This window comes from Drosophila miranda (assembly GCF_003369915.1).
Source record: "Drosophila miranda strain MSH22 chromosome Y unlocalized genomic scaffold, D.miranda_PacBio2.1 Contig_Y1_pilon, whole genome shotgun sequence".
In the NCBI taxonomy this organism is placed as follows: domain Eukaryota; kingdom Metazoa; phylum Arthropoda; class Insecta; order Diptera; family Drosophilidae; genus Drosophila; species Drosophila miranda.
The window spans coordinates 34,134,641-34,278,819 of record NW_022881603.1 but is presented as its reverse complement, the minus strand read 5'-3'; the positions used below and the strand labels follow the sequence as shown (position 1 = coordinate 34,278,819).

The following is a 144,179-nucleotide window of genomic DNA, read 5'->3' as shown; positions in this document are numbered from 1 at the left end:
CCAATACTCATTTTGAGTATCGGGTATAAATATATATATTTCCACATATATATGCTGGAAGCATATAATCACAAGTGCCGTACAGTCCAGTGGTCAGTGAATAAGAAGAATTTAATGCAGATATATTTGGGGAAAAAGGTATGTTTTCATATTAATGCCGTGCACGTGCTGACATAACCTATGTTGCAGGGAAGTGTACCTAAGCTGCCCCATCGCGGTATAGTCTCGAGAAGACTACCCTGGGAGCTGGCTTAGGCGTACAGTTGTCGAGGTCTCTCCAACTCCAACCATAATTCATCTTTTCTGGATCTTATATTACCACCGAGTTCGGAATCTCCAAAGATCCAAGTGAACCAGATCAGCCTCAATCGCGAAGAATATTTAGTGCTGCTCAGTCATAAATAACAAAATATAGGCTTGGCGGAAGATTCGTCAGTACGGCCAGGAACCATATACATCGCACCTGTTGACCTCTAACCAACTTCAGGCGGGCAAGAGTCTACAAAGCAGCCGCACGGTATCGAGTTTTGTCCAATTTACATTTAATTCATTATCAAGTTCCAACGCATAACACCAGCAGTTTAACGTAATGTAACTGAAATTTTATTAACACCCCTCTTTGATGTTACGCGCGTACATATCTCCATGCATATGTGCATATGCACACTAAATTGTCTTTCGTTTGTTACTTTTGGTTCAATTTTCGCGATAGAGCATAACAATTAAATTTCTGTCTGTATTATGAAAACCAAAACAACTCTCTGATGACTATGCGACGGTGTTTGTAGCGTAATTGTATTGTATGCATTATATATTTATGATTTTCCATATTTTAAACAGCTGCTGTCAACATCTACGACATCATTGGGCCCAACGATCAGCGTAAGACAATAACGCCGGAGTGAGTAATTATGTACAGCGAAAAGTAGTTTGGTCAAAAGAGCCATTGGCTTGAAAGTGTAGATATGCATACAACGTATAATGATTCAAACCCGTCTGCTCAGTGTGTATAATGCACCCCAGTCTGATCTAGCTTTTGTTTACGATTTCGATTCTTATTCTCTCGTTTTTATATATATAATTAAATATGCGACACTTCAGTTTACGTTTTAAAAAAGGTTTTATTCTTCACTTAAACTTTAGCGTACATTGATTAGTTATTTCCCCGACGAAGACTGAGGTCTGAAGTCTTGAACGGAATTAACTTTGGTTGAATTCTCCGACGGTGTCGCGATTGACGTTTGTCTTGAACAGAACTGAGTTGGCTTCTTAGATGCAGACTATTTATATTATGATGCTCGGTTTGGGATTCGGATTTGGATTCGGAGGCGTTGGCTTCGACTTCGGCATCGGAAATGGAGTACGTGACTCGATCGATATGTGGGAAAGGCGGCTTTTGATGAAAGGCTTCCGCTGCGTATGATCGGTGTTGCATTACTTGGGGGTGGCTGAGAATAAAGCCTCTGATTGGTCAGCTAGGATGGTGTGATTCTTGAGAATCGATTCGTAATTGATCTCTGAAGAGTGGCGTGATTCTGGTGCGGCTGGATTCTAGTGCGGCTGGATTCTAGGGCGGCATCTATTGTTTTATGTTCAACTTCCAGTTTAGGGTGTTTGTTTACATTGCCTGCAATCGGCTGCGCGTGGTCCATTTCGAGCGTGAGATTGTTTATGAGGGTTCGAAGCTGAGGGTGTCGTATTGTTTATAGTATTGTGGGTCCAGGGTAATAGACATAGACAAGGGTATGCGGAGCATGGACTATAGATATGTCACTCCCCCATTGTTAGATTTAAGCCTGTCCTCAGGCGATTATCCTTGGATATAGTTCGGGTGCGTCTAAAACTGTGCCTGCTGGGGATTCCTCGTCTTCGTCTGAAGGTGTTTCTATGTGCGGGTCGGTTTTAGGCTTATTGCTTTTACTTAGATTAAACAATTTGTAGCTTAATCCTATTATGATTATGACAAATAGTAGTATTAAGCTTACATGTAATACATTATTTAATCGCGTATTTTCTATTACGATTTCTTTGGTTTGCAAATAAGACAATGGTTTAATTTTTGTTACGTTATTGTTGATGTAGATGCTTTGTGCAAATTCTGGTATGGAGTTGGATATTAAGAATTCGTTTAACTGTACACTGCAATTATGTATTTTTATTAATGCGTTACCTTCTACTTTTATTTCTTGGTTTAGGCAATCTTGGTTTAATATGGTTTTTGGTAATTTCCAAGTTAACAATATGTTGGGTTCTATGAAACTTATTTGAAAGTTTTGGTGTGCTTTGGTGTATGGACATTTTGTTTCTACTTGTTTGACTATTCCTGAAATACATTCGTCATTTATTTTTCGTTTTGATTCTTTTTCATATACCTCGTTTTCTAGAACGTAATAATTGTTTTGCGTTAGGTCAGTGAGGATGTTATTATCTTCATCTGGATATGGGACAATTTTAAGTATAGGAATATTTCTGATCTCTCGTGGGATGTTGGAAATTATTAGTATTTCGTTAGTGTCTGTTTTCAACCAGGTAGATGTTTTGATATTTAATAATTTCTCTGAATCGATGTGTTTCAGGTAATCCTGCCTCAATAATTTTGGATTAAAGATCCCTAATCTTGTTAGCTGCATGCCTAATTCAATATCCTCTATGTACTCTGTAAAATGTTGAAGGTTAAATATTAATATCTCTAGTTGCTTATTTCTATCATTATCCTTGCTTAATTTATAGACAACTTCTATGCCAGAATTTACTGCTTGAATTACTAAGTTTAATTCGTTAGCTTGAACACTGTGGCTAGCCAGATTGTTTATTTTCCCTTCTAATTCGACTTTATCATCTTGATCTAATGTTCCAAATAGATATTTATATACTGTGCCTACTGCATTTATAAGGCCTCTTTTGTTTCTTTTGGCTATTTTGATGCCGTTGAATTCACGTTGCAATTTCTCGACTAAATATTGAATTTGGATTTCGTTATTAAATTGGGTTGCCTGTTCTAGTAAACTCTGATATGTTTCATCTGTTCTTGTTATATTAATTGTTAGATAATGGTATTAATAATTAATGGGTATGTTAATGGTATTTGTTTTGAATATGAGATATCCATTCCTTGAGTTGATGGGATCTATCTCTATATTCTGTCCGGAAGACTGTAGGACGGTGAACATTAGTAAGATTATAATCTTAATCATGTTGTAGCTCCGGATTCCCAGTACTCTCTTCGGGTACTCTGCAATTATCGTATTTAGGTTAGGTTAGGTTGAGGCGGCTGCCCGGCTCGCTCGGAACCCGTCACACTTAGGCCGGTTTCGGCCCGTTGTGATACCGCATAGGATCATTTCCTTCCTGCGTTGTGAGACTTCCTGTCAGCAATTATCCCAGCCAGATGCTCTCACAAAGTTCGCTATCCTCCTGGGACATAGTTTGGACATCTCTGAGATGTCGTGTAGAAAGGCTGAGCCCAGGTGCTGTAGCCTTCTTCTGCTGAGAGCTGGGCAGGAGCAGAACAGATGTTCCACTGTCTCCTCCTCTTCCTCGTCTCTACAGCTGCGACAAAAATCGTTATGTGGGGCCCCCAGCCTGTTAGCGTGGGTGCCTATTAGCCAGTGTCCCGTGAGGGAACGTGTGACCACGCTGCACCTTTTCCTGCTTAACTTGAGGAGCTCGGAGGTGCGCTTCATGTCCATGGTCGGCCATGTTTGCCGAGTTGTGCGACATCGTGGCACTGTTTGCCACATATCGTTGTTTAGTCGCTTTTATTGCTCCCTTATAATGAGCTTACAGGTGGCCATTGGCATACAGATATCCTCCTTGTCTTGGAGAAGGGGGATTGTAGTGCCAGATCTGGCCAGCTCGTCCGCTATACAGTTGCCCTCGATGTCCCGGTGGCCCGGGACCCAAATCAGGCTAATAGCAAATTGCTGAGCCATCTCGTGCAGAGATTTGCGGCAGTCTGCCACGGTGGCCGAGTTCGAGGAAATCGCGCTCAGCGATTTGATCGCAGCCTGGCTGTCGCTATAAATGTTTAGCTTGGTTGCCGTGACGGCAGCCGCTTGTAGGCAGTCTAGAGCCTCCCTGATTGCTATGACTTCCGCTTGAAAGACACTGCAATGATCTGGGAGTCTGAAGGAATGCCTTATGCTTAGCTGTTCAGAGTAGATTCCCCCTCCGACTCTGTCGTCCAGCTTTGATCCATCTGTGAAGATGTTTATGGCCCCATCTGGGCCTGGGAGTCCCTCGAGCCATTCGTCTCTGTGAGGGATGATTGTGTCGAAGGGAGTGTCTGTGTACTCTCTTGGAACTTGGTAGTCTGTTTTTGAGGGGACGGTACTGCTATTATTTAATATGGCTGAGTGACCTATGCACTGTGTCACCCATTGATCTGAGTCTCTTAGACGTATTGCTGCTGCTTCTGCCCGTTCCTTTCCTGCGAGGTCAAGGCTCTGTAGGCATAGGATGGCATTTAGCGCATCATTTGGGGTGGTGCGAAGAGCTCCGCTGATGCATAGGGCGGCAGTCCGCTGGACTTTGCCCAGTTGCTTGGTGATCGCCCTTTTTGATAGGGCCGGCCACCACACCGTAACTCCGTAGAGTAGTATTGGTCTAACTATAGCTTGATATATCCATTGGACTATGCTTGGGATCATTCCCCATCTTAGCCCAATAGCTTTTTTGCATGTGTAGAGTGCAGTCATTGCCTTCTTCACTCTGTCTTTGACATTCAGGTTCCAGCTAAGCTTCTTGTCAATTCCCAACCCTAAGTAACTGGCACTGTCGCTAAAGGAGAGCCTGCATCCTTGTAGTATTGGAGGGTTGAGGGGCGGGACCTTGTATTTATTTGTGAATAGTACGAGTTCCGTTTTTGAGGGATTTACTCCCAGACCGCGCGATTCTGTCCAATCCGACAGTTGCGCTAGCTTTGTGGACATTAAGTCGCACAGTGTTTGGGGGTATTTCCCCGAGAAGATAATCGCAACGTCGTCCGCATAGGCCACGACATTGCAGCCCCCCCTTCCAGGTCACATAGAATCTTGTTGACTGCTATGTTCCACAGAAGAGGAGACAGGACACCACCTTGCGGGGTGCCTCTGTTGACATACCTTGACTGGGCGGACGATCCCATCGATGATGTCACCGTCCTGCATGTGAGCAATTGATCAATGAGCATCACCAAGTGACGGTCCACCCCCAGGTCAGTCAGGGCTTCTGTAATGGCGCCCGGTACAACGTTGTTGAAAGCTCCCTCAATATCGAGAAAGGCTATGAGTGAGTACTCTTTGTGATGCAGAGATTTCTCTACCGCTGAGATCACTTCATGAAGAGCCGTTTCCGTGGATTTTCCTTTCCGGTAGGCATGCTGTGCGCCTGACAGCAACTGAGGGTGTATAGTTGTCCTCAGTTGCAGCCCGACGAGTCTCTCAAAGGTTTTGAGAAGGAAGGACGATAGGCTGATTGGTCTAAAGTCTTTTGCAGCTGAGTGCGAGGCTTTCCCAGCTTTGGGAATGAAGACTATCTTTGCCTTAAGCCATGTTCGCGGGATTGTACCCACAGCCAGTATCTTCCTGAAGATACCTTGTAGCCAGTTGATGGCCGTATCCCCGGCCTTCTGAAGTTGGGCCGGGATTACCTGGTCTGGGCCTGGCGATTTGAACGGGTTGAAGCTGTTTATTGCCCAGCTTATGTTACCTTTTGTGAGGATGTGATCCATCGAGGTTACCGGTCCCTCTCCTGGAAGATGTGCCGTCTCGATGGTTGTGCACCCTGGAAAATGTGTGTCTAGTAGAATCTGCAGGGACTCCTCACTGGAGTTAGTCCACGTGCCGTCATTCCTTTTAAGATACCCTACCGAGGGGTTAGTTTTTGAGAGAATCTTGCGAAGCCTTGCGGCCTCTGACGTTTCCTCAATTTCCGAGCAAAATTTTTGCCAAGAGGCCCTTTTTGCTTTCCTTGTTTCCTTTTTATATAGTGACAGACTGATTTTGTAGTCTGCCCAGTGGCTCTCCTCGTTCGCGCTTTTGGCCCTGTTGAAGAGGGTCCTGCAGCTTTTACGTAGGATGTCTATTTGTTTTGACCACCAGGGGGGTTTCTTTTTCCCCTAGGTTTGCTAGAGGGGCACGCTGCCGCGAAGGCTTTGTTGCATGCCTCTGTGAACCTGTTCACTAGGCGATCTAGGTCGTCTTTTGTGTCAGGGCATGATGGTGCTTTGGAGGGGAGTAAGTCCTCCAGGGCTGAGCTATATTTTTCCCAGTTGGCTTTCCTGGGATTAATATAGTCCTTAGGTTTCGGACACTCGAGGGATAGTGTGGTCTCGATGTATCTGTGGTCAGAGAAAGAGTGGTCATCAAGGACTTGCCAACTCTTGACTATGTCTAACAGGTTGGAAGACACTAGGGTGATGTCAATAACCTCCTGTCGATTTTTAATTATAAAAGTGGGGTCGTTGCCCCGATTACAAATAAATAGATTTGAGTTGAGGATGAAGCTGAAAAGTGACTCACCCCTTACATTTGTGTTCGAGCTCCCCCATTGAGTGTGGTGAGCGTTGGCATCGCAACCTATTAATAGGTCTATGTCCGACCTCTCGCTGTCGCTGGCTAGTTTGCGAACCAGGTCGTTGGGAGGATCGTTTCCCTCATGGGCCATGTAGGACGACATCAGCCTTAGATGTGTCCCTTTCAGCTCTAGGCTTGCCGCCGTGTTGTCGCTATCGCTATAGTTATGGAGCAGAAAGATATTAAGGTGCTTTCTGGCGAGAATGCAGGTGCGGGTTTTACCTTCATGTTGAGCTACAATTATCTTGTACTCCTTCGACCCTAGTCCACAAACCTTGTCTCCCACTATCCAAGGTTCCTGGATCAGGGCTACGTCTGCTCCGCTCTCTTCGAGGCGGAGTATAAGAGCAGCGGATGCTGCCTTACAGTGGTGGAGATTGATCTGAAGGAGCCTCAAGGACATCCTTAGTGTTCTCCACCACTGTAATGTCGGCATCCGGATCATCCTCGACTTCCTCGTGGCAACACATCGCCTCGAAGTCGCATCTCAGCGTGCCATCGGTGGAGTAGCCCTCTGGGTCTATCTCTGTGTGATCGTCGGGTGCTTCGATCTCCGAGGCAGCGTCCTGCTCAACTGGCTTGTCGACAGGACGTGCCTCGGCCGCCGCATCCGACTTGTAGACCTTTACGGTCACAGAGCTGAACCCAAAATTGAGCTCGCCTTTGGCAGCCTCAATCGGGGCCAGCGACTCTTTGTTGAGGACGACCACCGCCTGGTTTGTGGGGCCCTGTGTCGTCTCAACTTTGACCACCTTCCAATCTGCTGTTGGGAGGTGGGGGTTGCATCTTTGCAACATTTTTAGGATGCGCTCCGGCTCCTTCATGGAGGCGGGCACCCAGACTCTCGCCCTTGGTCTACTGGGCACTTCGCTCCAGTCTACAGCGACGAGCTTCGCCCCTGGGTAGACTTCCCCGACTTGCGCTACCGCTGCTTTGTACAGCTGTACGGAGCGCTCGTCTTCACAGGCTACGATTTTTATGCAGCCCTGGTACCAGCCCATGTCTTTGCAGACGGGGGGGGGTCCAGGCTGCTTTTCCAGCAGCTCGAAGCAGCGGTCGGCCAGTGCCGCTTCCACCCACTTCCACTGGTTTCTAGGTATCCGGGAGTCCGCGCTGCCTTTGTCCAGGACGCCAATCAGCGTCCTTTCTCTGGCAATCTGCGCGAATGATGTGTTAGGCAGCACTCTGGAGCGCTTCGGTGTCGGCCCCGGAGTCTCTTGTGAGCGCTGCCTTTTTGGCTGAGGGGCTTCCTTCTTCGGTGCTTCCTTGCCAAAGTTCGGCAGCACCTTCGAGGCCCACTCAACCTTCTTTATCCATTTGTCCGTCGGGCTGGACATCTGGCTTGCGTTCTGCCGACGGAGTATATTGCCAGCACTCCTTCTATCGGCATATGTAAAAGATTTGGCTTGGACACTAGTAGATGGTGACTCATCACCCGCCACTTTACCAGCAGGCAGAGCAGCCGCAGGATTGCATAGCCACTCTGCCAAGGTATCGATTTTGGGAGCCAATTCACCACCCACCCCGACACCGGGTTGGGACCCCTTTGGGCTCTCCCTAGCATCTTCCGCCGCGCAGGTTTTCCCTGCTGATTTGCGGGTCGGGCCAGGCCTTTGGGCCGCTGCCTTCCCCTGTTTGGGATTGCTCCCTGTTGGCATTTGGGGAGGGCCAGACTCATTTTTTTTGTTTTTAAATTCTTCCATTCTTTTTCCCACGAGCTGCAGAGAAGGGGTACGGTCCGTCCGGGCAGAGATCCACGTTGCCCGGATAAGGCATACTTAGAACAGGGGGCTGCCGAGTCCCTGAGCTCTCCGTTAACGACTGGGCTAGTTTTATATACCGGGCCCCCAGCCAGGCTGACTCTCGGCACGGGTCGAATAACACTCTTAGTCCGGCCCGGTGTGAGCAGAATGTGGGGGGTTGGGATGTGGGTAGGTAGTGTGTAGGGATAGGGGAGTGTGTGAGCTACTTATACGAGGCGGCACCACAAGCGCATCGTCAGTGTTTCTACTTCGCGAACACCCGCTGGCTGTCCGGGGCTGCTTATTTTCGGTAATCTCCCTAGGGATGTCCGATTATTCGCAGCTGACCTACCTATATGACCTGTATATAGGTAGGTCGTTCGCTATCCGCAACCTGCGACCCGTCCGGTGGCCTCAGCTAGGCCCCCTTTGAGCCACCTCACGAGCTCATCAGACCAGAAATTATCGTATTTACTTTTATTAGATTTTTTCTTTCTTTTGAATTTCGTTTTATAGTGGGTGATTTTCCTCCCCTATTTTTCTCTTCAAAGTGCTTTTCGTCTACCTGCCTAACTTCCCTGTTCTTTTGAACGGGTTGGTTGTTTTTGTTTTAACTAGGGGTGCATTCTTGAAGCGTGTGTCTACTTCAAAGTCGATTCTATCGTTATTCAAATGATTGATCTTCCTAACTTTATTAAGTTGAGTGTTATAATCTGGTAGTCCGGCGTACAGGAAGATATCAGCTGGGGATCTTTTTGTAGTATTATGAACCGTTTTATGGTTATAAGTGTATAGAATTAACTCGAATTTTGTGATCTTGTTTTCAATTTTATCCTCACTTGAAATTATTCTTAATTTTTCATTGATCGTTTTATGTAGTCGTTCTACATCAGAAACTCCGTTTTTACTGGTGGTGATTTCGATTTTCACATTTTCCGCATTCAACCATGCTTGCAATGCTGCTCACATAAAGGCTGAATCTTTGTCGGCTTTAATTCCCTGTGGCTTGCCCATTTCGTTAAAGACTTTTATGATGGCTCTCTTGGTTTCTAACCAGTCGCGACTCTTAACTTCTACAAGGGTAGCGAATTTAGAATATCCATCAATGCAAGATAGGAATTGTTGATTGCCTACCAAATAGAAATCCATGACATACTTTTCTCTGATATTTTGTATTTCAGGGGTGATTTCGAAGGTTAGATTGGTGTTACGATGCTCAGTTTTAGCAACGTTGCACGTAGGACACTCATTGATAATATTTTGGATTAACTTTTGATAATCGGGGTAGTAGAATTTTCCTTTAAACCAATTAGTGGTCTTTTCGATACCTGGGTGAAGTAGCTCTTTATGATTCTTCAATATTTGTTCTTTGAATTCGGAGTAGTTGGGAATATTTATGAGTTTGGTACTGGATTTAATCAGTTTAGTGAAGTGATTTGGACTGATTATCTCCAGGAATGCCCTTTGGAACAGTGGGAAGTCTACTTCGTTATGGAAATATAGTGCACTCTTTTTGGTACACACATATTCCTTTATTATATCTTTTGCTAATGATTCTGTCATTTCGGTATATGTGATTTTTATCAGTATCTTGTGGAAATAGTGGGATGTTTCTACCTTATCCTCATTACCTTTAATCAGTTCTATTTGCCTATTATAGTAATTGATCTTCTTGCGCGCTATGGACCGTTGCACAATCACTATTAATGGTTTCCCCGAGTAGGTTTTCGTTAATCTTTACTCTTGATAGCGCATCGGCTACATGGTTCTCCTTTCCGGGTAAATATTTTATTTTGAAGTCAAATTCATTTAATTTGATCTTCCATCGTTGTAGCTTCATATTTGGTTCCTTGAGGTTATTCAACCAAATCAAGGGTTTGTGATCACTTAATATCTCAAACGTTCTACCAAACAGGTATGATCTGAAATACTTAGTTGCCCAAACTATAGCTAGTAATTCCTTTTCTATTGCTGAATAATTGATTTCGTGTTCGTTTAAGGTTCTACTTGCATAGCAGATTGGTTTGTGGTCTTGCGACAACACTGCTCCTAATGCAATGCTACTTGCATCGGTTGTTACCGTGAACATTTTGTTGAAATCTGGGAATGCGAGGATGGGGTCTGAGGTGATAAGTACTTTCAATTTTTCGAAGGCCTCGACGTATTTTTCCTCTGTTGGGTCTATGACTGCTCGTTTCTTTAATTTGAGTGTCATAGGTTTTGCTATATTAGCGAAGTTGGGAATGAATTTCCTATAGAATCCACATAAACCTATGAATGATTTTATTTTTGTGGTTGTATTGGGTATTGGGAAGTTTATTATGGCAGATATTTTCTTTGGTTTTGGAACTATGCCGTTAGTTGTTACTACATGGCCTAGGAATTCCGTTTCTTTCTTCAGGAATTCACACTTATCCATTTGTAGCTTTAAGTTGGCGTCTCTCAACTTTCCAAATACTCTCCTTAGTGACAACAGGTGTTCTTCCAATGAAGTGGAAAATATAATGATGTCGTCTAAGTATACGAGGCAATATTTGAAGATTAACTCTTCTAGCAGATTGTTCATACATCTTTGGAAGGTAGCGGGGGCAGTGGTTAGCCCAAAGGGCATACGAGTGAGCTCGTAATGACCATGCTTCGTGGAGAAAGCTGTTTTTGGGATTGAGCTAGGTTCCATAGGAATTTGATGGAATCCCTTAGCTAAATCGATTGTTGTGAAATATTGGCACCTACCTAGTTTATCTAGTATTTCGTCCATTCTGGGTGTAGGAAATTTATCCTTGATTGTCACCTCGTTTAGACTTCTATAATCTACTACCATACGATATTTCTGCTTTCCTGAAGCATCTATTTTCTTTGGTATCATAGCGATGGGTGCACAATAGGGAGAGTTCGACTTACGAATGATTCCCTGTCTAATCATATCTTTGATTTGTTGTGTCACTTCTTGCTCGTGTATTTGAGCATATTTATATGGACGACCATATACAGGATCTTCGTGATGGGTTTTAATTTCGTGCTTTATAGTACTAGTGAAGGTCAAAATGTCACCTTCTTTATACTGCACGTCCTTAAATTCATAGAGAACTTTCTTTAGTTTCTCCTTTTCTTCGTCATTTAAATGTTCCAACCTTAGCTGGTTGCATTCCCTTAATTCATTCTCTAATGCGGAAGCGAAGTATTGCTCTCCTTCAGGAGATGGGTCAAGGCACTTAGGTGTAGATATATCTTCCTTTGAAGATGGCTTAACACCTTTGTGTGCGGTCTTGCCGACGGCAATTGCTTCTCCACTTTGGATGATTGGGTATGACCTTTCTCCTAACGTTACCGTTTCATTTCGGTAATCGATGACGGCTTTGCTGGCCATCAAATATTCTCTGCCTAAGAGTATGTCATAATTTTCGGAAAAATTATGAATATAAAATTTTTGTTTTGTCGGACAGTTTTTGGTTGCATTACGTGTAATGCTCTGAGTCAGACGGACGGGTCCATTGATGGTATGGACGGTGAGGTTGTCGCTATCGACTTTGGAATCTGTATAGTTTTCTTTTATTATATTTATTGACGATCCCGAGTCCGCGATACCTCTTAATTTTTTATTATTTACGATTATTTCTATATATGGTCTTCCTCGATTTCTTCCGAGGCACTCTGCTGAAAATTTACATCCATTTTCATTTGTCCGCTTTGGCTTTCCCTAGATCGTTTGACTGGCTGATTTGGTGCACTGCTACCTGCCTGTGTCTGATTGATTTGATAGTTTGTGGGATTCTGGACTCTGCCCTGGTTTAAGGAATTTCTAAATTCGTTAAATAACCCTTTATTATTTACGGCATTATTTCCTGAATTATTTCGATTCGATCCAAGATTATTTCTGGAAGTACTTGGGTTTGATTGTTATAATCGTTACTACTATAGCGAGGGTAATAAGTTCCAACATTCCTACGATTGTTATTTCCGTTTCTTGAATGTTCGTGATTCTTGTTATCAGTTACGAAATTTTCGTAGATTCCTAACTCTTGAGCTGATTTTTCTAGATTAGCCATAGTAGAAATGTCTTTTTTTGCTAAAATGATGAATAGTTTATTGGGTTGAGCATCTTCTATGGTATGTCTGGTGGCATTTGCCAGAGCGTTTTTAAAGATTATCTTATTTTCTGGGCTAGTCTCCAGATTTAGTTTACTTACTATAACATTTGACTTAATTTCTAGTTCTTCTACGAACTTACGAATATTCCCATTGAATTTGGTGTCGTGTAATTGTTGTAGCAGCGTCTCGTATGGAGTGTGGTTGTTGAATTTGCTGATTAGGGCTGCTTTTAGATCGGTCCAGGTGTTGGGTTGAAGGCTTTGTGATAAAAGTTGTGCTCGTCCGCACAGTTGACCCTCAGTGGCTCCGTACATGATGCTTTGTTGCCGGATGTCTTCTGTTGAGTACAATTCGGAGATGTACTCGATCCTACTTATGAACGAGCTTAGGCGTTCTTGGCATCCGTCGTATGGTGGAATTTGCCTGATTGACTTCAAGGCTTGGTTCAGGTGTATTTCTGTTAGCGGCATGTTGATTTCTTTTTATTTATTTATTTTTTCTAATATTAATTGAGTTTCGTGTGTAGATTCTTTGGCGGATCTCTTTAGTATTACCGTTACTTTTCCTCTGATCACTGTAGGTTATTACGCACTGTAACTGTCACTACGCCAATTGATCGTCTTAAAAAAAGGGATTCACTTTTAACTGAGATCCTACCGGCTGCGACAATTAAATATGCGACACTTCAGTTTACGTTTTAAAAAAGGTTTTATTCTTCACTTAAACTTTAGCGTACATTGATTAGTTATTTCCCCGACGATGACTGAGGTCTGAAGTCTTGAACGGAATTAACTTTGGTTGAATTCTCCGACGGTGTCGCGATTGACGTTTGTCTTGAACAGAACTGAGTTGGCTTCTTAGATGCAGACTATTTATATTATGATGCTCGGTTTGGGATTCGGATTTGGATTCGGAGGCGTTGGCTTCGACTTCGGCTTCGGAGATGGAGTACGTGACTCGATCGATATGTGGGAAAGGCGGCTTTTGATGAAAGGCTTCCGCTGCGTATGATCGGTGTTGCATTACTTGGGGGTGGCAGAGAATAGGGCCTCTGATTGGTCAGCTAGGATGGTGTGATTCCTGAGAATCGATTCGTAATTGATCTCTGAAGAGTGGCGTGATTCTGGTGCGGCTGGATTCTAGTGCGGCTGGATTCTAGGGCGGCATCTATTGTTTTATGTTCAACTTCCAGTTTAGGGTGTTTGTTTACATTGCCTGCAATCGGCTGCGCGTGGTCCATTTCGAGCGTGAGATTGTTTATGAGGGTTCGAAGCTGAGGGTGTCGTACTGTTTATAGTATTGTGGGTGCAGGGTAATAGACATAGACAAGGGTATGCGAAGCATGGACTATAGATATGTCACTATATATATACCTATACCCCAATAATTTTCATGCTTTAAATAATGAATTTATAACTAAACTTATATGATAATTAGGATTAAGGAAATATTACCCACAAATTAGAACCTAAGTCAATTGTTGTGTTTCTACAACTGCAACGTAATGAATATTGAAATTGAAGTCTCCCATTATATTAAAATATGAATCGTTTTGAATTGAAATGAATCTTTAAAATCATAAAAATGGTCTGTCGAGTATCCGTGCCAGGATCTTATAAAATGTGGTAAATCTTAGTAAAGGATTCATCAAGGGACAATGCAAGAACTCGAACGCATTGTCATGGTAGGGTGGGTACAGAAGAGAGGGGCAATCAACACCTAGGTTCTCTCTAAATAGAAATGGTTCAGTAGGGCTTTTATTTGGCGTGCCGGCGCTATCAGTATTTCAGTTTACTTTGTTTTTGTATAATCACTTATAGTTTCCCGTAAAGTGCACTATTTAAATGTAGTGGAGTACGATAGTACAATTAGGTGAGGAAGAACCCCGACCATCCGGCGAGCTAGACCCGAGCCTAGCAAGAGTGCACACGACCAACCCTATTTGTACGCCGTCCTTAAGTTCAGTCATAGTCATCTGCTGATATCAAGGGCCTATATATCTGTTTACATATATATATATTTAAACTCTGGTACACTACACATTTATGGCGCCCAACGTGGGGCCAGGTAAACTACACATTTATGGCGCCCAACGTGGGGCCAGGCAACTTGCCTTAGAATCTAAAACCAATTCAGAGCCGATATTAAAATTTGGATTTATAGTGTCTTACTATATAGGCCGTTTATTTTAATAAGACAAGCAAATCTTGCCTTGGTTCTACAAGCTCAACCGGTAATACATCAAAATTTCAGCGACACATTTTCTTTTGCAAAATATTGCATAAAGGTTAAAGATTTCAAAATTTATACTTAGACTCGAATTTCGGGTTTAGCAACTGCAATTCAATTGATTCGGATTGGTTGACCAAAACAGACCTATAGTATCGAATTGTGAGTATCAGAGACAGTTATGCAATACCATACAGTGATCAGAATAAACAGGAATTGTTTTAGGATTTTGCGGTTCCAGTTCATTTCATTTTGGATTGACCGACCAAAGCAAACCTGCTTTTTCACTTTAGGCATCTTGAGTTATTCGGATTTACAATTTTATATTGCCAAATCGCGATAGTTGTCCAATGACTCAGTGCACGAGGTCATTAACCTATAAATAGTCCATATTAACGAAAATAGAAAAGCCTACTGAAACCAAATAGATATTTTGTAAGTATTCTGGCATGTGGGAAAGACAGACATTATTATTACAATCAATACCTTCTTATATAATTTTTTTTTATTAGTTTTTTTTTGAATTCCTTAAATATTGTCTGATATACAATGGCTGTAAGGCGAAGTACAGATGATATAACAACTGCTTTGCAGGAAGCAGAACCATTTTGTGGAATTTGCAACGAAGTATTGGGAACTAGTGAGATTATAGCCCACACCCCGTGTAGACACAAATTCCATAAACTTTGTATTTTGGAACAGATTAGGACAAACCCAAAATGTCCCACCTGTTCATTAGATTGTTTTGCTCTGGCACAAACATTCTCTAACAACACGTTGTTAGCCGAGCTTAACGCCGAAGGAACACGTCCAACTAGTGCTAACGAATCTTTTAGCACAATAGACGGAACGTCTAATCGACCTAAAAAGGGCCAAAAGTTTATTAGAAGGGGTATGAATACGAGATCAACTCAACGATCCCGGTTAGATCGCTCACCAACAGAAACTGAAACCAGCAACACAACCCTTCCAATAACCACTCAAGTGGAAATCGCTAACTACGTCCAGTCTGCTGTAAGCATTCAACAGGCTCAGTTAATGGAACAACTAACTTCATTTTTAAGGAAAACAATTGAATCTTCGATTCAAAATCAATTAGCGTCACTCCAGTTGACACAACCAGAACATATCACACCCGATGTTTCCGTTGACAACAACATTAACCAAACAAATAACGTGGGTATCGGTCAAGCACGAGATAGTCACGCAGAAGTTCTTTTAGATTTTTCAAGAGCGAGTGCAAATCGAAGTAATTCGAGCTCACACGTAGCACCAGCAAAAGTTTCCAGTATAATGCAGAATTGGCGCATTAAATTCGATGGTTCAAAAACATGCATGAGGATGGATGAGTTCATTTATCGAGTACGTTCTCTAACGCAGCAAAATCTTTATAACAATTATCAATTGCTTTGTGATCACTTGTATCTTTTATTCGCGGGCAAATTTCGATGGAAATTCCATCGAACTTACCCAAACTTTAATTGGGATACGTTTTGTATAGAGTTTAGACGAAGATTTGAAGATGTTGAGACCGACTATGATATCTGGGAAAAGATTACGAAACGTCGTCAGGGCGAAAACGAATCCTTCGATGACTTTCAATATGCTATCGAAGATCTCGTGGATAGGCTTCAAAATTCGGTTACAGAAGAAGATGTTGTGAATCTACTTATTAGAAATTCCAAGCCCACTCTTCACCACGAGCTTCTTCACTTAAAGATTGCCAACAGATCGCTATTACGACGAGAGGTACGTAAGCACGAGCAGTTTTATAACGATATAAAATCGGTCAAGCAAAGGACTCTTCGCTCATACGTATTGGAATTGTCAGGTCCAGACGATAGCGAGCAGCTATTCGATGACTTGGTCGAGCATAATGAAGTGTGTCAAATACAACGTCGTACTTCTCACACAGTTGCTGAAACTGTGACAACAAAGGTCATAAATTTGACGATTGTGTAGATCCTCGTAAGATCTTTTGCTACGGGTGTGGAACAAAAGATACTTACAAGCCGGTATGTCCCAAATGTAACCCTCCGGGAAACCTGCAGAAGGATGTGTTAAACAACAACAAGCGGACACATCCTTAGAAAAAAGTTTGCAAGAATCACCTACTAGTTTAACGAACGACCAAAGTTTAAGGAAGCCTAAGATCAGCTGACAAACAGTAGAGGAAACCCTGCCTACAGCATATCATTATTCATTTACTCCTTTACCTGAAAGGGAAGCAAATTATATTACAACGCGTAAGAACATTTTTGATAAGATAGATAGTTTTAAATTTGTTAGAAAGCCCAAACGTTCAACTAAACGTTTAAGACAATTTTGGAAGATGGTCCGCACGAATAAGAACAAGTTTGTTTCAGCTATATTTCTTAGTTCGGATAACAGGCTGTATACTAATGTCACCATTGAAGGCAGTGATTACGTAGCTTTGTTAGATTCGGGGCCACAATCAGTTGTATTGGAGGCTCAGCCGCGAACGAAATGTTGGCACATTGCAAGGTTAAAAAGTGTTCAGGAGCAATACGAACGGCTAACGATACTGAAAGCAAGGTTACAGGAAAGCTGGTAACACAAATTAATTACCGTGGATGCACGGCAGACCTAGAAATGTTTCTTATTCCTGAACTCAAGCAAGACGTCTAGTTGGGGATAGACTTCTGGCAAAAATTTGGACTTTTAGATAAAATCACACACACTGCAGAGGTATCTGAATTAGAAGTTGGAGGTACGGATGACGTCGAAGAACCACCGAACCTACATAAATTGACAGCAGACGAGAGAATTCGCTTAGATAAAGTGATAGGTTGTTTTCCATCTTTCGCTACTGAAGGATTAGGCCGTACCAGTTTAGTCACACACTCTATAGATGTTGGAGCAGCTATTCCCGTAAAGCAACGACATTGGCCGGTATCACCAGCCATTGAGAAATTGATGTTTGCCGAGGTGGACAATATGCTTGCGCTCGATGTTATAGAGGAGTCGACTAGTCCCTGGAGCAGTAATTGCGTTTTGGTAAAGAAAGGCGAAAAATATAGACTGTGTCTCGGTCTCGATTCAAGAGAGGTGAACAAGGTTACAAGACGGGATGCATATCCGTTACCACATATTGATGGTATTCTAAGTCGGTTACCACCATGAAACACGCATTTTGGCAAATCCCGTTGGATGAACAATCGCGACAGTACACTGCATTTACAGTGCCTAACCGACCGTTATATCAATATAAAATGATGCCTTTTGGTCTTTGCAATGCCGCTCAAACTCTCTGTAGACTAATGGATCGAGTTATTCCAGCTCATCTTCGTACACGTGTGTTTGTATATTTAGATGATCTACTTGTTTTATCAGAGGACTTCGAGTCGCATTTACTGTTGTTACAGGAGATAGCGTTGTGTCTACGCAAAGCAAATCTAACCATTAGTGTGGACGTTGACATGCAATGACTGCATCTTTCAAGAGGCGATGCAGTTACTGCACCGTCAAGTGGCCCGTGTGACACCAGCAGAAGGCTGTTACGCGCGGATCCCAGGCAAAACGCAGCCCTCCTCCCGCCCAACCGACCGAGGGGCGCTGCCGCATGACGCGCGGTGCGTAGCCGAACCAAACGCGAACATGCAAGAAAGATAGCTATTAGACTAACATTCGAGGAAAATTAGTACTAAACTTACTAAGAAACTAAGCATGCAATCAAAATACAAATACCACTACAGTTACTAATTAATAGAAAGGTGTGTAAGGATTAATAATTTAATAAGAGGAAGCGAATTAGTGGTGGATATAATATGGTAGAGGGAATTATAATCCGAGCATAAGACCCTAAACGGTTCATGCAAGGAATAATTCGATCTACAAAGTGGAAGGAACAACGGTATAAAATTTCTAGTCAGTCTAATAGGAATCGTGAAGTTTATGTGGCTCAACAGATCAGGGCTGTCTATGTCACCTCTGATCAAGTTGTGCATAAATATCACACCAAGCATTTTTCTACGGTTAACTAAGGATGGGAGGTTTACTAATAGTAGTCTACTAGAGTAAGATGGGAGTCTTACACCCGCATCCCAGTTAAGGCCCCGCCGAGCAAAGAGTAAAAAGTTTTTCTGTACTGATTCTATACGGTCCTGGTGTACTTTGTACTGAGGGCACCATACACAGGAGCCGTATTCTAAGATCGGACGAACAAGCGAGGTATAGAGAGTCTTTGTTATATAGGGGTCGTCAAATTCCTTTGACCACCTCTTTATAAACCCAAGCACGCTCATGGCCTTATTTACCATGGTAGAAATGTGTTCGGAAAACTTTAACTTGGGGTCTAACATAACACCCAGATCATCCACCAGGGTAATTCTCTCAAGAGAACCACCAAATAGGGTGTAAGGAGCCAACAAAGGGTTAGAACGATGAAATGTCATAACTTTGCATTTCGAGGCATTAAGGTGTAACAAGTTTGCACAACACCATGACTGAAAGTTATTGAGATCGGATTGCAAGCGAGAATGAAATGAAATGTCCTTGTACTGGACACAGAGTTTAACATCATCCGCATACATAAGTACTCGAGAGTATGTTAATACTGAAGGTAAGTCATTAATAAAGAGTGTGAAGAGTAAGGGGCCTAGATGGCTGCCTTGTGGTACTCCCGAAGAAACCTTTACTGGGAAAGAGAGGGAGTTTTTGAAGAGGACTCTTTGAGACCTAGAACAAAGATAGCTAGAAATCCATCTCAGGAGGTTGGGCGGAAACCCTAAAAGGTCAAGTTTATGCGCTAAAAGGGAATGGTTTACAGAGTCGAATGCTTTACTAAAGTCGGTGTAAATAACATCCGTCTGTAAGTTACCTTGAAAGCCTTTAATAATGAAAGAGGTAAACTCTAACAAGTTCGTGGTGGTTGATCGCCGCCTTATAAATCCATGCTGAGTTGGAGATATAAGTGACTTGCAGAGATGTTGCAAGTGCGGAGTTAAAACCCTCTCAAACATTTTAGGAATAGCGGATAACTTTGCTATACCTCTATAATTTTTTGCATCAGACTTGCTTCCTTTTTTATGGAGAGGAATTATAAATGATTCCTTCCAGATCGGGGGGAAGCAAGAAGAATCAATGGATAGGGTGAATAGTTTAAGCAAAGGTCCACACAGAGCCTCGGCGCAGTACCTGAGTACACAACCTGGAACCCCGTCTGGACCCGGTGAAAACACCGGCTTAACTAGTCGAAGATCATGAAGTAGGGAACATTCATTTAACAAGGGACTGAAAATGCCGTTCGACCTCGGTAAACCGTATGGGGACGGATGACCAGAGTAGCTTTCCTCAGAATAGGTGGTTTGGAAGAATTGGGCAAAAAGATCGGCAATTGCCTGATCATTATTTGCCGACGTATTACAAAATGATAGCGAGGATGGGTGTGCGGACGTTCTACGCTTACTGTTTACGAAGCTGTAAAACTGTTTAGGGTCCTGAGAAAAACGTATCCTGCATCGAAATAGGTAGTTCTTATAGCATTGAGCATAAAGAACTGAAAAGTTTGACCGAGCTAATACATAGCGAGAGTGAGAAGTAGGAGAACCCACTTCTTGAAATTTTTTATAAAGTCTTGATTTTAAGTTTTTTAGACTGGATAACTCTTTGGTAAACCAAGGGGGTTTTCCAGATCTAGTCGGACAAGAAAGCGGGACACAAGAATCGAAAAATGTGCCAAGAGCATTGTAAAAAATGTTTGGGCCTTTTATGATATCAGTGCACAAGTACAAAGCGGACCAATCAAAATCCCTAATGAGGTTATTAAGCTTCGCAAACTCGGCTTTACAAAAGCAGCGGACACGTTCGGGCAGCCTACTCGACCGATCCAATACAGTTGGTCCTATATAACATAAACATAGGGAAATCGAACTTTTGCATAAAAGAAATCACGTATTTGGGTTTTATTATTGGTAATGGTCAGATAAAGACAAATCCAGACAAAATCAAGGCCATCTCGAAGTTCCCTGTGCCAGTTACCGTTAAGCAACTGCGTCGATTTTTGGGGTTATCCGGTTGGTACCGACGTTTCGTTGAAAATTATGCTACCGTTAGTTTTCCCCTAACCGAGTTGCTTAAGAAGAAAAAAGATTTACAGTGGAATGAGGATGCTCAACAGTCGTTTGAGACCTTAAAGTCCTGTTTAACCGCATCACCCAATTTGATAACTCCTGACTTCTCAAAACCTTTTATTTTGCTCTGTGATGCTAGCACTTACGGAATCGGCTGTGTTTTAGCGCAAGAACGCGACGGCGTTGAATTGCCAATTGCTTACATGTCAGAAAAATTATCCAAGGCACAACGTAATTATTCGGTTACCGAACTAGAGTGCTTAGCAGTCATAAAGGGGATACAAAAATTCCGCTCTTATATTGAGGGACAGGACTTCGTAGTCATAACCGATCACGCAGCACTTAAATGGTTAATGCAACAAAAAGATTTATCGGGTAGATTAGCCAGATGGTCTATGAAATTGCGTAGTTTCACATTTAATATCCTACATAGAAAGGGGACACTGAATGTTGTCGCTGACACTCTATCGCGTCAGGATGAACCGGCTATAGAGGAGCTCACGCAAATAAACCCCATGGTTGATCTAGACTCAGATCAATTCAAATCAGCTGAGTATCTGAGTTTAATAGAAAGCATTCAACAGAATCAGAGTAAGTTCCCAGACTTGAAAGTGATAGACGGTCAAGTTTTCAAAAGGTCAAAGTTTTCAAGTCATGGAAACTTTGGGTTCCGTCAGGGTTAATTACGAACGTATTATATCAAGCTCATGACGCCCCTAGCTCCGCACATTGTGGGATGAGTAAAACCATAGAGAAGCTTAAAAGATATTTATTCTGGCCTCGCATGGTTAGCCAGACGCGCAAGTACATATCGGAATACACCGTTTGTCGCACGACCAAGAGTCCGAATATGATTCTTAGACCTCCTATGGGTAAACCATTCACTTCGGATAGGCCGTTTCAGAAATTATACATAGATCTCTTAGGACCATACCCACGCACGAAAAAAGGGAAACATAGGATTGCTCATAGTTGTCGATCACAATACCAAGTTCCATTTTCTGTGTCCCCTGAAGAAATTTACAGCCCAAAGATCAGTGAATATCTGGAAGGGTCTCTCTTTTATACATTTGGTGTGCCAGAATACATTTGGGAAGGATTACGCGCTCTTGCGTAAACTAGACCTTTTGAACGACGATACTAGAATAGAGAACCCAGATTCCTTGCAGCTAATCCGGCAACAGGCTAAAGCGAATGTCAACGAGGTGGAACGTTGTGAGTTGCTGCGGACACCGCAACTCTACAGTTATACCCGATACTAAGTCAGTATGGCTCTCCTGCGGCAGACGCCGCTAATATTGAACCACACGACAAAGAGTGCGTGCGAGAGAGACAGAAAATCAGTCTGAGCGTGACGTCGGGCGCTGCGTAGCCAGTGCAAATTGATTTGTTCCTTTTGGCTATAAAAATGATCCGATCTGATCCAGATTCAGCAGTCTGATAGATATGGTCATTATCTATGATTCTGCATTTTTGGTTTTCTCGAATCTGCAATATTGTGGATGCAACAGATTTTCGTCCTTTGTGGGGCGGAAGGGGGTGAGGCGAAATTCTGAGATATACGTTTTATAGTGAGATCTAACAGAAGTGCGGATACCAAATTTGGTTACTCTAGCCTTAATAGTCTCTGAGATTTGTGGATGCCCCAGATTTTCGTCCTTTGCGGGGGCGGAAGGGGGTGTGGCGAAATTTGGACACGAAACGGTCAAGGTCCGATATCACAGGAGTGTGGATACCAAATTTGGTTGCTCTGGCTCTTATAGGTTCTGAGATCCTTGAACTCAATTTTTGCAATTGGCAAAGCCGACCATGAAACCTGTGTGTTAGAGAGAGACAGAGCGAGAAAGAATGAAATTGTTTTCTTGATTCTGGCTATAATCATTATACGATCTAGTTCAGATTTTGCACTGTAGAAGATATGGTCATCCTCACTGATTCTGCGTTTTTGGTTTTATCGTATCTTTAAAAATGTAGATGCCACAGATTTTCGTCCTTTGTGGGGGCGGAAGTGGGCGGGGTTGAAATATTTTTGTAGCAGTGACATATCACAGAAGTCTGGATCCAAAACATCGTTGCTCTAGCTCTTATAGTCTTTGAGCACTAGGCGCTGAAGGGGACGGACGGACGAACGGACGGATGGACGGACAGACAGACAGGGCTCAATCGACTCGGCTATTGATGCTGATCAAGAATATATATACTTTATGGGGTCGGAAACGATTCCTTCTGGACGTTACACACATCCACTTTTACCACAAATCTAATATACCCCAATACTCGGGTATAAAAAGGCACACGAAGAAAATTCGCGTAGATACAATTTACGCTGCCGTGATACACAATTAAAGATTGGAGATTTGGTATATGCTAGAAATTTCACACAAAGTAGTGCTGTAAAAAAGTTTAGTTCTAAACTAGCCCCTGTGTTCATTCCCGCTCCGGTAATTAAAAAGCGAAGTCCGTACTATTACGAATTGGTCGATGAGAACAAGAAATATCTCGGCGTGTATCATCTGAAAGACATTCAGATCAGGAAATAATCTCTCCTAATCAGGTTCTTCAGATAATTATTCGTCGAGCAGGTCTTGTATAAATATCTGTGGTGTAGTAGCCAGCACAAAAATATAGGGAATTGGTTATCTTTTTTCGTCTCGTGAGACCCCCTAGTGATCTTTCAAATGATCAAGCTTTACCCGCTCTTAAGGTTGGATCAAAGCTTTAGCCGCTCTTAAGTCCGAACGCCCACGCACACATGCAAGCGACGGACAGTGGGAAGCATAGACGGCAATCGTACGATTGCACAGTTAAGCTATGCTGTGCATTAGACGATCGTCTAATGCTGCTCGAATGTTCTAGATCATACGATTGCACAGTTAGTAAAAAGCTCAAAAGCTCTGCTGCACAGGCTACTCAGTCCATCGTCTATTACTGCTTTGAACAAAAGAAGAAAGTTGATCGATCTGTAAAGACGTGATAATTCCCGAGTGCGAGCAACATACACAGTGCACACATACATATATATATAGTGCTGTCCGGAAAAAAAATATATATATATTTCCACATATATATGCTGGAAGCATATAATCACAAGTGCCGTACAGTCCAGTGGTCAGTGAATAAGAAGAATTTAGTGCAGATATATTTGGGGAAAAAGGTATGTTGTCATATTAATGCCGTGCACGTGCTGACATAACCTATGTTGCAGGGAAGTGTACCTAAGCTGCCCCATCGCGGTATAGTCTCGAGAAGACTACCCTGGGAGCTGGCTTAGGCGTACAGTTGTCGAGGTCTCTCCAACTCCAACCATAATTCATCTTTTCTGGATCTTATATTACCACCGAGTTCGGAATCTCCAAAGATCCAAGTGAACCAGATCAGCCTCAATCGCGAAGAATATTTAGTGCTGCTCAGTCATAAATAACAAAATATAGGCTTGGCGGAAGATTCGTCAGTACGGCCAGGAACCATATACATCGCACCTGTTGACCTCTAACCAACTTCAGGCGGGCAAGAGTCTACAAAGCAGCCGCACGGGATCGAGTTTTGTCCAATTTACATTTAATTCATTATCAAGTTCCAACGCATAACACCAGCAGTTTAACGTAATGTAACTGAAATTTTATTAACACCCCTCTTTGATGTTACGCGCGTACATATCTCCATGCATATGTGCATATGCACACTAAATTGTCTTTCGTTTGTTACTTTTTGGTTCAATTTTCGCGATAGAGCATAACAATTAAATTTCTGTCTGTATTATGAAAACCAAAACAACTCTCTGATGAATATGCGACGGTGTTTGTAGCGTAATTGTATTGTATGCATTATATATTTATGATTTTCCATATTTTAAACAGCTGCTGTCAACATCTACGACATCATTGGGCCCAACGATCAGCGTAAGACAATAACGCCGGAGTGAGTAATTATGTACAGCGAAAAGTAGTTTGGTCAAAAGAGCCATTGGCTTGAAAGTGTAGATATGCATACAACGTATAATGATTCAAACCCGTCTGCTCAGTGTGTATAATGCACCCCAGTCTGATCTAGCTTTAGTTTACGATTTCGATTCTTATTCTCTCGTTTTTATATTTATATATATATATCTATACCCTAATAATTTTCATGCTTTAAATAATGAATTTATAACTAAACTTATATGATAATTAGGATTAAGGAAATATTACCCACAAATTAGAACCTAAGTCAATTGTTGTGTTTCTACAACTGCAACGTAATGAATATTGAAATTGAAGTCTCCCATTATATTAAAATATGAATCGTTTTGAATTTAAATGAATCTTTAAAATCATAAAAATGGTCTGTCGAGTATCCGTGCCAGGATCTTTTAAAATGTGGTAAATCTTAGTAAAGGATTCATCAAGGGACAATGCAAGAACTCGAACGCATTGTCATGGTAGGGTGGGTACAGAAGAGAGGGGCAATCAACACCTAGCTTCTCTCTAAATAGAAATGGTTCAGAGGGCTTTTATTTGGCGTGTCGGCGCTATCAGTATTTCAGTTTACTTTGTTTTTGTATAATCACTTATAGTTTCCCGTAAAGCGAAGCTTCCAATTATTCATTATATGACCCACCTTGTCAGGTCTCTGAGCTAAGTCAGATACTGCTGATCTAGAGAGCGAAGTCCGGAGTGGAGGGGTGTAAACTGCGCCCTGGTTCCCCTCGGGAATTTCTAGCAATTGGTCCAAAGAAGCGTTCCTATTCAGGCTCCCTACTGACGGCTGCGGAATTTGCGCATTAGAAGCTAACCGAGCTTCGACAGTGGTACTTATCATTTGAGACATCTTCTCCGTCAGGTTGATAAGTAATTCATTCTGCATACCCCTAATAGCCGCCGTGATCTCCCTAGACACTTTATTTGAACTAAACGCTTGATTTGAAGTAGACGCTTGACCCTCCGACCCCGCTTGGGATTGCTTACTGCCTCCCACGAGAACTGACTTTGTCTGCTGTCTAGTCTTGCCAGGCGCCAGAGGAGGCTGACCAACCGTTGGGGCAATACAAACCGCATTGCAAACTGGACAGGTTGTTTGGGTCTTAAGGTATGTTCGCATGCATGTTTTATGGAATTCATGCTGACAAGGAGTTCTATAAACATCTTCGGGGGCCATTGTGTCTTTGCACAGCCTGCAACAGATTGCTGAGGCGCTTGCCCCTTCATCATCAGACCGATCCAATCCCATCTCTCTTTTTATAGGTGTTTACTAAAAAAAACTATCTGCTTAACTCTGAAATGATATGTATGTATGTTTTCTTATATATATGTAATGAAGAAAATTTAAAAGTGAAATAAAATTTGAATATTCATTTAAAAAAATTCTCAACTCAACAGTTTAAAAAAAAAAAAATATTACAAAAAAAAATCCTAATGGTTTGATCTCCCAGCTAGCCTGGCTCCCTGCAGAGCCTCTCTTAATTGTCCGAATTAATTCACCAAGTACAGCTAAAGAGGAAAATACTTTCTGGCAAGTTAGAACACCTAAGCCGTGGGCAGTGGTAATTCTACGTTCTGCGCACCTGCGTCCAACAGCGCTTATAGAAACAGTGATCCAAACTGCCAAACAAAGATAAGACAATGCAAACTGAGGCACTTAATAAAATGAGCCGTGGACAGGAGTGCACTTAAGCTAAATGCATCACCAGTGAATCCATGACGGTTCAGTTATCCTTTGGTCCCTCAGGCATAAAGTTGAGTAGCACTCACAGCTCAGACTGAAATGACATGGACAACAGATAGCTTCTTAAAGCTATTCTAGTAGTGTTCCTATTAATCACGACAATCAGGCTATTTGTACAGAAATAAGTAAAACTCACTCAGAACCCTTAGAATCGTGGCCCGGAAACCTGCCCTGGGGCTTAGTTTTCTATCGGTATTCCAAAGATCCGTAAGAGAACTGAATGACAGCGGAAATGATTTGGGTTTCTTTGTCTTTAATGAAGAGATCAAACAGTCGCCAAGGAAAATTTAAAAAGTGAAGCACGTACGCCACCGACACGAAGATGCAGCCGAGGAAAGCAACGCTCGAAGCCAGAGTCGGGAGTTCCAAGAGAAGGGCTCATGGAAACTAGCCAGCAGCAGAGAGTTCCGTTTGAGACAAGCATACGTAAAGTTAAGTCGGGGAATTCAACCAATCTTGTGACATAAAGAAATTAAGTACTAAAAATAAAATCTTTTTTAAAAACTAAATTTCGAGTTGCGGATATTTAACTGGCGCAGTCGGTAGGATTTCGTTTAAAATTAACTCCTATATTTCGGTAATGGTCAGCTTGTGTAATTTCTAATTACTGTGATCACGTAATCCCGGAATCGTTAATAAAATTGTGAAATCCGCCAAAGAACCTATGTGTTACGAGCACATACGATTTGCAAAACAAAAATTAAGTGAACTGAAGTAAGCGGAGATAGTGATCCACCAAGAACAGTGAAAAACTAAATACAAAATCAAAAAACTTACAAGTGAACCAAAATAAAGTTAAAAACTACTGAAAACAAAACAAAACCCAATCAATACCAACAACATGGCGTTACCACCACTATCATTGAGCGAAATCCACTTGAACCAGACAAATACCTGCCTATGACGGTTCATCTGGACAGCTAAGCTCATTTATCAAACGAATCGAATATGTATGCGGATTATATCCAACTGAAGATCTTCGCCAACAAAGGATCCTATTTGGAGCGACCGAGATCCAACTGTCAGGAGAGGCACAACGCATATCGCAAATGATACAACCCAACACGTGGCTCGAACTGAAGACGGCGCTGATCAACGAGTTCAAAAATCACACACCATATGAAGAACTCTTACGACAACTATACACCACCAGATTCAACGGCAGTCTTCGTAAGTTTATAGAAGAATTAGAGATAAAAGCATTATTAATAAACAATAAGCTAAACTTAGAAAACATACCAGAAAATAATGTCATTTATAAAAACGCTTTGAACAACACAATTAAAGATGTCATTACTCGAAAACTTCCTGACAGAATGTCATGACCTTAGCAAGAAAAGATGTTACCACATTGTCTAATCTTAAGAAGCCAGCACAAGAAGAAGGATTGTACGAAGCTAGTACAACAGATTCAGGTACAAATAAAGATCAATCGAAATCGTCTCAATCAAATCGAAAGAATGTTGGAAACTATTATCCAAATTATAATACTACTAACTATCACAATCAAACTCAGAGTTCATCTGGAACAGGTCAGACTAATCGAACAAATCAAAATCAAAATTCCCAAAATCCTGGATTATACAATGAGTTCAAAAATTCCTTGAATCAAGGTAGGGCTCAGAATCCATTCAATCAGCAAATATCTCAAAACCAAGCTAGTGGGAGTGGACCCAACCAACCTACTAAAAGAGGGAGGGAGAGCCAGAGTGGCCAAACGAAGATGGACATAAATTTTCATCAAGCCGCCTCGGAAGAAACCGAGGAGGACCCTATATAAACATTACCATTAATAAAAGAATATTAAGGTGTATCGCTGACTCGGGATCATCGATCAACATCATGAAAGAAAATTATACAGATTCCGAGATAAAAGACGATAACCTTACGGTCCATACCATCAATGGACCTGTCCGTTTAACTAAGAGTATAATGAGGAATGCGAACAAAACATGTCCGTCCGAACAAAAGTTCTACATACATAACTTTTCCGAAAATTATGATATTTTATTAGGAAGAGAATACTTGATGGCAAGTAAAGCCGTCATCGATTACAGAAATGACACTGTAACACTAGGAGCTAGGTCGTACCCAATCATTCAGAGTGGAGAAGCTATTGAAGCCGGCAAGACCGCACAGAAGTGCACTGATCCCTCTACAAAAAAAAGAGAAGATCGCACCTAAGTGCCTTGACCCATCTCCAGAGGGAGATCAATACTTCGCTTCCGCTCTAGACAGTGAATTAAGGGAATGTAATCAATTAAGATTGGAACACTTAAACGACGAAGAGAGGGAAGAGTTAAAGAAGGTCTTATATGAGTTTAAGGATGTGCAGTACAGAGAAGGTGACAATTTGACTTTCACAAGTACAATCAAGCACGAGATCAAAACTCAACATGAAGACCCGGTCTACAGACGACCATACAAATATGCCCAGATACATGATCAGGAGGTAAACCAGCAAATCAAAGATATGATCAGGCAGGGAATAATTCGAAAGTCGAATTCTCCATACTGCTCGCCCATATCTATGTTTCCGAAGAAGATATGTGCTTCAGGAAAGCAAAAATATCGAATGGTAGTAGACTATAGAAGTCTAAATGAAATAACAGTTAAGGACAAATTCCCAACTCCACGAATGGATGAAATCCTAGACAAACTGGGTAAATGTCAGTATTTTACGACAATCGATTTAGCAAAAGGTTTCCATCAAATACCCATGGAACCTAGCTCAATCCCCAAAACTGCGTTCTCCACTAAGCATGGACATTACGAGTTCACTCGTATGCCCTTTGGGCTAACCACTGCCCCAGCTACCTTCCAAAGATGTATGAACAATCTGCTAGAAGAGTTAATCTTCAAAGATTGCTTTGTATACTTAGATGACATCATTATATTTTCCACTTCATTGGAAGAACACTTGTTGTCACTAAGGAGAGTATTTGGAAAGTTGAGAGACGCCAACTTGAAGCTACAAATGGATAAATGTGAATTCATGAAAAAGGAAACTGAATTCCTAGGTCATGTAGTCACTACTGAAGGAATAGTACCAAATCCAGGCAAAATCTCTGCCATTGTCAAATTTCCAATACCAGAAACGACTAAACAAATAAGGTCATTCTTAGGTCTGTGCGGGTTCTACAGGAAATTCATTCCTAATTTTGCAAACATAGCAAAACCCATGACACTCAAACTAAAGAAAGGAGCTGTCATAGACCCCAAGGAAGAAAAGTACGTCGAGGCATTTGAGAGACTAAAAGTACTCATCACCTCAGACCCTATCCTTGCGTTCCCAGACTTTGACAAAATGTTCACGGTAACAACCGACGCTAGTAACATAGCATTGGGAGCGGTTTTGTCACAAGAACACAAACCGATCTGCTACGCTAGCAGAACCCTAAATGAACATGAAATAAACTATTCAGCCATCGAAAAGGAATTATTAGCGATCGTATGGGCAACCAAGTATTTCCGTTCATACCTGTTCGGTAGAACATTCGAGATACAAAGCGATCATAAACCCTTGATTTGGTTGAACAACCTCAAGGAGCCAAATATGAAATTACAAAGGTGGAAAATAAAACTGAATGAGTTTGATTTTAAAATGAAATACCACCAGGCAAAGAAAATCATGTAGCTGATGCCTTATCAAGGGTAAAGATTAATGAAAATCTCCTTGGAGAAGCTTCCAATAGCGTTGGTGCAACTGTACATAGCGCACAGGAAGACAATCTAAATCACATTGCTATCACGGAAAGACCAATTAACTATTACAATCGGCAAATTGAGCTAATAAAAGGCAATGAAGATAAGGTAGAAACAATTCGTTATTTTCACAAGCTAATCATCAAGATCACGTATAAGGAAATGACTAACACCTTAGCGAAGGATATAATAAAGGAATATCTATGCACCAAAAAGAGCGCATTATATTTCCATAACGAAATAGATTTTCCTCCATTCCAAAAAGCCTATTTAGAAATCATTAATTCTAACAATATAACCAAAGCTATTAAATCAAGCACGAAACTCCTAGATATTCAGAATTACGCTGAATTTAAAGAAACCATATTAAAGAATCATAAAGGCTTACTCCATCCAGGGATAGAGAAAACCGTCAATTGGTTTAGGGGAAAATACTATTACCCGGATTATCAAAAACTAATCCAAAACATCATAAACGAATGTCCTACTTGTAATATTGCCAAAACAGAGCATAGTAATACGAAGTTGGCATTCGAAACTACACCGGAAATACTGAACATCAGAGAGAAATACGTCATAGATTTCTATATGGTTGGTAACCAACAGTTCCTATCATGTATTGACGTATTCTCGAAGTTTGCCACTCTTGTAGAAGTAAAAAGTCGTGACTGGAAGGAAGCAAAAAGAGCCATCATGAAAGTTTTTAACGAGATGGGCAAACCAATTGAAATCAAAGTCGATAAAGATTCAGCTTTTATGTGCACAGCATTGCAAGCATGGCTGAATGCGGAAAACGTCAAAATAGAGATCACTTCCAGCAAAAATGGAATATCTGACGTAGAAAGATTTCATAGAACAGTAAATGAAAAATTAAGAATAATATCTAGCGAGGATAACCCAGAAGATAGATTCACGAAGTTTGAATTAATTCTTTATACTTATAATCATAAAACCAAACATAATACCACAAATAGGACACCAGCTGATATATTCATTTATGCAGGCTCACCTGATTATGACACCCAACTAAATAAAGTGAATAAAATCACTCAATTAAATAAAAACCGCATAGAGTATGAAGTAGATACCCGCTATAAACTATCACCTCTAGTTAAGTCTAAGGTAACAAATCCTTTCAAAAGGACGGGCAAAATTAGACAGGTAGACGAAAAACATTATGAAGAAAAGAATAGGGGTAGGAAAATAACTCATTTTAAATCAAAATTCAAGAAAAAGAAGAAATCTAATAGAAGCAAATTTAATAATTCCAGGACATAATCCAAATAAAATATCTAGTAGACAAATTGCAAAGAGAAATGAACGGGCTAAAAATAACCAAAAAAAATAAAAGAGGCCTAATCAATATAGTAGGAACAGCCTACAAATATCTCTTTGGAACACTAGATCAGGAAGATAAAGTCGATTTGGAACAAAAAATAGAAAATTTAGCCAGCCATAGCATTCAAATGAATGAACTAAATTTGGTAATAGATGCAGTTAATAGCGGAATAAACGTTATAAACAAACTAAATGAAGAAAAAGACAGGAATCAACAAATATAAATTTTGATATTCAATCTACAACATTTCACAGAATATATCGAAGATATAGAACTAGGTATGCAATTAACTAGGCTCGGTATATTTAATCCAAAATTATTAAAACAAGACTACCTGGAACAAATAAATTCTGAGAAAATACTAAATATAAAAACCTCCATGGCTAAAATCCGATACCAACGAAATTCTAATAATTTCCAACATTCCCAAAGACATTACAAAAGTACCAATCTATAAAATCGTTCCGTATCCAGACGAATTAAATAACATGTTAACAGATATGACATACGACAAGTACTACATAAAAAATGAAGAACTATTTGTTAAAGAAACTAGATTGAAAACCAATGACAGTTGTATAAAAGGAATTTTAATGCAAATTCCCACTAAATGTCCATATTCCAAAACTTTTCAAAACTTTCAAATAAACTTTATTGAACCCAATATACTAATCACATAGAATCTTCCAAAAACAACGCTAAACCAGAATTGTGTAAACCAAGAAATCATAGCGGAAGGAAATACCATTATAAAAATCTACAACTGTTCAATCCAATTAAATGAATTTACAATATCAAACACAATGTTAGATTTTGCCCAGAATGTTTATGTCAACAACAACATAACTAAAATAAAACCACTGTCGTATGTCCAAACTAATGAAATAATTATGCAATACACCAAATATAGTAACCTATTACAAATAAGTCTACTAATTTCATTTGTCATAATTATATTAGTACTACTAAGTTATGTAGCTGTTAAATTTAAGAAAACTTCTAAAAGAGTCACGGTTAAATGTATTAACCCTATAATAGAAGCTGAAGAGGAACCAACCTCAGCCACCGCACTTGACACCCCGTCACTATACCCGAGGGTAATCGCCTAGGGACAGGCTAATAACAAACGTTGGGGGAGTGACATATCCATAATTCCCCACATCCCATACACATTATGTTTATGTACAATTCATCCACCCCATCCACACAAGTAACAGGACCCCACTCAAGAATCAATAACTGTTTCTTCCCATACTCCAAGCTAGGGCCCCCCATAATATAAACAATGGACCACATTGTTTCATCAACATTAGAATCACGCCACTCTCGAGAAATCGACCAATCAAAGCTAGACATAAAACCAAGGAGTATCACATTCCTAACTCCGTCATGTAATGCAACACCGATCGCCAGCAGTGGATGCCTTTCATCAAAGCCGACGCATCCCCAAATATCGATCCAGGCACGTACGCCACCGTCACGAAGATGCAGCCGAGGAAAGCAACGCTCGAAGCCAGAGTCGGGAGTTCCAAGAGAAGGGCTAATGGAAACTAGCCAGCAGCAGAGAGATCAGTTCCGTTTGTGACATAAAGAAATTAAGTACTAAAAATAAAATCTTTTTTAAAAACTAAATTTCGAGTTGCGGATATTTAACTATATATATTCTTGATCATCCGTCTGTCCGTCTGTCCGTCCGTCCGTCTGTCCGTCCCCTTCAGCGCCTAGTGCTCAAAGACTATAAGAGCTAGAGCAACGATGTTTTGGATCCAGACTTCTGTGATATGTCACTGCTACAAAAATATTTCAAAACTTCGCCCCGCCCACTTCCGCCCCCACAAAGGACGAAAGTCTGTGGCATCCACAATTTTAAAGATATGAGAAAACCAAAAACGTAGAATTGTAGAGAATGACCATATCTTTAAGACTGCGGAATCTGAATTGGATCGTATTATTATTATAGCCAGCATCAAGAAAACAATTTCATTTTTTCTCGCCCTGTCTCTCTCTAACACACACGTAGCATAGCCGGCTTTGCTTAGAGTAAAACATTAGCGCCTAGATCTCAGAGACTATAAAGGCTAGAGCAACCAAATTTGGTATCCACACTCCTAATATATCGGACCGAGACGAGTTTGTTTCAAAATTTCGCCACACCCCCTTCCGCCCCCGCAAAGGATGAAAATCTGGGGATATTCACAAATCTCAGAGACTATTAAAGCTAGAGTAAACAAAATTTGGTATCCGCACTCCTGTTAGATCTCACTTTAAAACGTATATTTTAAAATTTCGCACCACCCCCTTCCGCCCACACAAAGAACGAAAATCTGTTGCATCCACAATATTGAGGATACGAGAAAACTAAAAACGCAGAATTATAGATAATGATCATATCTATCAGATTGCTGAATCTGGATCAGATCAGATAATTTTTATAGCCAAAAGGAACAAATCAATTTGCACTGGCTACGCAGCGCCCGACGTCACGCTCAGACTGATTTTCTGTCTCTCTCGCACGCACTCTTTGTCGTGTCGTTTAATATTAGCGGCGTTTGCCGGAGGAGAGCCTTACTGACTTAGTATCGGGTATAACCGTAGAGTTGCGGTGTCCGTAGCAACTCACAACGTTCCCCCTCGTTTTTTATACCCGATACTCAAAATGAGTATTGGGGTATATTAGATTTGTGGTAAAAGTGGATGTGTGTAACGTCCAGAAGGAATCGTTTCCGACCCCATAAAGTATATATATTCTTGATCAGCATCAATATCCGAGTCGATTGAGCCATGTCTGTCTGTCCGTCTGTCCGTCTGACCGTCCGTCCGTCTGTCCGTCCGTCCGTCTGTCCGTCCCCTTCAGCGCCTAGTGCTCAAAGACTATAAGAGCTAGAGCAACGATGTTTTGGATCCAGACTTCTGGATTCAAAACTTCGCCCCGCCCACTTCCGCCCACACAAAGGACAAAAAAAGGACATCCAAAATTTTAACGATACGATAAAACCAAAAACGCAGAATCGTAGAGAATGACTACATCTTTTAGACAACAGAATCTAATATGGATCGTATTATTATTAGAGCCAGCATCAAGAAAACAATTTCGATACGAGTTTGTTTCAAAATTTCGCCACACCCCCTTCCGCCCCCGCAATGGACGAAAATCTGGGAATATTCACAAATCTCAGAGACTATTAACGCTAGAGTAACCAAATTTGGTATCCGCACTCCTGTTAGATCTCACTATAAAACGTATATCTCAAAATTTCGCCTCACCCCCTTCCGCCCCCACAAAGGACGAAAATCTGTTGCATCCACAATATTAAGGATACGAGAAAACTAAAAACGCAGAATCATAGATAATGATCATATCTATCAGATTGCTGAATCTGTATCAGATCAGATCATTTTTATAGCCAAAAGGAACAAATCAATTTGCACTGGCTACGCAGCGCCCGACGTCACGCTCAGACTGATTTTCTGTCTCTCTCGCACGCACTCTTTGTCGTGTCGTTCAATATTAGCGGCGTCTGCCGGAGGAGAGCCATACTGACTAAGTATCGGGTATAACTGTAGAGTTGCGTTTTAAATAAAATAGAGTGAAGTAATGTAAATAAGTAAGAAGCTTAGATTAGATATGTTTGAGAACAGATAATTTGAATAGGAATGAAAACAAAAGAAATGTAAGAAATTTTAATCTGAGCATTCGCTGGCATATCGATCCATCAAAAGGGAAGGTGTAATACGCGAGAGACGTAGGGAAAAGAATCAAGAGGAGAGCAATTATTTACGACTTTCCGATGCCCTCTCTTTTCATCCCACTAATTGGGTGTGCTCCCTTCAGAGCATTCGCCACACAAAAAAATGGAAGATAATTTATTTGTTTAATCAAAACCACTTACAGGAACCTCCATCGACGAAGCGCTTCCGACTTGGGTTTCTGAAAAGTTTAAAAAAAAAGAGAACACACAAAATTCGCACACACCAAAAAAAAAGTGAGACGACGACCGAGTGGCTCAGGCAGGTCGAGCTAATTTTACTGTGAATTTTTATCTCTCTTCTTCCCGTTCCTCACGCCCCTTCCGCATTCCTCTGCGCTCAGTCTCGCATTCCTCATTGCGGATCACCGGCGCTTATCGAGCACCGGTATGTGGGGGCTCGCCCTCAGCGGCAAAGTTAGGTGGAGAAAAAGGGAAAGGGATAGAGAGATCAAAAAGCCTAAGTGAAGAGGGACAATGAAATAACCCGGGTAAAAATGCTTAGAGCATATGACTGTGTTACGTTTTTTTTTTTTTTGACTTATTCTTGCTATTTTTTTTTTGTTTCTTTTGGACCAGGCTAGATCTCTGTGACAATTTCAACTTCGATCAGCCACTAACTGCCGAACACTTTTTCCTCTCTGCCTCCCCCTACGCGCGGGTATGGACGCATACGCGGAGCGATGAAACAAACTGACGCGGCTGCCGTCTGCCGGGCACTAGCTGGCCCCTCCTCTCTGGCTCGCCGAATTGCTCCAAGGCGACGTCCCAAAGCTCCGGCGAATTTCTATGACCTGCAGCTGGTTGTCGTGGAAGACGAGCCTCCTCCAATTACCAACCTAGGGAAATTTGCACACACAGAACACCTTTATACACTTCACTCGGCTGTTTTTCTTATCAACTCACCCAAACGGGTGCCCCGTCGAAAGGGTGTATTGCAAGGGTATCACTGCACAACGCCTCACTGCCTGAGATATATTTCCTTGTCGTTATTTAATTTAAAAGGTTTCTCTCTCTTTTTTTTTGAATATTTAAAAACCCCGCTGCCACTTTAGAAAATGAACACCATCCAATGCTGTCGACCAGGCTTGGAATGCTGCAATGGCGTCCAATGACATCTATTTGTAGTCTCTCTTCTCGTCGAACTTTGACTTCGAACCCGCTCTCCTTTCGACGAGGAAGTCTGACCTGGCTCTGACCCACTCTCTGATCCCAGGCCCTCTTTGCCGACTGTTAAAGAGAATTTCTCTTGCCTCTCGTCAGATGGTTCCTAATTTTCGGCGGACCCCCAAAAACCCTAGGCCTCCTCACAGCAGCTACAAGCCTCACCGTACAAGAATTAGATTTGATTCCGGTAGTGGCTTCTCGAGACTCTCGCCGATTTGCAAATATGATTTCCCCCAACCTTGTGACCATTTAAGTGTTCTTCCACCACAGCAGCTTTAGGTATTCATCGAGGAAAGCGCTTTCGCCGATGGAGCCATAAACTGGAGAAAAGGTATGAGTGGACTTAAATTCTGTTATTAATAAATTACAACTTGAAACAAGGGAATTAGGGCCGGTCGGTGAGTGAGAGGGAGAAGTGCCCACTCGAATTGGTTTCGTAACATTACGGAGTCAGCAAGCAAGTTAGTTTGTCCATTTCGGACTTGTTTAGTATATCATTTGTATGACACATAGCCAAGTATTTGTAGGAATTTTATACATATGTATATTTCATTTAGCTATTCTTTTAATGTGGGTGATTATATTATGGTATTTGCGGGTAATGTTATTGTTTTAGCCAATAAGTGAATAAACTTTATAATGTATTAATCTACCGCTTTGCTTTCGCTGGCAAATTCCCCATGTAGGACGCCCCGGACAAAGGGGCCATTCCGTCATTAAATCGAACGGTTTGGAATGGCCATGGTAGGGTGGGCGACACGACCTCGACAACACCAGAGGCGGAGTTGAGATACCTTTCCAGCACACATCCACAATTCTATTCAGGGATAAACAGTGTCTCCCGGTTAAGCATTTTCGTCGTGACACGCTGCTTCATTCGCGGTATAATGCGTATAGGCCACCAGCAGGAGGGGGGGCAAGAACATCACTCCAATAGCCGACGAGCAGAGGCCGGAAACCCAAAGCGTGTGCTTCCCTTCGCTGAATAACAGACGTGCGTAGGAAATTTTTGGAGGAGGCTCGTCTTCCACGACAACCAGCTGCAGGTCATAGAAATTCGCCGGAGCTTTGGGACGTCGCCTTGGAGCAATTCGGCGAGCCAGAGAGGAGGGGCCAGCTAGTGCCCGGCAGACGGCAGCCGCGTCAGTTTGTTTCATCGCTCCGCGTATGCGTCCATACCCCGCGCGTAGGGGGAGGCAGAGAGGAAAAAGTGTTCGGCAGTTAGTGGCTGATCGAAGTTGAAATTGTCACAGAGATCTAGCCTGGTCCAAAAGAACAAAAAAAAAATAGCAAGAATAAGTCAAAAAAAAAAAAAAACGTAACACAGTCATATGCTCTAAGCATTTTTACCCGGGTTATTTCATTGTCCCTCTTCGCTTTTTGATCTCTCTATCCCTTTCCCTTTTTCTCCACCTAACTTTGCCGCTGAGGGCGAGCCCCCACATACCGGTGCTCGATAAGCGCCGGTGATCCGCAAAGAGGAATGCGAGACTGAGCGCAGAGGAATGCGGAAGGGGCGTGAGGAACGGGAAGAAGAGAGATAAAAATTCACAGTAAAATTAGCTCGACCTGCCTGAGCCACTCGGTCGTCGTCTCACTTTTTTTTTGGTGTGTGCGAATTTTGTGTGTTCTCTTTTTTTTTTTAAACTTTTCAGAAACCCAAGTCGGAAGCGCTTCGTCGATGGAGGTTCCTGTAAGTGGTTTTGATTAAACAAATAAATTATCTTCCATTTTTTTGTGTGGCGAATGCTCTGAAGGGAGCACACCCAATTAGTGGGATGAAAAGAGAGGGCATCGGAAAGTCGTAAATAATTGCTCTCCTCTTGATTCTTTTCCCTACGTCTCTCGCGTATTACACCTTCCCTTTTGATGGATCGATATGCCAGCGAATGCTCAGATTAAAATTTCTTACATTTCTTTTGTTTTCATTCCTATTCAAATTATCTGTTCTCAAACATATCTAATCTAAGCTTCTTACTTATTTACATTACTTCACTCTATTTTATTTAAAACGCAACTCTACAGTTATACCCGATACTTAGTCAGTATGGCTCTCCTCCGGCAGACGCCGCTAATATTGAACGACACGACAAAGAGTGCGTGCGAGAGAGACAGAAAATCAGTCTGAGCGTGACGTCGGGCGCTGCGTAGCCAGTGCAAATTGATTTGTTCCTTTTGGCTATAAAAATGATCTGATCTGATCCAGATTCAGCAATCTGATAGATATGATCATTATCTATGATTCTGCGTTTTTAGTTTTCTCGTATCCTTAATATTGTGGATGCAACAGATTTTCGTCCTTTGTGGGGCGGAAGGGGGTGGGGCGAAATTTTGAGTTACACGTTTTAAAGTGAGATCTAACAGGAGTGCGGATACCAAATTTGGTTACTCTAGCCTTAATAGTCTTTGAGATTTGTGAATATCCCCAGATTTTCATCCTTTGCGGGGGCGGAAGGGGGTGTGGCGAAATTTTGAAACAAGCTCGTCTCGGTCCGATATATTAGGAGTGTGGATACCAAATTTGGTTGCTCTAGCTTTTATAGTCTCTGAGATCTAGGCGCTAATGTTTTACTCTAAGCAAAGCCGCCTATGCTACGTGTGTGTTAGAGAGAGACAGGGCGAGAAAAAATGAAATTGTTTTCTTGATGCTGGCTATAATAATAATACGATCCAATTCAGATTCCGCAGTCTTAAAGATATGGTCATTCTCTACAATTCTACGTTTTTGGTTTTCTCATATCTTTAAAATTGTGGATGCCACAGATTTTCGTCCTTTGTGGGGGCGGAAGTAGGCGGGGCGAAGTTTTGAAATATTTTTGTAGCAGTGACATATCACAGAAGTCTGGATCCAAAACATCGTTGCTCTAGCTCTTATAGTCTTTGAGCACTAGGCGCTGAAGGGGACGGACAGACGGACGGACGGACAGACGGACAGACGGACGGACGGACAGATGGACAGACGGACAGACAGACAGACAGACAGGGCCCAATCGACTCGGCTATTGATGCTGATCAAGAATATATATACTTTATGGGGTCGGAAACGATTCCTTCTGGACGTTACACACATCCACATTTACCACAAATCTAATATACCCCAATACTCAACGTGGGGCCACACCTATTCAGGTGTGACACCATCAACACTGTGACATCCTTTTTTTTTGTTTTTAAAACTTCCCGATTCAGCATAGACGGCATTGACCAAAATTGTTTCTCTGGAAGTGGTCATTGCTCAAGAATATCTTCTTTTCTCAACACCAAGTAGAGGGCTCGTCAGACGATTCGGAAAACGGAAGCAGAAGTTTTGACTTTTCATCCGGCCACGTCTGAGGAGCGTTTCGAAAAGTGCATCGATCTTAATAATACCCTACTTTTTCTGAGGCAGGAGTCTTAAACATGGTCTTTCGGGCGCATAGGACTGCAGAGGGAATCTCGTTTACTTACGGAACCCTGCCCACGGCTGAGGGACTGTGCGGAAGGCTTAGCCATTGCTGCTGATGAGCTTTAGCGCGTTGGACATACTCGGATTAATCTTGATTATAGAATTCCGTTGGCCACGAGTGAAATCAGAAGCAGCATGCTCATTTCAAGTGTAGAGTGCCGAGCCGAGATGTTTGGACGACAGCGGCGCGAATCAAAGCAGCAGCTGGCCACAGCTCGCGCATGCAGTTGTTGTTGGTTTTGATTAGACAGCGACAAGTGCAAGCCGTCTGCGCGCGTACACATTCTTTTCATTTTCTTTTGTGCTTAGGAATTGGGGTCCCAATTAGCATAGGGTCCGTTTCGCATGGGGATTAGCTATGCGTAAGGCAAAAATTTTTATGACTTTATTTTATCGTATCATTTTCTTTGCGTTCTATTCTTGTGGTTTACATTCCATGTGTGTTATTTGGTAGGGCTGTTGATTTGCTAGCTCTCTCGCTGTGCAAGGGAAGCGAGACTTGAGAACAGCTGTGGCGTTTGCTGGGCCATTGACCCTAAGTTGGCAACGTAGGAAGCTATGAATTATAACACGATGAATCAGTTCTCTTTGCAATTTGAGTTCACGTACAATTACTTATTATTTTTGAATTTTTAGGTCATCTTAGGTTTGCTAGCATAAGTTATCTGACTTTTAACTAGAATACTTAATTTAGTTTTACTATTAACACATTTTTATACCCGATACTCAAAATGAGTATTGGGGTATATTAGATTTGTGGTAAAAGTGGATGTGTGTAACGTCCAGAAGGAATCGTTTCCGACCCCATAAAGTATATATATTCTTGATCAGCATCAATAGCCGAGTCGATTGGGCCCTGTCTGTCTGTCTGTCTGTCTGTCCGTCTGTCCGTCCGTCCGTCTGTCCGTCCCCTTCAGCGCCTAGTGCTCAAAGACTATAAGAGCTAGAGCAACGATGTTTTGGATCCAGACGTCTGTGATATGTCACTGCTACAAAAATATTTCAAAACTTCGCCCCGCCCACTTCCGCCCCCACAAAGGACGAAAATCTGTGGCATCCACAATTTTAAAGATATGAGAAAACCAAAAACGTCGAATTGTAGAGAATGAATTGGATCGTATCATTATTATAGCCAGCATCAAGAAAACAATTTCATTTTTTCTCGCCCTGTCTCTCTCTAACACACACGTAGCATAGGCGGCTTTGCTTAGAGTAAAACATTAGCGCCTAGATCTCAGAGACTATAAAAGCTACAGCAACCAAATTTGGTATCCAAACTCCTAACATATCGGACCGAGACGAGTTTGTTTCAAAATTTCGCCACACCCCCCCCCGCAAAGGACGAAAATCTGGGGATATTCAAAAATCTCAGAGACTATTAGGGATAGAGTAACCAAATTTGGTATCCGCACTCCTGTTAGATCTTACTATAAAACGTGTATCTCGAAATTTCGCCCCACCCTTTTCCGCCCACACAAAGGACGAAAATCTGTTGCATCCACAATATTGCACATTCGAAAAAACTAAAAACGCAGAATCATAGATAATGACCATATCTATCAGATTGCTGAATCTGGATCAGATCACATCATTTTTATAGCCAATAGGAACAAATCAATTTGCAGTGGCTACGCAGCGCCCGACGTCACGCTCAGACTGATTTTCTGTCTCTCTCGCACGCACTCTTTGTCGTGTCGTTTAATATTAGCGGCGTTTGCCGGAGGAGAGCCTTACTGACTTAGTATCGGGTATAACCGTAGAGTTGCGGTGTCCGCAGCAACTCACAACGTTCCCCTCTCGTTTTTTATACCCGATACTCAAAATGAGTATTGGGGTATATTAGATTTGTGGTAAAAGTGGATGTGTGTAACGTCCAGAAGGAATCGTTTCCGACCCCATAAAGTATATATATTCTTGATCAGCATCAATAGCCGAGTCGATTAGGCCCTGTCTGTCTGTCTGTCTGTCCGTCTGTCCGTCTGTCCGTCCGTCCGTCTGTCCGTCCCCTTCAGCGCCTAGTGCTCAAAGACTATAAGAGCTAGAGCAACGATGTTTTGGATCCAGACTTCTGTGATATGTCACTGCTACAAAAATATTTCAAAACTTCGCCCCGCCCACTTCCGCCCCCACAAAGGACGAAAATCTGTGGCATCCACAATTTTAAAGATATGAGAAAACCAAAAACGTAGAATTTTAGAGAATGACCATATCTTTAAGACTGCGGAATCTGAATTGGATCGTATTATTATTATAGCCAGCATCAAGAAAACAATTTCATTTTTTCTCGCCCTGTCTCTCTCTAACACACACGTAGCATAGCCGGCTTTGCTTAGAGTAAAACATTAGCGCCTAGATCTCAGAGACTATAAAAGCTAGAGCAACCAAATTTGGTATCCACACTCCTAATATATCGGACCGAGACGAGCTTGTTTCAAAATTTCGCCACACCCCCTTCCGCCCCCGCAAAGGATGAAAATCTGGGGATATTCACAAATCTCAGAGACTATTAGGGCTAGAGTAACCAAATTTGGTATCCGCACTCCTTGTAGATCTCACTTTAAAACGTATATCTCAAAATTTCGCCCCACCCCCTTCCGCCCCCACAAAGGACGAAAATCTGTTGCATCCACAATATTGAGGATACGAGAAAACTAAAAACGCAGAATCGTAGATAATGATCATATCTATCAGATTGCTGAATCTGGATCAGATAAGATCATTTTTATAGCCAAAAGCCCGACGTCACGCTCAGACTGATTTTCTGTCTCTCTCGCACGCACTCTTTGTCGTGTCGTTCAATATTAGCGGCGTCTGCCGGAGGAGAGCCATACTGACTAAGTATCGGGTATAACTGTAAAGTTGCGGTGTCCGCAGCAACTCACAACGTTCCCCCTCGTTTTTTTTTTTCAATGGAGAACCCCGATAACGAGCCTGAACCGGCTCCGGCGCCAAAATGCCAGTTGTGTGGGACTTTGGCTTCGGCTCCTACATTGAAAACAAAGTGCAGCCACGAGTTTCACAAAACTTGTATTGAGTCACATGTCAAGACCCATACTACCTGTCCCACATGCAAGACGCTATGCGTCGATAGAAGTATTCCTCATAATACCAGGTCCCAGGCCAAGCAAAACGATGCAGCAGCCATAACCGCTGAAAGAGTTAGTAGTATGGTTACACAGATCATCAGCACGATGCAAAACGAGGTGGTAGCCCAGCTCACGGACAAAATGGCTCAAATCATTCAGTCCAGCATAGCAGCGCATTTCCAAGAGACTGGCAATAGCATTCCTCAAGGGAATAGACGTGGGGAAGCGGATAATCCGGTCCAACAAAATAGGGACAGAGAAGTGGAGGAAACATTCCGACAGGGACTGAATAGTCAGTATTCAGCACAGTTTCCGAGCTACGACCGTCCAAGCAGTGCAGTCTCAGATCTGAGTCAGCGACCGGACAAAGTCGCCCATATCCTCAATAGTTGGAAATTACGTTTTAATGGGACCCAAGAAGGATTGAGCATTGATAATTTTCTCTATAGGGTAGAGGCTTTGACGCATCAGACTCTCGAGGGAAATTTTCCAGTTCTGTGCAGTAACGCCAGTCTGCTTTTTGACGGAAAGGCCAGAGATTTTTATTGGCGTTACCACAAGACTTCCGGATCGATGAGATGGGACCGGTTATGCCAAGCCCTAAGAAAGCAGTTTAGGGATTCTCGAACCTATGTGGATATCAGAGAGGCGATAAGGGACAGGAAGCAAAAAGAACGAGGGGGAACGTTGTGAGTTGCTGCGGAGACCGCAACTCTACAGTTATACCCGATACTAAGTCAGTATGGCTCTCCTCCGGCAGACGCCGCTAATATTAAACGACACGACAAGGAGTGCGTGCGAGAGAGACAGAAAATCATTCTGAGCGTGACGTCGGATGCTGCGTAGCCAGTGCAAATTGATTTGTTCCTTTAGGCTATAAAAATGATCTGATCTGATCCAGATTCAGCAATCTGATATATATGATCATTATCTATGATTCTGCGTTTTTAGTTTTCTCGTATCCTCAATATTGTGGATGCAACAGATTTTCGTTCTTTGTGGGGGCGGAAGGGGGTGGGGCGAAATTTTTAGATACACGTTTTATAGTGAGATCTAACAGGAGTGCGGATACCAAATTTGGTTACTCTAGCCCTAATAGTCTCTGAGATTTGTGAATATCCCCAGATTTTCATCCTTTGCGGGGGCGGAAGGGGGTGTGGCGAAATTTTGAAACAAGCTCGTCTCGGTCCGATATATTAGGAGTGTGGACACCAAATTTGGTTGCTCTAGCTTTTATAGTCTGTGAGATCTAGGCGCTAATGTTTTACTCTAAGCAAAGCCGGCTATGCTACGTGTGTGTTAGAGAGAGACAGGGCGAGAAAAAATGAAATTGTTTTCTTGGTTCTGGCTATAATAATTATACGATCTGGTTCAGATTTTGCACTCTAGAAGATATAGTCATCTTCTACGATTCTGCGTTTTTAGTTTTCTCGTATCGTCGAAATTGTGGATGCCACAGATTTTCGCCCTTTGTGGGGTCGGAAGTGGGCGGGGCAAAGTTTTGAAATATTCTTGTAGCAGTGACATATCACAGAAGTCTGGATCCAAAACATCGTTGCTCTCGCTCTTATAGTCTTTGAGCACTAGGCGCTGAAGGGGACGGACAGACGGACGGACGGACAGACGGACAGACAGACATGGCTCAATCGACTCGGCTATTGATGCTGATCAAGAATATATATACTTTATGGGGTCGGAAACGATTCCTTTTGGACGTTACACACATCAACTTTTACCACAAATCTAATATACCCCAATACTAATTTTGAGTATCGGGTATAAAAAGAAAATTTCGATTCCTTCCACGACGCCCTGATATAGCTGATGGATGATTTGGAGACTCCCATGTCAGAGAAAGCGATTGTGGAAACTTTACGGCGCAATTTGCGACCTGAAATTAGACATGAGCTCCTGAATGTCCAAATCGACTCCGTAGAACGTTTGAGAGAAGTCTGTCGTAGAAGGGAGGGTTTTCTCGACGACCTTAGGCGGAGTCATGGGTACCAGAAATTGATTCCTTTCCGGAAACAGGTTGCGGAATTGGTAGAGGAAGCCCAATTAGAGGAGGCCTCCGAATTCTCGGATGTAGAAGAAGAGGACGAGGTGGCAGCCATGGCACTGATTTGCTGGAACTGCCGAAAGGAGGGGCATCGCTACCACGATTGCGATAGCAAAAGGAAAATTGTTTGCTTTGGGTGCGGAGCACCTAATAAATATAAGCCGTCGTGTAGCAAATGCCAAAAAAACGGCAAAGTGAACACCCAGCCTCGCCAGCCGGTCAGTGTTCAGCGCTAGCAGTCGAGTGCAGAGGCGAAATCCCAGTAGGGATACTTAAAACTACCCTACCCCTTCCGTCCGAGAAATCAGAATCCGACATACACCAAGCTTTAGTCTGGCCACAACTAGTCCATGCCAGATCCCATTCGCTTTTCACCAACGACCAACCCAGTAATAAGTCCCCCACAAGGAGAGCAAGAAGGATGAGAGCGTTCCGGCAGGCGGCGAAAGCGATAAATTGCATTCGTTACAAGCAGAAGGACAAGCGTCCATATGCGGAAGTTCGCCTGTTGGATCAAACGGTCCTTGGTCTATTGGACACCGGAGCAGCTATGAGTGTTATAGGCGGAAAGTTAGCAGAACGCGTAATCCAAAGCCGAATTCCTTTTAAGAGAGGAGTTGTAAATGCTTCCACTGCGGATGGACGGAGGCAAGAGGTAGTGGGACGACTGCGGACACCGGTGCAGTATAAGGGTGCAGTGAAGGACCTTGAGCTGCACATTATTCCATCGCTCAGCCAGGACTTGTATTTAGGGATCGATTTTTGGTCAAGTTTCGATTTATTACCACCCAGCATGTCGCTGGCAGAGATAGTTCATGAACCGCAGAATCTCAGCCGAGGGGAAATGGACCAGTTGCAAGCGACCATCAATTTATTTCCTTCGTTTTCCGTTTCCGGTTTAGGAAAGACGGCTCTGCTTTCGCATTCAATTGATGTAGGTGATGCAAAAGCCGTGAAGCAGAGACACTTCCCTGTATCTCCTGCGGTAGAGAAATTGTTATATGCGGAGATAGATCGGATGCTCAGCTTAGGGGTGATAGAGGAATCCGATAGTGCGTGGTCATCACCGGTAGTATTGGTGCAGAAGCCAGGAAAGGTGAGGCTATGTTTAGATAGTAGGAAAGTTAACGCGGTGAAGTTTTTGTGTACCTGGACGACCTTTTGATTGTGTCGGACAGTTTTGAGTCACATCGGAGGGTGTTGAGTGAAGTGGCAAGTTACATAAAAGCGGCAGGGTTAACGCTGAATGTGGAGAAAAGCAAGTTTTGCATGAAGTCAGTGCGGTATTTGGGGCATATAGTAGGCGAAGGGGTGATTCGTACAGATCCGGATAAGATTTCGGCCATGTCCGATTTTCCTTTGCCAAAATCCCTAAAGTCTCTGCGTCGCTTCCTAGGTATGGTAGGCTGGTACAGGAAGTTTACAAGCAACTTCGCATCGGTAGCCGCGCCTCTCACGGACTTGCTCAAACCCAGACAGAAATTTTCAATGACTCCAGAGGGTCAGGAGGCTTTTGAAAAGTTGAAGGAGATGCTTTGCTCAGCGCCAGTTTTGCGTAGTCCTGATTTTAGCAAACCATTCTATGTTCACTGCGACGCTAGCAAGACAGGCGTTGGGGGAGTGCTGGTGCAGAAGACGCCGGAGGGGGACGAATATCCGATTGCGTTTGTATCGAAAAAACTCAACAAAGCCCAAAAGAATTATTCGGTCACCGAACAAGAATGTCGTAGCGGCAGGCTTAATGTGGTTCCGGATGCTCTTTCTCGCGTAAATGAGGAGGAAGTGGCGACTCTAGACGCGAGCAATGGGTTGTTGGTGGATTTGGAATCGCCAGAATTCAAGGCAGAAGATTACGTGGAGATCGTAGAAAGGGTTAGGGCCAATATTGATAAGTTGCCAGATCTCAAAATTGTAGATAACTTGTTGTATCGTGGGTCAGATCACGCAACAGGAGAGGTGCTACATGATGTGTTCATTTGGAAACTCTGGATTCCTCAAGGGTTAGTGGTTGACGTTTTGCGCAACGCGCACGACAATCCACTGGCTTCCCATGGAGGCATTCACAAAACCCTAGAAAGGATACGGCGGTATTATTACTGGCCTGGTTTGGTTGCCGATGTGAAGAAGTATATCCAGGCTTGTGATGTCTGCAAGACTACCAAGGCCCCCAATACAATCCAGAGACCGAAGATTGGAATTGCGCCCGAGTCACAACGTTTCTTCCAGAAATTATATGTAGATTTCCTGCGGCCATATCCCCGTTCAAGAAGTAGACATATAGGCATCTTTATCGTCCTCGATCACTATTCTAAATATGTGTTTCTTAAGGCAGTGAAGAAGTTGACCGCGGACGTGGTAGTCAAATACATGCAGCAAGATCTTTTTCATGCTTTCGGGGTTCCGGAGACAATAGTATCCGACAATGGCACACAATTTAAGTCTGAGGCATTCCAAAAGCTACTCCGGGAATATAAAGTTGCGCACACTCTCACGGCCCTGTACGCACCCCAAGCTAATGCTTCCGAACGTGTAAATCGCTCGGTGATTGCAGCTTACAAGCTTCTGAGAGCATTGCGGGTGATGGTCGACAGGTCCTCCCTCTCGGGAGGATTCATTAGACTTGGTTCGAGGCAAGGCTCTAGAAGTCATGAAAAAACAGAACGATAAGAATGACCGGCAGTACATATCCTACAATGTCGGCCAGGAGGTGTTCCGAACAAATTTCAGGCAGAGCAATTTTCAGTCAGGGTACAGCGCGAAGTTGGGTCCGGCCTTTCTGAAGGCCAGGGTCAAAAAGAAGATAGGGCAGGCCTACTATGAGTTAGAGGATTTGCAGGGGCGTTACGTAGGACGGTTTCACGCGAAAGATCTTCGTCAGTAAACCAACTGCTTCAAGCTGTCCTGTTATCATTCTTGGGAGTGTGACCCCCAAGCCTGATCTTTCGGGGGGGCTTTTGTAGCGCTTGTAGCAGGAAATGCTGAGTCTTTTTGTGGCGCCATCTAGTGCTCAGAGTGGCAGGCGAACGACAGGTCGAGGGAAAACCAAAAAGACGGTAACAGGTCAAAACGTCAGGCTATCTCTGTTGAAAATGCATCCAGGGACCTGTTAGAGGATTTGCCGCCAGAACGTTGGCGTCCCTATCGGCTATTCCCTCGTGAAAGTCAATTGAGTCGGTTGCGTATCGGTCCGACGAAAAGGAAAAACCAAGAATTTAATGAAGAGAAAAACTCTAGGGAATCTAAATATCTAAATCCAAGATTCGACTGCGAGATTCTTGGTTGAAGGCGAGTGGGCTATTCAGTCGTCAGAAGCCGTATAGCGCTGAGTCCGATTGGGGTAAGTGCTGCGGGAAGAGAAGAGAAGGGCTAAAGGAGAATAAAGAGTTGTCCCATTTGTAGTCTTGGCGCTTAGTAAATCGAGTTAATCAGTGCGGATTCGATCGTCCAAGGAAGCCAGCCAGCAAACAACAGCAGCCGTAAGCCTAACAAAGTGTCGTTTAAACCTTTGCGATTGTCTGGAAAGCGCTCAGCCATCGGAGAAGCGAGCGTGGAAGCAGAGGGAGAAGACATTTGGGGAGCGCTCGGTCCCTCCAAGCGGATAGCTTCCCGAGGCGTTGGCGTCGGCACTTTAGTAGTCGAGCGCGACGCGGCAGATAAGGAGGGCCCGTCCCTTGGTCGCGAGCAGATCGGCGGAGAGAAAGTGTCGATCTAGCACCGTCGGAGATTGGCCGTTTGGCCTTTTCTTTGCTTTCGCGTACCTTTCACCTGCAGAAGCAGGGGAAAGAATTTGTGCTGTTCCCTTTCGCCCAGGAGGTGGAAAGGAAACATAGATAAAAGTCGGGAGAAAGAGAATAGAAAAAAAGAGGAAGCAACGGATTGACGGAGTAATTGTATTCGCGTTTGTAAATGTGTAATTAATTATGATTTCTGTGCGGAGTTAATTAGGAGAGAATTAGATTTGATTCCGGTAGTGGCTTCTCGAGACTCTCGCTGATTTGCAAATATGATTTCCCCCAACCTTGTGCCCATTTAAGTGTTCTTCCACCACAGCAGCTTTAGGTATTCATCGAGGAAAGCGCTTTCGCCGATGGAGCCATAAACTGGAGAAAAGGTATGAGTGGACTTAAATTCTGTTATTAATAAATTACAACTTGAAACAAGGGAATTAGGGCCGGTCGGTGAGTGAGAGGGAGAAGTGCCCACTCGAATTGGTTTCGTAACATTACGGAGTCAGCAAGCAAGTTAGTTTGTCCATTTCGGACTTGTTTAGTATATCATTTGTATGACACATAGCCAAGTATTTGTAGGAATTTTATACATATGTATATTTCATTTAGCTATTCTTTTAATGTGGGTGATTATATTATGGTATTTGCGGGTAATGTTATTGTTTTAGCCAGTAAGTGAATAAACTTTATAATGTATTAATCTACCGCTTTGCTTTCGCTGGCAAATTCCCCATGTAGGACGCCCCGGACAAAGGGGCCATTCCGTCATTAAATCGAACGGTTTGGAATGGCCATGGTAGGGTGGGCGACACGACCTCGACAACACCAGAGGCGGAGTTGAGATACCTTTCCAGCACACATCCACAATTCTATTCAGGGATAAACAGTGTCTCCCGGTTAAGCATTTTCGTCGTGACACGCTACTTCATTCGCGGTATAATGCGTATAGGCCACCAGCAGGAGGGGGGGCAAGAACATCACTCCAATAGCCGACGAGCAGAGGCCGGAAACCCAAAGCGTGTGCTTCCCTTCGCTGAATAACAGCTAGCCTGGCAGGATTTATATACACAGACGTGCGTAGGTGACACGTTACAAAATACGCAGTGATATGAAATTAAACTACCGATGTTTTGCAAAACATCGATACATCACTCAACATCGGTAGCAACAAAAACATCGGAAAACATCAGTAAACATCGGCAGAAAAACATCGATGCTCGATGCATCGGCGGAATTTGTTAATATTTTTTTATATTTTTTGGAATGGGAAGCGATTGCACGTCGAAAAAGCTAAAGATGTCGGTTCTACAACGACTTAAACAAGTGACCACAATAGTGGCTGACACCGGCGACTTTGAAGGTACAATATAAGGTTCATAGATAAGTTGTTTTGTTATATCGGGATAGCGGCAAAAATTTAATTTAAAGCTAAGTTTGATCTGGAATACACATACACACATACATAAACGAGGGGGAACGTTGTGAGTTGCAGCGGACACCGCAACTCTACAGTTATACCCGGTACTAAGTCAGTATGGCTCTCCTCCGGCAGACGCCGCTAATATTGAACGACACGACAAAGAGTGCGTGCGAGAGAGACAGAAAATCAGTCTGAGCGTGACGTCGGGGGCTGCGTAGCCACTGCAAATTGATTTGTTCCTTTTGGCTATAAAAACGATCTGATTTGATCCAGATTCAGCAATCTGATAGATATGATCATTATCTATGATTCTGCGTTTTTAGTTTTCTCGTATCCTTAATATTGTGGATGCAACAGATTTTCGTCCTTTGTGGGGGCGGAAGAGGGTGGGCCGAAATTTTGAGATATACGTTTTAAAGTGAGACCTAACAGGAGTGCGAATACCAAATTTGGTTACTCTAGCGTTAATAGTCTCTGAGATTTGTGAATATCCCCAGATTTTCGTCCTTTGCGGGGGCGGAAGGGGTGTGGCGAAATTTTGAAACAAACTCGTCTCGGTCCGATATGTTAGGAGTTTGGATACCAAATTTGGTTGCTGTAGCTTTTATAGTCTCTGAGATCTAGGCGCTAATGTTTTACTCTAAGCAAAGCCGGCTATGCTACGTGTGTGTTAGAGAGAGACAGGGCGAGAAAAAATGAAATTGTTTTCTTGATGCTGGCTATAATAATAATACGATCCAATTCAGATTCCGCAGTCTTAAAGATATGGTCATTCTCTACAATTCTACGTTTTTGGTTTTCTCATATCTTTAAAATTGTGGATGCCACAGATTTTCGTCCTTTGTGGGTGCGGAAGTGGGCGGGGCGAAGTTTTGAAATATTTTTGTAGCAGTGACATATCACAGAAGTCTGTATCCAAAACATCGTTGCTCTAGCTCTTATAGTCTTTGAGCACTAGGCGCTGAAGGGGACGGACAGACGGACGGACGGACAGACGGACAGACGGACAGACAGACAGACAGACAGGGCCTAATCGACTCGGCTATTGATGCTGATCAAGAATATATATACTTTATGGGGTCGGAAACGATTCCTTCTGGACGTTACACACATCCACTTTTACCACAAATCTAATATACCCCAATACTCATTTTGAGTATCGGGTATAAAAATCTCTTTATCCGAGTTTTTATACCCGATACTCAAAATGAGTATTGGGGTATATTAGATTTGTGGTAAAAGTGGATGTGTGTAACGTCCAGAAGGAATCGTTTCCGACCCCATAAAGTATATATATTCTTGATCGACATCAATAGCCGAGTCGATTGAGCCCTGTATGTCTGTCCGTCTGTCCGTCCGTCCGTCCCCTTCAGCGCCTAGTGCTCAAAGACTATAAGAGCTAGAGCAACGATGTTTTGGATCCAGACTTCTGTGATATGTCACTGCTACAAAAATATTTCAAAACTTCGCCACACCCCCTTCCGCCCCCGCAAAGGACGAAAATCTGGGGCATCCACAAATCTCAGAGACTATTAAGGCTAGAGTAACCAAATTTGGTATCCGCACTTCTGTTAGATCTCACTATAAAACGTATATCTCAGAATTTCGCCCCACCCCTATCCGCCACCACAAAAAACGAAAATCTGTTGCATCCACAATATTGCACATTCGAGAAAACTAAAAACGCAGAATCATAGATAATGACCATATCTATCAGACTGCTGAATCTGGATCAGATCGGATCATTTTTGTAGCCAAAAGCAAGAAATCAATTTTCAGTGGCTACGCAGCGCCCGACGTCACGCTCAGACTGATTTTCTGTCTCTCTCGCACGCACTCTTTGTCGTGTGGTTCAATATTAGCGGCGTCTGCCGCAGGAGAGCCATACTGACTTAGTATCGGGTATAACTGTAGAGTTGCGGTGTCCGCAGCAACTCACAACGTTCCACCTCGTTGTTATCTTCTTTTGTGAATATCAAATAAAAGTGACAGTCAGAATTCAACCTGACTTTAGTTTGACCTTATGTGCATACTTGTTTGGAAATTTGACCTCTGTACTGATAAGGTTTCAAAAAAATGTATGTATATGTGTTTAAGAAAGCTTTGGTAATGGAAAATAGCCGGTTGCTCAAACTGGTTTACAGGGTCGTTCTACAGCGGCAGTCCGAAAAGTGCAATAATATGTTTCTTCTAAACATTCTATTTTATGTATAGCCATCAATATCTACAAGCCAACGGATGCCACGACAAATCCTTCTCTTATTTTGTCGGCGTCGTCCATGGAGCGATACCAGCCCTTGGTACAGAAGGCAGTGGATTATGGAAAGAGCCAAAAAGGGTATAATTGAATACTTTATTGCTTATGATTTGATTTCACCAAATTCTGCTGTCTATCATCAGTTCCTTGAATGATCAAGTTTCCGAGGCAATGAACTATTTGTGCGTGCTGTTTGGAACCGAGATTCTGAAGGTTGTTCCTGGAAGGGTGTCTACCGAAATAGACGCCCGACTGTCATTCGACACAAAGAACAGTGTGGAGAAGGCTTTGAAGCTGATCAAGCTGTACAAATCCCTTGGCATAGACAAGACCGAATTCTGATAAAGTTGGCATCCACTTGGGAAGGAATCAAGGCGGCCGAGATTTTGGAAAACGAGCATGGTGTTCACTGCAATCTGACCCTTCTCTTCTCATTCGCACAGGCAGTGGCGTGCGCGGAGGCCAAAGTCACTTTAATCTCCCCTTTTGTGGGCCGGATATTGGATTGGTATGTGGCCAACACAGATAACAAGAAATTCGAGGCCTTAAAAGACCCAGGTGTGGTTTCGGTTACGAAAATCTACAATTACTATAAGAAGTACAATTACGAAACCCTGGATATGGGGGCTTCATTCCGGAATGTGGGCGAAATCAAAGCATTGGCTGGATGTGATTTGCTGACTATTAGCCCGTCGCTGCTGAAGGAACTAGAGAACGAGATAGATTCGGTGACAACATATTTGTCGGACATCGAAAAGATTTCCGTGGACGAGAGTAAATTTCGCTGGTTACTCAATGAAGATGCGATGGCAACTGATAAACTTTCGGAGGGCATTCGAAAGTTTGCAGTGGACACAGTTAAGCTGGAGAATTTGATCAAAAGTTACTTTAAATAAGCCTTGGGCTTTTTCCGGTACCAGTTTCAAACCACGTGAAAGTTTTGTAATCGGTGGAGGATAAAACATTTAAAATATGTTTAAAAAAACATATAATTTTGTACTTGAATAATAATTAAAGTTTATAAATTTATGTTTTGACGACAGACTTTAAATTAGAACAAAGTTAGTTTGAGGTTGTCGCTGACTGTGAAATGTAATTTCTCGATAGTGCTTTCTCTTTATGGAATTTTTTGTATGGCCTTAAAATGAAACTCAGAAACTCGCCCGCTCAGAAAATCATTCGAGTTTGTGGTGGGCTGGCAACCGATGAATGACGGTGACTGATACGATTATTAAGTTAAAAAAGAGCACTATTGAGAAATTACCATCCATTCAACAACATCACAGGCCAGGCTCCAATGAAGGCAGAAACTATTATCTCTGTTTTAAAGCTATCAGAACGATATTTTTTAATTTATTGTCCCCTTATGGAGACCAAGAATGAGTATCGCGATCAGGATTTATACAGGAATCTAATCACGTCTAAACGTCCAAGACATATCAATTTTAGAAAATGTATGTATTTATTACGTTTTAAAACGTATGTACACTACTGGCCAAAATAATAAGTACATGCTTATGAGCGCTCTTTATCGTCCTATAAAACTGTTATGTTTATAACATAATAAAAATATCAAATTTACTTTTAGTTTTCTAACCTACAACAGACTATAAAAATGTTTATCATAAACATTTTTCATATCAAATATTAGTTAGTTAGTTTAAATATGGATTTGATGTTCACCTCATATAATACATATATCCATATAAACATATTTTTTTTTAAATATACCGCCAAACCACGAACCGGCAAAACGGAACGACGCGATTTTTGCTTTCGGCCAATGAAAATTGTCAAAAATTAAATGCAACATGTTGCTACAGCAACATTTTTTCAGCCAATGAAATCGTCAACAATTTTCTCCAAAACATAATGCTGCAGCAACATGTTTTGCAATGCTTTTTTGCAACAATGCATACCCTAGGAAAGGATGTTATAGAATTGAAAAAATGTTTGTCATCCCAGGCAAAAAAATGTAGTCTCTGTTTTAAGGCTATTTCATTGTGTTCTTACAGAGACCATTGCTCAATCCATACAATTGCGGGAAACATTAACTTGTAAACCGTTTTTTAGTCCAAATACAATACATAAAACTTATTAAAAGTAGTTAATTTTGTAAAAATTGTAATCATCGATGGGATAAAGCTAAGTGGGCAAAGCTTAAAACTCTATATAGCTTGTAATATTCGACGGAATAACAAAATCGAAAATATTGTTTCGAATCCTTAGCGGAGAACAATTAACCTATTATAAGCCCCCGAGTTCCCCCGGGTATTTCAATTTTCCACCGAAAATAATGAAAATTTAATCATGTTAGCGCAGTTCAGGTGAAAGTTAGCGTTGTTATTTTTAATTTCAGATGAAAGATGGCCTGAATCTACAAGAAGAATTTACAATCGTTAATATTTTCTGCCATTTACTTGAAGAAGGTGAACTATTTAAATAGAGGGGGCTTAAAAGGGCTAAATTCGTGTTTTCATCATGTAAGATATGAATATTAGTTTATAAGATTCGAATATTAGTTTAAGATTTACTCATCGATAGTATTATAAGAAATACCAATGTACTCGATATATCGATACTTGTCCTCGACAAGTATCGATATGCCAACACACATTCATTCGAATACGCCGATCAAGAAAGAAGAACATATAATAAAACCGTGCTATTAAAAGTTTACATATCAGGTGTGGGGTTTGCCCAAAAAAAAAAAAAATAAACTCTGCGATGAACAATGCAGACATAAGAGCGAAAACCAAAAGTGAACTTAGCGACATATTGCGTAGCGACATAACGTATATTTTGATCAAGATGCCAACATACACCAATTACGTACAGCAGTGGAAAAAATCATGGAAGACACGCATGAGCTAGGAAATACGGCGCCAAGCGCAGACGAGACTATGCAGGCAGACATTTTTGCAGTCCCGGTTGAGCGCGAGATAGATAGAGACAACCGTAGTGCACAACACGCAGTAAAAGCGGCGCCAGAAGAATATGGTGAAAATGTGCAGAAGGCTCGAGAAGCATTCATGCCGCGACAAGACAACGCTAGTTCGAAATTGACCATGCGATCAGATGAATACGAAGAAGAATCGCGCCGTTTGCAGCAGTTGGAACAATTGTACATTTCTCGCAAGCGCTTAGCTGATCTCAAATTAAGCATATTGAAAACGGAGAAAGAGGCTATGGAGTTGGAAACGCCGAGAGATTGCATCGACTTGACACACATTGAGGCGTTGATGCGTCCATTTTCTGGAGATGACGACCAGGCTGTAACCAGTTGGATAAGTAACTTTGAGGACATTATGAATTTCCATGGTGTATCCGAGTCCAAATGCTGGATATTAGCGAAGCGGCTGCTAGGCGGATCGGCGAAGGCGTACATCGACCATGTGGCGCCTTTGACTTGGCAATTGATGCGAGCAGAATTGCTCAACGTCTTTGAGCAGAAAGTGACAGCGTGGGACATTGGAAAGCGACTGGAGGCACGGAAAATTGCAAATAATGAAAGCGCATTGCAATATTTCGTCGCAATGTGCAGCATAGCGTCGCAAGCAGACATGGCCACGAGCGATGTGGTCAAATTCATCGTAGAGGGACTGCAGGACAAGACGGGCATGGCAGCATCCATGCTATATTGCAGCACACTCAACGAGTTGCGTGACAAGATGGTCACCTATGATAAGGTCAGAAGAGCTCCTGGCGTCGTAGCAATTCGTAGCGAAGGTATGACAAAGGGAAAACTAAATGTGAGTATGGCAGTTGGGCAGCAGCAAGGTGGTGGCGCAATGCGTTGCTACAACTGTCGGCAATTTGGGCACGTTATGAAGGAATGCAGTCAGCCAAAGAGACCGAATGGGGCATGTTTTAACTGTTGGAGTACCAGCCACCTATATTCGCAGTGCCCGAAACGAAAGATGGCCACTAGGGTAGCTGCAGTTCAAGATGAGGAGCGACCAGGAGAAAAAAACAACGACGATTTAGCGGCTGTCCAATTAATCACTTTATGACTTCCGTTTGGTGAACAAAGAGGCGTCAGTATTTTTAGTCTATTTGATACAGGTAGCCCTGTAAGTTTTATTCATAAGTCTTTGATACCGAAGTCGGCTATAGTTGAAGCCTATAATGAAGTTAGGAAGTACTATGGACTAGGAGGACAACCAATTCCCATATGGTGAAAATTTAAGTGCCATATTGAATTTTGAACAAAGAAATATATCGTTTTATTAAACATCGTAGATGATAACATGCTGCCTTTGCCGGTATTGTTGGGACACGATGCCCTTAAAGTTATTGAAGTAAAATTTGTTCATAAGAAAAATATCAATGCGAAGCAACACACATCATTAAGTTCGTTAAAGCAAAAAGCTATTAGTTTAACCTGCGCGTCTTTATTCACCGAACGTAAAAATAATATTAACATAAGACTATATGATAAGTTAGATGGTAATCAATCAGAAAGAAGCGAGCTAATCAAACGTTCTAATCCATTTAAAAATCAGACACAAGAAAACTCAAGGAATGACAAAATGGCCATCGAGAATATGAATCAAGGCGACGAATTCAGTAACTTTTGTGCGGCGGTAGAGATTGATGAAGAGGAACATATTAACGTAGGTTTCGAATTTGGCCCCACTCTTGCAGAAAAGTGTAGGGAAGTTATTAAGACATACTATTTACACAAAGAATTTGACTTTAAAGCACCACCAAAGTATCAGATGCAGATTCGTGTAACAGAAACAACACCATTTCATTGTACTCCGCGTCGTTTATCCTACCATGAGAGAGAGAGAAAGTTGCTGAAATAGTAGATGATCTGTTAGAAAAGAAAGTAGTCCGTCATAGTGAGTCTCCTTATGCTTCCCCGTTGGTCCTAGTAAAAAAAAATCAGGAGAACTTCGAATGTGTGTCGATTACCGTGGTCTGAACAAACGAATTGTTAAAGATAATTTCCCATTGCCCCTTATTGAGGACTGTCTTGAGTTTTTAGAAAACAAGTGCTGTTTTTCCATTATAGATTTGAAAAGTGGGTATCATCAAATAGGCGTAGAAGAAAAATCAGTTCCGTATACATCGTTTGTGACACCGCAAGGACAGTATGAGTACTTGAGAATGCCCTTTGGGTTAAAAAATGGATCCGCTATTTTTCAGAGATTTATTTCGGAGCTCTTGAGAGACTTTATTAGGAACAAAAGCATTGTAGTGTACATGGATGATATATTAGTAGCGACTAAAACAGTTGAAGAACACATGGATATATTAAAAAGACTATGAATTCGGTTTAGCGAGCAAAATTTAGAGATAAATCTAAAAAAGTGTAGGTTTGTCAATCGAAACATCGATTTCCTGGGGTATAAAGTTAATCAAAACGGAATAGTTCCTAGTGATTCCCATATTGAGGCCTTAAAAAAATACCCAGTCCCTCAAAATGTAAAAGCACTGCACTCATGCTTGGGATTCTTTTCGTATTTTCGACGTTTCATGTTGTCATTTGCGACGACAGCTAAGCCTTTGGTGCAGTTGTTAAAAGAAGGTGGTCCGTTTCCCATGAATAGAGAACAGGTGAAGACGTTTGAAACTCTTAAGAATGCGTTGGCAAATCCTCCGGTATTAGCCATTTTTAGCCCAAATAGAGAAACGGAATTACATACAGACGCAAGTTCATACGGTTATGGCGCAATACTGATGCAAAGACAAGATGATGGGAAGATGCACCCTGTGTCCTATTATTCCGGCAAAACAACAGAAAGAGAATCACGTTATCATAGTTTCGAACTAGAGACATTGGCTATAATTTATGCATTGAGGCGTTTTAGAGCATATTTGGAGCATAGGTCCTTCAAAATAATCACGGATTGTAATTCGTTAGTACAGACGTTAACCAGAAAGTCAATTAGTCCTAAGATAGCACGGTGGTCCCTAGAGTTAGAGAACTATGATTACTCCATTATGCACAGACCTGGGGCCAGTATGGCGCACGTTGATGCGCTGAGCAGACAAGATCAAGTGACGAATATGTTAGAGGATGGTTATAGAGTCAAATACGGTTTAGAAAAGTCTAATTTAGAAAAAGATGAGAGTAGAAAGCAATATACAAGGAATAGTGTAAGTAGAGACAACACTGGTAGTGAGCATAGAGGTACCGTAGAGAACCCTGCGATTGAGTGTGGAGAATCAAGTGCAGTAGGAAGTAGATTGGGAAATAGGTGGAAGTCTGATGATAGAGAGAACCTTGGTGGTAATTGTAGAGATAACATAGAGAATAGTGAATATAGGGAAGAGGATGGATGGAAGATTGAAATTAGAGATTTGAGCCAATGTAGAGGAAGCGTTAACGATGTGGTGGGGGGAGTAAAGTACATTAGTAGTAGGAATACAGATAAAGAGAAAAAATGTGTTGAGGATACAGTAGAGAGGGACAAGTTAGAGTTTCAGGAGGAAAGATTACTAAAATCATTGATAGTTGGGGTAGTAGGTGCAACGCCAGAAGATGTTGATTTGATATTGCAAACAGAACAGATGCAAGACAAGGAAGTAGTTAGGATTCGAAAAATGCTACAGGATGGAATTGAAGTAGATTTTGAAATGATAGATGGTATTGTTTACAAGAGGAGTTGTGAAAACAAACTATGTTTCTATGTACCAATGTGTATGGAAGAGCAGTTGATAAGGCGGTCACACGAAAAACTAGGACATCTGGCCGCAGAGAAGGGCGTGAGTGACCTTTTGAGGACCTACTGGTTTCCGTCAATGAGAAGTAAAGTGGCAAGGTTCATCAGAAACTGTCTACCGTGTATACTACACTCGATGCCTAAAACAATCCATAACAGAACGCTCCATAGTATCCCAAAGTCGTGTGTTCCTTTTCATACCCTACATGTTGATCATTTGGGTCCGTTGCCGAGTATTAGATCTAAGCGAAAACACCTCCTTGTGGTAATAGATGCATTCACTAAGTTTGTCAAATTGTTCCCGGTTAATAGTACCAGCACGCGGGAAGCGAAGGATGCCTTAAGTAAATATTTTGATTTCTATAGTCGCCCTACTAGGATAATATCAGATCGTGGAACCTGTTTCACCTCGTTAGAGTTCTCTAGTTTTCTGCAGGAGAGAGGGATAGAGCACATTAAGGTAGCTACAGGTGCACCGCAGGCGAATGGCCAAGTGGAGCGGGTGAATCGTGTTCTAACTCCTATGTTAGGAAAACTGTCAGAGCCCCTTGAGCAAGCCGATTGGTATAGGTTGATGAGCAAGGTAGAGCACGCCATTAATAACTCCGTTAACAGCAGTACGAACGAGGAACGGGGAACGTTGTGAGTTGCTGCGGACACCGCAACTCTACAGTTATACCCGATACTAAGTCAGTATGGCTCTCCTCCGGCAGACGCCGCTAATATTGAACGACACGACAAAGAGTGCGTGCGAGAGAGACAGAAAATCATTCTGAGCGTGACGTCGGGGGCTGCGTAGCCAGTGCAAATTGATTTGTTCCTTTTGGCTATAAAAACGATCTGATTCGATCCAGATTCAGCAATCTGATAGATATGATCATTATCTATGATTCTGCGTTTTTAGTTTTCTCGTATCCTCAATATTGTAGATGCAACAGATTTTCGTCCTTTGTGGGGGCGGAAGGGGGTGGGCCGAAATTTTGAGATATACGTTTTAAAGTGAGACCTAACAGGAGTGCGAATACCAAATTTGGTTACTCTAGCGTTAATAGTCTCTGAGATTTTTGAATATCCCCAGATTTTCGTCCTTTGCGGGGCGGAAGGGGTGTGGCGAAATTTTGAAACAAACTCGTCTCGGTCCGATATGTTAGGAGTTTGGATACCAAATTTGGTTGCTGTAGCTTTTATAGTCTCTGAGATCTAGGCGCTAATGTTTTACTCTAAGCAAAGCCGGCTATGCTACGTGTGTGTTAGAGAGAGACAGGGCGAGAAAAAATGAAATTGTTTTCTTGATGCTGGCTATAATAATAATACGATCCAATTCAGATTCCGCAGTCTTAAAGATATGGTCATTCTCTACAATTCTACGTTTTTGGTTTTCTCATATCTTTAAAATTGTGGATGCCACAGATTTTCGTCCTTTGTGGGGGCGGAAGTGGGCGGGGCGAAGTTTTGAAATATTTTTGTAGCAGTGACATATCACAGAAGTCTGGATCCAAAACATCATTGCTCTAGCTCTTATAGTCTTTGAGCACTAGGCGCTGAAGGGGACGGACAGACGGACGGACGGACAGACGGACAGACGGACAGACAGACAGACAGACAGGGCCTAATCGACTCGGCTATTGATGCTGATCAAGAATATATATACTTTATGGGGTCGGAAACGATTCCTTCTGGACGTTACACACATCCACTTTTACCACAAATCTAATATACCCCAATACTCATTTTGAGTATCGGGTATAAAAATCTCTTTATCCGAGTTTTTATACCCGATACTCAAAATGAGTATTGGGGTATATTAGATTTGTGGTAAAAGTGGATGTGTGTAACGTCCAGAAGGAATCGTTTCCGACCCCATAAAGTATATATATTCTTGATCGACATCAATAGCCGAGTCGATTGAGCCCTGTCTGTCTGTCCGTCCGTCCGTCCGTCCGACCCCTTCAGCGCCTAGTGCTCAAAGACTATAAGAGCTAGAGCAACGATGTTTTGGATCCAGACTTCTGTGATATGTCACTGCTACAAAAATATTTCAAAACTTCGCCCCGCCCACTTCCGCCCCCACAAAGGACGAAAATCTGTGGCATCCACATTTTTAAAGATACGATAAAACCAAAAACGCAGAATCGATGAGGATGACCATATCTTCTACAGTGCAAAATCTGAACCAGATCGTATAATGATTATAGCCAGAATCAAGAAAACAATTTCATTCTTTCTCGCTCTGTCTCTCTCTAACACACAGGTTTCATGGTCGGTTTTGTCAATTGCAAAATATGAGTTCAAGGATCTCCGAACCTATAAAAGCCAGAGCAACCAAATTTGGTATCCACACTCCTGTGATATTGGACCTTGACCGTTTCGTGTCCAAATTTCGCCACACCCCCTTCCGCCCCCGCAAAGGACGAAAATCTGGGGCATCCACAAATCTCAGAGACTATTAAGGCTAGAGTAACCAAATTTGGTATCCGCACTTCTGTTAGATCTCACTATAAAACGTATATCTCAGAATTTCGCCCCACCCCTATCCACCACCACAAAAAACGAAAATCTGTTGCATCCACAATATTGCACATTCGAGAAAACTAAAAACGCAGAATCATAGATAATGACCATATCTATCAGACTGCTGAATCTGGATCAGATCGGATCATTTTTGTAGCCAAAAGCAAGAAATCAATTTTCAGTGGCTACGCAGCGCCCGACGTCACGCTCAGACTGATTTTCTGTCTCTCTCGCACGCACTCTTTGTCGTGTGGTTCAATATTAGCGGCGTCTGCCGCAGGAGAGCCATACTGACTTAGTATCGGGTATAACTGTAGAGTTGCGGTGTCCGCAGCAACTCACAACGTTCCACCTCGTTGTTATCTTCTTTTGTGAATATCAAATAAAAGTGACAGTCAGAATTCAACCTGACTTTAGTTTGACCTTATGTGCATACTTGTTTGGAAATTTGACCTCTGTACTGATAAGGTTTCAAAAAAATGTATGTATATGTGTTTAAGAAAGCTTTGGTAATGGAAAATAGCCGGTTGCTCAAACTGGTTTACAGGGTCGTTCTACAGCGGCAGTCCGAAAAGTGCAATAATATGTTTCTTCTAAACATTCTATTTTATGTATAGCCATCAATATCTACAAGCCAACGGATGCCACGACAAATCCTTCTCTTATTTTGTCGGCGTCGTCCATGGAGCGATACCAGCCCTTGGTACAGAAGGCAGTGGATTATGGAAAGAGCCAAAAAGGGTATAATTGAATACTTTATTGCTTATGATTTGATTTCACCAAATTCTGCTGTCTATCATCAGTTCCTTGAATGATCAAGTTTCCGAGGCAATGAACTATTTGTGCCTGCTGTTTGGAACCGAGATTCTGAAGGTTGTTCCTGGAAGGGTGTCTACCGAAATAGACGCCCGACTGTCATTCGACACAAAGAACAGTGTGGAGAAGGCTTTGAAGCTGATCAAGCTGTACAAATCCCTTGGCATAGACAAGGACCGAATTCTGATAAAGTTGGCATCCACTTGGGAAGGAATCAAGGCGGCCGAGATTTTGGAAAACGAGCATGGTGTTCACTGCAATCTGACCCTTCTCTTCTCATTCGCACAGGCAGTGGCGTGCGCGGAGGCCAAAGTCACTTTAATCTCCCTTTTTGTGGGCCGGATATTGGATTGGTATGTGGCCAACACAGATAACAAGAAATTCGAGGCCTTAAAGGACCCAGGTGTGGTTTCGGTTACGAAAATCTACAATTACTATAAGAAGTACAATTACGAAACCCTGGATATGGGGGCTTCATTCCGGAATGTGGGCGAAATCAAAGCATTGGCTGGATGTGATTTGCTGACTATTAGCCCGTCGCTGCTGAAGGAACTAGAGAACGAGATAGATTCGGTGACAACATATTTGTCGGACATCGAAAAGATTTCCGTGGACGAGAGTAAATTTCGCTGGTTACTCAATGAAGATGCGATGGCAACTGATAAACTTTCGGAGGGCATTCGAAAGTTTGCAGTGGACACAGTTAAGCTGGAGAATTTGATCAAAAGTTACTTTAAATAAGCCTTGGGCTTTTTCCGGTACCAGTTTCAAACCACGTGAAAGTTTTGTAATCGGTGGAGGATAAAACATTTAAAATATGTTTAAAAAAACATATAATTTTGTACTTGAATAATAATTAAAGTTTATAAATTTATGTTTTGACGACAGATTTTAAATTAGAACAAAGTTAGTTTGAGGTTGTCGCTGACTGTGAAATGTAATTTCTCGATAGTGCTTTCTCTTTATGGAATTTTTTGTATGGCCTTAAAATGAAACTCAGAAACTCGCCCGCTCAGAAAATCATTCGAGTTTGTGGTGGGCTGGCAACCGATGAATGACGGTGACTGATACGATTATTAAGTTAAAAAAGAGCACTATTGAGAAATTACCATCCATTCAACAACATCACAGGCCAGGCTCCAATGAAGGCAGAAACTATTATCTCTATTTTAAAGCTATCAGAACGATATTTTTTAATTTATTGTCCCCTTATGGAGACCAAGAATGAGTATCGGGATCAGGATTTATACAGGAATCTAATCACGTCTACGCGTCCAAGACATATCAATTTTAGAAAATGTATGTATTAATTACGTTTTAAAACGTATGTACACTACTGGCCAAAATAATAAGTACATGCTTATGAGCGCTCTTTATCGTCCTATAAAACTGTTATGTTTATAACATAATAAAAATATCAAATTTACTTTTAGTTTTCTAACCTACAACAGACTATAAAAATGTTTATCATAAACATTTTTCATATCAAATATTAGTTAGTTAGTTTAAATATGGATTTGATGTTCACCTCATATAATACATATATCCATATAAACATATTTTTTTTTAAATATACCGCCAAACCACGAACCGGCAAAACGGAACGACGCGATTTTTGCTTTCGGCCAATGAAAATTGTCAAAAATTAAATGCAACATGTTGCTACAGCAACATTTTTTCAGCCAATGAAATCGTCAACAATTTTCTCCAAAACATAATGCTGCAGCAACATGTTTTGCAATGCTTTTTTGCAACAATGCATACCCTAGGAAAGGATGTTATAGAATTGAAAAAATGTTTGTCATCCCAGGCAAAAAAATGTAGTCTCTGTTTTAAGGCTATTTCATTGTGTTCTTACAGAGACCATTGCTCAATCCATACAATTGCGGGAAACATTAACTTGTAAACCGTTTTTTAGTCCAAATACAATACATAAAACTTATTAAAAGTAGTTAATTTTGTAAAAATTGTAATCATCGATGGGATAAAGCTAAGTGGGCAAAGCTTAAAACTCTATATAGCTTGTAATATTCGACGGAATAACAAAATCGAAAATATTGTTTCGAATCCTTAGCGGAGAACAATTAACCTATTATAAGCCCCCGAGTTCCCCCGGGTATTTCAATTTTCCACCGAAAATAATGAAAATTTAATCATGTTAGCGCAGTTCAGGTGAAAGTTAGCGTTGTTATTTTTAATTTCAGATGAAAGATGGCCTGAATCTACAAGAAGAATTTACAATCGTTAATATTTTCTGCCATTTACTTGAAGAAGGTGAACTATTTAAATAGAGGGGGCTTAAAAGGGCTAAATTCGTGTTTTCATCATGTAAGATATGAATATTAGTTTATAAGATTCGAATATTAGTTTAAGATTTACTCATCGATAGTATTATAAGAAATACCAATGTACTCGATATATCGATACTTGTCCTCGACAAGTATCGATATGCCAACACACATTCATTCGAATACGCCGATCAAGAAAGAAGAACATATAATAAAACCGTGCTATTAAAAGTTTACATATCAGGTGTGGGGTTTGCCCAAAAAAAAAAAAAAAAAAACTCTGCGATGAACAATGCAGACATAAGAGCGAAAACCAAAAGTGAACTTAGCGACATATTGCGTAGCGACATAACGTATATTTTGATCAAGATGCCAACATACACCAATTACGTACAGCAGTGGAAAAAATCATGGAAGACACGCATGAGCTAGGAAATACGGCGCCAAGCGCAGACGAGACTATGCAGGCAGACATTTTTGCAGTCCCGGTTGAGCGCGAGATAGATAGAGACAACCGTAGTGCACAATACGCAGTAAAAGCGGCGCCAGAAGAATATGGTGAAAATGTGCAGAAGGCTCGAGAAGCATTCATGCCGCGACAAGACAACGCTAGTTCGAAATTGACCATGCGATCAGATGAATACGAAGAAGAATCGCGCCGTTTGCAGCAGTTGGAACAATTGTACATTTCTCGCAAGCGCTTAGCTGATCTCAAATTAAGCATATTGAAAACGGAGAAAGAGGCTATGGAGTTGGAAACGCCGAGAGATTGCATCGACTTGACACACATTGAGGCGTTGATGCGTCCATTTTCTGGAGATGACGACCAGGCTGTACCCAGTTGGATAAGTAACTTTGAGGACATTATGAATTTCCATGGGGTATCCGAGTCCAAATGCTGGATATTAGCGAAGCGGCTGTTAGGCGGATCGGCGAAGGCGTACATCGACCATGTGGCGCCTTTGACTTGGCAATTGATGCGAGCAGAATTGCTCAACGTCTTTGAGCAGAAAGTGACAGCGTGGGACATTGGAAAGTGACTGGAGGCACGGAAAATTGCAAATAATGAAAGCGCATTGCAATATTTCGTCGCAATGTGCAGCATAGCGTCGCAAGCAGACATGGCCACGAGCGATGTGGTCAAATTCATCGTGGAGGCACTGCAGGACAAGACGGGCATGGCAGCATCCATGCTATATTGCAGCACACTCAACGAGTTGCGTGACAAGATGGTCACCTATGATAAGGTCAGAAGAGCTCCTGGCGTCGTAGCAATTCGTAGCGAAGGTATGACAAAGGGAAAACTAAATGTGAGTATGGCAGTTGGGCAGCAGCAAGGTGGTGGCGCAATGCGTTGCTACAACTGTCGGCAATTTGGGCACGTTATGAAGGAATGCAGTCAGCCAAAGAGACCGAATGGGGCATGTTTTAACTGTTGGAGTACCAGCCACCTATATTCGCAGTGCCCGAAACGAAAGATGGCCACTAGGGTAGCTGCAGTTCAAGATGAGGAGCGACCAGGAGAAAAAAACAACGACGATTTAGCGGCTGTCCAATTAATCACTTTATGACTTCCGTTTGGTGAACAAAGAGGCGTCAGTATTTTTAGTCTATTTGATACAGGTAGCCCTGTAAGTTTTATTCATAAGTCTTTGATACCGAAGTCGGCTATAGTTGAAGCCTATAATGAAGTTAGGAAATACTATGGACTAGGAGGACAACCAATTCCCATATGGTGAAAATTTAAGTGCCATATTGAATTTTGAACAAAGAAATATATCGTTTTATTAAACATCGTAGATGATAACATGCTGCCTTTGCCGGTATTGTTGGGACGCGATGCCCTTAAAGTTATTGAAATAAAATTTGTTCATAGGAAAAATATCAATGCGAAGCAACACACATCATTAAGTTCGTTAAAGCAAAAAGCTATTAGTTTAACCTGTGCGTCTTTATTCACCGAACGTAAAAATAATATTAACATAAGACTATATGATAAGTTAGATGGTAATCAATCAGAAAGAAGCGAGCTAATCAAACGTTCTAATCCATTTAAAAATCAGACACAAGAAAACTCAAGGAATGACAAAATGGCCATCGAGAATATGAATCAAGGCGACGAATTCAGTAACTTTTGTGCGGCGGCAGAGATTGATGAAGAGGAGCATATTAACGTAGGTTTCGAATTTGGCCCCACTCTTGCAGAAAAGTGTAGGGAAGTTATTAAGACATACTATTTACACAAAGAATTTGACTTTAAAGCACCACCAAAGTATCAGATGCAGATTCGTGTAACAGAAACAACACCATTTCATTGTACTCCGCGTCGTTTATCCTACCATGAGAGAGAGAAAGTTGCTGAAATAGTAGATGATCTGTTAGAAAAGAAAGTAGTCCGTCATAGTGAGTCTCCTTATGCTTCCCCGTTGGTCCTAGTAAAAAAAAATCAGGAGAACTTCGAATGTGTGTCGATTACCGTGGTCTGAACAAACGAATTGTTAAAGATAATTTCCCATTGCCCCTTATTGAGGACTGTCTTGAGTTTTTAGAAAACAAGTGCTGTTTTTCCATTATAGATTTGAAAAGTGGGTATCATCAAATAGGCGTAGAAGAAAAATCAGTTCCGTATACATCGTTTGTGACACCGCAAGAACAGTATGAGTACTTGAGAATGCCCTTTGGGTTAAAAAATGGATCCGCTATTTTTCAGAGATTTATTTCGGAGCTCTTGAGAGACTTTATTAGGAACAAAAGCATAGTAGTGTACATGGATGATAATTAGTAGCGACTAAAACAGTTGAAGAACACATGGATATATTAAAAAGACTATGAATTCGGTTTAGCGAGCAAAATTTAGAGATAAATCTAAAAAAGTGTAGGTTTGTCAATCGAAACATCGATTTCCTGGGGTATAAAGTTAATCAAAACGGAATAGTTCCTAGTGATTCCCATATTGAGGCCTTAAAAAAATACCCAGTCCCTCAAAATGTAAAAGCACTGCACTCATGCTTGGGATTCTTTTCGTATTTTCGACGTTTCATGTTGTCATTTGCGACGACAGCTAAGCCTTTGGTGCAGTTGTTAAAAGAAGGTGGTCCGTTTCCCATGAATAGAGAACAGGTGAAGACGTTTGAAACTCTTAAGAATGCGTTGGCAAATCCTCCGGTATTAGCCATTTTTAGCCCAAATAGAGAAACGGAATTACATACAGACGCAAGTTCATACGGTTATGGCGCAATACTGATGCAAAGACAAGATGATGGGAAGATGCACCCTGTGTCCTATTATTCCGGCAAAACAACAGAAAGAGAATCACGTTATCATAGTTTCGAACTAGAGACATTGGCTATAATTTATGCATTGAGGCGTTTTAGAGCATATTTGGAGCATAGGTCCTTCAAAATAATCACGGATTGTAATTCGTTAGTACAGACGTTAACCAGAAAGTCAATTAGTCCTAAGATAGCACGGTGGTCCCTAGAGTTAGAGAACTATGATTACTCCATTATGCACAGACCTGGGGCCAGTATGGCGCACGTTGATGCGCTGAGCAGACAAGATCAAGTGACGAATATGTTAGAGGATGGTTATAGAGTCAAATACGGTTTAGAAAAGTCTAATTTAGAAAAAGATGAGAGTAGAAAGCAATATACAAGGAAAAGTGTAAGTAGAGACAACACTGGTAGTGAGCATAGAGGTACCGTAGAGAACCCTGCGATTGAGTGTGGAGAATCAAGTGCAGTAGGAAGTAGATTGGGAAATAGGTGGAAGTCTGATGATAGAGAGAACCTTGGTGGTAATTGTAGAGATAACATAGAGAATAGTGAATATAGGGAAGAGGATGGATGGAAGATTGAAATTAGAGATTTGAGCCAATGTAGAGGAAGCGTTAACGATGTGGTGGGGGGAGTAAAGTACATTAGTAGTAGGAATTCAGATAAAGAGAAAAAATGTGTTGAGGATACAGTAGAGAGGGACAAGTTAGAGTTTCAGGAGGAAAGATTACTAAAATCATTGATAGTTGGGGTAGTAGGTGCAACGCCAGAAGATGTTGATTTGATATTGCAAACAGAACAGATGCGAGACAAGGAAGTAGTTAGGATTCGAAAAATGCTACAGGATGGAATTGAAGTAGATTTTGAAATGATAGATGGTATTGTTTACAAGAGGAGTTGTGAAAACAAACTATGTTTCTATGTACCAATGTGTATGGAAGAGCAGTTGATAAGGCGGTCACACGAAAAACTAGGACATCTGGCCGCAGAGAAGTGCGTGAGTGACCTTTTGAGGACCTACTGGTTTCCGTCAATGAGAAGTAAAGTGGCAAGGTTCATCAGAAACTGTCTACCGTGTATACTACACTCGATGCCTAAAACAATCCATAACAGAACGCTCCATAGTATCCCAAAGTCGTGTGTTCCTTTTCATACCCTACATGTTGATCATTTGGGTCCGTTGCCGAGTATTAGATCTAAGCGAAAACACCTCCTTGTGGTAATAGATGTCAAATTGTTCCCGGTTAATAGTACCAGCACGCGGGAAGCGAATGATGCCTTAAGTAAATATTTTGATTTCTATAGTCGCCCTACTAGGATAATATCAGATCGTGGGACCTGTTTCACCTCGTTAGAGTTCTCTAGTTTTCTGCAGGAGAGAGGGATAGAGCACATTAAGGTAGCTACAGGTGCACCGCAGGCGAATGGCCAAGTGGAGCGGGTGAATCGTGTTCTTACTCCTATGTTAGGAAAACTGTCAGAGCCCCTTGAGCAAGCCGATTGGTATAGGTTGATGAGCAAGGTAGAGCACGCCATTAATAACTCCGTTAACAGCAGTACGAACGAGGGGGAACGTTGTGAGTTGCTGCGGACACCGCAACTCTACAGTTATACCCGATACTAAGTCAGTATGGCTCTCCTCCGGCAGACGCCGCTAATATTAAACGACACGACAAAGAGTGCGTGCGAGAGAGACAGAAAATCAGTCTGAGCGTGACGTCGGGCGCTGCGTAGCCACTGCAAATTGATTTGTTCCTTTTGGCTATAAAAATTCTCTGATCTGATCCAGATTCAGCAATCTGATAGATATGGTCATTATCTATGGCGGGGGGTGTGGCGAAATTTTGACACAAAATGGTCAAGGTCCGATATCACAGGAGTGTGGATACCAAATTTGGTTGCTCTGGCTCTTATAGGTTCTGAGATCATGGAACTCATATTTTGCAATTGGCAAAACCGACCATGAAACCTGTGTGTAAGAGAGAGACAGAGCGAGAAAGAATGAAATTGTTTTCTTGATTCTGTCTATAATAATTATACGATCTGGTTCAGATTTTGCGCTCTAGAAGATATAGTCATCTTCTACGATTCTGCCCTTTCTGGGGGCGGATGTGGGCGGGGCAAAGTTTTGAAATATTCTTGTAGCAGTGACATATCACAGAAGTCTGGATACAAAACATCGTTGCTCTAGCTCTTATAGTCTTTGAGCACTAGGCGCTGAAGGGGACGGACTGACGGACGGACGGACAGACGGACAGACAGACAGGGCTCAATTTACTCGGCTATTGATGCTGATCAAGAATATATATACTTTATGGGGTCGGAAACGATTCCTTCTGGAAGTTACACACATCCATTTTTACCACAAATCTAATATACCCCAATACTCATTTTGAGTATCGGGTATAAAAAGACACCTAGCACATTGTTATTTGGAATACCTCAGAAAGGACCCGTTGTAGATGAATTAACCGAATACCTAGAGGAGAAGTTAGCGTCAGAACTTAGAGAGTTGGAAACTATAAGAGAAATAGCAAGTGAGAACATACGGTTGTCGCAGAAAACAAATGAGAAGATGTATGCCCATAAACATAGAGCCCCATTAAAGTATGAACCTGGTGACTATGTAGCAGTCCGGCATGTGGACACAACACCGGGGATCAATAAGAAGTTCGCACCAAAGTATCGAGGACCGTACAGGATCAATAGAGTATTGGATAATGATCGTTATGAGGTTGTTGACATTGAGGACTGTCAGTTGACGCAAATGCCATTCCGAAGTATATTAGAACCAGCAAGGCTTAAACCCTGGGTAGAGTGTAAGGATAAAACCATGGTCTCATGTTGTTAATCGATGAAATAGTATGTTAAGTAAGACAATACCGAATAAGAAATGTTTAACCAACTGTATGCCTTAGTGTGTAGATCGTGGGCGATTTGTAGTCAGGTTGCCCGAATGTAAGATATGAATATTAGTTTATAAGATTTGAATATTAGTTTAAGATTTACTCATCGATAGTATTATAAGAAATACCAATGTACTCGATATATCGATACTTGTCCTCGACAAGTATCGATATGCCAACACACATTCATTCGAATACGCCGATCAAGAAAGAAGAACATATAATAAAACCGTGCTATTAAAAGTTTACAATCATAACGAGACGCTATATTGTTGTTGGAGAAAAAAACAGCAATCGCCGTAGCAAGAAAATAAGTCAAGTATTTAAAACAAACCAGTCAAGTAGAAAATTGATTAATTTATTGGATAAAATTATGTGGGCAGGACTGAGAGATCTACCTAGCTAGTAATAGTCGACGGAATATCAAAAACGAGGAATATGTATAATAAAACTTGAATTCGTCGGTATATTTACTGTATATTCTTAAAATATGACGGTATTTTCCTGTATATTTCTGATTCTGAAATCGATCAAATGCAAAAAAATAATCGATAAGCAAATTCAAAATTTCTTGATCTTACATTATGTTTTCTACTTTGTTCTTACTCACTCGCTCACTCATACATACACATATGAGCTGGGCATACATTGAAAAGAAACGAAATAAGGCTGTTTACGTTTGAAAGAAGAATGAAGAAGAAATATACCAAAATACCACTATCGATAGACCCGATATCAACTGGGGTCACACTGATCCCATCCCTAGGTTGAATACATAAAATAAAAAATATAAAAAAGTGAGTTTAGGTGATATTAAAATGAATTTCTAGAGTGACAATTTCATGCATTGCAATCCAGGGCAGGTGGAAAATGTTTGGCCATTGAAAGTCCGCTCATAACGCGGCAAGTGTCATCAAAGTATCTTTTTCTGCACCTCCGAAAGTTGCTCCGATATCGTGTGTGCACCTTTGCTTTTGCTCAACCACCCAAGTTGCTCTGCTCCCATGAATAAAAATCGTTAAATCGTTCGCGCATGAATTCAAAACACTATCAGATGGGTATAATATAGTTTCCAAAAGTGTCAAAGAAATGGCAAATATTCTGGGCAATATATACATATAGAGATATATGTACATACATTTATTTATGTACATCCATTCACACATGCAAACCGAGAACTTGTGTCTATATGCATATATATCCAAACACATACATCCGCACATATGATTAGATACACAACGATGTGTACACATATCTGTCTAATATATGTACATATATATGTACCCGCTTAAAATGTTAATCAAATTTTCGCCCATTTACATACATATATTTCGGTAAAACAAAAAAATTCGCCCACTGAATGTGTATACAAAAATATAGACATCGTACTACATACATGTGTATGTATTAGCTGCCTTACGGGCCTGCAGATGAAATTATGTTGGTATCTCTATGTACATGCGTACCTGCACCTTTGTATGCGCAAAAATTCCACCCGCCCTCTGCTTCACCTGTTACACTGCCCTGATGTATACGATTCGTCCTGCTACTGCTGGGTGGGGGTGCTGGGCTCTGATGTATTCGAGTGAATTATTGTAATTTTTAATAGATTTCGGGTGTACAAGCAAACCAGCAGCATAATTTTCGGAAACATTAAAGCTCTGCTTGAGCTACAGACAATCAATCCGTGACTCACATTATAAATTCGTGGGCAGTAGTGTCGCAGTTTCTTTTATACACACCTGCATGTACACACATATGTATAAGTACAAAATAAATAAACTTTTTGTTGGAATATTCAAATGAAAAGAACATTCATTTAGATGTTAGATGGAGGAGCTGTGCAAAAATTATTGAATGCCCGCTCAGTCCCAGTAATGGCTAAACTTTGCAATATACTCTCTTACCAATAGTATTTCATTAGGTCTGCTGAAACTAATTGAATTTATTTTTATTTCTAATGCCTAAATTCAGCTTTCGGCGCTTATCTATCGAAGCTGTGAGCGGACCGGACCGGTGGTGTTACTGAGATTGGAGAAGTGAACGATACATAGGAAAATTGTGTATTGACTCGAAAACTCAGCTATACTGGAGCAGAACGGAGAAAATACAAGGGGTGCCGAGTCACCCGACGCTAACCAGGAAAATCGAGCGACGTGTTGGTGGACTCCCTGGGCTGCAATGGGTTGCTTTGGGTCCCCCACCTCGAAGCAGTCCGATGTGAACTCGGAGGATTCTAAAAGTCAAAAGCGCCGGAGCGATGCAATAAATAGACAGTTGCAAAAAGATAAACAGCTCTATAGGGCCACACATAGGCTACTCCTGTTGGGGGCCGGTGAGTCTGGTAAATCAACTATAGTCAAGCAAATGCGAATATTGCATGTCGACGGATTTTCTGAAACGGAGAAAAAACTGAAAATTGATGATATTAAAAAAAATATTCGAGACGCTATCTTGGTAAGCAATTATTCAGCATTGACAATATTGTAGTCTTGTTTTGGTACAAAATAATTTTCATGGTCTACGAGTACTTACCGATGCAAACAATATCAATTCTTTTTCTTACAGACTATTACAGGAGCCATGAGTACTCTTAATCCACCTATAGCTTTAGAAAAGAAAGAAAATGAACCCAGAGTGGAATATATTCAGGATTATGCATCTAGTAAGATACCATCTGATTAGCATTCTACAAACTTCAAATATATTAGAATTTACTTGTTTTCGGGTTTTATTGTATTCAAATAAGAATCATATTTTTGTAACTTTTTTAAAAAACGGATGTAACTCTCAATCTGTTTTGTTTTTTGCAGGTCCGGACTTTAATTATCCTCCTGAATTTTATGAGCATACCGAAGAACTATGGAAAGACAAGGGCGTTCTTCAAACCTATGAGAGATCAAATGAGTATCAATTAATTGACTGTGCGAAATAGTAAGTATAGAATTTAATTTACAAATGTTAATAACAAATCAAATATACTAAAAATGTCGGATTAGAAAATCAATGTGTCATGCCACTTCTTAAAATCAGTGTGCTAGCCGAATTAGTTGAAATTTGATGATCATACATACATACATATGTACATATGTATCTGCAATACCAAATTTTTGTTAAACAATACACATGAACTGAAAATATTTTGATAGTTTTACTGTGTGTCTTTCCTGCAAGTGCCACAAACACTGAAGATTAAAAGTATACATTGGATTAAAAGTATGGATTAACTTTAAATTTCTAAACACATATCGCTTGACAAACCAAACTAAGTAGGCTTCGGAAATATCTTACTTGGATGTTTAAGTAGTATAGCTGGCAAACTACAATTAAAAACGAATTTTTACTTTAATTTGTGCTCTAATAATTACGACAGATAATATTAATTCATAAGTGTTGTGAGTTCTAGATCGCTTAGTTCCAGTACGCTGTATGCTTGTGGCAAAAATTTTATTCTGGCAACCATATTTATGCATAATATTTTATATTTAAGCTTTCTGGATCGTGTTAGCACAATTAAGAATCCAAACTATACCCCAAATGAGCAAGATATTCTTCGATGCCGTGTTTTGACTTCTGGAATATTCGAGACAAGATTTCAGGTGGACAAAGTTAATTTTCAGTGAGTACAAATACAAATGTCTTTGAATTCATATAACTTGATTCTTAACTGGAATGTTACTTGTCTACAGCATGTTCGATGTAGGAGGACAGCGGGACGAGCGTAGGAAGTGGATTCAATGTTTCAATGATGTAACTGCTATTATATTCGTAACAGCGTGCTCAAGTTATAACATGGTTTTGCGTGAAGATCCCACCCAAAATCGGCTTCGAGAATCATTGGATTTGTTCAAGAGTATTTGGAATAACAGGTAAACCAACTCAACTCGATAACAATTAAAATTTGTTTATATTAACGTTGTTATTTTAGATGGCTTCGCACGATTTCTATTATACTATTTTTAAATAAGCAAGATTTGTTAGCAGAGAAAATTAAGGCTGGAAAAAGTAAATTGTCGGAATATTTCTCCGAGTTTAACAAATACCAAACGCCAAGTAAGTATGACCTAATCTAACCCCGCATCAATATAACACTTCAATATTTGTCATCAAACAAATAAATCAATCAACAAAAAGAAATAACCATTAAAGTTCCAAATTATTAATAATATACGAAATATACACCATATTCTGATCGTAGAGCAGCTGGTCTATTGCCTATAAGGATTGTAGTCGTCTTCTACCTTTGCAGTTTACTTTTAAGCTCATTCACATGTTGATAGAATTTCTTTAATGGATAATCTTTTTTTTTAAATGTGTTGTCGACATAGGTGACGCAATAATGGAATCAAATGACGACCCAGAAGTAATACGAGCAAAATATTTCATACGAGACGAGTTTCTAGTAAGTCAGTCCAGAAAAGCCTTACATATTGGTACACAACAACTAATCGTTTATATTTTTGTTTTGCTTTAATAGCGTATATCTACCGCTAGTGGAGATGGTAAACACTACTGCTATCCACATTTCACATGCGCCGTTGACACAGAAAACATTAAACGAGTGTTTAATGATTGCAGAGACATTATTCAAAGGATGCACCTTCGTCAATATGAATTGTTATAGGTTATCCCCCATCGCCGTAATGCAAGTAAATAAAAATATTAATGACTTACTGTTTTAAATATAATTATCAAATGAAATTTGTATTTAAATAGTCCCTTGATTAAAAGAAAAAAAAATTCGCTGCATTTAGATCTGGTATGACCTTTCACAAAACTCAACATTAAAAGAATAATAAATAAACATGTTAATAACAATCATATTCGTTTTATTTATAATAGGTGCATTTCGTTTATTTGGCTATAATCCCTTGACATGAAGCATATTTGGAGTATCTGTATCTGTTCGTGCATTCGTTCGTAGCCGTGAGCATTTACAAGCGCCTAAAATGATATCACTAGACTAGACAAGTTGGTTCAGTATGCTGAAGCTGGCCGAAGCCTTGTCAATTTCATCGAAGTTCCTTTTGAGTTTGCTGGCCCAGGTGCTGTCCTTGTTATAGATGGGATCCATTCTAATAAGGTATGGCACTGCCTCCCTATGGTGGCTACTCACTACCTTCCCTGGTGTTAATCTCTCCGCACAGGACTTAATGTTGTACTTGGTTTTAAAATCCGACCGTTTGTCCGTTCGTGGTAGCGATTAACCTGCAATAACAGTACATGTATTAAAAAATTTTGATCATCGCTTGTTTAAACGTTACACTGTGCTGATGCAGTTTTTGATGCATTTTTTCTCAACTGTTAAAAGAATTAGGAAGCACTGTCAAAACTCACAGAAATCAATAAGTTGCATTTTAGCTTTCAGACCTTTGAAGATAGAACGTTTCACATGTACGGATCTGTTATCTATATACATATGTAGTATATGTATACTGCATTTGTTTCGATAACATACGGATAAGACCTGATAACAGCAGTTTAATCTTTAATATTTGATAAGTCTGTTATACAGTTACTACTGTACATATGTTACTCTTTCATAGCTATGTATTTTATATATACAAATGAAAATACATATGCACATACATATACTAAACCTTTTTTTGGCTGGATTATAGTTTAAGGGCGAGACAAAATAGTGGTCTTACAATCTTACCTTACGATAAAAGGTCCATCATATTTTTTTGATCCGGCTTACAAAAGAGAAAATATGTATTAAAAATATTTTCAAGAGTTAATTAATGTTGTGATAGAAGAATAATTGTACAGTAAAGTACTTGGCACGAGCCATGTGTTTTGTTTCTTTTTACGAGACATGCATACTGATACATGCTTTGGTATCTAAAATATTTGAATATTACAGTAAACATATTCTTGTTACAATAATTGAAATGATTATACATATATTTATATAATGCAGGAAATAAATCAATATTCTTTTTTTACTGCTTAATTTATTAACAAATAGTGTCTACATCCTTTGATATGTACACATCAAATAAGTATATTTTTTGCTTTATTTACACTTTACGCTCAAAGTATATATGTACATATTACGGGGCTATGATCGATGGTGCGGTCAGCATGATAAATATAATAGGCATTGCTAGAAAATATTAGGCGCTTAGAAGTAGTGTTGGGTAAACATCGTTCAATTTACTGAATAAGTTCGTTCGTTCATTTTTATGCAGTGAACTGAGTCGTTCTTTTAGTTCGTTCCTTTTTGTTCATCTTATTCGTTCTTTTTCGTTCATCGTTCTTTTTTGTTCATCGTTCTTTTCCGTTCGTTCTTTTTTGTTCATCGTTCTTTTTTGTTAATCGTTCTTTTTTCATTGTCCCTTTAGTTCGTTCTTTTTTGTTCTTTGGCCTGTTTTGTTTATCGGTCTTTTTGTTCTTAGTTCAATTTTAAAGTCTCATATCTAGTTTTAAGCTTATATGTAAATAATGCACTGACGTTTTAACTTCTTAAATTTATTTTAATTCGTACTTAGTACTTGATATCGTTAGGACACAACCAACAGTTTCAATTAAGTATCTCGTTTTCCATTTTTTATGTTTTAGAAGTCGGGGCTGAAAAACAATAATCAATTTTACTTATGTTGTCCATTATAATTTTAAAACCTATAAAATACACACCATTTTTAAGTATTTCACATATTATTATGTAAAAACATAAGGCTTTCAACCTTATTGGGCGTCAAAAGCGTTCGTCTTTTGCGGACTATTTCTCCTGCTGCAGAAAATAGGCGCTCACATGGCACCGACGTGGCCACCAAACAAAGACGTTTCAACGCATATTCGTATAGTCGTGGATATACATTTTTTCGCTGTGTCCACCAGATCAAAGGGTCATGCTTTCTATTGATGTTCTCTTCTGCTAGGTATTTATCTACCTCTCTAATGGCAGCAGCCGTGTTACAGCTTGGCTTTGTTATTTGGCTATACTGCTTGTCATACTCGTCCCAAATGCCACTTTTGGTTGGCGACGTTTTGACGGTTTCGATTTGTGAAGACAGATCATCAGCAACATTATCAACCAATCCCGTTTGAGCGATCTTACATTGTAGAGCTGCAACTGTTTTTTCATAGCATTCATGTTTTTGTATGTTGAGTTCCAACGTGTAGGCACATCTTGTGTCAGCTTAAGGTCGGGAAGATTTAATTGGCTATTCATTTCTTTGAGCTTCTTGAATCCGGATGAGCTGCGATTGAAAAATTCTACAATTGCCTTTGCTTTGACCCTTACACTGTCAATTGGTCCCAGTGCTTTCTGTACAATGATGTTCAAAGTGTGGGCAAAGCATGGAATATGGCGCCAATTTCCCAATTTTATCGCTGATACGATATTGGCAGCATTGTCTGATGCAATTGCAGTAATTTTATCTTCAATTTTCCAATCAGCTGCAACACTCTGAAGAAAAGAGCAAAGATTGAGGCTTGTGTGCCTCTCACCGAACGCTTCACAAGCTAGCATATGCGAAGATAGTTCCATATTCGTCTTGTCTATGAAGTGTGCGGTTACAGCTATGTAACTCTCATTGGTGAGCGATGTCCATCCATCAGTTGTGAGACAAACTCCAGATGCAGATGCTATCTTCTCTTTCACATTGGCAATTAACTCACTGTGTATATTTGGAAGTAGCACATTAGACAGCGTTTTACGTGTTGGCAACTTATATCCAGGGCAATTTGAAACGTCCTCTATCAGCTTCTTAAAATCCGGCTCCTCCACGATCCGGAGAGCATGATGGCCTTTGGAAATCATTCGCACTAACTGTTTGTCTAATTGCTCACTTTTACGCGCTGTCGGTGGCTTCTGAACAAATGCAGTTATTATACCCGATACTCAAAATGAGTATTGGGGTATATCAGATTTGTGGTAAAAGTGGATGTGTGTAACGTCCAGAAGGAATCGTTTCCGACCCCATAAAGTATATATATATTCTTGATCAGCATCAATAGCCGAGTCGATTAAGCCCTGTCTGTCTGTCCGTCCGTCCGTCCGTCCGTCCGTCCGTCCGTCCGTCCCCTTCAGCGCCTAGTGCTCAAAGACTATAAGAGCTAGAGCAACGATGTTTTGGATCCAGACATCTGTGATATGTCACTGCTACAAAAATATTTCAAAACTTTGCCCCGGCCACTTCCGCCCCCACAAAGGACGAAAATCTGTGGCATCCACATTTTTAAAGATACGATAAAACCAAAAATGCAGAATCATAGAGGATGACTATATGTTCTAGAGTGTAAAATCTCAACCAGATCGTATAATTATTATAGCCAGAATCAAGAAAACAATTTCATTCTTTCTCGCTCTGTCTCTCTCTAACACACAGGTTTCATGGTCGGTTTTGCCAATTGCAAAATATGAGTTCAAGGATCTCAGAACCTATAAGAGCCAGAGCAACCAAATTTGGTATCCACACTCCTGTGATATCGGACCTTGACCGTTTCGTGTCTAAATTTCGCCACACCCCCTTCCGCCCCCGCAAGGGACGAAAATCTGGGGCATCCACAAATCTCAGAGACTATTAAAGCTAGAGTAACCAAATTTGGTATCCGCACTTCTGTTAGATCTCACTATAAAACGTATATCTCAGAATTTCGCCCCACCCCCTTCCGCCCCCACAAAGGAAAAAAATCTGTTGCATCCACCATTTTGCAGATTCGAGAAAACTAAAAACGCAGAATCATAGATAAATACCATATCTATCAGACTGCTGAATCTGGATCAGATCGGATCATTTTTATACCCAAAAGGAACAAATCTATTTGCACTGGCTACGCAGCGCCCGACGTCACGCTCAGACTGATTTTCTGTCTCTCTCGCACGCACTCTTTGTCGTGTCGTTTAATATTAGCGGCGTTTGCCAGAGAAGAGCCATACTGACTAAGTATCGGGTATAACTGTAGAGTTGCGGTGTCCGCAGCAACTCACAACGTTCCCCCTCGTTTTTTGCTGCGATGTTGTGGCGGCAGAATAACTGGCTTCAGTACTTCCTTGTCGTTCAATTTCATCGAGAACTTCAAATGCCGTGTTAAATTGCTCTGTGAACCTCCGGCTATACTCAAATCCGACTTGCAGTACTTGCACTTTGCCTTTTTGTCATCTATGGCATCGAAGTGATTCCATAAAGCACTAAATTTACGTTTAAGCGACATTTCAAAACAGTTTAAATTTCTTTTAAACTTTCTTGCAGAGTCCGCCACAACAAAATGTGAAAAGAGCTGCCATACCAACTAAAAAATAGCGAACAAAACGAAATGAGCAAAACAAAAAGAGCTGACATACCAGCTCAAACATAGCGAACATGAGGAACAAAAATGAACGAAAACGAAGGATGAACAAAAAAGAACGACAGGTGAACAAAAAAGAACGATGAACAAAAAAGAACGAACGGAAAAGAACGATGAACAAAAAAGAACGATGAACGAAATAGAACGAATTAGATGAACTTATTCAGTTCGTTCACTTCCATGAATAGTTCATTTTTGTTCGTTCGTTCATGAACGACCCAACACTACTTAGAAGCCTGCTACTATCACTCCTCTTGAATAGATGTCCTCCACCAATGCTGTCTAAATTACGCTTGGACATTGCTCGCGACATCCTTTCAGACAGAGTTTCAATGTTCCTATTTTTTGTAAGCAAGATGCTTCTTAAGAAACTGTTGTAAAATTCATTTATAAAAGGTGAAGTGGTAGAAATATCATCGCTTATGAGGCTGATCGGACGAAAATTTAATAAATAATCCAAAAATAATTAATTACATATCAACAGTCTGGCCATTTCAAATAAAATCATATACATTTTTTAGGATGGAGTAAAATTTAAATATGTAAATCAATAGAAATTATCAATGTAAGTTGTTGTATGTACATACTTATGTATATGTATGTAAGAGTATATTGTAAATATCAGACAGAGCTAAGTATAATACGCATTCCTCTTACCTTCACAGAGATATTTTCCATCCATCAATTCGTCATTACTTAGGTCCTGAAATAAATAATTTAAGCAATTTTAAAGATTATTTCATACTTATTTTTTCGGCCGAAAAAAAAACTTTCTTTGTCCTTATGTCTACGATTGAGCGAGTACATACTAACAGTAACTAATATATATTTTTCTATTATAATAGTTTAACGTTTATGTATTCAGACTGAACAATTTAAAATACATACCACGCTGGGGGCTGCTCTTATAAAGTTTAAAACCGTTGTTACAACCAACAACACAACGAGCAGATTCATATTATCAATTAAAGACCTAGTCCGACGAAACTTCATATGATGAAACAATACTCCTTGGAGTGTGAAGAAAGACTGTGCGATTCAGTCAGTCCGGTGTTCGTTTTATACTGTGTTTTGTCCGCAGATTAAAGCAGGGTGAGGGAAACACACAAAGTAACGATAGCTTCCGACCGCTAGGAGCCCCATGTAAACGCACCCACTATTAACAGCTTAGTTGTGTGCGGTTTCCTTTATGCTCTTAATGCGTCACTAGCACCATATTTCAAATAATTTGTGGTAAATACTCCAACAAACAGAACAGTAGTGGTGTCAAGATTTTAGCAAACATACGTGCATTCAAACCATATGCTCATTATACCCGATACTCAAAATGAGTATTGGGGTATATCAGATTTGTGGTAAAAGTGGATGTGTGTAACGTCCAGAAGGAATCGTTTCCGACCCCATAAAGTATATATATATTCTTGATCAGCATCAATAGCCGAGTCGATTAAGCCCTGTCTGTCTGTCCGTCCGTCCGTCCGTCCGTCCGTCCGTCCGTCCGTCCCCTTCAGCGCCTAGTGCTCAAAGACTATAAGAGCTAGAGCAACGATGTTTTGGATCCAGACATCTGTGATATGTCACTGCTACAAAAATATTTCAAAACTTTGCCCCGGCCACTTCCGCCCCCACAAAGGACGAAAATCTGTGGCATCCACATTTTTAAAGATACGATAAAACCAAAAATGCAGAATTATAGAGGATGACTATATGTTCTAGAGTGTAAAATCTCAACCAGATCGTATAATTATTATAGCCAGAATCAAGAAAACAATTTCATTCTTTCTCGCTCTGTCTCTCTCTAACACACAGGTTTCATAGTCGGTTTTGCCAATTGCAAAATATGAGTTCAAGGATCTCAGAACCTATAAGAGCCAGAGCAACCAAATTTGGTATCCACACTCCTGTGATATCGGACCTTGACCGTTTCGTGTCCAAATTTCGCCACACCCCCTTACGCCCCCGCAAAGGACGAAAATCTGGGGCATCCTAGATCCACAAATCTCAGAGACTATTAAGGCTAGAGTAACCAAATTTGGTATCCGCACTTCTGTTAGATCTCACTAAAAAACGTTTATCTCAGAATTTCGACCCACCCTCTTTCGCCCCCACAAAGGACGAAAATCTGTTGCATCCACAATATTGCACATTCGAGAAAACTAAAAACGCAGAATCATAGATAATGACCATATCTATCAGATTGCTGAATCTGGATCAGATCGGATCATTTTTGTAGCCAAAAGGAACAAATCAATTTGCACTGGCTACGCAGCCCCCGACGTCACGCTCAGACTGATTTTCTCTCTCTCGCACGCACTCTTTGTCGTGTCGTTCAATACTAGCGGCGTCTGCCGGAGAGAGCCATACTGACTCAGTATCGGGTAAAACTGTAGAGTTGCGGTGTCCGCAGCAACTCACAACGTTCCACCTCGTTTTTATTATATTTAGTTTTCATTTAAGTATAGTTTGATTTTCCAGCCAGTCTTGTATTTTGTTTGTTAATTGAGTTTTGTCGAGTTAGTGTTGCAGTCTCAGACTCTTGAATTAAACTTGTAAAAAGGCCATAGTTAAGATCAAGTTATATGGCTTTCCAATCTATCTCAAGAATACAAAAAGTTTATAATTCTATAGAATATTGGCATGCCTGGAAAATTATGTTCTGTTATGCAATTTTATTTATTTTTAATTGTTATTCAATTTATACAATTATGTTGAGCTATTTTCAAAAACAACATGGAATTGGTTTTTCGAGCAATCGTTTTTATATGTAATACAGTTTTAGTGATAGAGGCGAGTTTCCTTTGTCTTTCCATCGTTTTGTCTATCAATTCAAATTTGTATCCATCTTTTTTTTCGACTTTTTTCTGTCTTTCTCTCTCCTATATATGTATTTGGACACCTTATAATTTTGTTTTCTTTAAATCGAAGCCTTAAGTTATTTAAAAGAAACTAAATACCAATGGTGTGTACATAGACAATTATTAGATATTACTTTTTTAATATGGTCTGCAATGCTCTCAATCAAATTCTTAAAAATATCTTTTGGAATACGATTCCATTCCATTCTACACGTCCGGAACGTTCGATAAAAGGGCCAAATTAACTTTTTTGGAAAGAAATTTCATACAAATCAGTTGAACCGTTTGGAAACCCGGCCACACACGGATTTGCAAGGATTTCTTCAAGGCTGGTATTATTTCGTTACCAGGCTATGCACCAAGAGTGATGTCGGAATTAAAACTAATAAAAACGAGGTGGAACGTTGTGAGTTGCTGCGGACACCGCAACTCTACAGTTATACCCGATACTAAGTCAGTATGGCTCTCCTGCGGCAGACGCCGCTAATATTGAACCACACGACAAAGAGTGCGTGCGAGAGAGACAGAAAATCAGTCTGAGCGTGACGTCGGGCGCTGCGTGGCCACTGCAAATTGATTTCTTGCTTTTGGCTACAAAAATAATCCGATATGATCCAGATTCAGCAATCTGATAGATATAGTCATTATCTATGATTCTGCATTTTTAGTTTTCTCGAATGTACAATATTGTGGATGCAACAGATTTTCGTTCTTTGTGGTGGCGGAAGGGGTGGGGCGAAATTCTGAGATATACGTTTTATAGTGAGATCTAACAGGAGTGCGGATACCAAATTTGGTTACTCTAGCCTTAATAGTCTCTGAGATTTGTGGATGCCCCAGATTTTCGTCCTTTGCGGGGGCGGAAGGGGGTGTGGCGAAATTTAGACACGAAACGGTCAAGGTCCGATATCACAGGAGTGTGGATACCAAATTTGGTTGCTCTGGCTCTTATAGGTTCTGAGATCCTTGAACTCATATTTTGCAATTGGCAAAACCGACCATGAAACCTGTGTGTTAGAGAGAGACAGAGCGAGAAAGAATGAAATTGTTTTCTTGATTCTGGCTATAATAATTATACGATCTGGTTGAGATTTTACACTCTAGAACATATAGTCATCCTCTATAATTCTGCATTTTTGGTTTTATCGTATCTTTAAAAATGTGGATGCCACAGATTTTCGTCCTTTGTGGGGGCGGAAGTGGCCGGGGCAAAGTTTTGAAATATTTTTGTAGCAGTGACATATCACAGATGTCTGGATCCAAAACATCGTTGCTCTAGCTCTTATAGTCTTTGCGCACTAGGCGCTGAAGGGGACGGACGGACGGACGGACGGACGGACAGACAGACAGGGCTTAATCGACTCGGCTATTGATGCTGATCAAGAATATATATACTTTATGGGGTCGGAAACGATTCCTTCTGGACGTTAGGTTAGGTTAGGTTAAGGCGGTAGCCGGGAGGGGGGGGGATAAGAGCCTCCCGCCCCCAAGCTCACTTGGACCTATAAAAGGTCCGTTGTGTTGCCGCATGGGCATGTGCCCCTTCGCGTTGCCCGAACCGTGAGAGCATACTACTGCAGGTTAAGGGCAGTCCCATCCGGTGGCTTGGATGTATTTGGACAAGGCCCCTGGTTTGATTACGGACAGGTCCGAAATGTCCGTGAGGAAAGCGGCCCCGAGAATACGAAGACGACGATTTCCAAGGGCTGGGCAGTGGCAGAAGAAGTGGGGGACCGATTCCTCCTCCTCCTCGTCGCGACAACTCCTGCAGAAGTCGTTATGAGGGATTGACAGTCTAGACGCGTGAGTGCCGATCTGCCAGTGTCCCGTAATGGCTCTAGTAACTGCAGAGCACTGTGCTCTGCTGAGTTTATACAGCTCTGCTGAGCGCTTCTTCGATCGATATGGCCATATCAATCTTGAGACTTTACAGGAAACGGTTTGCTGCCATCTCCTATTGGCATTTTGCTCGAACAATTCGTGCGTTAGGAGCCTGCAGGTAGCCAAGGGCATCGCTACTTGCTCCCTCTCCGGTAGGAGAGGAATCGTAGTACCCTGCCTGGCTAGCTCGTCGGCGGCGTCATTCCCCTCGATGTCCCTGTGGCCGGGGACCCATATAAGGAAGAGATCTAACTGCTCTGCGATCTCGTGCAGAGACCTGCGGCAGTCATTTACAGTCGCTGAGTTCGACGATATTGAGCCTAGAGCTTTGATAGCTGCTTGGCTGTCCGAGAAGACGCACACTAAGTGCGTATCTAGAAGTAATTTGGAGACAATCGAAATGGCCTCCTTGATGGCTTCAACCTCCGATTGGAACACACTACAGTGATCCGGGAGCCTGAAGCAATGACTGATGTTCAGCTCGCTGCAGTAGACTCCGCCTCCCACGCGGCCGTCTAGCTTTGAGCCATCAGTGTAGAAGTGGACCGCATTTGCAGGTCCTGGTTCGCCCATCTCCCAGTCCTCCCTAGATGGGATTGATACCTGGAAGGGCGTCGAGAGGTGATCACTGGGGATACAGTAATCTGTCCTCTCTGGTAATTGCGGGAGTCTCATCAGGATTCCCGAGTGCCCAACCGCGGATGCTTTCCACAGTCTGGCTTCTCTCATTCTGAGGGCGGAAAGTGTTGCCACCTTCTTTCCCATGAGATCCACAGGGAGGAGGTCCAGCACAGTATCCAGGGCTTCCCCTGGAGTAGTGCGTAGCCCGCCAGTTATGCATAGCTCTGCCATGCGTTGAACTCTGCTGAGTTTATTGAGGCATGTCCTTCTGTCCAAGGCTGGCCACCATACCACCACTCCATAGAGCATGATTGGTCGTATGATGGCGGTGTAAAGCCACCGAACTATATAGGGGGTCATTCCCCATTTTAGTCCGATGGCTTTCCTGCAGGTATAGAGGGCCACTGTGGCCTTCTTTACTCTATCCTCTATGCTCAATTTCCAATCGAGCTTTCTATCGAGGATTAGGCCAAGATACTTGGCGTTGTTGCTGAAGACTAGCGTTTCCCCACATAGTCTTGGGGGAATCAGTACCGGAACTTTGTACTTCCTAGTGAAAAGCACCAGTTCCGTTTTAGACGGGTTGACGCCTAACCCGCATTTGTCTGCCCATTTCGACATTTTCGTGAGAGTACTTGTCATGCACTCACACAATGTCTGCGGAAATTTTCCGGAGAATGCTATGGCAACATCGTCCGCGTACGCCACCACACGGCAGCCACCCCCCTCTATCTCCCGCAGCAGTGTGTTCACTGCCACGTTCCATAGGAGGGGCGAGAGGACTCCGCCCTGCGGTGTGCCTCTGCTGACAAATCTGGTACACGTTGACGTCCCCAGTGATGCCTCAACCGTCCTGCATTGTAGCATCTGATCGATCAGGCTCACCGTCCTGGAGTCAACGCCCAGATCCGTCAGTGCGCCCGTGATGGCGGTCGGAAGGATGTTGTTAAAAGCGCCTTCTATGTCGAGGAAGGCTACTAGGGTGTACTCCTTAAAATTAAGGGATGCTTCGATGATCGATGTGATCGAGTGTAGGGCCGTTTCGGTGGATCTTCCCTTCCGATAGGCATGCTGGGAGTCTGAGATCAGACTGGACGGAATGCACGCCGTTAGATGCAGCCCCAGGAGCCGCTCCATCGCCTTTAGAAGAAAAGACGATAGACTTATGGGTCTGAAATCTTTTGGGGCAGTGTGCGATGGCTTGCCTGCCTTGGGTATGAATACGACTTTGGTCTGAAGCCAGGTGTCAGGAATGCACCCGTGGGAGAAGATTCCCTCGTAAATTATTTTGAGCCAGTTAATGGCTTTATGTCCCGCGTGAATCAGTTGGGCAGGGAAAATGCCGTCTGGCCCCGCGGACTTGTAGGGTTTAAAGCTTCTGATCGCCCAGGAAATGTTTTCCTGGCTTAGCAGTCCCAAGATGGCATTTGAGGCGACAGAAGGAGGCGCGAGGTAGTTGGGTCTGTTTTCATCGCAGCCAGGGAAGTGGGTATTTAGGAGAAGATTTAGCGACTCCTCGCTGGACGTAGTCCACGACTGGTCGGTGTTCTTCAAGTAGCCCAGGGTGGGTGTTGTCTTCGAGAGAACTCTGCGCAAGCGTGAGGCTTCTGAGTTACTCTCGATTTCGCTGCAGAACTTACGCCAGGAGGCGCGTTTGGCTTTTCTAAGTTCTTTGTTGTAGGTTGACAGACTGGCCTTGTATTCGGCCCAGTTTTGCTCAACGTTTTCAGCCTTAGCTTTATTGAAGAGTCTCCGGGAGGCTTTCCGGAGTTCACCCAGTTTCGGATTCCACCATTCAGGTTTCTTCCGGCCTCTGTTCTTGCCAGAGGGGCATGCTTTGTCGAGCGCCTTATTGCAGGCGTCGGTAAAGATCTTAAGAAGACGAGTCGTGGCCTCCGTGGAGAACTCCTCCTCAGATGGGGGCTCAGGGAGAACACGACAGAGGTAATCAGAGTACCGAGTCCAGTTTGTCCGCCTGATGTTTCGGAATCGGACTGGCTTCGGTACTGAGAAGGAGAAGACAGTTTCCACGTACCTGTGGTCCGAGAAGGAGTGCTCTTCCAGGACCCTCCAGGATACAATGTTACGCTGTATCTCATGAGAGGCAAGCGTGAGGTCCAGGACCTCCTTGCGGTTTTTAATGATAAAGGTGGGATCACTACCCCGGTTTAGTAAGACCATCTGAGTGGTCAGTAAGTAACTGAAAAGGTACTCACCCCTTTCGTTTGTGTCAGTGCTTCCCCACTGACAGTGATGTGCATTGGCATCGCACCCCACAATTAGGCCGATGTCCTTGGCCGAGCAGTCTGCGATTAGAGCCCGGAGAGGCGCGTGTGGAGGGGGGTCTGGTTGTTCATGCCCCATGTATGCGGAGCAGATCCTCAGTGAGCGCTCCTGGCCTTCGAGGCTCACTGCGGTGTGGTCTTCATTGCTGAAATTTGGGAGCAAAAATAGGTGCAACTCTCTTTTTGCAAGAATGCAGGTACGAATTTTACCTGCGGTTTCAGCTACATATAGCTTGTAGTCAGAAGTCCTCAGACCGGAGACCCTGTTTCCGAGGATCCAGGGCTCCTGAATGAGGACTATGTCGGCTCCATCCTTGGCCAGGTGGAGCAGTAGAGCAGCGCATGCTGCCTTACAATGGTGGAGGTTTATCTGCAGGAGCGTCAACGACATTCCTGAGGCTCGCCTCCACCATTGTTACTTCTAGATCGCTGTCAGGGGACTCCGGCTCCTCCCCGACAACGATGTGGCTGAGACCTCTGGCTAGGTCGCTCTCGTCGAACGCGTAGTCGTCCAAGATATCGTCCGACATCATGGACGCCGCATCCGACGCCGGGTTGTCTTCCTCGCACGAGGCCCTCTCTTTCGGGATCTCCGGCAGCTCCGGGTCTGGCTCGACCTCCACTTGCCTGCCCTTGCGATCGGACTTGTAAGTGGATATGGTGACCTTCTTGTAGCCATAATCCACTACACCGTCCGACTTTGCGAGGAGATCAATGGATTCCTCATTTAGGACGAGGATAACCTGGCGCCTCTGCCCTTGGATATCCTCCACCTTTGCCACCTTCCAATCGGCTGTAGGAAGGTGGGGGTTGCAGACCTGCAGTAACCTGAGGATCTTCTCAGGCTCTGCAGGCTTAGCCGAGACCCACGCTCTGGCTCTCGGGCGACTAGGGACATCTTCCCACTTCACGGCCTCCAGTTTCGCCCCTGGATAGACCTCTTTTAGGGCCGCCACCGCCTTCATGTAGAGGGCCGCAGAGCGAGCGTCTTGGCAGGCGATGGCTTTCACCTTGCCTTGATGCCACCCTGCGTCCTCACACTTTGGCGGTGGTCCGCCGTTCTCCTCCAGTTCCAGTAGGAACCGGTCCTGGAGCTCGTTCTCCACCAGGTGCCACTTATCGCGAGGGACATGGCCGTCCTCGGCGCCCCTGTCCAGGACACCGATCAGGGTCCTGCCCCTCGCCACCTCAGCGAACGACCGGTTCGTGAGGTGGGTCTTCACCCGCTTGGCTTGCTGGGCTTGGCCTGGCTGATTTGCGGGGTCCTCCGCTGAGCGTTGCCGCTTGTTGGCGGCCTTGGCTGCGCCCTTTCCGGCTTTGGCTGGCTGGAACAGTGGAAGGATTGAGCAGGCCCACAGCCTCTGCTCCTTTCCTTCGGCTGACGCCTTGAAGTTCGGGTCTTCGTTGGACAGGATGAAAGCTGCTCGTCTCCTGTCCTGGTACGACGGCTTTCCACCCCGTGGTGCAGAGACGCTGCCCGCCGGGGCTCCCATGGGTTCTTCGGTCCCGGTGCGCTCACCAGCCGCGATTACGCTCTGCTTGGCAGCCACCCCGGTATCCGCTTCGCCCTTGGAGCCACCCGACTTGGAAGGACCCGATTGGCTTTTCGGGCCCCCCCTCACTGCGGCTGCTGCCTGAAGACGGTGGACCGACTCAGTCTCCTTCCCCGTCTTCTTTGGACCCGGTTTCCCAGGCGCTGGTGCAGAGGGATTGGCTTGTCCCTCCGGTACTTTAAGAGGAGTACCGAGCTCCTTTGCTGCTTTGTTGGTTTTTATTTGTTTATTATTTGGCATAGTAGTTCCCACGAGTAGGCGGGAAGGGGATGGTCACCCGAGGCATAGCCCGCTTGCCCCGGGAAGCCTGATTTAAACTGGAGGTCGGCAGGTATCCAGAGTCCGCATATTAGCGACCGGGCACCCCCCCGGCCATGCATCCCTCGGCATATAACAGTGTCACCTTGGATTGGGGTAATTTCACTGAGAGTTTTCTTCTCTCCGCCCGACTACCATTCGCCAGCATCATAGCAGAGACATGACCGTGCTAGGACCTGTTTCCAGCCGCCCTCACGGGGAGAGTATAGTCGCACTTCCACCGGTGTGCACAGTTACGGCGGGTGACGGTTCGCTCGCAACCCTCTGTGTCCTAGGGGGGGGGTGTGAGACGCAGACCGCACCGGGTATTACTAACCGGAGCGGCTGCGCCTCAGTTCCGAGTTCACAGTTGTGCGAGCCGACCCGTCATCCGTTTGTCCCCCTGTAGCACCCGATGGCTGACGGCCTTCTGGACGTTACACACATCCACTTTTACCACAAATCTAATATACCCCAATACTCATTTTGAGTATCGGGTATAACAAACGAGGTGGAACGTTGTGAGTTGCTGCGGACACCGCAACTCTACAGTTATACCCGATACTAAGTCAGTATGGCTCTCCTGCGGCAGACGCCGCTAATATTGAACCACACGACAAAGAGTGCGTGCGAGAGAGACAGAAAATCAGTCTGAGCGTGACGTCGGGCGCTGCGTAGCCACTGCAAATTGATTTGTTCCTTTTGGCTATACAAATGATCTGATCTGATCCAGATTCTGCAGTCTGATAGATATGGTCATTATCTATGATTCTGCGTTTTTAGTTTTCTCGAATGTGCAATATTGTGGATGCAACAGATTTTCGTCTTTTGTGGGGGCGGAAGGGGGTGGGGCGAAATTCTAAGATATACGTTTTATAGTGAGATCTAACAGAAGTGCGGATACCAAATTTGGTTACTCTAGCTTTAATAGTCTCTGAGATTTGTGGATGCCCCAGATTTTCGTCCCTTGCGGGTGCGGAAGGGGGTGTGGCGAAATTTAGACACGAAACGGTCAAGGTCCGATATCACAGGAGTGTGGATACCATATTTGGTTGCTCTGGCTCTTATAGGTTCTGAGATCCTTGAACTCATATTTTGCAAATGACAAAACCGACCATGAAACCTGTGTGTTAGAGAGAGACAGAGCGAGAAAGAATGAAATTGTTTTCTTGATTCTGGCTATAATAATTATACGATCTAGTTGAGATTTTACACTCTAGAACATATAGTCATCCTCTATGATTCTGCGTTTTTGGCTTTATCGTATCTTTAAAAATGTGGATGCCACAGATTTTCGTCCTTTGTGGGGGCGGAAGTGGGCGGGGCGAAGTTTTGAAATATTTTTGTAGCAGTGACATATCACAGAAGTCTGGATCCAAAACATCGTTGCTCTAGCTCTTATAGTCTTTGAGCACTAGGCGCTGAAGGGGACGGACGGACGGACGGACGGACGGACGGACAGACGGACGGACGGACGGACGGACGGACGGACGGACAGACGGACAGACAGACAGGGCTCAATCGACTCGGCTATTGATGCTGATCAAGAATATATATACTTTATGGGGTCGGAAACGATTCCTTCTGGACGTTACACACATCCACTTTTACCACAAATCTAGTATACCCCAATACTCATTTTGAGTATCGGGTATAAAAAGCAGACTAAAGGACGCCGTAATATCCAGTAAATTGTTTCTACGCCATCAGAACGCCATCTTTATTCGACACGGACACCGTGAAATAAAAAAAAGAAACGACAATAGATTTGTAGTAATTAATTTAAATAAATTATTGTTCAGCCACAGACATGTATTTAATGAATATTAGGAATATACAGTTCAATCTCATACACAAATACTCATAAATAAAATTGTCCATGTCATTTCATGTAACTGAATATGACGACACGAAAAATACATTAGCAACTAAGAATAGACAATAGCACTTGTAAACTCGAATCCACCAAAAGGGATTAAGCAATAAACTATCTACTTTATTGCCGCCAAGTACCTAAGTAAATGCACTGAAATATAACCCCCGCACAGAGTAAGTGTACCCAATCTAAAAATACACTCACAAGGAGCCTGTGCGTTCCTTCCCATAGAATAAGAGTACCACTGCTAGCTATATAAGGAGATTTGTTCAATAAAAATCAGTATCAGAAACAGTACCATAGCAGCCTGTCACTCATCTTCCATCGCAATCATCAGAGGCTGTCGCCATGTCTTCAGATCCTCACTTGCGCACCGTAGGATACTCACTCCGCAGTCCAACTGGTTCAAGTTCTAGTTGCGACGACCAAACTGTAGACGGTTTATGTACCGTATGCAACCCAGCTTCCTACACACACACACACACACACATTAACATTTGGTGACCCCGGACCTTGGTCATCCTTTCAAACTGTCTAACAAGCTACAGTGAAAGGATTCGATCTGGACATCAGATTGAAGCAGTCAACAGGACATCGTCAATAAAAATTTGGCATCAGGCCATACACTTACGGTAGCATCTCCTACCAATAAGTATCACTTTGGCAAATCGGACATATTCAGGTTATCAGCCAACAGAAAAACAGCTATAGAATTCGATTACCACCAAGGCAATCAATTTTTGTTGTTCCGTGCGTTCCATAAATTGGAAACAGCACAAATCCCTCCATCCAACACATCACCTGTACTATTACCTTTCTGACCAACAACGGTTGCGATTCGGAGCGTATCCAGCTGCAAAGCAAATAAAACTCTCCCAACGGGTCAAAAGTAATAAGTACAAACAGATAGAATGGATACACATATGGAGGCAGAAGCTGCCGCTACAATGGCAATGGATGTGCAGCAAGAGATTGGTGAGGAAATATCGAGGTGCATTCGGAACTTTAAAAAAGATTCCCAAGAACGAAAGCAAACGGCCTCTTATTTTCAAGCCAAAATATCAGCACTCGAAAATGCGTGGAATCGCTTCAACAAAAACGACTCCAAACTTCGCGATACAGACAAAACGGATGAATACGTAAAATTCCGTGAAGACTTACTTACAACATGTACGATCATTACGATCTTTACCGAATGCATGGATAAGCTATCACAGACGTCTAGTGCTCGTGGGGAACGTCAAATCATCTTTAAAGAAAAGCATGAGAATCCTCCAGTAGATCCCAAAGAAAGCGGTCTGATCCAGCAGCCCTCGAAGGATTACAGCAAACTGCTTTCACTATGTCGCCGACAAAAGGCCATAGTAGAGTCCGTTAAACGCAATCTGGAACAACTTTCAGAGGCGGAAGGACGCACATCAAGTGATTTGATAAAATCACTATGGACTCAAGCGCAGGAAGTCCACTTCACAATTCATGAGGAATACGAGGACCCAGTGGAAGGAGGATATGACATGGAATCCTACCTAACACTGGAAAGTAAGGTCCAAAGAGCATTGACAAAATCAGCCACACCAAACACGGATAACGTGCATCTTCCACGCATCAGCATCCCAAAGTTTGATGGGGATCTATTAAAATGGACCCAGTTCTTCGATCTGTTCTCATGCATGGTGCATGAGACCAACATGCCTACGGTGAAAAAGATGTGGTATCTTAAAACCACCGTTACAGGCGAGGCAGAAAGATTGATTCGACATATCGATCTAAAGGAAGAATATTATGAAGCCGCTTGGGAAATACTAGTTGACGCATACAACAATCCCAGAGATGTTTCGAACACGGTACTGAACCGCTTCCTCAATCACCAAACAATTAATGACGATCCCAAGTCATTAAAAGAGTTGTATATAACAACCGTAGAATACCTTGCATCACTAAAGGGATTGGGCATCAATATATCTACATGGGATCCGATATTGATTGCCATTATCAGAAACAAACTGGATGTAACAAATAAGGCCTTGTATGAGCAATCATTGGGAAGCTCAAAGAACATTCAGGCGCTGGATACGATGCTTCAGTTCTTGGAGCAAAGAATTCGGGTTCTAGGAACCAGTAAGAAGCTACCAGTATCAAGAAGAGACAAAAGGCACGACATGTGCATCAGCAAACACAGGGAGAGCGCGAGCACCCTTATGCACATTCTGCAAAAAAGCAAGCCATTGGCTCTACGGATGCGAAGAATTTCGCTCCAAAGCTCCATCAGAACGACTAAATTGGGTACAAAAACAAAAAATGTGCGATAATTGTTTTAGAACAAATCACAAAACAAACGCATGCCCTGGTCGAAACTGCTTCAAGTGTGACAAGAAGCACAACACGATGCTACATTTGGAAACAGCATCAGGCGCAGCTACAGAATCAAGAGGCCCGACGGCTGGTGCAGCAAGTAACAATAGTTACAATCTTCTGGCCACAGCAAAGGTGGCAGGTTGCTAATTTCAGAGCACTGCTAGATTCAGGATCACAGATAAACTTGAAACACACACAAAGGCTGATACGGTGTCGCTAAAAACTCAGCATCCAAATAAATGGATCTTCGCAACGCATTCTACAACTAAACTTCAAGCAGTATGCAACGGAGTTCCGTCAACCATAACACTGGAAGGAACTGGTCTACTCTCCATGTCCATTGCACTGCTCGCAATACTGAAGTAAGCATCAGCACCTTCAGCACCACAATCAGCGAAGTAAAATCGACTTACACTCGGTTTGCTGACGTGAGCCCACCGGAGACATCACCCTCGCCACCAATGTGGCAACTGAAGAACCAGACATCAGACTTTCTTCCATCTCACCATCTCACCACCGTGCAGCACCATCAACTCGCTGCTTACGCAACCCTAGCAATATTAATTTTATTGATCATTGCCTTCATTTTCCGGGAGAAGCATCAACTATGGAAACCAAGGCCATCAAATCCCGATCCAGCCATTTCATCACCCCCTATACCCCCTGCACGCCGGTTTGCCGTCGACTTGAGCGATGGTTGAACACCAGTTCAACGGCCGGGAGAATGTTCAGCCACAGACATGTATTTAATGAATATTAGGAATATACAGTTCAATCTCATACACAAATACTCATAAATAAAATTGTCCATGTCATTTCATGTAACTGAATATGACGACACGAAAAATACATTAGAAACTAAGAATAGACAATAGCACTTGTAAACTCGAACGCACCAAAAGGGATCAAGCAATAAACTATCTACTTTATTGCCGCCAAGTACCTAAGTAAATGCACTGAAATATAACCCCCGCACAGAGTAAGTGTACCCAATCTAAAAATACACTCACAAGGAGCCTGTGCGTACCTTCCCATAGAATAAGAGTACCACTGCTAGCTATATAAGGAGATGCATTTGTTCAATGAAAATCAGTATCAGAAACAGTACCATAGCAGCCTGTCACTCATCTTCCATCGCAATCATCAGAGGCTGTCGCCGTGTCTTCAGATCCTCACTTGCGCACCGTAGGATACCCACTCCGCAGTCCAACTGGTTCAAGTTCTAGTTGCGACGACCAAACTGAAGACGGTTTATGTACCGTATGCAACCCAGCTTCCTACACACACACACACACACACATTAAAAATTATTATTAAGTTATTAATTAGCTTAAATATTAAAATAACATTATCCGAGTTAGCTTAAGTAATCACAAATGATCCTATGACATAGGTACGTCTTCTGTTTGATCCTTCCAGACCAGTTGCTTCTCGAGATCATCCACATCTCTCTTCAGACGGTTCTCGGAGCCTCCAACTCGAGGAAGGCTTCCAGAAGCTGGGGTTCAAAGTCGTGGTCGAGTTATTGGACTCGGGATTCAGACGAAACTTGGGGGGATACCTGCTTCTGTCCACGTTCTCAAGGCCCATCAGGTACTGCGGGGCGCTGGTAGAACAGATTCTTCAACCAACTGGAGCACTGGCAACCCCCAGAAACCTATGGTAGAGCTAATAAACTCCGCATAAAAGCGGGGAGCTCTCTAAAGGTTGCAGCTCCCGGGATCGTTGGGTTCTCCTCTATACAGCTGGAGTCCGAAGTTGGGGTAGAAGTCCAGATAGCCCATTGAACGGAACATTGCTCGACCAAGAATATCCGTGAGGATAACATCAACTGTGTCCACGTATCACTGCCACGGAGGAAGAGGGGTTTACCGGATACAGTCCCGTAATCCGCTTCAACTTTCGCTTCAGATAATTGGTGGTCTGGTGATAATATTTAAAGTTTACTCTACTGATTATCTAAAGCCCGCGATCTGGTTTGAGCCAACTAATTCCGGCGGTGTCTGCCACCTCCCGTTTGCCTTTTGCTCAATCATTTCGTGCGGGAGAAGCCTATTCCCCTCGATGTCCCTATGTCCCTATGTCCGGGGACCCATTAAAGGAACTAACTGCTCTGCGATCTCATGCAGAGAACTGCGGCATTCGTTTACAGTCATTGAATTCGACGATATTGAGCCTAAAGCTTTAATAGCTGCTTGGCTGTACGAGAAGACGCACACTAAGTGAGTGTCTAGGAGTAGTTTGGAGACAATAGAAATGGCCTCCTTGTTGGCCACAACCTCCGCTTGGAACACACTACAGTGATCCGGAAGCCTGAAGCAGTGTCTGATGTTTAGCTCGTTGCAGTAGAAAACGTCACCCACGCGGCCGTCTAGCTTTGAGCCATCAGTGTAAAAGTGGATTATAGAGTATAAAAATGAAATTTTGAATACCTGCCGAATCGAATCTTATCATTCGTTTCATCGGTATATTTAGAAAATTAAAAGGTATATTCCGGTATATTTCTGAGGGTCACACCGAATCCGCGGTCACACTAATATATTGTTTTCTTCTTAGTTTTTTTATATCAAAATCAGCACATTATTTAAAAATGTCCAGATTTCTCTTATCTACGCGAAGATTAATGCCCCAGGTCTGTTGCAGTGCTGCCAAACCAAATGTTGTATTTTGTATTTATGTGCTAACACTCTACAGCAAGATTTCCTGCTTGCCGGCTCATGGGTCACCACGCAGTTCCGCGGAAAGACATCGACTCCCATGAACACCGTTGTAATGTTCGTACCCCAACAAGAGGTATGTTCTAATGTTGGATAATACTTATGCTGGCTTATTCCAATTGTAAATATAATTAATAAGGCGTGGGTAGTGGAACGTATGGGTAGATTTCATAGAATTCTTGACCCCGGCCTCAATGTTTTGGTTCCAATCGCGGACAAAATCAAATATGTGCAGAGCCTGAAGGAAATTGCGATAGATGTTCCGAAACAGAGTGCTATTACATCTGACAATGTCACTCTTGATATTGATGGAGTGCTTTACTTGCGGATCATTGATCCATACAGAGGTTCGTTATACATCGATTTGCATGTGTGTGGGTTGGATGTGTTGGTGTTTACCATGTTATATCATTTTTAAGCGTCTTACGGTGTGGAAGATCCGGAGTTTGCTATAACACAACTCGCCCAAACCACAATGAGGTCCGAGCTGGGAAAAATGTCATTGGACAAGGTGTTTCGAGAAAGGGAATCACTAAACGTTAGCATTGTCGATTCCATCAACAAGGCAAGCGAAGCGTGGGGCATTGCCTGTCTGCGTTACGAAATTCGAGATATACGAGTAAGTACTAGAATGAGCATCAACTAAAAAACGATCTTATCTTAAAATTTATCTGCCAACAAGCTACCAACAAGAGTCCATGAAGCAATGCAAATGCAAGTCGAAGCGGAAAGAAGGAAAAGAGCGGCTATTTTGGAGTCGGAAGGCGTTCGTGAAGCCGAAATTAACATTGCTGAAGGCAAAAGAAAGTCGAGAATACTGGCATCCGGTAGTATATATTTGTATACGCACAGTAACTTACAACTAACCTAATTTCTTGGTTTTTTTCAGAGGCTGAACGGCAGGAGCATATAAACAAAGCTAGCGGCGAAGCTGCTGCCATTATTGCCGTATCAGATGCCAGAGCTCGTAGCCTGCAGGCCATAGCAAAGTCTCTGGCACACATTGTAAGTAAAACACTCTCTTTACAAAACTAAGTATACAAGGGAAAAGTAGACATTCACAAAACAAAACTTAACAAAACGCAGAAACACGATACTTAAAATTAAGCAATGTTCCAACCGGAGTATGAAAAACGACTGCTTCAGGGATTAGGGATACCGGGAGCCAGTGGGCGAGAGCACGTGGACTTACGCTGCATTCCTTCACGCGCCAGGAATAACTGGGAACGAAACTATTATTTGACGGCTGATCCGAACCCGGTTATTGCGGAACAGTTGCACAGTTCCCCATATGCATGTCTGCTGCGAAATGAGTTGCTGGACTCTGAAGTTTCCTCAATTGATGATTGCAAGCGCAGTAAAAACATTCTTTTGGATACGGGTGATTTCACAGAAAAGGAAAACATACGCGTTTTCGGATATGGAAATTACACTCCATCGAATAAGACCGCGCGCCACCCATTCTCAAGGATTAGCGAAGCCAGTCGTAGGCTACTTTGCAGTCCAACTAGTGCAGTCCGCCGGGTAACTCGCCTGCCGTATAAGGTTCTTGACGCCCCTGAGCTACAGGACGACTTTTATTTAAACGCCCTGGATTGGTCGTCGAAGGACATACTCGGTGTTGGCCTTGGATGTTCTCTTTATCTTTGGAGTGCAGTAGACTCCCAGATAACACGCCTTTGTGACCTTAGCGACGAAGACAATTTGATAACAGCTGTGAAATGGCACAGCGGAGGAAAGGAGCTAGTTGTTGGCACAAATCATGGCTCCGTAGCCATTTGGGATGTCGACCAGGAAGCTTCCTTGGTCTTAGACCAAGAAGCAGATTTCTGAGCCACTTCATAAGTTTACCGCTCATAATGCTGCCGTGAAGGCACTGGGCTGGTCTCCTCACAAGTCTGTCCTCTTGGCTAGTGGCGGAGGTACCGCCGATCGTTGCCTCGCTTCTGGAACGTGATTAGCGGTCAGATGGGACAATCTGTTGATACCGGAGCACAGATCAGTAATTTGGCATGGTCGCGAAATTCAGCTGAACTTGTTACCACTCATGTGTTCGGACAACCACAGTGATATATCTAGCTGTAAGCCCAGACGGCAAGTCAATAGTAACGGGCGGCGGTGACGAGACTCTTCGCTTCTGGAATGTATTTACCGAATGAAAGCAGCCTCAGGCGCCACGATCAGCACTTAGCCTTTTCCCCAACATACGATAATGTCCTAAATTCTAAAATATCAAAAACTGTATCGCAAATTTTAATGAAATTCTTTATCACTTTCCATTTCCATTATCAGTTCCATATCTTATTGCTAACAAAAATAGATTATCAATGGTTATTGGCAACTGTCTTTTCATTAAACGATCTCTTATTCTAGGATGGAAAGAATGCTGCTTCCCTCACTCTAGCCGAGCAATACATTGGAGCGTTTAAGCAATTGGCTAAAACAAATAATACTATGATATTGCCGTCTAACGCCGCAGATGTAAACGGATTTGTGGCGCAAGCCCTGGCAGTGTACAATCATGTTTCCAGCTCAAACCAGTCCAGCATCGAGCATACGGCACATGTCAAAAACGTTGAATCTTGTCTCAATACCAATAATATTGAGTACAATCAGATAAATGATGAGAAAAAGAGTGTAAAAATGAATATTGAATAAGGATGAATTAAATTATTGTTGCTATTAATCCTGAATTTTTATACCCGATACTCAAAATTAGTATTGGGGTATATTAGATTTGTGGTAAAAGTTGATGTGTGTAACGTCCAAAAGGAATCGTTTCCGACCCTATAAAGTATATATATTCTTGATCAGCATCAATAGCCGAGTCGATTGAGCCCTGTCTGTCTGTCCGTCTTTCCGTCCCCTTCAGCGCCTAGTGCTCAAAGACTATAAGAGCTAGAGCAACGATGTTTTGGACCCAGACTTCTGTGATATGTCACTGCTACAAAAATATTTCAAAACTTCGCCCCGCCCACTTCCGCCCCCACAAAAGACGAAAATCTGTGGCATCCACAATTTTAAAGATATGAGAAAACCAAAAACGTAGAATTGTAGAGAATGACCATATCTTTAAGACTGCGGAATCTGAATTGGATCGTATTATTATTATAGCCTGCATCAAGAACACAATTTCATTTGTTCTCGCCCTGTCTCTCTCTAACACACACGTAGCATAGGCGGCTTTGCTTAGAGTAAAACATTAGCGCCTAGATCTCAGAGACTACAAAAGCTAGAGCAACCAAATTTGGTATCCACACTCCTAATATATCGGACCGAGACGAGTTTGTTTCAAAATTTCGCTACACCCCCTTCCGCCCCCGCAAAGGACGAAAATCTGGGGATATTCAAAAATCTCAGAGACTATTAAGGCTAGAGTAACCAAATTTGGTATCCGCACTCCTGTTAGATCTTACTATAAAACGTGTATCTCAAAATTTCACCCCACCCCCTTCCGCCCACACAAAGGACGAAAATCTGTTGCATCCACAATATTGCACATTCGAGAAAACTAAAAACGCAGAATCATAGATAATGACCATATCTATCAGACTGCTGAATCTGGATCAGATCGGATCATTTTTATAGCCAATAGGAACAAATCAATTTGCAGTGGCTACGCAGCGCCCGACGTCACGCTCAGACTGATTTTCTCTCTCTCGCACGCACTCTTTGTCGTGTCGTTTAATATTAGCGGCGTCTGCCGGAGGAGAGCCATACTGACTTAGTATCGGGTATAACTGTAGAGTTGCGGTGTCCGCAGCAACTCACAACGTTCCCCCTCGTTTTTTTTTGATTCCAGCGACTGCATTTATTTCATTTAAAAAGACGAACCACTCTTTTGTGACTCGGCTTGACATCTTTATCAACTAAATGGATAGTTTACATCTGCAAGCGTTTAAAATCTCAGTTATTGTAGCTACAGCCCACCATTTAAGAAAACTTTATTACACATTTATCAGATGCTACCCTTATTCAGTTCATTAGAGTATTTACTTGGGCAAATACTTTAGGAACCGGATCTCGTGTGATAACTAAAGCGCAAAGCTGAAGGACCAGCGAGCCAGACTGATGAGCCGTCGCTAAAGGTACTGGCACGTAGTTCAATAGTGTCGTAACGCCCAGGGTAGCTTGTGTCCACGCCATGGCGAACACAGCGTTGATTGCCCAATTTGTTCGCTTGCCATAAGGCTGTAGCTAGGGAAACTGTGGTGATGCCCACGATGCGGTGGTTAAACTGAACCGTTGTTGGATTTTGCGTTATATTCCTTTGTATGGGCTTAAACTGCCACATGTCATCTGGGATCCAGCTGTCCCCCATTTTTGGGAGTGAGTTGTAAACTAATCCGGCGTCAAGTCCGGCCACAAAAGCGCCGGAGATGGCAGTTAGAAACACCATTCCCTTTGTCATGTGTGACAGTCCTTTGATATTAAATGCTTTCTTTGCTTTCACCACGAATGGCTCCGAGGGGAATAGCTTCGACATTGCTTGTGATAGGGAAAGGGCATACAAAACAAATGCTGCCGCTAGGTGGGAGGCCAATCTGTATTGAGAGACGCGTGGCACATCATTCTGGTCTTCGAATCTGTTCTCCAATCCAGATTTAACCATGTACCATCCCATTAACCCTGGGAGACCAATCAGAGTCCCCAGGAGCAGAACACTGTTCTTGGTTTTTGGACAGAAATAACCTTTTTTCCAGAAATATGCTGCTGGGACAAGGAAAAATCCACCAATGGCGCGACCCCACATTCTGTGTATGTACTCCATGAGGTATATAAATTTGAACTCTTCAACAGTCATGCTTGCATTTTTCCTACAAAGAAATGATTGAAGCCCATTCCTCTTGAGATCTTGGCATGCGTTCTCCAGTCAGCTTCCAAGTAACCATAGAAAGGCCAGACTCTGTTAATCTCGTTACACCGACTGACTCCTAGAAACCATCTTCCTACAGTTTTCTCGCTTTTGGAAATGTTTTAATCGTTGGTATTTCCTTCAAGACATTGGTTTTAATGGAAGAAATATAATATAATATACAATACATAAACGTCGATGTACAGAGTAACCATTTACTTACCTTTATTGTGGTTTGCGCAATAGTCGTGTTTAGCCGGGGTCTGGGAACCAAGAGCTTTACCATACTGGTCCTTTTTTGCAGCATTCGTAGCATTTCGCGGCTTGTAATTTTTGTTCAGCTTTCCTAACTTTATATTTCCAATATTATTTAACCAGTTCTAATATATTTCCTTAATTCCAAATCCACTTTGAAGTGCATATGAGGGATGGGGCATTCAAAGAACCAAGTTCTTTTCGTTCAAGGGCTGCTAAGCTAAATCGTTCAGAATATAAATTCAAGTTTTGAATGAAAAATCTAGGTATTCCTGGTCGACATGAATTTTCTTTGGATCTATTTTTGTTAGGTATTACTCTACCACAACTGGGTGGAACGTTTTGGCACAAATAGTTCAACAGCTTTTCGACTGGTGCGACATTAATTTAGACTAGAGTGGTCTTGAAGTATAGTCGCATACGGGAAATATCACATAAAAATATGGATACTTATTTCCATTATCCAACTATGATTCTAACGACGTTGGATCACTGAAACTACAAAAAATAGTGTAAACTGTCTCCGAGTTCAGAAAGTTCCGTTGAGATATCAAAAAAAAAACTATCACATCACCTCACACTTTTATTGTACAAAATATTTATATCGATATACATATGACCATATGATTTTTCGATTCCAAATAAACTTGGTTACAACACGAGCACGTCTAAAAAAGATTAAAAACCCCACAATTTAAACGCTGAGTAAAACCAGATGAAGAATTTGAACGTGATATTAGAACGGCAGAGTGACGCTTAAAAGGAAGAAACATTTAACATATTACGGGAAATACAGTTACCAGAGTCCGGTAAATTCGTCAATGGTCCTTGTCAAAATGATGCGAAATTTTGGAATTTTATCAATGAGAAAGAGCAATTTGATAAGCTTGTGGGGCTCCAAAGAACAGACGTGGGCTTCCACAATGCGATTATACTCTCCTTGCACAGGATCATATAACTACAATTGGCTAAAATGTGAAGGTAGTAGCGTAATGCAACCGAAACGAAGTTTTCACGAAAACAGTAATGTACAAACATCCGCCAAAGAGAAGGAAAATGTTCGAAAGCCTGAAGATCTGGAGCGAGCCTACGAAGTTCTGCGAACCACGCTTCCCAAACTCTTTGTTGAACCGCTGAACTATTCCATATACAGCCCAAACCTTATATTTCAGAACAATATTACCGGCAAGCGCACAGTCGGTCTATACCACTTTGTTAAGCAAATTGCCATTCTTCGAACTGTGGGTCACCTAAAGCACGCCTACGTTAAGTTTGAGGTTCTTAAAATTACAAAGCATCCCGACGATTACACCGTGCGCATAAGGTGGCGCGTGTGGGGCATATCCGGCCTGAAGGTGATGTTCCAGTTCTGGAAATACAAGGTGTGGCAATTGAAGGAAGTACTGAAGGATCAGGAGGCATGGTACGATGGATTTTCCATATGCTACTTGGGAGAAAGCGGTCTAATAGAAAAACACGTTGTTGATAAAGTTATGCCGGATGAGAGTCGAGAGTCTGTTGAAAATGCCTCTGCAATCACCCTGCCAACCGAGTCCCTGGCAGCGACAGCATCTCAGAAACTAAGCTGTCATTAAAACTGTAGCTAGATTTAAATGTTACTTATTTATTGCAATGTATTGCAATTATGCATTACATAATAAACAGCAACTGTGAAGATGTTTAGTAACTGCTTTTGATTTTTTTTTACAAAACCATATTCTTATATTTGTTTTTAGGTCCTTATTGTTTGAATGCGTGTACGGAACCCTTTTTTATGTATTTATATGGACGCAATCGGCATCGTTTTGCAAATGCACTTATATAAGGCTTTTCCTTGGTGTATTCTATAGTCGTCTGCATTGAGCCTTCTGTCTCCAGAAAGATGTCAAAACTATAAATAGTTCGGAAAAGCTGAGCGTACAGAATACGATAATTTGCTTCCAGCTGTTGGGGTTGCAATGAGTTGGTCCAGTACTCCATCATCTACAAAATGGTATCAAAATAAGCTTATATATAACGCATGGAAGTCTGAACAAACTAACCTTGATAGCTGCATTATTCTGCGATGTACGGCGACCGTTCCAATGCACACTCAATATCCAGAGTGGCATTTCCAATGGATAATTACTCGGTATTCGAATGAAACACTCCATTTTGGCAGAGCCACGAACAATCACCGCACGATAGGAATTGTATGTTATGCCCTTATCATCCGGAGAAATGTTTAGTACGTCTGAATTTTGGGCTAGGAATTCCTCGAGAGTGATCGCCGTCCACTGCACTAGGCTGCAAGACAAGGCCGCAGGATAGACATTTTCTTTTAGTGCATACAAATCGATGTCCTTGTTAGTCAGACCACGTATTTGCTGACTTAGATTTAACCAAGAGTTTCAGCGCCGTGTAATGCGAGCTATGGTCTCCCGCATGCTTTTATTCAAGTTCAGCTCATGCTTATACAACATCGAGCTGTTGACTGTTGGTATAGAGCATATACTTTGTAACCAACAGTATGCTTTTCCAAAGTCCTTAGACTCCAGATTTTGTATACATTCCTCTGGTGTCAGATCTTTATTCTGTAACTAATGCAAATATATAATTTTATGATTCATACATATATATAGGAAAACGAGGGGGAACGTTGTGAGTTGCTGCGGACACCGCAACTCTACGGTTATACCCGATACTAAGTCAGTATGGCTCTCCTCCGGCAGACGCCGCTAATATTAAACGACACGACAAAGAGTGCGTGCGAGAGAGACAGAAAATCAGTCTGAGCGTGACGTCGGGCGCTGCGTAGCCACTGCAAATTGATTTGTTCCTATTGGCTATAAAAATGATCTGATCTGTTCCAGATCCATATCTGATAGATATGGTCATTATCTATGATTCTGCGTTTTTAGTTTTCTCGAATGTGCAATATTGTGGATGCAACAGATTTTCGTCTTTTGTGTGGGCGGAAGGGGGTGGGGCGAAATTTTGAGATACACGTTTTATAGTAAGATCTAACAGGAGTGTGGATACCAAATTTGGTTACTCTAGCCTTAATAGTCTCTGAGATTTGTGGATCTAGGATGCCCCAGATTTTCGTCCTTTGCGGGGGCGGAAGGGGGTGTGGCGAAATTTGGACACGAAACGGTCAAGGTCCGATATCACAGGAGTGTGGATACCAAATTTGGTTGCTCTGGCTCTTATAGGTTCTGAGATCCTTGAACTCATATTTTGCAATTGACAAAACCGACCATGAAACCTGTGTGTTAGAGAGAGACAGAGCGAGAAAGAATGAAATTGTTTTCTTGATTCTGGCTATAATCATTTTTCGATCTGGTTCAGATTTTGCACTGTAGAAGATATGGTCATCCTCACCGATTCTGCGTTTTTGGTTTTATCGTATCTTTAAAAATGTGGATGCCACCGATTTTCGTCCTTTGTGGGGGCGGAAGTGGGCGGGGCGAAGTTTTGAAATATTTTTGTAGCAGTGACATATCACAGAAGTCTGGATCCAAAACATCGTTGCTCTAGCTCTTATAGTCTTTGAGCACTAGGCGCTGAAGGGGACGGACGGACGGACGGACGGACGGACGGACGGACGGACGGACAGACGGACAGACAGACAGGGCTCAATCGACTCGGCTATTGATGCTGATCAAGAATATATATACTTTATGGGGTCGGAAACGATTCCTTCTGGACGTTACACACATACACTTTTACCACAAATCTAATATACCCCAATACTCATTTTGAGTTTCGGGTATAAAAACGAGGGGGAACGTTGTGAGTTGCTGCGGACACCGCAACTCTAAAGTTATACCCGATACTTAGTCAGTATGGCTCTCCTCCGGCAGACGCCGCTAATATTAAACGACACGACAAAGAGTGCGTGCGAGAGAGACAGAAAATCAGTCTGAGCGTGACGTCGGGCGCTGCGTAGCCACTGCAAATTGATTTGTTCCTATTGGCTATAAAAATGATCTGATCTGATCCAGATCCATATCTGATAGATATGGTCATTATCTATGATTCTGCGTTTTTAGTTTTCTCGAATGTGCAATATTGTGGATGCAACAGATTTTCGTCCTTTGTGTGGGCGGAAGGGGGTGGGGCAAAATTTTGAGATACACGTTTTATAGTAAGATCTAACAGGAGTGTGGATACCAAATTTGGTTACTCTAGCCTTAATAGTCTCTGAGATTTTTGAATATCCCCAGATTTTCGTCCTTTGCGGGGCGGAAGGGGTGTGGCGAAATTTTGAAACAAACTCGTCTCGGTCCGATATATTAGGATTGTGGATACCAAATTTGGTTGATCTAGCTTTTGTAGTCTCTGAGATCTAGGCTCTAATGTTTTACTCTAAGCAAAGCCGCCTATGCTACGTGTGTGTTAGAGAGAGACAGGGCGAGAAAAAATGAAATTGTTTTCTTGATGCTGGCTATAATAATGATACGATCCAATTCAGATTCCGCAGTCTTAAAGATATGACAGAAATAACCTTTTTTCCAGAAATATGCTGCTGGGACAAGGAAAAATCCACCAATGGCGCGACCCCACATTCTGTGTATGTACTACATGAGGTATATAAATTTGAACTCTTCAACAGTCATGCTTGCATTTTTCCTACAAAGAAATGATTGAAGCCCATTCCTCTTGAGATCTTGGCATGCGTTCTCCAGTCAGCTTCCAAGTAACCATAGAAAGGCCAGACTCTGTTAATCTCGTTACACCGACTGACTCCTAGAAACCATCTTCCTACAGTTTTCTCGCTTTTGGAAATGTTTTAATCGTTGGTATTTCCTTCAAGACATTGGTTTTAATGGAAGAAATATAATATAATATACAATACATAAACGTCGATGTACAGAGTAACCATTTACTTACCTTTATTGTGGTTTGCGCAATAGTCGTGTTTAGCCGGGGTCTGGGAACCAAGAGCTTTACCATACTGGTCCTTTTTTGCAGCATTCGTAGCATTTCGCGGCTTGTAATTTTTGTTCAGCTTTCCTAACTTTATATTTCCAATATTATTTAACCAGTTCTTATATATTTCCTTTATTCCAAATCCACTTTGAAGTGCATATGAGGGATGGGGCATTCAAAGAACCAAGTTCTTTTCGTTCAAGGGCTGCTAAGCTAAATCGTTCAGAACATAAATTCAAGTTTTGAATGAAAAATCTAGGTATTCCTGGTCGACATGAATTTTCTTTGGATCTATTTTTGTTAGGTATTACTCTACCACAACTGGGTGGAACGTTTTGGCACAAATAGTTCAACAGCTTTTCGACTGGTGCGACATTAATTTAGACTAGAGTGGTCTTGAAGTATAGTCGCATACGGGAAATATCACATAAAAATATGGATACTTATTTCCATTATCCAACTATGATTCTAACGACGTTGGATCACTGAAACTACAAAAAATAGTGTAAACTGTCTCCGAGCTCAGAAAGTTCCGTTGAGATATCCAAAAAAAAACTATCACATCACCTCACACTTTTATTGTACAAAATATTTATATCGATATACATATGACCATATAATTTTTCGATTCCAAATAAACTTGGTTACAACACGAGCACGTCTAAAAAAGATTAAAAACCCCACAATTTAAACGCTGAGTAAAACCAGATGAAGAATTTGAACGTGATATTAGAACGGCAGAGTGACGCTTAAAAGGAAGAAACATTTAACATATTACGGGAAATACAGTTACCAGAGTCCGGTAAATTCGTCAATGGTCCTTGTCAAAATGATGCGAAATTTTGGAATTTTATCAATGAGAAAGAGCAATTTGATAAGCTTGTGGGGCTCCAAAGAACAGGCGTGGGCTTCCACAATGCGATTATACTCTCCTTGCACAGGATCATATAACTACAATTGGCTAAAATGTGAAGGTAGTAGCGTAATGCAACCGAAACGAAGTTTTCACGAAAACAGTAATGTACAAACATCCGCCAAAGAGAAGGAAAATGTTCGAAAGCCTGAAGATCTGGAGCGAGCCTACGAAGTTCTGCGAACCACGCTTCCCAAACTCTTTGTTGAACCGCTGAACTATTCCATATACAGCCCAAACCTTATATTTCAGAACAATATTACCGCCAAGCACACAGTCGGTCTATACCACTTTGTTAAGCAAATTGCCATTCTTCGAACTGTGGGTCACCTAAAGTACGCCTACGTTAAGTTTGAGGTTCTTAAAATTACAAAGCATCCCGACGATTACACCGTGCGCATAAGGTGGCGCGTGTGGGGCATATCCGGCCTGAAGGTGATGTTCCAGTTCTGGAAATACAAGGTGTGGCAATTGAAGGAAGTACTGAAGGATCAGGAGGCATGGTACGATGGATTTTCCATATGCTACTTGGGAGAAAGCGGTCTAATAGAAAAACACGTTGTTGATAAAGTTATGCCGGATGAGAGTCGAGAGTCTGTTGAAAATGCCTCTGCAATCACCCTGCCAACCGAGTCCCTGGCAGCGACAGCATCTCAGAAACTAAGCTGTCAATAAAACTGTAGCTAGATTTAAATGTTACTTATTTATTGCAATGTATTGCAATTATGCATTACATAATAAACAGCAACTGTGAAGATGTTTAGTAACTGCTTTTGATTTTTTTTTACAAAACCATATTCTTATATTTGTTTTTAGGTCCTTATTGTTTGAATGCGTGTACGGAACCCTTTTTTATGTATTTATATGGACGCAATCGGCATCGTTTTGCAAATGCACTTATATAAGGCTTTTCCTTGGTGTATTCTATAGTCGTCTGCATTGAGCCTTCTGTCTCCAGAAAGATGTCAAAACTATAAATAGTTCGGAAAAGCTGAGCGTACAGAATACGATAATTTGCTTCCAGCTGTTGGGGTTGCAATAAGTTGGTCCAGTACTCCATCATCTACAAAATGGTATCAAAATAAGCTTATATATAACGCATGGAAGTCTGAACAAACTAACCTTGATAGCTGCATTATTCTGCGATGTACGGCGACCGTTCCAATGCACACTCAATATCCAGAGTGGCATTTCCAATGGATAATTACTCGGTATTCGAATGAAATACTCCATTTTGGCAGAGCCACGAACAATCACAGCACGATAGGAATTGTATGTTATGCCCTTATCATCCGGAGAAATGTTTAGTACGTATGAATTTTGGGCTAGGAATTCCTCGAGAGTGATCGCCGTCCACTGCACTAGGCTGCAAGACAAGGCCGCAGGATAGACATTTTCTTTTAGTGCATACAAATCGATGTCCTTGTTAGTCAGACCACGTATTTGCTGACTTAGATTTAACCAAGAGTTTCAGCGCCGTGTAATGCGAGCTATGGTCTCCCGCATGCTTTTATTCAAGTTCAGCTCATGCTTATACAACATCGAGCTGTTGACTGTTGGTATAGAGCATATACTTTGTAACCAACAGTATGCTTTTCCAAAGTCCTTAGACTCCAGATTTTGTATACATTCCTCTGGTGTCAGATCCTTATTCTGTAACTAACGCAAATATATAATTTTATGATTCATACATATATATAGGAAAACGAGGGGGAACGTTGTGAGTTGCTGCGGACACCGCAACTCTACGGTTATACCCGATACTAAGTCAGTATGGCTCTCCTCCGGCAGACGCCGCTAATATTAAACGACACGACAAAGAGTGCGTGCGAGAGAGACAGAAAATCAGTCTGAGCGTGACGTCGGGCGCTGCGTAGCCACTGCAAATTGATTTGTTCCTATTGGCTATAAAAATGATCTGATCTGATCCAGATTCAGCAATCTGATAGATATGGTCATTAATTATGATTCTGCGTTTTTAGTTTTCTCGAATCTGCAATATTGTGGATGCAACAGATTTTCGTCCTTTGTGTGGCCGGAAGGGGTGGGGCAAAATTCTGAGATATACCGCAGCCATTGCGCTTCTAGCTCTTGCTTAAGCCGGTTGTGTTTTTTTCTTGCTCCCGCATTCTCCGCCCTTTGCCTAAATATAATACATTGTTGTGTCTTTGTTTTGATTTATTATCGCATCTCTTTAATTTGATTCTACTTTGTGTTAACCACCAGTGCTTTGTTTGTAAACAAGTGTTTAATATAAATTCAATATTGCAACGTAACACATCGGACTCGTGCAGGCAATTTGTTATTGTTTTTTGCCCAGTCTGCTTTTCGTTATCGCTTCTTCGGTGTGCACTGTTCTCGCGCATCAGCGTTTGCATCGCCCAAACTCTCTCGTGAGCATAAGCGAGCTCGCATTGTTGCTCTCACTCTCTCTGGATTGCCTATACTCTCCCTCTCTGTGGACTTTTCTTTTGTGTCTCTGCTTTGGTGAGTTTACTGCTCGTTTTCTGCACTTCGTTGGATCATCTGCTTTGAATTATTGCCGCTGCAGCTGATTGTCTGGCTCGCTCTGCTGTCTGCTCTCCTACTTTACCTGCGATCTCACTCCGTTCTCTTATTATTCGTGCACAGTGATTCTACTGCTGTCAATAATGGCAATCGTTTGTAGTTCAAAGAAATGTGAATTCGGTGGTGTTATCATTGGTGATTCATTTCTTAGCTGCTGGCTGTGCGACAATTTTGCCCACATAAAATGTGCTGGTGGTGGAAATTTTGGCCGGCTGAATGATCTGATCTCGAAACGCATGGGCCTGTCTTGGTCATGTCTGGCTTGTCGGGAGATTGAGGCCGAAATGCGCACATTTATGAGACAGACTCGAACTGGGTTTCTGGATGTCCGGAAACAATTTGTGGCTCTCAACGAGAAATTTCTTGCCCTTGAATCACAGTTTCTTGGGCTCAAGCTCTTGAGCGAATCGCCTAGACGGAAAATTCCGCATAATGATACCAATCTCTTGCAACCTAATCCGATTGGTACGCCTGCCTCCCACCTTCATCCATCGGAAGCATTTCCGTGTAGTCATGCCACGCCGTTGTCTGTAAATCCGCCAACGGTGGCTCCGGAGTTCTTTACACCGAGCAATGTGCTTCCTTCGAGCACCCAACTCCCCAACAGCATCAATCCCATCCCTGCAGTTTCTGTGGCCGTCACTTCTGACGCGGTGAGTGCTCCTAGTGCGGGTGTGCTGGTTGCTGACGACGTCTTGCCAATTCCTGCTCCAATTCCTGCTCCAATTCCTACTCCAATTCCTGCTACAGCCATTGCTGCCAATTCCTCTGCCCTTATACCGAGATCTCTTTTAGGAGTGGTTCCACCATCTCGATCTCGCTCGGGACTTCAACTTAAAGCAGTGGTCCCTCGGAAAGCAATATTTGTTTCTCGTCTTATTCCTGAGGCTACAACGGAGGATGTTAAACAGCATCTTGCCGCTAAACTTAACACTTCGCCTGTTGATATAGTTGTGACTAAATTTGCATTTAAACATAAGCGCAACATATCATCCTTTAAAATTCTTCTCCCTGATTCTTTACTATCCTGTTCTCTAGAACCGTCAATATGGCCTGAGCATACAATTGTGCATGAGTTCCTTCTCAAAGATTCGAATTCGAGTCCAAGAATTACCGAACATGCTCCAAAAAACTGATGTACTATTTTTCCATGCACTATCAGAACGTTCGCAGTTTGCTGGGAAAATTGCGTCAAATTCATACTAATAGCGCGTCCTTTGATTTCGATGCCATCGCGTTTACCGAAACCTGGCTTAACTCCTCTGTCAATGATCACGAAATTTTCATTGATAGTTACACTATTTATAGAATGGACCGCCCATCTTTTGCAGGTGGGGTTCTGATTGCAGTTAAATCTGTTTTCTCATCTGAGTTATTCCCATTCAATAACATTCATGGAATTGAATTTGTTGCAGTCAAAGTTCGTGTTGGCTCCGCATTTTTCTATTTAACCTGCTCTTACATTCCTCCCAGGTCTGATGCTGAGCTTTACTTACACCACCTTTCAACAATTAATAATGTTGTTTCTACATTAGGGTGCAATGATCGAATTATTGTCATGGGGGACTTTAACCTCCCATTTCTTTCTTGGCTGCCTTGTAATGACGCTAACCTGTTGTTTCCCAATTGCCATAATGACTTTATCAATGGGCTAACGGATATTTCCTTTGTCCAAATTAATGCCGTTAAAAACATTAGGGACAGACTTCTTGACCTCGTTTTTGTTAACGATGGTTCTCTTGCTACTGTATCTAGAGCAAGCCCAATATCTCTCCCTGAAGATCCTTACCATCTAACTTTGTTGATGTCACTGGAGTGTACACAATCTGGAGGTGCTGACAGTTCCATGGCTCCTTGTCACATAAAGTGTTTTCGCAAAACAAACTTTATTGATTTAGATCTACATCTCTCGCGTGTTGATTGGTCGTTTCTTTATTCATTACCGAACATAGATGCAACTGTTAACTCGTTTTATAGTTCTATTTACTCAGCCCATAATACGTTTGTTCCAGATATCACTGTACCTGTATCGTACAAGCCTCCCTGGTTCTCCAAGTATTTGTCATACTTAAAAAATAATAAATTCCGGCTCTATAAAAAAAACCAGAAGTCGGGCTCCACGTTGGCCTTAGCTTTATACTCCTCCGCTCGCTCTCTGTTCCTTGCCGTCAATAGTCAGTGTTATAATCATTACCTTTCACAATGTAGTAGTAACTTTCGTAGTGATCCTAAAAATTCTATTCGTTCGTTAATTCTAAGCGCAAGTCAAACGTTTTTCCTCCGTCCCTTCATTACCAGAACAAAACAGAAGCTTCTGCTGTTAGTATTGCAAATTTATTCGCTAACTTTTTCCAAACAACGTCCTCGTCTCATATTTACAACGCATCCACTCCGTATCCGTACCAGCTACCTCAAGCTAACAGCATTTTTCTGCCCTTTTTCGAGGAAAGCGTTGTTCTGGAAGGTTTGTCATCTATGGACATATCGTTTTCTGCGGGTCCAGATAAGGTACCAAGTTGCATCTTAAAACACTGTGCCCAGTCCCTTTGCAAACCCTTGACCTTTCTCTTCAACCTCTCCTTGAAACAGTCTTGTCTCCCAGTAATTTGGAATGAGTCCTACATCATTCCGCTTCACAAAAAAGGTTCAAGATCAAACATTGAAAACTATCGTGGTATCGCAAAGCTTTCCGCCATCCCGAAGCTTCTTGAGTTCCTGGTCACCCGGCAACTGCAACATCTTTGTTGCAGCTTGATATCTCCGTCGCAACATGGTTTTTTCAGACATCGTTCAACATCGACTAACCTTCTTGTTGAACTAATCTTCTTTTTCTGAACCTTTCCAAATGCAAACTTATGACATTTTACCGTCGCGCATTTTGTCTCATATGTTCTAGGAAATCATGTCCTTGAGCGAATTTCGAGTTCAAATGACCTCGGAGTCCTTTTTGATCATAAGATGTGTTTTAACACCCATATAGCTGCAACTGTAAATAAAGCTAAGGGTGTTTTAGCGTTCATCAAGCGTTGGTCCAAGGAGTTTGACGACCCGTACGTTACGAAACAACTGTACATCTCGTTAGTACGTCCTATATTGGAGTATTGTTCTTGTGTGTGGAGCCCGCAGTATAAAGAGCAGCAGGCTGTTATTGAATCCGTGCAAAAGCAATTTTTATACCCGATACTCAAAATGAGTATTGGGGTATATTAGATTTGTGGTAAAAGTGGATGTGTGTAACGTCCAGAAGGAATCGTTTCCGCCCCCATAAAGTATATATATTCTTGATCAGCATCAATAGCCGAGTCGATTGAGCCATGTCTGTCTGTTCGTCTGTCCGTCTGTCCGTCCGTCCGTCTGTCCGTCCCCTTCAGCGCCTAGTGCTCAAAGACTATAAGAGCTAGAGCAACGATGTTTTGGATCCAGACTTCTGTGATATGTCACTGCTACAAAAATATTTCAAAACTTCGCCCCGCCCACTTCCGCCCCCACAAAGGACGAAAATCTGTGGCATCCACATTTTTAAAGATACGATAAAACCAAAAACGCAGAATCGTAGAGGATGACTATATGTTCTAGAGTGTAAAATCTCAACCAGATCGTATAATTATTATAGCCAGAATCAAGAAAACAATTTCATTCTTTCTCGCTCTGTCTCTCTCTAACACACAGGTTTCATGGTCGGCATTGCCAATTGCAAAATATGAGTTCAAGGATCTCAGAACCTATAAGAGCCAGAGCAACCAAATTTGGTATCCACACTCCTGTGATATCGGACCTTGACCGTTTCGTGTCCAAATTTCGCCACAACCCCTTCCGCCCCCGCAAAGGACGAAAATCTGGGGCATCCACAAATCTCAGAGACTATTAAGGCTAGCGTAACCAAATTTGGTATCCGCACTTCTGTTAGATCTCACTATAAAACGTATAGCTCAGAATTTCGCCCCACCCCCTTCCGCCCCCACAAAGGACGAAAATCTGTTGCATCCACAATATTGCAGATTCGAGAAAACTAAAAACGCAGAATCATAGATAATGACCATATCTATCAGACTGCTGAATCTGGATCAGATCGGATCATTTTTATACCCAAAAGGAACAAATCAATTTGCACTGGCTACGCAGCGCCCGACGTCACGCTCAGACTGATTTCTCTCTCGCACGCACTCTTTGTCGTGTCGTTTAATATTAGCGGCGTCTGCCGGAGGAGAGCCATACTGACTAAGTATCGGGTATAACTGTAGAGTTGCGGTGTCCGCAGCAACTCACAACGTTCCCCCTCGTTAATTTTTGCCCTTCGGAACTTTAACTGGGACTCGGGTAGAATCTTGCCACCCTACCGTCCTAGGCTAAATCTTATTGACCTGCCGTCGTTGCACCATCGCAGAATATGCAATGGCGTAATGTTCGTGCACAAGCTCCTTCTTGGGACTGTTGACTCCCAAACTCTCTTGGGTCAGATTGACTTGGCCTTTCCATCCAGACCTACCCGTACTTTTAGGCCTATCCGTCTTCCCATATGTAGGTCTAATTATGCTGATCATGAACCATTTAGGGTTTTATGCCATAATTATAGCTCCCTCTGTCAAACCCTATATCATACCCTGAACTGTATCTTAAACTAATTGCATGCAATATTTATAATCATTTAAATTTAGCTAACTTTTAACTTATCTTTTTCCGCCTTTAGTAACTAAGCACCATTATTAACAGATAATTTGTTAATTTAATAAATAAATAAATAAATACGTTTTATAGTGAGATCTAACAGAAGTGCGGATACCAAATTTGGTTACGCTAGCCTTAATAGTCTCTGAGATTTGTGGATGCCCCAGATTTTCGTCCTTTGCGGGGGCGGAAGGGGGTGTGGCCAAATTTGGACACGAAACGGTCAAGGTCCGATATCACAGGAGTGTGGATAACAAATTTGGTTGCTCTGGCTCTTATAGGTTCTGAGATCCTTGAACTCATATTTTGCAATTGGCAAAGCCGACCATGACAACTGTGTGTTAGCGAGAGACAGAGCGAGAAAGAATGAAATTGTTTTCTTGATTCTGGCTATAATAATTATACGATCTGGTTGAGATTTTACACTCTAGAACATATAGTCATCCTCTACGATTCTGCGTTTTTGGCTTTATCGTATCTTTAAAAATGTGGATGCCACAGATTTTCGTCCTTTGTGGGGGCGGAAGTGGGCGGGGCGAAGTTTTGAAATATGTTTGTAGCAGTGACATATCACAGAAGTCTGGATACAAAACATCGTTGCTCTAGCTCTTATAGTCTTTGAGCACTAGGCGCTGAAGGGGACGGACAGACGGACGGACGGACAGACGGACAGACGGACAGACAGACATGGCTCAATCGACTCGGCTATTGATGCTGATCAAGAATATATATACTTTATGGGGTCGGAAACGATTCCTTCTGGACGTTACACACATCCATTTTTACCACAAATCTAATATACCCCAATACTCATTTTGAGTATCGGGTATAATAAGGAACCAACGACTTTGCAGCTTGTTAACACTTACGCTCTTTTTTACTTTTAATATTTCCCCGATGATATCTTCCAGCTGCTGAAACTGCGTATTTAAAATAGCCTCCATTTCACTTAATAATATATTTATTCGGAAGCTAAACAAAAGTGTGCCGCGGATTTATTGTTAAAATATAATGTCCGACCATCAGAAATATACCCAAATATACTGTTAAGCTATTAAGCGTTTTTAACAACTGTTGCAATTTGAAGTTAATGAAAGTCGAGAGGCTGTTTATAATTCACAATTTATTTGCATATGTAAACCAACTTATCGCGTATGTACATATGGGGATGATTGGGGCGAACGATTGATGCGAGGATGTTAGTCTCATAGCTGCGACGATTAGCTCAAGACTGCCCATGCAAGGGCTGACGGGCCAAATTGCCGGGCCCTATTCAGCAAGCTTAGACGCGAGCGAGAGCGTATGATAGCCCGAGAGCGTTAGAGCTGCTCGGGGACGCTGTTAAGCCGAGTCCGAGAGATTGCGACATAAGGAGACGAAAGAATTCCGCTGCATGCGCATATGCGGTAGCAAATGATCTTTGCAGTGGGGGCATTGGAAACGACAACACCAAAATGCATTTCCTTTGGGCTGCACCACTGGCAATAATTTAAAATATTTAAGCTGCTTGACCCGACATACTCCCCCCGTTGGAAGCCTGACTTTCAACAGCATCTTTAAGGGGCAGCAGGCACAGCTTGTTGACGGCGCGCTTGGTGATTCCAGATGACGTCTTCAGCACAGCAACTCGGGCAACGCCATCTCGTCCAGGCAAAAGCTCGACCGCGAGAGTGGCCACTTCATGGGAGGAAGATTCTCATCCTTGACAAGAACCAAATCTGCGACTGCTAAACTAGGCTAGGCTTCGCAGTGCGCCACTTTGAGCGCTGCTGCAATGACGTTATGTACTCCTCCTTCCACCGGGACCAAAAGAGCTGCTGCAGGTACGAAACGCGCTGCCAGCCGTCCAGGCGATCGAAGTTTAGCTGCGTGACGTCAGGCTCAGCGAACGAAGCAGGAGGGCCACCATTCAAGAAATGCGCTGGAGTTAGAACATCTAGATCGGCAGGGCTCTCTGAAATTGAAACTAAAGGTCTTGAATTAATCACTGCCGTGATGTGGCACAACAGCGTCCGCAGCTCGTCAAATCCAAGAACCGAGTTGCCTATCGCACGGTAGAAGTGGTACTTGGCCGTCTTCACTGCAGCCTCCCATAGACCACCAAAATGAGGGGAGCGCGGAGGAATGAAATGCCAGTCTATAGCCTCGACCAAGCAAAAATCCAGCAGCGCCTTCTGATGGTCATCGCTGAGGACCAGGCGCTTTAATTCCATCAGCTCATTCTTAGCGCCGACAAAATTGGTTGCGTTGTCTGACCAAATTTGCCGCGGCTTCCGTCTGGTACATATGAAGCGCTTTAGTCCATGTAGAAAAGCAACTGTGGATAAGTCCTTTATAAGCTCCAGATGAACAGCCTTGGTAGCGAAACAAATGAAGACGCAGACGTAGCACTTGATTGGAGCCTTGTTGCGTGCCTCCGGTTTGTAGAAAAACGGCCCACAGAAGTCCACGCCTGTGATCTCAAAGGCATGAGAAACATCGAGCCGCTCCTTTGGAAGATCCGCCATAATATGCTCCAATACCCTGGGCTTCAGTCGAAAGCATCTTACGCACTTGTTTACTGCCTTGCTTACCGTCTTCCTCCCCCAATAGGCCAATATTGGGATCGAATTAGTCCAAGCAAAGCTCGAGGACCAGCGTGCAGATTCCGCTCATGAAAGTGGGAGATTATTGCAAGAGTCAGTGGCTGCTGGGCAAGATGATGGGATGACGACCATCAAAATCCAACGAAGAGTTTTTCAGTCGACCATCTACCCTGAGAAGTCCAAACTGATCCATGAATGGCGATAACGATGCGATTGAGCTCGATGAGGAGACTGCTCCCCTTGCCCGCAGTGACTTCATGTCCTCCCATAGCTGAGTACGCTGGACTAGTCGTAGCAATACCTGGGTTCCATGTTCAATGTCTGAGACAGTGAGTCCGGGGCGCCGAATTCGGTTGCAAAACTTGTGAATGTATCCGAAAACGCGTTGCAAAGAAGCAAATGAATTCGCATACTTGGAATCAGCAATAATGTCCATGTAGGGCGATTTGACCAGAAGAGCCTTCCGACGAAGTTCAAGGGCTGGCTTATCAGGTAGCAAAGTGGGTGGCCAGTCATCTGAGGAGCCGCACAGAAATGGAGGACCATGAGCCCAAAGAGGTGACTCATTCAGCTCAGTCGGATGAGCCCCTCGAGACAGAATGTCGGCTGGGCTTAAAGCTGTGGGAACATAGCGCCATTCCATTTTTTCGGTCATTTCCTGAATCGTTGACACTCTATTGGCAACAAAAATATTAAATCTTGACGGCTCGTCCCGAATCCAAGAGAGCGCAACGGCAGAATCACACCAACAGTAACACCTTCCCTTGAATACATTCATTCCAGCTATCTATGATATGAGCCAAGCCAGCAACTCCGCTCCACAAAGCTCCAACTTTGGTACTGTAAGTGTCTTCAAAGGAGCTACACGAGATTTGGCACAAAGTAAGTGACTGCTGAAATGCTGACCCTTGGACACGACATAAATGCATGCACCATAAGACTCGATGCTGGCATCGCAAAATCCGTGAATTTCCAGCGTAGAGTCTGGAAGGAGCACAAGCCGAGGAAATTCAAGTCGACGAATCTGACTAAAACTGCTGCATATTTCCTGCCACTCGGTGTTCAGTGCGACTGGAAGGCTTTCATCCCAGGACAACTTCTCTTGGCACAAACGCTGGAGAAAGATTTTGGATTTAGTAATTACGGGACCAGCTAGTCCGAGAGGATCGTAGAATCGCGCTATGGATGACAAAACAGAGCGCCTGCAGGAATTCAAAGAAGATTGAAGGGCCGAGAACGAAAATAATAGTAGATCAGAAACCGGATCCCACGCAAGTCCTAAAGTTTTAGTCACATGGCTGCCATCGTCGAACTTCAAAAATGTTTCCTTGTCCTCTTCCGGAACTCCATCCAGCACAGCAGGGACGTTCGATTACCATTTCCTCAATCTGAACTGACCTCTAGACAAAATTCCAGTAGTTTGCTCCCTAATCCGGATAGCCTCCTCCTGCGAGCTGGCTCCAGATATCAAGTCATCCACGTAGAAGTCACGGCGAAGGATTTCAGCTCCAACTGGAAACGCCATCTGCTCGTCTATTGCCAACTGATGCATCGCTCGCACAGATAGATAGGAGGCAGGCTTCGTCCCATAAGTAACGGTGTCCAATTGAAACACACGCAAGTCTTCTTCCCTGGAGTTTCTCCACAGAATACACTGCAAGTTGCTATCCTCGGTTGAGACTCTTACACAACGATACATCTTACAGATATCTCCCGTAATCGCAACGGCGTATGACCGAAATCGAGCAAGAATATGAAACAGTTTGGGTTGGATTAGGGGACCAGCCATTAAAACGTCGTTCAGGGAATATCCAGATGAGGTTGAAGCGGATCCATCAAAAACGACGCGAAGCTTGGTCGTAGAACTATCTTCCTTCATGACGCAATGGTGAGGCAAAAAATATCGGCAGTTGCTGATTGACTGGGTAGGAACCTGAGACATATGGCCTAACATGAAAATTTATTTATTTATTTATTAAATTATCAAATTATCTGTTAATAATGGTACTTCGTTACTAAAGGCGGAAAAGGATAAGTTAAAAGTTAGCTAAATTTAAATGATTATAAATATTGCATGCAATTAGTTTAAGAGACAGTTCAGGGGATAGGGTTTGACAGAGGGAGTTATAATTATGGCATAAAACCCTAAAAGGTTCATGATCAGCATAATTAGACCTACATATGGGTAGACGGATAGGCCTAAAAGTACGGGTAGGTCTGGATGGAACGGCCAAGTCAATCTGACCCAAGAGAGTTTGGGAGTCAACAGTCCCAAGAAGGAGCTTGTGCACGAACATTACGCCATTGCATATTCTGCGATGGTGCAACGACGGCAGGTCAATAAGATTTAGCCTAGACCGGTAGGGTGGCAAGATTCTACCCGAGTCCCAGTTAAAGTTCCGAAGGGCAAAAATTAAAAATTGCTTTTGCACGGATTCAATAACAGCCTGCTGCTCTTTATACTGCGGGCTCCACACACAAGAACAATACTCCAATATAGGACGTACTAACGAGATGTACAGTTGTTTCGTAACGTACGGGTCGTCAAACTCCTTGGACCAACGCTTGATGAACGCTAAAACACCCTTAGCTTTATTTACAGTTGCAGCTATATGGGTGTTGAAACACATCTTATGATCAAAAAGGACTCCGAGGTCATTTGAACTCGAAATTCGCTCAAGGACATGATTTCCTAGAACATATGAGACAAAATGCGCGACGGTAAAATGTCATAAGTTTGCATTTGGAAAGGTTCAGAAAAAGAAGATTAGTTGAACACCACAATAGTAGTTCACTTAGATCAAGTTGAAGGCGTGTGTGCAAATACCAATCAGAGTAAGAAAGACAGATTTTGACATCATCAGCATACATTAGTGTAGTAGAGTATTTTATAACTTGAGGAAGGTCGTTCACAAATAAAATAAACAGAAGCGGGCCCAGATGACTTCCCTGTGGCACACCTGAAGTAACATTAACAGTATTTGACAAAACGTTAGAAAACAAAACACGTTGAGTACGGTTAGAGAGATAGGACAAAATCCAATCTAGAAGATTCGTTGGGAACCCTAATAAAGAGAGCTTTTGAATAGGCAGAGCATGGTTCACAGAATCGAATGCCTTGCTGAAGTCCGTAAAAACTACATCCGTCTGCAAACCAATTTGAAAACCACGGTGGATTAGGTTAGAAAACTCAAGAAGGTTAGTCGATGTTGAACGATGTCTGAAAAAACCGTGTTGCGACGGAGATATCAAGCTGCAACAAAGATGTTGCAGTTGCCGGGTGACCAGGAACTCAAGAAGCTTCGGGATGGCGGAAAGCTTTGCGATACCACGATAGTTTTCAATGTTTGATCTTGAACGTTTTTTGTGAAGCGGAATGATGTAGGACTCATTCCAAATTACTGGGAGACAAGACTGTTCCAAGGAGAGGTTGAAGAGAAAGGTCAAGGGTTTGCAAAGGGACTGGGCACAGTGTTTTAAGATGCAACTTGGTACTTTATCTGGACCCGCAGAAAACGATATGTCCATAGATGACAAACCTTCCAGAACAACGCTTTCCTCGAAAAAGGGCAGAAAAATGCTGTTAGCTTGAGGTAGCTGGTACGGATACGGAGTGGATGCGTTGTAAATATGAGACGAGTACGTTGTTTGGAAAAAGTTAGCGAATAAATTTGCAATACCAACAGCAGAAGCTTCTGTTTTGTTCTGGTAATGAAGGGACGGAGGAAAAACGTTTGACTTTCGCTTAGAATTAACGAACGAATAGAATTTTTTAGGATCACTACGAAAGTTACTACTACATTGTGAAAGGTAATGATTATAACACTGACTATTGACGGCAAGGAACAGAGAGCGAGGGGAGGAGTATAGAGCTAAGGCCAACGTGGAGCCCGACTTCTGGTACTTTTTATAGAGCCGGGATTTATTATTTTTTAAGTATGACAAATACTTGGAGAACCAGGGAGGCTTGGACGATACAGGTACAGTGATATCTGGAACAAACGTATTAAGGGTACTCCTTTATAAATCAAGGTACTCCTTTATAAATGCTGCATACTGAGATTTAACATCAGGGCGACGATCTAACTTTCTCTCAAGGGTCAGGAATCTACGAAGCGCTTGATTGTAAGATTCTCCAAGGAGATCCAAATTATATTTTGCTGGCAGCCGAACACAATAATCGCCTTTATGTAGTCGACGGAAATGCTGCACAAAGTGTGCTTCACAATCTAGCTCATCTTTGGTAGACTTTATTATTGGTTCGATGCAATTTTCTACCTCCCAAAACCTCCGAAGAAGCACCTCAAGATCCTCTGGACTATTATCCTCAGCAGCTACGGCCCGAGCGCGAGAGACCATCAACGAGGAACCTTTTAAACGCGAACAACTTCCAGACACGACCCATCCCAAGCGCGTTTTCTGAATTGAAGGCAATCCTGGCAGTAGCTTGACCTGACCAACACACAGGAGCTCGAAAAACAGACTTGCGCCAATTAGCAGATCGACGCGCTGCGGCTTATAAAACTCCGGATCAGCTAGTGGTATGTTAGATGGAATGTTCCAGTTTTGAGTGTCAATTCCAAAGCTTGACTGTCGATCGGTTATGCTAGAGGCTACAATGGCAGTGATGAGAGTTGAGTAATCCGATGAGCGAGAGTGCAGGCTAACGTTGACCGAAAATCCATCCGTGACGAAGCTAGAGTCGCCTATTCCCGAGACTGCAGTCGATGATTTAATTTTTCGAAGCTGAAGCTGATTCGCGAAACGAGAAGTTATTAGATGCAACTGGGAGCCGGAATCCAGCAACGCTCGGCAGGGAACTAAAACTCCGGAACGATTTTTGACTAAGACCGTGGCCGTGGCAAGTAAAACAACACCATTCCTGAGATCTTGGGCAATAAGGGCAGACGAGGTAGCCGCTGAAGTAGAGGGCGCAGTGGTATGCTCAGACGGCGTAGACTCAGACAGTGCAGACTGAGATGGAGTATACGGCGCTGATTTCCCTTGGACTGCGGTATCTTCAGGGCTACCAAAATGAAGGAGGGTATGGTGTCTACCCCCGCAGGTACGACAGTTGCTCGAGGTGCACTGAAGTAATCGATGCCCTGTTCTGAGACAATTTATACACAACGAAAGCCGCTTGGCTTCTTTATGGCGATTTGTGGAGGACAGCGCTTTAAACTTCTGGCAGTGCTGGACCTCGTGAGCATCATCGTTACACAGCGCGCAGCGTGCTACGGTTTGGTTCGTTGTAACCAATGTGGACCTAGAATTATTATGCTTTCTACTTCTGCCCACCTGATTGCTCAACGCATAGCTTGCCATAGAAAAATCCATCGTCTCCAATGATCTGCATCGCTGCTCCAAGAACGAGGCCATAGATTCCCACGACGGAATTAAGTTTGCGAATGCGGGGTCGTTGAATCGTTCCTTCCACTTCTCTTGGCTCGCTGGATCCAGTTTTCGGAGAACTTCCTGCACGACGATGCATCCTGCGATCTGCTCAGTGGTGCCCAAACCCTGGAGCGCGCGCATATGTGAATTGAACTTGTCTGAAAGCTCCCGAAGCATGACCACTGACCCAGGTTCCACAGCCTGGAGCGCCAAGATCTCATTGATGTGTGCCTGAAAGACCAATCGCCGATTATTGAATCTGTTTTCCAACAAATCTAATGCCACAGCATAATTGCCATCTGAGATTTCCAGCGACCGAACAGTCTCCAATGCCGAATCCCGCAGACAGGAACGCAAATGCTGGAGCTTTTCTATGTTTGTTAAGTCCGGATGGCTGTCGATGATGGTGGCAAACATTGAATAAAAGTCCGTCCAGTTCGCATACCCGCCGCTAAACGTCGGCAATTGTATGGTACTTGTCTACGGTGAGGTAGAAATTGCGAGCCGGCAAACTCAACCGTAGTATTTCCTCCAGCCAAGGTAGAATGAAACGGCATGCGGCCGCTACTCTTAGCCATTTCCCTCTTAATCGCCGCCTTCAGCGAGCTTGCAAGTGACTCGATCCAATTCCTCAAGCTCGCCGTGAAACATCTCAAATTTGCTGATCAACTTTTCGACTTGCTCTTGCTTTACCACGAGCATGTAGTAGTCACAGTCTGACGACTCATTCTGCCAAGCGGTAGCTAACCTTTTCATTTTCTCGCATAATTCCGTTGACTTAAGCTTCAAACGAGGTGGAACGTTGTGAGTTACTGCGGACACCGCAACTCTACAGTTATACACGATACTAAGTCAGTATGGTTCTCCTGCGGCAGACGCCGCTAATATTGAACCACACGACAAAGAGTGCGTGCGAGAGAGACAGAAAATCAGTCTGAGCGTGACGTCGGGCGCTGCGTAGCCACTGCAAATTGATTTGTTCCTATTGGCTACAAAAATGATCCGATCTGATCCTGATTCAGCAATCTGATAGATATGGTCATTATCTATGATTCTGCGTTTTTAGTTTTCTCGAATGTGCAATATTGTGGATGCAACAGATTTTCGTTCTTTGTGGGGGCGGAAGGGGGTGGGGCGAAATTCTGAGATATACGTTTTATAGTGAGATCTAACAGAAGTGCGGATATCAAATTTGGTTACTCTAGCTTTAATAGTCTCTGAGATTTGTGGATGCCCCAGATTTTCGTCCTTTGCGGGGCGGAAGGGGGTGTGGCGAAATTTGGACACGAAACGGTCAAGGTCCGATATCACAGGAGTGTGGATACCAAATTTGGTTGCTCTGGCTCTTATAGGTTCTGAGATCCTTGAACTCATATTTTGCAATTGACAAAACCGACCATGAAACCTGTGTGTTAGAGAGAGACAGAGCGAGAAAAAATGAAATTGTTTTCTTGCTTCTGGCTATAATCATTATACGATCTGGTTCAGATTTTGCACTGTAGAAGATATGGTCATCCTCACCGATTCTGCGTTTTTCGTTTTATCGTATCTTTAAAAATGTGGATGCCACAGATTTTCGTCCTTTGTGGGGGCGGAAGTGGGCGGGGCGAAGTTTTGAAATATTTTTGTAGCAGTGACATATCACAGAAGTCTGGATCCAAAACATCGTTGCTCTAGCTCTTATAGTCTTTGAGCACTAGGCGCTGAACTGGACGGACGGACGGACGGACGACTCGGCTATTGATGCTGATCAAGAATATATATACTTAATGGGGTCGGAAACGATTCCTTCTGGACGTTACACACATCCACTTTTACCACAAATCTAATATACCCCAATACTCATTTTGAGTATCGGGTATAAAAAGACACCCTGTTTTGCTCACTGGTCATTGGAATTTCGTTAGCAGCATTAATTTCCATGGTAGCGGCAGCGTTAGCAGAAAGACCAACGTCTCTAGCGGGAAGATGATCGCAAAGAGTAACACGAGCAATAGACGACAAGAACCGAGCCCAGCAAGCGAACAGCTATGTACGAACTGTATATACAAAGGCGACCGGTGTAAGAAACGTTTCTTGCGGGAAGATGACCGAAAAGAGAAGCGCAAGCCAACAGCTCCGTGCACTACCGAATATGCAGGGGAGGCCGGTGTATATATGTATGGATAACTTATGTGGTCGATGACATTGGTTGAGATGGCAATTAGTTAAGATCTTTGAATGCTATATTAGTTTGTGATTGCACTGATGGATTATTTATTGCACAATCACGTCGGGGTCACCAAATGTTAAGCTATTAAGCGTTTTTAACAACTGTTGCAATTTGAAGTTAATGAAAGTCGAGAGGCTGTTTATAATTCACAATTTATTTGCATATGTAAACCAACTTATCGCGTATGTACATATGGGGATGATTGGGGCGAACGATTGATGCGAGGATGTTAGTCTAATAGCTGCGACGATTAGCTCAAGACTGCCCATGCAAGGGCTGACGGGCCAAATTGCCGGGCCCTATTCAGCAAGCTTAGACGCGAGCGAGAGCGTATGATAGCCCGAGAGCGTTAGAGCTGCTCGGGGACGCTGTTAAGCCGAGTCCGAGAGATTGCGACATAAGGAGACGAAAGAATTCCGCTGCATGCGCATATGCGGTAGCAAATGATCTTTGCAGTGGGGGCATTGGAAACGACAACACCAAAATGCATTTCCTTTGGGCCGCACCACTGGCAATAATTTAAAATATTTAAGCTGCTTGACCCGACATATACCATAGATATACCGACGAATTCAAGTTCTATTGTACTATTCCCCGTTTTTGATATTCCGTCGAATATTACTAGCTAGGTAGATCTCTCAGTCCTGCCCACATAATTTTATCCAATAAATTAATCAATTTTCTACTTGACTGGTTTGTTTTAAATACTTGACTTATTTTCTTGCTACGGCGATTGCTGTTTTTTTTTCCAACAACAATATAGCGTCTCGTTATGATGAAAAAACGAATTAAGCCCACTTAAGCCCCCTCTATTTAAATAGTTCACCTTTGTAACAGATAACGAAGCAGGAGGCTAGGATCTGAAACGGTAGACGAGCAGATGGAGGGTATGATCGAGATCCATGCACGCGTTGCTGCCGGTCTCATGGTTAGTCGGGTAGAGTTGGGGGTGGGGTAGGGAGAGATCGCGTCACGAGCTCGAGCATTAGGAGCAAAGACAATAAAAATAAGTTTCGCGTGCGGTTCAAGGTTCAGCCGGAAGAAATTTACAGAGAAATGACAGTGTAGGGAGATGAGTCAGCGGAACTAATTCGAGCGGGAGTTGCTTGCGGTGTCATTTCAACTCGGTATGCCCACCCTTCCTTGATCGCACCGGTCCAAATAGGCTGAGTAATGGGTAACGATCCCTAAAATAAACGCTCTACTTCTGCTAGTTTACGTCATCTCGGCGCCACATGATCCTTAATAACGGCAACAATTAACGGGAATTCATTACAAACAGTTTATTGATTAAACTTTCCCACAAGCTCTCATGGCCGCTAAGAGGGTAGATATATATGTATAAAGGCTACTAAAGTAATAAGGATAATATGTTCAAATAAGCTGCAATTAAGATTAATTATATATATATAAAAATATCATGATGAAAGATCTTATTAGACTAGGGTCAACTAATTATAAAGAGTATATTCAGGAATAATGGTAATTACGTTACACAAATAGAAATATATTCGAATGGTTTTCAGTTTAAATGCAAAAAACAAGGGTCGGATGGATGCATCTTTAAAGTGCACAGCAATTGCTTGTGGGGTAATCCCAATCATAAGTTCGGTTGTCGATAGATTCGGAATTGCAGAAAGTTACATTGCTTGCGAAAGAGCAGAACAAGACAAACACGTGAACAATTGGATTGGTCACCGTTACAGTACGGCTGGGAAGTTTACGGCCGAGGCATGGAATCTTTAATGTTGCTTCGACTTGCGTAAAATTTTGAATTCACATATAGCAGACGTTCACAGGTTATCACTCACATTACGATCAAATCCGACGATGAAAGCGCTGCCATGTGGTCGATGAGGGTGGCTGAAAACTTGTAAATATCAGTGTGTCAGAGTAGATAGGCGATACGCGCGTGTATTAGTTTTAGTTCCTTTCCTTCTAGCTGCACATTTCTTTATGATAAGCCAGCCAAACCGAATCACACGAAATTAACTTTTAATGTTAATCCTAGGGTCAGTACAATAGTGGGGTTCCAAAGTATTATTCTAATATGAAGAAATGCATGGGCATAGCCATCATGATCGAGACACTGAATGACTTCATCGGCAACGCAAACAGTATTTCGGCACCGGTAAATGTCTTCTCCTTTAGCGTTACTGTTCGTATGCGGGCGACGTAAGCGACGTAGCAATGACGAAAGTCACTGAAGAGGGAATTGTCAATTTCACACATATGTGCATATGTATGTCACTGCACGCGTAGATAAAAGCCCATCGACCGTTTTTCACTGGTGTAGGCCGAGCAAGGCTTGTATGTGTGTGGACCCACGCCGGTACACGCTGCGGTAAATACAGTGATGCTCACATGTATGCAGACGACACGCCGAAAGAAGATTTGGGGGCGAAGACGGCTAACACATACTGTAGTCGATCGCGACGATGGGTATTTATATGTGTGGTAAGGTGACGAGACTGTAGTGGGTACGGCTTACGGCACTACGACCGGCGTTTCGTACGGTATTACGTACGGCCAAACCTATGGTTAGGTTTTTTAAGAAAAAAAACGAACTTTAATTTTCTGTTGGCCGGCAGTTGGGGTACAATTTAATAATTGTATAATAATAACTTCGCTTAATAAACGTAGGAATGGTCGGCTGATCTTTTGACTAGATCTTAGCCACGATGGACACGCGGTATTTACCGTCGAGGTTCGAATTTTTCCTTTCACTGCACTACTTGAGTATTTTCCTCAGGCGTCCATCTGAGATCGCGAGTAAAATTGGAAAAGAACATGCCCAAGCCACTCTCCTTCCGCTTGAGCCCTTGTTTCTCTCATTCCCCTTTTCTCACCACACCTTGACAGTAGCCGCTGTTAACTTATGTCATTTTTTTCTTGCGCGTAACTGCCCAAAAGGTGCAAGGTGCATGTCTAAGGGAAGGGGAAATCGTGGGACGGTTATCCGATATTTTTGGTTGGACAGGCGCCACTACAACACCCCCTACCAAGATCACACTTGGCAGTGATACAATGAAAAGAGTGATCCACGCCTGAAACCTCATTGTTTTATATCTTTAGCAAGGAATTTCCCTAGGATTCGTCCTTGTAGGTCCTCGAGTTCGTAGTAACTATTACCAAGTCTTTTTCTCACCCGGGCTTTCACGAAAGTAGGTGCCAGCTTGGCATTAAAGCCTCTGCTAAAGTTACTTTGCTGGAAGTTTCTTTTATACACTTCCTGACCAACGACAAACGAGACGTCTCGACTACGCAAATTATATACTTTTTCGTTGCGACTATGCTGCTGTTGAGCTGAATGCCTAGCTTTTTGCCGAATGATATTGAACGAATCGTCTCGCGAAAACTGTACTGTTCGATCCTCCAGCATTTCTAACTGTCTTAATAGCTGATAGCTAGAGCCATTGGTAACCATATGTTGACCAAACGCTATTCTGTATGGGGTCGAATTAATGGCGGTATGTGTGCTCGAACGTAGTGCACAGGCAATATGGCTCAACTTTTCATCCCAATTGGACTGGTCTGGTTTTATATAGGCCTTTATCGCGGCAATGACCGAACGATTCACCCGTTCTGACGCATTTGCTTGGGGTGCATGCACGGCTGTAAACATATGTTTGACACCGTAGTTTTGCAGCAAGCTCTGGAATACTTGTGATTTAAACTGGACTCCATTATCCGAAACTACCGTCTCGGGTACGCCGAAGCAGTGAAACAACTCTTCCTCGATAAATCGGATGATCGAATCCGCTGTAAACTTCTTTACGGGTTTGAGAAATGGGAATTTGGCGAAATGATCCAGGACTATAAAGATTCCTATGTTCCCTGACTTACTATGCGGATACGGTCCCAAGAAGTCTACATACAGTTTCTGAAAGAATCTGTTAGTTCCCTGAGTTTTTCCCATGGGAGGTCGTAAACAATAACTTGGATGTTTTGAACATTTGCATACCTCGCACTGATTAACATATGCCTTCACATAGGTGACCAAATTCGGCCAATAGTAGTAGCGCCGTATTCGCTCCAGCTTATTGTGGATACCACCGTGTGAGGAGAGAGGATGTTCGTGTGCTTGCCTCAGCACAACGTACGTTAGGGCGGATGGTACCCATAACTTCCAGCAGAGGTCATCGGATACTTTTTCTCCTACTGCATGTTCAGCACGGCGATAAATGAAACCATCAATTACTTTGACATCAAGCATTTTCGTCTGGTTGGCGGTTATTTTGGTTTTTAGATCCTCATACTCAACTGAGTGAAACTGTGGTGAACTGAGATCTAGCAGACTGTCCATTTGGAGCCCGGACAGGTCTTCAGTATAGGCTCGGGACAGGGCGTCTGGAACTTTGTTGTTGACTCCTTTTCGGTGATGAATTTGGAAGTCAAAACCTTGTAATTTTAACGACCATCTGGCGAGTCTAGAGCTCAAATCCGCTTGACTCATAAGCCATTTTAACGAAGCATGATCGGTAATAATGACAAATTCATGCCCTTCGATGTAGGCGCGAAACTTTTTATCACGCAGTACCGCTGCTAAACACTCTTTTTCTGTAACCGAGTAATTTCGTTGGCATTGATTTAGCTTTCTAGACATATGTATATGCGATCAGAACCTCGTTACCTTCTACATCTTTTTGCATAAGTACTCCGCCCACGCCAGTATGACTCGCATCGCAGTGAATGGCGAATGTATTGGATAACTAGCTATGACAATTAGTAAACGAATAACAGTACCAAGTTATATTTTTCTTTAAAGATTATTTATGTATTTCTTGATTACTTTTTGCTGCAACACCGGTCCACACACTCAATTCGAGATCACACAAAAGAAAGAGGAAGTGGACACTTCAAGTGTGACCAGACTAACTTTACATAATAATACTTAATATATCGATAGTATTATTTAATAGTATTTAATGTTATTATTTGAATGTGGGAATAGGCATATTCCAACACGCCCCCCTCAAAAATAGCATTAATCATCAAAATTATAAAAATAAAAATAAATTTTTTCATCATTAAATCAAAAAGGTAACATTCAATTGTTATTCTAATGTGGTTGGTGTGCATTCTGGGAAGTATTATGTGATCTAGCATTTGCTCTAAGGATACGGGGAAAACCCAGAAAAACCCGATCAGATCACTTTAAAAATTAGATTAACATAAAATTAAATTACTTTAACAATTCATTGGTTCTTTTGGTTCAAATCAAAAAAAAAAAAAAAAAAAAAAAAAAATATTAAATATGAATTAATGTAATAAATTTGTTAATAAAGCATCAGTTTCATGTTTTCCTTAAATTGGAATCATTCTTCTTGTAGTAGTCCTAAATTGTTCCGCAGTTCCGAAAATCTTCCAGCAGGTAGTGGCTTCGTGAAGATGTCAGCAAGTTGGTTGTCTGTATTAATATACTCAAGAGAAATCTCATTAGTTTCTATCTCTTCTCTTGAAAAATGATATTTTATATCAATATGCTTTGCTCTTTTATGACATGAGGGATTATTTGCAATGCTAATACAGCTTTGGTTGTCTTCATAAATTTTAATGGGTCTGTCGAGTTTAAGATGAATACTATTTAGAAGAGACTTTAGCCATAAAGCTTCTCTTACAGCTTCAAATAGGGCCATATATTCAGCTTCAGTTGATGAAGCTGCCACTGAATTCTGTCTTTTTGTATTCCAACAAATTAAATTGGAATCGAACATTTTAAACAAATAACCCGTTGTACTTTTTCTATCAATCTAATTACTACCCCAATCGGAGTCTACATAGCCAACTAATGTATTTTCAAATGATGTATTCTTTTTAAATATAAGCTTCATATCAATAGCTCCCTTTAAATATCTAATAACCCTTTTTAAACATTGTCATAACTCAGCATTGTTCTTGCTACTATATCTACTCAAGATATTTACAGCGGCAGCTAAATCTGGTCGTGTACACAGCATTATGTACATTAAACAGCCAATAAGGTTACGACATGGAGCATTGCAGTCTTCATCTGAGTTAAGTAACTCATAATTTAGTTTATATAGTAATGGAGTACTGACTAAATTGCAACTATCCATGTTAAATTTATATAAAATTCTTTTTACATATGCAGCTTGACTCAAATATATTTTGTCTTCAAACATTTCTACTCTGATACCGATAAAATGTTTTATCTCATTTAAGTCAGTCATTCTAAATCTTTCGCTTCAATACTTTTTGAAATTATTCATTCTATCCATATCCCTTGCCGCTATTACTACATCATCAACATATAATAATACATATATGTTTTTCTTTATGTCACCTCTATCAAGAATATATATGCAACGATCCACGGGAGAGTTTACAAAATCGAATTCTTTCAATGCTTGCTCAAATACTTGAAACCAGCATCTAGCTGCTTGTTTGAGCCCATAAATGGCTTTGTTCAGTTTGCATACATGCCCAGCACCGCATGATACGCCCTGAGGAGGCCGCATATATATCTCCTCACTTAATGTACCATTGAGGAAAACTGTTTTAACATCCATCTGATGGACTTTCAAATTAAACTGGACTGCCAATGATAGTACGAACCTAAAACTGGCAATTCTAGCAACGGGAGCAAATTTTTCTTCATAGTCTACTTGGTACTTTTGAGTAAATCCTCTTGCAACCAGTCTAGCTTTGTATTTTATTGGGACTCCTAGTTCATTATATTTAATGGCAAATACCCATCTACTGTCTACAATATTTTTGTTTTCTGGCTTCTTTATAAAGAATTTGGAACTTCATCAAACATTATATGGGCATTTAATATAAATTTGTTAAAGCTTTTATCATGTTCTTTATAAGACACCTTCGGCTTAGACTTTAACCTCTCACTTTTTCTACTAATTATATTAGTATCCTTATTTTCTTCACGACAATTATCTGGCTGATCAGCTTTTTCACAATCCTTACTTGAAATTTTAGAATAATTTTTATAAATAACGATACCGAAACAAATTGGGTGACTGCAATTTTGTATTTTAATACGACGAAAAAAAAGGAGTGCGTGCGTTCGATTTCATGGATTTTTCTCGACTTACTTCATATATTAAAACAATTTCTTCTGTGCCTACCTTACCTACGGTGGCAAAGCGGGGCGAATTCGCCAAGAGCGAGAGAGCGAGCTTTTATTGCGCTCCCGCTTTGCCCTATCCTAACTTACACTAGACTTCATGAAATACTATCCTAATAACAATTATTATTATCCAAATGGCGCTACACCGGCCCCGTTGAAGGCCTGGAAGGCTTCAAACCATTGGCAGAAGCGCCAATTTGTGGATTGGCCTCCTGAACGTGGCTCCGCTGCTCGTCCTTAGGTCGACCACTCTGACCCTTCCGTCCACTTCCGAGCCACTGTTGAGGGGGCAGGTTGTCCTCGGCGACGATTACGAGGTCGCCTTCCTTTATGTTTGGCTCCTCCTGGTGCCACTTGCATCTTATTTGCAATCCCAGCACATACTCCCGGGACCATCGCTGCCAGAACATTTGCCTGGCTGACGAGACAAGCCGCCATCGCTTTAAGCAGCTCAGACCCTCCTGGTCCGGGGTCCTGGGTGCTGGGGGTGCGATGAGCGGCCCGCCTGTCAGCAGGTACCCGGGAGTCAGCGCGTCTCCGTCGCTTGGGTCTGGGCTTAGGGGGCCTAGCGGGCGCGAGCTGAGTACCGCTTCGATCCCGACCAGCACGGTCTCCAGCTCCTCTGCGGTGAGGAGAGCGCTTCCGACTGCCCGTAGGAGTAGGCCCTTGGCAGACTTCACACCGGCCTCCCAAAGTCCGCTCATGTGCGGTGCTCGAGGCGGTATGAAGGCAAACTCGCACCCGCTTCTTGACGCAAATTCGCGTATCGCGTCCGCTTCCGCCTCTATTTTCCTCCGCAGTTCGCTGAAGTGGCGACTTGCTCCGACGAAATTTGTCGCGTTGTCGCAGTTCACGCGTTGCGGACATCCTCGACGACCGATGAACCTTTGGAATGCCAACAAGAAGGAATTAGTCGTCAAATCGGAGACAATTTCTAAATGAACCGCCTTGGACGCAAAACAGACAAATAACGCTATGTAGGACTTATAAGGGGGCCTTCCACGAATTTTCAGAGTCGTATAGACTGGGCCACAAAAATCAACGCCACATACTGAAAATGGGCGGAGAGCACGGAGCCGGTCTGCGGGTAAGTTGCCCATCATTTGGGTCTGGAGTAGCGGCTTGCATTTAAAGCAACGAATACACGACCTAACTGTCGCCCTGCAGACCGCCTGAGCATTCACTATCCAAATGCGCTGTCTAAGGATGCTCACGAGTGCTCGTGGGCCGGCATGAAAATTCGTTTGATGCAGATAGCGAACATATGTCTGCACAAACTGCGAGCGTTTTGCCAATAACAAGGGAAACTTGGCATTATATGACATAGGAGCGTTAACTAGTCGCCCCCCAACTCGCAACAACGAAAAAGAGCACCATGTCCCAGCCTCTTCATGGATGAAGGGATTCAAGCGCTGAAGACTGGGGCCTAACTTGGTGCCTTTACGAACCCTTTCAATATCTTCTTGAGACTCATTTTTCTTTGTTATTTCGACTATTTTTAGAAACGCCTCGTCGTATTCTACGGATGACGGAATTTTTTCAAAGTTGAGACTTTTGTCTTTGCATTTTCGGATAAAGCGGAACACGAAAACGAACACTCTTAGCAGTTTGAGGTGTGACGAGTATCCCTCGATTACATCCACTAAGTAATTTGGCTTGGCCGCGACGGTCAGTCCGACCGATTTCTTCCGACTTTCAATCTGTATCTCTTCTTCGGAAAGCTCGAAGTGTGGATTTCTGGGCCAGCTCTCTTCTTCAAACTTTAAGAACTCTGGTCCACCAAACCAGATCGACTGCACGATTTCCTCTACGTCACAACCTCTCGAAACTATGTCTGCTGGGTTCTGTTTTGTTGGCACATGCCGCCACGTAGCTTCACTTGACCACTCTTGAATCTCCTCTACTCGGTTCGCAACGAATGTTGACAACGACGAAGGGTGGGATCTGATCCAATGAAGAGTAACTTCTGAATCTGACCAGAATATCATTTTATCAATTGGAACCTTGAGCAGTAATTTGATTCGGTGACAAAGGTCTGCTAGAAGGTGAGCGGCACATAACTCAAGCCTTGGAAGCGTTTTCGTCTTGAGTGGCGCTACTTTCGACTTTGCAGTCAACAAGGAGACCTTGAAACCTTCTGCAGTCTTTCTACGGATATAGACGCAGGCTCCATAAGCTCTCATGGATGCGTCGGCAAAGGCATGTACTTGAATCGGTGACATGGGATCAGTATGCACAAATCGAGGTATGGTAATTGTGGAGATAATGTTTTTTATCCCCAATCGGCCGACTAATTATTTCGAATTAAACAAAACTCGGCGCAGAAATAAAATTACGATATGTTCTTTAATGCGTGACATCCAAATTGCAAGTGTGGCTTGCCTGCCCTTTACATTGCCGCTCCGATCGCTAAGCGCAGCTTCGCTCGGCCGACGTCGGTAGGCAGACGCAAAGCGGAGATAGCGAAGAGCGAGCTGGCAGAGAGCGTTTAGCAGGGCAAGCAAGCGCAGAGCTTTAACAAACAAATGAGTGACATAGACATAAGTAACAAACAAAATAAGCGGCTGAGGGCCAAGAATTAGGTGCTATTTGGCAAGCAGCTAATCGGCTGGGTTCTGCTCCGAACATTCACCCCCCGCTGGAAGGCAAAGGCTTTCAACAGATCCATCCTGAAGGGGCAGAACCGCTATTTTTCCAACGGCCCTCTTGAAAAGGCCTTTTTGAGTGCGGATGACGGCTACTCTGATGGTTCCATCTTTTCCTGGGATGACGCTCTCAATGCGGCCAAGCGGCCACCTTAATGGTGGCAGCGTTTCCTCCTTGATCATGACGAGCGCTCCTAGCTTGATGTTTGGAGACGATGACCGCCACTTGCTCCGCTCCTGAAGAATCGAAAGATACGCCGTGCTCCATTTTCTCCAAAACGCCTGCTTCATTTGACACAGCCGCTGCCATCGACTAAGTAGGTTGACCCGGAGATGCGCCACATCTGGCTCGTCGAATGCAGCTTTCGGGGCTCCATTGAGAAAGTGGTTTGGCGTGAGCACATCTAGATCATCGGGACTTTCTGTAATTGCATAAAGCGGACGGGAATTTAACAAAGCAGAGATTTCACAAGCCAAGGTCTGAATTTCATCAAGAGTAAAAATGTAGGTCCCGACGATGCGATGAAAATGATATTTAGCTGCTTTAACAGCCGCCTCCCACAAACCCCCAAAATGAGGTGAGCGAGGGGGGATGAATTTCCAGTCGATTCCACTAGAAACGCAGAGATGTGACACAGCCGACGTATGAGGATCGCTGAGGAACATTTGCCGAAGCTCCAAAAGCTCATTTTTTGCTCCTACAAAATTTGTAGCGTTGTCTGACCAGATGATTCGAGGTTTGGGACGTAGACTTATAAAACGCCTTAATGCTGCCAGAAAGGATTCTGTAGATAGATCCCGAACGACTTCCAAATGAGTTGCTTTGGTGCTAAAGCATACGAAGACAGCGATGTAACATTTGATAGGAGGCCTGCTTCTGACTTCCGACTTGTGATAAAAGGGTCCGCAAAAATCAACGCCCGTTGTGTGGAATGCTGGATTAGTCCTTACGCGATCCGCAGGCAAGTTTCCCATGATATGTTCCCTCAGCACTGGCTTCAAACGAAAGCATCTAACACATTTGCGAATGATTCCCGCAACATATTTGCGTCCGCCAATAGGCCAGAATTTTTGCCGAAGCAGTCCGAGCAATCCTTGAGCTCCTGCGTGGAGAAACCTTTCGTGAAAGAAGATAATAATAGAGACAGTGACAGGATGTCCCTTAGGAAGCAGGATCGGGTGCTTCGCGTCGTAGTCCAATTCGGCATTTTGGAGGCGGCCTCCAACACGCAGCAATCCAAAGCTATCCAGAAATGGATTCAGTGAGGCCATCGTGCTTTTTGGGGGTAGGGCCTGTTTGCTGGCGAGGGCCCTTATCTCTTCCGAAAATTGTTGCTGCTGTATTGCCCTTATGAGCAAATGCGTACCATTTTTGATGTCGATTACGGTAAGTTGACCCTTCGACCGCGCTATGCCTTTGTCCTTGAGAATGTAGAATCGATATATGTAAGCAAAGACGCGCTGCATGGATCCGAATGAGTTTTGAAATTTGCAATCGTACGATACATCCCTTTCGTTTGAAACAACCAATGCTGCATGACGACGTTCTGGTACATCGGTCGGCAATTGCAAGCCTGCAGGCCACTCTGAGCTCTCAAGACGCAAGAATGGTGGTCCAGAGATCCAAAGGCTGCTATCCATTAGTTCAGCGGGCGTGGCTCCACGTGATATGATGTCGGCAGGATTCAACTTTGTGGGCACGTGATGCCAAGTCATTCCAGCGGTGAGCTCCTGAATCCGCTGAACTCGATTAGAAACAAATATATTAAAATTCAATGGTGATTCTCGAATCCAGGCAAGGGCTATGGACGAATCCGACCAGCAATGTATTTGGCATGGAGCTGATAATCCCTTAACTATGGTGGACACTAGTTCGGCTAATACGAGGGCAGCGGACAGCTCAAGCTTGGGGATAGTCATACTTTTCAAGGGCGCGACTCTGGATTTAGAGCATAAGAGATGACTTTGCACAATGCCAAGAGCTTCCGAACGCATGTATACACAGGCTCCATATGCTGCTTGGCTCGCATCACAAAACGCGTGCATTTCTAATCTGGCTTGCTGCCGAAGCACGTAACGTGGAAACTTAAAGTTTTTAACCATCGACAACTGCGAAGTCAGCTCAATCCAAGTCGTATGTAGATCCTGGGGCAGGCTTTCGTCCCAATTCAATTTTAGGCTTTCGTTCCATAGCGACTGCATAAATATTTTAGCTTTTGTGATGATGGGAGAGATGAGCCCTAGAGGATCGTAGAACCTAGCTAGTGTAGACAGGACCGAACGCTTCGATATTGGGCCTGCAGCGGTTCCGACGTGAGCGAAGCTAAACAGAAGATTGTCCGTGGTGGGATCCCAAACTAGACCAAGCGCCTTGGTTACTTCAGTCCCGTCATGAAAGGTAAGGAACTTTTCGCGATCCGCCTCCGATACGCCTTCCAAAGCAGCGGGTTCATTGGAACACCATTTACGTATGGGAAAACATCCTTTCGAAAGTAGCTCCTTTACCTGCTGACGAATTTTGATGACAGAATCAATGCTGTCCCCTCCAGATATGAGATCATCGACATAGAAATCTCTTCGAACAACATCAGCGCCAAGCGGAAAACGCAACTCTTCATCATTTGCCAATTGATGCATAGCACGAATTGCTAAGAAAGCGGCAGGTTTGGTTCCGTAAGTAACAGTCTCCAACTTGAACACCTGAATCTCCTCCTTCGGGTCATTGCGCCATAGGATGCACTGCACGTGCGTATCGGGATGGGAAACGCGTACACAGCGGTACATTTTGCAGATATCGCCACACAAGGCGACTTTAAAAAAGCGGAAACGAAGCAGAGTTATCAGAATTTTAGGTTGGATGGTGGGTCCAGCCATAAGCGCATCATTCAGTGATACTCCAGACGCTGTTTTGGCAGATCCATCGAACACTACGCGTAATTTGGTGGTTGTACTATCCTGCTTGTGGACGCAATGGTGAGGCAAGAAGTACTGCGGGAGGTCTGACTGCCGCGAAGCTGGCGACATGTGTCCTAAATCACGATACTCCTGAAGAAACTCCATATATTTTGCCTTAAGCTGTGCATTTTTTGCTAGCTTCCTCTCCAAATTGAGAAATCTACGTAGCGCCTGCTGATACGATTCTCCTAATTCCTCTAGACTGAATTTGGTTGGCAAACGCACGGAGTAAGCTCCGGACTCTAGGCGAATGCAGTTTGTGACGAAATGCTGTTCGCAATGAACATCTTCCTCCGAAATTGATGAGGGCGAATAATCTCCATCGACTTCCCAAAACCGCCTTACAATATCGCACAAATTAGTCTCGCAAGCGGAGATGACAGGGGGATCTTCAACGGCTGCTAGCGCCGCACGGGCTTTCTCAGAGTTTTTAATACTTCCTGACACTATCCAGCCAAGTTTCGTCTTCTGCAATGTTGGCAATTGGTCTGACAGTCGAATCTGTCCAACGCACATTAATTCGAAAAACAAACCAGCACCTATCAACAGATCGACACGCTGGGGCTTGGCGAAATTAGGATCAGCTAGTTTTAGGTTATTTGGCATTGGCCAATCCTTTGCGTCTAGGCCGAAGTTAGGCTGCATTCCTGTGATTGAGGCAGTGATAATTGCAGAGAGGAAACCGCGATAGCTTTCGTCTTGAGATTGCAGGACGATGTCCACAGCCTTGCTGGATGGTAGAATTGACTCTCCAATACCGGCGATTTTAACGTGAGACGGGTGAGGATCTAACTGCAGCTGATTGGCGAGTCTCGATGTTATAAAGTTAACCTGAGAAGCGGAATCTAAAATGGCACGACATGAAATAAGCGATCCAAAACGGCCCCTGACATATACGATTGCAGTAGCTAGCAGCACGTTTTGGCTAGGCAGAGATTTTTGACTCGAGGGGGAGGGCTAATATATTTGCTTGCTACTAGGGCACTTGCAGGATCATGCTGGGTCGATTCCGTGCTCGGCGACGGCAACTCAGCGTCAGCGCCCGACTGCATGTGGAGCAGTGTGTGATGCTTGGCTTGGCAATTTCTACATGCCCCTGACTTGCAGCGTTGCAATGAATGGCCTTTGTTGAGGCAGTTTAGACATAAATGGCGCTTCTTCACCTCCTTGTATCGAGAAAAAACAGGGAGATCTATAAATGCCTGGCATCGGGATATGTAGTGATCGGAGGATTTGCAATACTTGCATGTTGAGCTATTATGATCGTTAATGGAGGTGATTAGGGTGCTAGGTTTACTTTCTCCCACCTGCTGGCTAGGAATTGTTACCATAGCCGATCCCAAATTTTCCAGCATCCGACATCTTGCTTCCAAGAATGAGGCCATGCTTGACCACCGAGGCAATCCTGACGTCGGCAAGTTCTCTTCCCATTTCTCCTTGGTCTTGTGGTCCAATTTCGTGCCTATGATGAAGATCAGCAACCCATCGGAAATCTCCTGCGGGGTCGCCAAGGTCTGAAGTGCACGCAAGTGCGAATTGATTTTATCGCTGAGCGCGCGCAAGCCGATAGCCGAGCCCTTCTCCACCCCTTGCAGCCCGAAAATAGCCTTGACGTGTGCCTGAAAATGTAACAGTTTATTATCGAATCGCAACATTAGTAAATTCAACGCCTTGTCGTAATTCTCCTCAGAAAGTTCCAAGGAACGAATCGTATCCAGCGCAGCACCATCTAGACATCCACGAAGATATTGGAATTTTTCGATGATTGGTATACGATGGTCTTTGTGCACCATTGTCGAAAACATCGCCTGGAATTCTGGCCAATCCATGTAGCTCCCACTGAATCGCGGAAGCTGCAACTCGGGCATTCGAGAACGGCCTGTACTATTATAGGCGAACAACGACGAATTCCCCTCGAGAGTATGCCGAGCCGTTGAATTGGCAACATTTACCGTGCGAGCAGCCATCAACTCCCGCGACAGCCTGGACCTAACCTTGACATAAACATTCGAAAAGTCCAGCCGGGCATCATGGGCTAACTGCAGGAAATCCAGCCTTTCAAGGCTCGTTTGAGCGGCATCGAAATCCGCATTCATTCGCTCGATTTGCTCTAAGCGAGCTTGAAGTTCTGCCTCATCTAACTCGGCAAGCTCTTCCTTGGTAAGAAAGCGATCCATGGCCTTTAGTTGGCGCGCGATGGACTCGGCCTTGTGCTTGTAGAAATCTACATCACTCGGCATTGCTGCGTTCGCGACATTGGTAGGCTCAGGTGCTGCCATGTTGAGGTTTTAAAAGAGTCACTCAGCACGACCGAAAAAGACACCCTGTATACGTATAAACGTGGGAACCGAAAGCAAAGGGATTACAGCTAATGCCTTTAGCTGTGCGGCTGTGCGAGCTGTCCGATTCCGCTTTGTACTCCGCTTGTGTGTATTAGTGAGTTCGCTGCACTGCCTACCGCACTGCACTGACCGAATTGTCGCGACAGAGAAATTAATAGCCAGCAATGCGTGTATGTAGGTGTATGTAAGTGTGTTTTAGCACCGAATTGTGCTTAACCGCCGAAAATTTGCTAGGGCTAACGAATGTCGATCGCGAATGATTATTAATTGACACTGCAACTCTTCGATCACGTCGGGGTCACCAAATTTTATGTGGAGATAATGTTTTTTATCCCCAATCGGCCGACTAATTATTTCGAATTAAACAAAACTCGGCGCAGAAATAAAATTACGATATGTTCTTTAATGCGTGACATCCAAATTGCAAGTGTGGCTTGCCTGCCCTTTACATTGCCGCTCCGATCGCTAAGCGCAGCTTCGCTCGGCCGACGTCGGTAGGCAGACGCAAAGCGGAGATAGCGAAGAGCGAGCTGGCAGAGAGCGTTTAGCAGGGCAAGCAAGCGCAGAGCTTTAACAAACAAATGAGTGACATAGACATAAGTAACAAACAAAATAAGCGGCTGAGGGCCAAGAATTAGGTGCTATTTGGCAAGCAGCTAATCGGCTGGGTTCTGCTCCGAACAGTAATCTTCTCCAACTGACCCAAGGATTCTTTTAATAAGTTCCATGCTGTTTCCAAGTTCATTGGAATTGACTCATCCCAATCTAGCTTGTTGAGCCAAAGCTCCTGCAGTAGGATCTTTCCCTTAATTACTAGAGGACTTAACAAGCCAAGGGGGTCAAACAGCTTTGATGTCACCGATAATATGTTCCGTTTTGTCGCTCGGAGACCCATAGGTTAGGTTAGGTTAAACCGGACGGCCCTCAGCGGGCCACGCATAGGCCAATATGGCCCTTAGTTATCAGGATGGGGGGGTGTATGAACCGTCGCGGGAGTGTTAATGTGGTTTTAAAAGTCCCCGAGAATCGAGATGTTTTTAGCATAGGCCAGCAGTTCCTGTGGCGTCCTTTTGGAGGCATCTTCCAGTGATGCCAACACTGGGGCGGCCAGGTATCTCCTCCTTGCCCTTGAGAGAGCCGGACAGTTGCAGATGAGATGTTCCAGGGTTTCGATAGCCCCAGGTTCCTCACATTTCCTACAACTGTCTCTGTTGGTGATGCCTAGCTTTGCTGCATGTGCAGCAGCCAGACAGTGACCTGTTAGTATCCCCGCTAGCAATCTACAGTCCTTTCGTGGTAAGTGTAGTAGGTAGTGGCTAAGTTTCTCGTTGCGCTCCTTGCACATTAACTTCGAGGTTCTGCAGGTGGTGGTACTCCTCCACCTGCTATCAGTCTGTGCTCTAGTCGCTTCTCTAGATCGCCTTGCAGCGTTCTGAGGGAGACAGGCACGTTCTCGGTTCTCCTATTCTCCAGCCCGACGCCTTCCTTAGCTAGTCCCTCCGCCGCTTCGTTTCCTTCGATGCCCTGGTGGCTGGGAACCCAATAGATCCGCACTGTCTTTGTCGTGCTTAGGATGTCTAATGCCTCCCTGCTCGCCAAGACACTTCTGGAACTGACCGCGGACGACTGCATGGATCTTATCGCCGCTTGGCTGTCGACGAATAGGTTGACCGCATCGTGTGCTCGTTCTGTTAGGAGAGCGACCTCCGCTGCCTTCCCGATGGCAAAAACTTCTGCCTGGAATATGCTGCATTGGTCCGGTAGCTTATACGACAGCCTTATCTCAGGGTCTGTACAGTATAGGCCCGCTCCTACTCCTCCTTCCATCTTGGAGCCGTCTGTGTATATATTGAGGTGCTCAGTTTGTTCCCCTCCATTTTTCCAGTCTTCAGGTCCCAAAGATGTGGTTGTTTTGACGTCAAGGCATGACCCCCCAATGTAATCAGTTGATCTGGTCATGTCCCTGCCAATTGAACTGTGCCCGTATCCTTGTATGGATAGGTTTCCTGATGCTATAAGGCGTTGTGCTGCCTTTCCCGCAATCAGGCGAGCGTGAATGTCCAGGGGGTCGATTCCGAGTATAGTTTCGAGTGCTTTTGTTGGGGTTGACCTCAGCGCCCCTGTAATACAGAGCAGAGCCTGTCGCTGAGTCTTTTCCATAAGCTTATGGTATGTCTTCTTTTCAATAGCCTGCCACCACACTAAGGCTCCATACAGCAGAGTTGGTCGCACCACCGAGATGTAGATCCAGTGCATTAGAGCAGGTGACAGGCCCCATGTGCTGCTGAGCATCTTCTTGGATGCATAAAGCGCAATGGTAGCCTTCTTCACGCTTTCCACTACATTGGGCCTCCATGCCAGCTTGCTGTCCAGTACTGGGCCTAGGTATTTCACCTGTGATTTTGGAGTCAGCCTAGTTTGGTCAATTTTCGGGGGGTCCATATCGGTACCTTGTACCTCTTGGTAAAGAGGATGAGGTCCGACTTGTCCGCGTTGATACTGAGTCCTACCTCTTCCGCCCACTCACGTATTTCCCTGAGTGTACGTCCCATTATGGAGCTGAGGGTCGATGGACATACACCCGTAATAAGTATGCTTATGTCATCTGCATAGGCTGTTATTTTTGGGGCCTTCCTTTCAAATCTCTTAATGAGGTCGTCGACCACCAAATTCCACAGTAGGGGCGATAGGACTCCACCTTGAGGTGTGCCTCTGTGTGCACCCTTTACCATGGAAGCGGTGCCCCACTCCGATTGCACCCGTCTACAACTTAGGAGGTTTTTTGATCCAGACGTTGATTGCAGGGTGTATGTTATTCGCTTCTAGGCGACTTGTTATTGCGGTTGTTGCCACGTTGTTGAATGCTCCTGAGATGTCCACAAATGCTCCCAAAGCATACTTTTTGTTGTGAAGGGCGCTCTCGATGGTGGCTACTAGCGAGTGTAGTGCCGTCTCCACTGATTTCCCCTTGGTGTAGGCGTGTTGGTTTATTGACATCAGTCCCCCTACCTCATTCCTGATGTGTAAATCCAACAGCTTTTCTAGTGTTTTTAGTAGAAAGGAGGTAAGGCTTATCGGTCTGTAATCCTTGGGACTCACGTGGCTGCACTTTCCTGCCTTAGGGAGGACGACAACCCTCGAGGTTCTCCATTGGATGGGGATATAGCCTGTACTTAGGCATGCTGAGTATATTGCGAAGAGCCATGGGGTAATAACCTCTTTGGTCAACTGCATCATGGCTGGGAATATCCCGTCCAGTCCTGGTGCTTTTATGGCCGCGAAGGAGTCTATGGCCCAGTGGATTCTCTTAGTGGTTAACAGACCTATTGGGGGGTGCTGTTCCTCAGTTGCTAGGTCCTGATGCTCCTTGGCGTCAGTGACCTCGGTGCATCCAGGGAAGTGCGCCTCCATTAGTGCTGTTAGGGCTTCTTTACTGCCCTCTTTCCACTGTCCGTTGTCTAGTTTTAGTTGGCTCTGTACTGTGGGCTGCTTTGAGAGCAGCTTCCGGAGCCTAGCGGTTTCGGGCACTTTCTCAATTTTGGTGCAGAAGTTTCTCCACGAGTTCCTTTGTGCCTAACGTATTTCCTTCTTGTAGCTCCTAAGTAGGATTTTATATTCCTCATTGACAATCTCTTCGTTCGCTTGTTTGGCGATCTTGAAGAATTCCTTGAGGTTGTTCCTTTGGAGAGAGAGATCTCGGTTCCACCAGAGTGGCTTGGACCTCCTCTTCGTTCTCGAGGGTTTGCACGATGCATGGTAGGCGTTCAGTAACTCGTTGGATAGGGTCTTTAGGGACTTCTCTATATCCTCCGCGGATTTCACTGAGCCCGGATTCGCGAGCTTCGAAGTAACAGTCTTTTTAAACTTTACCAAGTTTGTGTTTCGGGGGTTTCTATAGACTGTTATCTTCGAAGAGTGTTTGAATTCGCACTTGAACTGAATGTACTTATGGTCTGAGAAGGATGGTCTTTCGAGGACTCTCCAGTCAGATACCAAGGTACTCTTTCCCGTGACAAGAGGTCTAGCACGTTTGACGAGGTGGGACCCACGAAGGTGTGTTCCTCCCCCACGTTTGCTACATCTAAGTTAGTGGATAAGATAAAGTCTAGGAGTGACTCACCTCTATCGTTGGTGTCAGGGCTTCCCCACACATTGTGATGGGCGTTGGCGTCTGCACCGATGAGGAGTTGGAGATTTTTGGAG

The 144,179-nt window shown here is 42.8% G+C and overlaps 9 protein-coding genes and 2 pseudogenes across 11 annotated transcripts; 7 read left to right on the top strand and 4 right to left on the bottom strand.

Moving 5' to 3' along the window:
• The first annotated feature begins 49,929 nt into the window (after nucleotides 1-49,929).
• Nucleotides 49,930-53,387, top strand: LOC117191311 (annotated as a pseudogene).
• Nucleotides 53,388-62,126: 8,739 nt separating this feature from the next.
• On the top strand, nucleotides 62,127-63,233 carry LOC117191280 (probable transaldolase; the record flags this gene model as incomplete). The annotated part of the gene is made up of 2 exons (XM_033396189.1): nucleotides 62,127-62,284; nucleotides 62,347-63,233. Coding segments are annotated over 2 exons (912 nt in total), but the record flags the coding sequence as incomplete, so codon positions are not given.
• A 9,569-nt stretch (nucleotides 63,234-72,802) lies between these two features.
• On the top strand, nucleotides 72,803-75,516 carry LOC117190617 (guanine nucleotide-binding protein G(s) subunit alpha-like). Of its 2 annotated transcripts, none has more exons than XM_033395667.1 (8): nucleotides 72,803-73,285; nucleotides 73,397-73,493; nucleotides 73,642-73,762; nucleotides 74,319-74,447; nucleotides 74,518-74,697; nucleotides 74,757-74,881; nucleotides 75,157-75,230; nucleotides 75,306-75,516. In XM_033395667.1, exons 1-8 carry the CDS (start codon nucleotides 73,010-73,012, stop codon nucleotides 75,450-75,452), a joined length of 1,149 nt encoding a protein of 382 aa, XP_033251558.1. In that variant the 5' UTR covers nucleotides 72,803-73,009; the 3' UTR covers nucleotides 75,453-75,516. The 2 variants fall into 2 exon arrangements, with proteins under 2 accessions (XP_033251558.1, XP_033251557.1); XM_033395666.1 differs by having other exon boundaries at nucleotides 75,148-75,230.
• Nucleotides 75,517-75,628: 112 nt separating this feature from the next.
• On the bottom strand, nucleotides 75,629-81,166 carry LOC117190618 (annotated as a pseudogene).
• A 15,221-nt stretch (nucleotides 81,167-96,387) lies between these two features.
• On the top strand, nucleotides 96,388-99,251 carry LOC117190731 (stomatin-like protein 2, mitochondrial). Its single transcript, XM_033395795.1, has 7 exons — nucleotides 96,388-96,480; nucleotides 96,543-96,641; nucleotides 96,705-96,912; nucleotides 96,985-97,184; nucleotides 97,248-97,392; nucleotides 97,455-97,570; nucleotides 98,939-99,251. The coding sequence occupies exons 1-7, from the start codon at nucleotides 96,439-96,441 to the stop codon at nucleotides 99,221-99,223; spliced, it is 1,095 nt and encodes a 364-aa protein (XP_033251686.1). The 5' UTR covers nucleotides 96,388-96,438; the 3' UTR covers nucleotides 99,224-99,251.
• LOC117190732 (fizzy-related protein homolog) lies at nucleotides 97,582-98,899 on the top strand. Its single transcript, XM_033395796.1, has one exon. The coding sequence runs from the start codon at nucleotides 97,676-97,678 to the stop codon at nucleotides 98,396-98,398; it is 723 nt and encodes a 240-aa protein (XP_033251687.1). The 5' UTR covers nucleotides 97,582-97,675; the 3' UTR covers nucleotides 98,399-98,899.
• A 1,162-nt stretch (nucleotides 99,252-100,413) lies between the features above and the next one.
• LOC117190627 (cytochrome c oxidase assembly protein COX15 homolog) lies at nucleotides 100,414-106,283 on the bottom strand. 2 transcript variants are annotated; one of them, XM_033395672.1, is made up of 2 exons: nucleotides 106,165-106,283; nucleotides 100,414-101,257 (listed from the first exon to the last, which is right to left on the bottom strand). In XM_033395672.1, the coding sequence occupies exons 1-2, from the start codon at nucleotides 106,223-106,225 to the stop codon at nucleotides 100,575-100,577; spliced, it is 744 nt and encodes a 247-aa protein (XP_033251563.1). In that variant the 5' UTR covers nucleotides 106,226-106,283; the 3' UTR covers nucleotides 100,414-100,574. The 2 variants fall into 2 exon arrangements, with proteins under 2 accessions (XP_033251563.1, XP_033251562.1); XM_033395671.1 differs by lacking the exon at nucleotides 106,165-106,283 and adding an exon at nucleotides 101,644-101,926 and having other exon boundaries at nucleotides 100,414-101,559.
• On the top strand, nucleotides 102,292-103,358 carry LOC117190628 (uncharacterized protein C6orf136 homolog). The gene has a single exon (XM_033395673.1). It carries the CDS (start codon nucleotides 102,497-102,499, stop codon nucleotides 103,268-103,270), a length of 774 nt encoding a protein of 257 aa, XP_033251564.1. The 5' UTR covers nucleotides 102,292-102,496; the 3' UTR covers nucleotides 103,271-103,358.
• Nucleotides 103,373-104,228, bottom strand: LOC117190630 (THO complex subunit 5-like). Its single transcript, XM_033395675.1, has 2 exons — nucleotides 103,718-104,228; nucleotides 103,373-103,658 (listed from the first exon to the last, which is right to left on the bottom strand). Exons 1-2 carry the CDS (start codon nucleotides 103,826-103,828, stop codon nucleotides 103,416-103,418), a joined length of 354 nt encoding a protein of 117 aa, XP_033251566.1. The 5' UTR covers nucleotides 103,829-104,228; the 3' UTR covers nucleotides 103,373-103,415.
• A 921-nt stretch (nucleotides 106,284-107,204) lies between the features above and the next one.
• On the top strand, nucleotides 107,205-108,459 carry LOC117190629 (uncharacterized protein C6orf136 homolog). The gene has a single exon (XM_033395674.1). It carries the CDS (start codon nucleotides 107,404-107,406, stop codon nucleotides 108,175-108,177), a length of 774 nt encoding a protein of 257 aa, XP_033251565.1. The 5' UTR covers nucleotides 107,205-107,403; the 3' UTR covers nucleotides 108,178-108,459.
• LOC117190631 (THO complex subunit 5-like) lies at nucleotides 108,280-109,139 on the bottom strand. Its single transcript, XM_033395676.1, has 2 exons — nucleotides 108,625-109,139; nucleotides 108,280-108,565 (listed from the first exon to the last, which is right to left on the bottom strand). The coding sequence occupies exons 1-2, from the start codon at nucleotides 108,733-108,735 to the stop codon at nucleotides 108,323-108,325; spliced, it is 354 nt and encodes a 117-aa protein (XP_033251567.1). The 5' UTR covers nucleotides 108,736-109,139; the 3' UTR covers nucleotides 108,280-108,322.
• Nucleotides 109,140-144,179: the final 35,040 nt, after the last annotated feature.

What these genes read in the sequence shown, in the direction of transcription:
- LOC117190617 (XM_033395666.1), top strand. Translation starts at nt 73,010, where the DNA reads ATGGGTTGCTTTGGGTCCCCCACCTCGAAGCAGTCCGATGTGAACTCG. An exon ending in GTGGACAAAGTTAATTTTCA is followed by an intron (nt 74,448 to 74,517) that starts GTGAGTACAAAT and finishes ACTTGTCTACAG; the next exon opens with CATGTTCGATGTAGGAGGAC. An exon ending in TCATACGAGACGAGTTTCTA is followed by an intron (nt 75,231 to 75,305) that starts GTAAGTCAGTCC and finishes TTGCTTTAATAG; the next exon opens with CGTATATCTACCGCTAGTGG.
- LOC117190731 (XM_033395795.1), top strand. Translation starts at nt 96,439, where the DNA reads ATGTCCAGATTTCTCTTATCTACGCGAAGATTAATGCCCCAG. An exon ending in ACGAAATTCGAGATATACGA is followed by an intron (nt 97,185 to 97,247) that starts GTAAGTACTAGA and finishes TCTGCCAACAAG; the next exon opens with CTACCAACAAGAGTCCATGA. An exon ending in GTCGAGAATACTGGCATCCG is followed by an intron (nt 97,393 to 97,454) that starts GTAGTATATATT and finishes GGTTTTTTTCAG; the next exon opens with AGGCTGAACGGCAGGAGCAT.
- LOC117190732 (XM_033395796.1), top strand. Translation starts at nt 97,676, where the DNA reads ATGTTCCAACCGGAGTATGAAAAACGACTGCTTCAGGGATTAGGGATA.
- LOC117190627 (XM_033395671.1), bottom strand. Translation starts at nt 101,369, where the DNA reads ATGACTGTTGAAGAGTTCAAATTTATATACCTCATGGAGTACATACAC.
- LOC117190628 (XM_033395673.1), top strand. Translation starts at nt 102,497, where the DNA reads ATGGTCCTTGTCAAAATGATGCGAAATTTTGGAATTTTATCAATGAGA.
- LOC117190630 (XM_033395675.1), bottom strand. Translation starts at nt 103,828, where the DNA reads ATGGAGTGTTTCATTCGAATACCGAGTAATTATCCATTGGAAATGCCA. An exon ending in AGAATAATGCAGCTATCAAG is followed by an intron (nt 103,659 to 103,717) that starts GTTAGTTTGTTC and finishes ACCATTTTGTAG; the next exon opens with ATGATGGAGTACTGGACCAA.
- LOC117190629 (XM_033395674.1), top strand. Translation starts at nt 107,404, where the DNA reads ATGGTCCTTGTCAAAATGATGCGAAATTTTGGAATTTTATCAATGAGA.
- LOC117190631 (XM_033395676.1), bottom strand. Translation starts at nt 108,735, where the DNA reads ATGGAGTATTTCATTCGAATACCGAGTAATTATCCATTGGAAATGCCA. An exon ending in AGAATAATGCAGCTATCAAG is followed by an intron (nt 108,566 to 108,624) that starts GTTAGTTTGTTC and finishes ACCATTTTGTAG; the next exon opens with ATGATGGAGTACTGGACCAA.